The following is a 122228-nucleotide window of genomic DNA, read 5'->3' on the forward strand; positions in this document are numbered from 1 at the left end:
ACTTTCTAAAAATAGCAATATGGAAATTCCATACCAAATCCTTTCGGGGCTTCCTAATGACAGGATAAAATGAACTTACACAAACAACATTCTTGCTTTTGATATCGAATAGCAGGCATTGAAACAATGTAAAATATTCAGATAGAAATAAGATGTTTCAATAAATTTTAAGTTTAAAACTGAAGTCATAAAATGTTGCCGACAGATACATGATGAGACCCTTCTTAATATTGTCTCATGAATATTCATGTTTAAACCAGAACGAGGCTAAGGGGCGAGTACAAAACCCGGAATGCACTCAGGCGTGAAGAGATTTATGTTGATTTATTGTGTTTATTAGGTCATAATTCTGTTATTTCTGAATGGATTTTTGTTCGGACACCAGCAGTAAAAGGGTTGATTTATCCCCTTTAAACTGGTATAAGTTATATTTAACAGTATCAAAATTTAGAAGTAAAAGTGGTGGCCGGAATGAACCCATATGGAATAAAAATGTCGATATTTACAACTGTTTTCGTTATAATAAATACCCATATCTCAAATATTACTGAACAGATTTTTGTTCGGGAACCACCCAAAAACGGAGAATTTAGTACTCTTTCACATGGTATAAACTGTTTGAATACATGTTCGATATTACTTTCAAAAGTGGTGGCCGGAATGAATTGATGTGGTGTGAAAAAATAGCAAAATCGTCAAAGTTACATGTAAATTTCCATCTTTATTGGTCCATAACTCTTTTATTACTTAACCGATTTCTGTTCGGGACACACTCTAGACAAGATAATTTTATATGCTTTAAGCTGATATAACTTTTATTAATATTCATTACAAATTCGGTGCAAAAGTGGTGGCCGGAATGAACCTTGGTGAAATTTACGGACGCCATTTTACAAGTATGTCCAAGCCGATAGCACACTACGTCTATACTAAAACAACAAATAGGCCTACACGGTACACCGGTCACCATGACCAGGTAACGGGCGGCTCGTTCACACCTTGATGAATATAATTGTGCTAAATGATATCAAGAAAATGTCAGAAAATGGTTCGTCCCCTTCAGAAATTTTCGATAGACAGTGTACAAATAGCAACGTAGAAAGTGGCGAGTATATAGGGGTTCTTAATGCTAGGAATGTAAGACAAATCGAGTATGCCACAGAAAAGGTAAGATAAACTAAACAGCTTACTAGGGATGAAATCTATAATTTGGTTTTACTTGCTCATCACTTGGATGGTTTTGTACACGAGATTAAAGTGTATCCTGGCTTAGTAACTATTCTTGGTTTACCAGAAATTTTTTGGGTTTTTAACCAATTGTTAGATTTAGACGATAGCTCAGTAACAATGTGTTTAGGGTATGACACAACTTTTAATCTAAGTGATTTTTATGTGACACCAGTCCTTTTCCAGCATATCCTTTTTGAAAACAAACCTAACATTCCATTAGCATTTTTGGTACATGAAAGGAAATTTCAAAAATGTCACGAGCGATTGTTTGATTATCTTTGTGAAAAAGTTCCAAAACTTTTGAAAAAGAATATTCCAATTATAACAGATAGAGAAAAGGGTGTTTCTAATGCAATTAAAAAGGTGTTACCAAATTGTACTAATCTGTTCTGCTGGAATCATATTAAAAGAGACTTTATAAATACTGGTTACAAAAGAATCACGCAGATAGTTCTGAGATAGCTATTTATTTACAAGATTTAACTAGAATTCTTCAGTCTAACGAGGAAGACTTTGACGACACGACGATTATGATAGGGATGTAATTGCGGCACCTGATTCGGTTACTCTTAATCAAGATAATGATACAATAATGGTAGATAGTACGCCACCTAAAACGCCAAAAACTACGAAAAAAATAGGTCCATCAAAAACTCCTATTCAACAAATAAAGACTCCTACAAATCAATCTATTAAAAAGGACACCTTAAGTCCTGTAAAAAAGGAAACCACGTGTTCCAAAAAGAAATTAAGATTTCAGTTAGAAGGTTCTGATACATGCAATATTAGCGAAGATAATGTACTAACTTGTTAAAAAACGTAAAGTCGCTGATAGCACAGAGTCGCTACAAAACCCATGGTTAAATAACTTAAATGAAAGCCATAAACTTAAAATTTCCAATAAAGAATGGATTTGTTCTGATATTATAAATGAAGTACAATCAATAATGTCAAAAAAATTTCCTGGTTTGAATGGTTTTCAGTTGACAAACTTAGCTCCAGTATATGATTCAAATAAATGCAAATGGAAAAACCAAATAGCTTTTCAATCTGTAGTTTCACCTTCTTGACTGGAGAACAGGTAGGGTACATTGCAAAACGTGGAAACATAAAGAGTGTGCAAATCTTAGAGATTCAGAATAAAGCAAAAATATACTGACTCTATGAAAATAAAAGAATAAAAAAAAAAAATGGCTAAAAGTTCTACAGGTAATTTTTCCTTGCTCGAGTTACTTCCCTTGTGTTAAAGAACTAGCATGTAGCTTGTGTTGTTTTTAGAACACAGAAAACAGTTGTAAATATCGACATTTTTATTCCATATGGGTTCATTCCGGCCACCACTTTCACTTCTAATTTTTGATACTGTTAAATATAACTTATACCAGTTTAAAGAGGATAAATCAACCCTTTTACTGCTGGTGTCCGAACAAAAATCCATTCAGTAATAACGGAGATATGTCCTAATAAATACAAAATATTATGAAAAATCTCTTCACGCCTGAGTGCATTCCGGGTTTTGTCCTCACCCGAGGCTAAGTGAGGAAGCGTCCCTAGTAATATACATGTGCAGCTATGGCTACATCATACAATGATAGAGATTCAGATTTAATTACTTCACTTACCTTTTCATTTGTTTAAAACTATATCCAAGCACAAAAACAAAACAAAAAAAACCCAAAAAATCATCTGGACAGAAGAGCATGAATAAAGGACTGAAGTGTTTTAGCAAGGAAATATCCAAGAGCTAAGAGGTAAGTTTGCAATTATATATATTTCGCTCAGTTGACATCGTTGTAAGCTAGCTAGCTTGTGGAGATGTATTTATGTTGTTTTCCCTCTAATGGATTGGTGTACACCGACGCGTACTATTCGACTTCCGGTTGCTCAATATTTACACTTTGTACATGTACAGTTATTTCATTAATTAGTCACTTGGTTGGGTTTTTTTTCCAAGTAAACACATGTAAATGTACGTTGAAGATCAATATTAAAAATAATGTCACAGTTGATCTATTTACACATGTATGTATTAGTATTTCTTGTTTAAAAGATAAAAAAGACAACCTTTCCTTCATTCGACTGATTGAATAGTTATCCTTAACTTGATTGATTGAACCAAAGTAACACTTTGGGTAGTGAGAAACACAGGGATTCATATAGTTCTTTCCTGTTAGAAACACTTTCCATAGAGAGTTGTAGTTATTTTGTTTTTGTTTTGTTAGTAGAATGTTGGCCGAAATTTAGCTGGGTGATGGTTCCAATGCTTGTTGATTCTAGATTTGAAGGCATTTATGGATGGAGCACTTATTACTTCTTCAGGTAGAGAGTTCCAGATATTTATTACTCGATTGCTGTAGAAGTTTCCAGTTTTGTTGAGTCTGAATGGTCTTTTGTATAATTTTCTGGAGTGCCCCCTGGTTGTGGTTCGACCTGTTTCCTGAAATAGCGTGCCAGTTTCAAGAATATCCAATTTGTTGAGGATTTTGTATGTTTGGATGATGTCCGCCCGCTCTCTGCGATATTCGAGTGTTGGTAATCCTAGTTCCTTGAGTCTATCATGATAAGAAAGATGTTTCAGACTTGGTATTCTCTTTGTTGCACGTCTTTGGATGTTTTTAGGCTATTCAAATCGCCCTGCGTCCGTGGTCCGTCGTCCGTCCGTCCGTCCGTCCGTAAACAATTCTTGTTATCGCTAATCCTCAGAAAGTACTGAAAGGATCTTTCTCAAATTTCATATGTAGGTTCCCCTTGGTGCCTAGTTATGCATATTGCATTTTGGGACCGATCGGAAAACAACATGGCCGACAGGCAGCCATCTTGGATTTTGACCATTGAAGTTTGTTATCGCTATTTCTGAGAAAGTACTGAAGGGATCTTTTTCAAATTTCATATGTAGGTTTCCCTTGGTGCCTAGTTATGCATATTGCATTTTGAGACCGATCGGAAAACAACATGGCCGACAGGCAGCCATCTTGGATTTTGACCATTGAAGTTTGTTATCGCTATTTCTGAGAAAGTACTGAAGGGATCTTTTTCAAATTTCATATGTAGGTTTCCCTTGGTGCCTAGTTATGCATATTGCATTTTGAGACCGATCGGAAAACAACATGGCCGACAGGCAGCCATCTTGGATTTTGACCATTGAAGTTTGTTATCGCTATTTCTGAGAAAGTACTGAAGGGATCTTTCTCAAATTTCATATGTGGGTTTCGCTTGGTGCCTAGTTATGCATATTGCATTTTGAGACCGATCGAAAAACAACATGGCCGACAGGCAGCCATCTTGGATTTTGACAATTGAAGTTTGTTATCGCTATTTCTGAGAAAGTACTGAAGGGATATTTCTCAAATTTCATATGTGGGTTTCCCTTGGTGCCTATTTATGCATAATGCATTTTGGGACCGATCGGAAAACAACATGGCCGACAGGCAGCCATCTTGGATTTTGACCATTGAAGTTTGTTATCGCTATTTCTGAGAAAGTACTGAAGGGATCTTTCTCAAATTTCATATGTAGGTTCCCCTTGGTGCTTAGTTATGCATATTGCATTTTGGGACCGATCGGAAAACAACATGGCCGACAGGCAGCCATCTTGGAGTTTGACCATTAAAGTTTGTTATCGCTATTTCTGAGGAAAAACTGAAGGGATCTTTCTCAAACTTCATATGAAGGTTCCCCTTGGTGCCTTGTTATGCATATTGCATTTTGGGACTAATCAGAAAACAACATGGCCGATAGGCAGCCATCTTGGATTTTGACAATTGAAGTTTGTTATCGCTATTTCTCAGAAAGTACTGAAGGGATCTTTCTCAAATTTCATATGTAGGTTCCCCTCAGTGCCTAGTTTTGCATATTGGGACCAATCCAAAAACAACATGGTCTACAGACAGCCATTTTCGCTAAATCTTAAATTTTATATATAGGTTCCCCTTGTTTGAAAAGTACTAGTTATAGAGGACTGTTTCTGAATTTACACAGTTTAGTAAGACTTAGAGGAAGGGAAAAGTAGAGAAAAGATCAATCTGACATGGAACCTATGAAGATCATTCAATGGTGGGCGCCAAGATCCCTCTGGGATCTCTTGTCTAAGATGATTTTGTCTTTGATTAAGGCTGGTGATGTTACTGGTGTGGCATATTCTACAATCGGACGGATAAAAGTTTTGTATAGTGCCAGAAACATACATGGGCTCATGTATGAGAATGTCCTGAACATTAAGCCAGTTATCTTGCTTGCCTTTGAGCTAACTGCGTTTGCATGAATGGAAAATTGTAGATTGTGGTCGATATTCACTCCCAAGTCCTTTTCTGAGTCAACTTTTTGTATTGGTGTTGTGATGTCATCTTGTTTTATTGTATATATATTCCTATGTTCATGTGTAGTGGTTTTCCAAATTCAGTGCCTAGTCTGTCCTCTTATATTTGTCAAGGCCAAGCAACATTAAAATGTTGGTACTCATCCCTTTACTAACACTGCCACATGTAATATATATGGGGTGTCAGAATGTCTGAGGACAAGAAACAAATAATTACATAAGGGGGATGCCATTCCTAAACCTCATTATCAGCATCTCGAATTGCTCTCCCCTTGTTGCCTTAGGGACTGTACTTGGGTCCAGTCTGTTTACATTTCACAGCTGCCCCTCACTGATCCCACCTTGTCATTAATTTCATTGTAATTATAGATAAGCATTTATACAAACAAAAAGTCTTATCTCAAACTGCACCTAGTCCTTACAGCCCTTTAGGGTCAGTCCTCTAAATAGAAAATGGAAACCTTATTTACTCCATTAAGCACCCAGTATACTAGACTTGTACATGACCAGAAATGGAAAACAGATTATTCTACCTGTATATATTATGTAACTTATGACTTGTATAGTAAAGTTTATAGTAAATTTTATAGTACAACCAGTCGGAAAAGGTTGTGAAGTAACAGGGAAATGTTACCGTTTCCAGAGAAAAAAATGACTCGCCACATCAAATCAATGTAAATATATCAATGCATTTATTTTGTGTCGTTCACTTTTGATACAGATAACCAATGCATAAAACGTTTGTCATTATGTAAACATAATTTATTATTTATATGGATATCATTACAACATTACAGGTGAGTTTCGGTGATATCAACACTCTTGAAGTGAGTAAGGCAGATTGTACCTGTCCTATTGGAATGTCAGAAGCATGTGGACACGTAGTGGGAACTCTGTACCAGCTTGCGAAATTCAAGATTATAGGTCAAAGAGCTATCCCAGTTGAAATTGCAAAGACATCTCGGCCACAAACTTGGCATGTCCCAAGAGGGGAGAAAATCCAAGGAAAGGCTGTCCAGGATTTAAAGATAAGCGGTATTCATCACGGAAATCCGCACTGGACTTGTCTACGACTAACTAAAATCTGAAAATAACCCCATTCAACCCCATTCCTGGAGAAAATGTTAAATGGGACACAAAGTATGGAAGTCTATCTTCAGTACCACTTGATTTATTGATTCTCCCTTCTTTAACACAAATGAACGTACCAGCGGTAGAATCAAAATTTGGTAAAATACCACAAGGCTCTCTTTAGGGTGTTCAGCAAAAATTAGAAAATGAGTATGTTTTAAATATATTTGATGAAAATCGAACACTCAGATTTTGTTCTAATAATCCTGCACAAAGGCGACATAAAAATAAGAAAAGCTCGTCAATGAGCAACACAGAACGCTTTCTACCACTTAGACTAATAGTTTCACTACTTTTATAATATGCACTCTGTATGTTTTTAGCAGTATACATAAAAAGGTAAGAAAAAGTACACATGTTCGAAACCCTGTGTAGAATGAAATAAGAGAATCATCTGTTGAAAATCTATTTACACAAAAATTTTCAATGCTAAACTGCTGACGTAAGCATGTCAACTCTTTCTCTTTTTCAGACAGTTGTTCTTCAAGATTTTTTTATGTTGTTTTTCGCTGTTTCCAACTCTGTCTCTATTTTTCTCCTTTTTGTCCTGCTTTCTTCTGATTCTGTGTTATCTTTACTACACTCTTCTTCCACTTGGGTCTCAATACACATTGTAACATCACTGTAATATAAAGAACATGTATACACTACATGCATATTGAAGGTATACGTATATATGTAATAAGTGTCTTAGAATTATGTGCAATTTAAATACATATCCATATTTACTATATTAAATAATGTTTTTGTATCATAATCATTTGATATTTACCTTTGCATTGGTTGACTTAGTGGAAATGGACCTTTCCTTTTCAAAATTTGCCTGGTCTTTGGTGTATCATTCCAGTTAAATACTGATGGAATGGCTCCTGGCTTTAAAAGCTTCCTCACAGGTGTCCAGCTTTTATAGTCATCTTGCCTAAAGTGTTTGGAACAAACGACTGTTGACTTTAATACCTGTAAAATGTATTTGATTTATCAAAATCATGTATATTATCCATTTGTTATATATGTATGCAATCTATAATATACGTATATATATATAGCAACCTGCACATTTACTATGATCGATATTTACGGTATTAAACTGAACACTTATATTATGTTTAATAAAATATTTTACGAAATACTTGAACTGCTTGCAATTGTTGTTTTATATATGTCTTGACATGTACTGATCACTTACAGAAAAAATAACAAGAAAGGGAAAATGATTGACCATAGTATATGTGTTTACATGTATTAGGTGAAGGCTAACCTACCTTGAATAATGGCCCTTCATCTCTTCTTATTTTTACAATCCACTGCTTTTTGATATCCTCATCTTTTGGAATATGGTGAAAATGAATAGAATCACCATAACTTCCATTGGATACACAATTTGGTGCACAATAATGTTGTTTTTGCTACATGTAGCTTGACTGGAAGCCATTGTGTATGCGTTGCTACGGTGGCTGTACTCACTTAGCCTCGTTCTGAGATAGGAATGTTAGGCATGCATATAATTTGAGAGAGACCTTCTAAGAAGATCGCATTCCGTTATATGTAAATCGAGTAAACCGGGAGAATATAACCCAAAATAAACAAGTTTTTAAGTTTTCTCAAACACTATGACACAAACACGTGCATGTATGTGTCATAAATCCTTCTCTAGTGAAACTGATCACTCGCACAATTAAAACATGGTTTGATTGATTGATTGATTGATGGGGCTTAACGTCCTTGTTCCGGTTATAACCGAGCCTAGGACACAGTTAAAACATGGTCGCCGCCATCTTGGAAGATAAATCTTCCGGCTTCGAGACGGAACACAGGCGCTTGCATAGCAAATGCGATTTAAAAAAAAAATGATATGACAGTGGTATGTGTTAACAGATTACACATACATACCACTGTCATATCATTTTTTTTTTTTTTTTTTTGTTGAAAATCGCATTTTCTATGCATGCAAGCGCCTGTGGACGGAAGAGGTAGAAGATCTTCCAGAAGCAGAAGAGCTACAAATCGAGTGATCGGAAGATATATTCTAGAAGGAGAAGAGTGCAAATCGAGTGGGGCTCGGTACTGCCCGGGGAATATATATCCAGACACTATTAAAACTATAATATATGGATAGATAGTAGCTTAATCAATAATATGATCAAAAGTGGTGCAATTATATCTCGGGCTTTATTTCTATCTATTCACATTTCAAACTATTATTTATGGATAGATAGATAGTAGCTTAATTCATAAAATGATCAAAATGTGGTTAAAAATAATCTATATTTGACCACAGGTGCCTGACTCGTTTTATAAAATAATAACATATAAGAGTAAATATAAATGAGACGTACTCTTATATGTTATTATTTTATAAAACGAGTCAGGCACCTGTGATTTGACAGAGTTATGGCTACGATCTCGCACTATTAAAACGACCTCTCGCACTATTAAAACGATCGAGAACAGTTATATTTATATATATATTCACCGTCCAGGCATTTATTTTCACTCATACATAATTAAAACTATAATATTAGAAGATGTGTTGATTTAATTAGTAGACTACCTGATCTGTCCGACGATGGGGGTATATAACCACGCATGGAAGCCCAGGCAGTAAGATGTTCGGCCGGGCAGTAGCCAAATAACAATTATAACAATTATAAAAAGCCGGATTTTCTAAATAGCCGTAACTCAAACAATTTTACAGATATTTTCATAATTCTTTTTGATTTCACTTCCTTGACTCATACACTACGTATTCTGTCCGCAAATAACAACCAATTTCTCTTCTAACTAACACGTCAAAGAAGACAGTTTCAATTTAGTTAAGACACAATATATGTCAAATAAAAACCGTAAATCATATGTCTAGGTTCGTATCAGGGTAAACACTGTCAAATTTATGATTTACAGTCTGACATATTGATAAAATAGATGAAACATGAAACGATGCGTGTATGCAGGTGGAAAAAAATGTCGTTATAAATTATAATGAAATGAATATACAAATACTCTGCAAATACAGGACGGCACTCATAATTTTGTGAATAGGATAATTATTGTTTTAAATGATCTTGTGTTACATGACTTATAAAAACAAATTAATAAATCAATTACAGAGTCACCCTCAAAACTCAAGATTTGAAAAATTATAAAGAGATTATAGCAAAAGTATTTCGAAAGGAATTGGACAGTAACATACAAGTAATAAGAAAAGTACTTTACCGTTTTGCTTACATTGTATACTTACTCTATTGAATGACCATTTACATCAAAACTGACGATTTATGGAGAGTGCTTACATGAATATAGTCTGATGTTCCTCCAAAAAGCCGCAAATGTAAACTTTAATGATGATAATTTAAGTATAGGTCCATGAAATAAGATTTACGATACTGATCTTAATTTCTCTATAAATGCTAATATTGTGTACATGCATTCTCATTGAAAAAAAAACATAAAAAATACGGATGATGATGATGATGATGCTGGTGATGATGGTGATGATGCTGATGATGCTGATTGGGAATAACTGAAAGTTTGAATACTGTATGTTATGCATCACTTTCACGTTCAAAATGGATATTGCCTTATATATTACGCAAGGAATCCGCTCTCACTTCACTGTCATCATTGCGATTACTATTACTATTCTGGCTTTGGCCGTATTGAATTCTTTTTGTAATTGAATTGAAAGCAGAAGGTGCCATTTTCAAAGGACCGATCAACGCAATTTTAGCGTTTTCTCCTGCTACCTATGATATCTGTACCAAAAAAGCTTATGTCAAGTGAATAATTTGTCAAAAACTAAACTGAATGTGGCGGAAATGAGTGAATTTAACTTCTCCACGAGGTAGCTGACTATGTGATTTTGTTTCGCAATTTTAATCATTTCAAACAGTGAAATATCTATAATATACATATGTTGTTGTACTATAGAAGTCTTCTGCAAATCCAGTTGATGAAAATGGTATATGGTATATAAAGATTAAATAGTAACGGAATGATTTAAATTCAAAGTTTGTGTAACATAGAGGTAAAAACCATTTAATGTGGGAGAATACAGGTAAAATCCAGGTAATGTGGGAGAACACAGGTAAAATTCAGGTAAGGTATAGATGAAGCAGACTATAATGACTGTCAAAACATACCTGTCCCTATGTTATTTTTAAAAAGTGGGAGAAAGAAGGTGTCATCATGTTTCTCCCAAAACTGAAAAAAAAAAAAATATCCTGGTTCTCCCCAAAACTTAAACAATATAGGAGTGTTGTTTTAACAGTTAAGTTAACTGCTACCTGTACAGGTAAATCAAAGTAGGGATTGGCACTATTTACCGTTTCTATAGTACTATTATATCATGCTTGTATTATCAATGACACATATTGTATACTGTATTACTTTATTATGCATTTATGATAAATATATATGAATATTATCTATACTTAATAAATATGTCCGCGTTCATATAGATTTTATCCTGGGGCTTATATCGAGGATTTGTATGAAGAGTTTCTTTTAAAAAAATCCTGAAAATTTTGTGGTCAACGTAGTGAATGTTAAAATATCAGTGCATAGACACTGTGATTATCATTTAATATGAATGACATCATTTAAGTAACTGTAATGAATTGTGCTATTATTTAATGATATACCATGTGTTCTTCTATATAAAGATATATATATTGTTGATTGATATAATGTTATGATTGTTCATCACTATCTGTACTATTGTATTATTGTATATGTATATGTCTACTCTCCAATGTGTCTTGTAACACAAGGAAATAAAAGAATCTGAATCTCAACGTTCCTGTTGCCTGTACAGGTAAATTAATATGTCTATTACTGAATGTATCAGTTGACAAATAAATAAAAATAATAGATTTATCCATATATTCACAGATGGTTTGAATTTAAAAAATAAAACGTGCAATTTAATAAGAAATAGATAAATAAAAATAAAAAAAATATGAATATAATTTATGATAAACTTATAGAAGTGATTATAATTGACTTCTTTTAGATTAATCCATAAATTCACAAATGGTTTGAATTTAAAAATAAAACGTGCAATTTAATAAGATGATAAATTAATTAAAAATATATAACAGTCTATCACCGGAAAATTCATCATTCTTAGTATGGCTAACTATCAAGTACACGTCCAGACTCTACTCCAGGCTGGATACCGGTACATGGTGAAAAACAACTACAGAGACACTACCTACTGGAGATGCTGTAATAAAGACTGCCCTGCAACCATCCATACTACCGACGATATTCCTGTAAAATTCGGTCATCAACACAACCACCCACCCAACCATTTCCAGGGGGATGTTCAGAAGACAATGATGGTGTAGGAAGGAACTCAAACCCATACCCGACATCTACGACGAAGAAGTATCCAAACTACAGACACAGGACTGGGCAGCTGACAGACTACTACTTGAGCAGATTTGTAGAGAAAACTGGTGTAGGGTATCATCAGCCTTCTCTAGAAGACTAATGAATCCTACCGTATCCCAAAACTCAAACAATATTATGCAGCGAGTACTCACGTTTAGGGACTGTATGTTTACATTGCGGGGTTCAGGATCAAAGAGACCGCTCTCTGACACCCCGCGGGATTAAATACTAGCTCACGTGCGAAATGAGTTCCAACCAAAGGAGATTACTACCCCGATTTTCACTACACTCCTCCCTGTTTTATGAAGGCCCCCTCCTGGACTCTGTACGCTCCCTGTGAAGAATTGGTGGGCGTCCTAGCATTCATGGATCCGATGGCATGGATGGCTCCAGATTCCAGGGTTGATGATCTTCCAAGGGACGACGAGGGTGTGGGCCTCCTTAAGCTAGATCTAATCCTATTTCTGTTGTCTTTTAACTCCCGTGACTAGAAACGGTGCACTTTGGAACCGTTACTCACATGGGAGATTAAATTCTTTCAGAATAGCCGAGATCCTAATTTCTAAAACTCTATTTTTGTTTTCCTATTAGCAGCTATGTATATAACTGCGGTGTTAGACGACGGTCAGAGGGTTTTTATCCTCAGACTTCCTAACTAACATTTAACCCTGACTGAGTATATATTCAAATATCCAATTATGGGCAGCACTTAAGCCATACCTAATCCTATATACATTATATGTATTTTAACCAATTAAAACTGATAGTTTCATAGGACAAAAATACTAGGAGTGTAGTCACTCCATTCCCTCCCCCCTTTTATTGGAGAGCACTCTTGATAAAACACTATTTATACTAGAAGTGTACTCCATTCCTCACACCCTCTCTTAAGATGAGGTGTGGTCTCTCTGACCAATGGCTATCTGATAACCTGATCGATTTTTAATTATGTATTAGTTCTCAGGGGAAAGCTATATACCTGTTAATGCAACTAGTCTCCACAGATTCCTCCCCCTCCACCTGAACACTCAAAGGAGGAGCCTGCGGTGACCACGAGAACTTGTGGTGGAGGTATAGAACCTCACATCTTATCAATCTGTTGGTGTTGTGGCAGCGTGCACACCCCCAAAGGCTCTCCAATTCACAAATTGAGGAGAGAGATCTGTCCAATTGCACGCCCCCCTTGAGGGACTTGAAGTTCCGTCAGCACCAGAGTGCCTTGAACTCTAAACCCTCCTTCCGAAAATTGGAGAATTCCTTTATCTCATCAAGTATATATATATATATATCAACTGGGATGCTGCCTGCTGAGGTTCCACTGGAACTGGTGCACATTACTGGTTACATAAACTTTAAGACTTGCCCCTTGAGGTTCTACCAATATTTTGGAACCCTAGGAGGCATTTCTGTATTTTGGATATTAGGGGCTCCACGTCACCTCCAGCTCCTAGAAAGCGGTGGCAAGGTGGATATCAGGTTTGGTGTTTGCTGAGGTCAAACCCTCGACCTCCCACAGAAGGTCGTCAAACCCCTCTTACTGGAAATCCATGCTGAAACAGAATGATTGCCTGACGGGAGGTAAGGGAGCTAAACACTAATAGATTCAACCCCAGTATCTGATGTTTTCTTACCCCTAGTCCTGTATCAGCCCCTTCCCAATGGACCTTAATGTCCAACTTATGGGGAGTTTTTGTCTCCCTGTATAGGAGAGTGTCATAGGGCCCCCATTCTTTCCCTAGACTGCATGAGTAGGTACCCCCGGGGTCAATCCTCCATGGTTTGACAGACATACTCAGCGGACCCTGGTTCTGTTGGCGCGAAATCCCACGACACTGCGGACAGCGGCCCTTCAGCGCGTTCTCGCGTATGGATACTACCGACACGTTTTTAAGAAGCTCTGATCCACCTCCTGGGTTCGGATCATTCTGGGTCTTCCATGACACGTCTCTGTTGGAATGGGCTTCTCCTGGTGGCTCAGTGTGTGGTTCCCTGACAGGAAGGGGCATATGGGGCTCCACTGTCTCTAGTCTCATGACGTCCTTCTCCCTTGCAATTTTGAAGTCACTGACCACCTTCATAATGGCATGATCCACCCCAGAGGATACTGATGTGTTGCCAAATAATGACCCCACCGCACTGGAGTTGGGCTGGACCATGACCGGCTGCCGGGTGGTCTCGTTCCAGCTGACATTACAAAATCCTATTGAGTTTGAGGGAATAGTTGTCTGAGCAGTGGACACCATGGGTGGTTCCTGTGAGTTCTCCCTGTAAGGTGTGAGAGGGATTACCTGATCTCCCATTAGTAATCTGCCGGAGTTCATGTCCAGGATACAGTTGTTCTTGGCTAGGAAATCCACGCCCAGCAACATGTCATCTGTGATCGGTGCTTCACATACCGTCCAGGGGGTCACCGTGGTTCCTAACCCGATGAGTAGGTCCTTAATTTCCCATACATTCTCCATGTTGCCCGTGAAACCTTTGAGTCAGACCCTTTTGCCTAATACTAGTGGCCCATTCAGGTGATCCAACAATCCTCTCCGGATCAACGTCATGGTAGCGGCTGTGTCAACAATAGCTCTTATGGGTGTACCATTTAGGGTCACTGGTATGGTGAGACTGCTGCCGTCAGAGACCACCAACTTTATTTCCCTATGTGGGGACGGATCACTGAATCCCTTGTTTGATGGTGACGGAGAGCGGGACCGACTAAGAAAACCCTTCTGACGGTCTTGGGACATGGAGTTGTTCACCTGGACGCGGCTGTTGTCTGTGCTGCCCTGGCTCTTACCATTACCCCAACCTGGTGGCGTGGAGTTACGTCCTCGGTCCCACGTCTTCCGTTCAGCAGTAGGGAATCAATCTCGGTTCCTAGGGGGAAATTGTCGACCTTCATTACCTGACGACTGTCTCCTATCGGTGTTACGATTCCCTTCGTGATAAGGAGGGTACCAACATGGGTCCCCCGCAGGCGGGTAATAAGGAAATGCCTCACCTCCACCCTGGTTGTGGTACGGAGGTGGGGGCTGTGGCTGATAGTACGGTGTTCTGGTTGTTCCACCATGCATGAGCGATCGTTTGAGGTCGTTTACTTCATCACGTAGCATTTCAATAACATCCTGTTGTGTTTCACCGTCTCCGGGTTTGGTGACCTCAGTGAACTCCACCTGCCTACTCGGAAAATTGGACGAGCGTGTACCAAATAAAGCGCGCTGATTCGCTACCGAGGCTTTTATGTACTTAAGGGCCTTATGAACCGTTTTAGGGTTCTTCTCCATAGCCTTTTGGGCAGCCACCTTTTCCCGGCATCCCTTTAAAAAGGACTCCATCGCGATTTGGTCCTGTGTTGTTTCGTCCGCGTACGCATAACCGTTGTTGGTAAGTGTTTGAATGCGCTGCGCGTACTCAGCGAAGGTCTCTGATTCCTCCTGTTTAGCATACTGGAGCTCGCGCCTAGCTACTACCGGTACATCCTTGTCGCTAAACCTTTCATTCATCATCTTTTTTAGACGACAAAAGGAGAGCGTGCCGGGTAATTTGTCTGCATACTCTAACGCATCCCCGCTTAGACAATCAAAGAACCGGTTAATGGTCTTGCGCTCTGACCATGCGTTGTCAGCTACTATGTGGTCAAATTTTAGGATGAAGGGTTCCCATCTATCCTTACCAGTAAATGTTGGCATCTTGTGGCGCTGCGGGCTTTTACTGCGGTGTCGGTGGTGGCGGTGTCCATCTCTCCGATGTCGGTTGGAGTTGTCACTGGAGGACTCCACATTAGGCTCCTCCTGACTCGAGAAATCAAAGTCAGATGGTTCACTATCCGATGAGTTGGCACGACGGTTTCCTACTCGGACACGACGCGGATTGCGGGCACGCCTATTGTCAACGGCCCCTCGATCGGTTGAGCCGCGCCGAGAACCCTGGTCGTCCCGATTATGCCTATCATATGTGTGCCGCCCCCCCCCCCCCCCCCCCCCCCCCCCCCTAATAAGGGAGTTTCCACTTTGGGCCTACATACAGGGGTTGTGGGTAGGTCATGTATCTGTCGGTGTGACATGGGTGTAGACCCCCCATAATCATGTGGTGGTAGATTGGTAGTAATGTTACCACCATTACCACCCAGGTCCCTGGAACACAAAGGGTCTAAGTCAGCGAACGCTTGGACTCCAGCAGGTACTGCGTGCCTGCCTGGTACCTGGGGACCTGGTTGATATCCATAACCTACAGGTATGTCATTGGCTATGGGTTGAATACCTTGACATGGTAGATTGTCCCCAACATGAGATCTGGTAATGCCCATAGTATCCCTAGATACTGGTGGCTGATCCACAGAACTATTCATGTTGTTCTGAGTTTCTGTAAAACCCCAAGATGTCTCAAATTCCTGTTGTTGGGGCGGTATCTGTATCCCCCATGTATTGGCTTTAGATTGGGGAGGGTATGAGGTACCTTGGGATGGTGGAGGCCCTAGAGGGACATGATCTCGCATGTATCGACCATCCTTGGGTAGTACATTTATGATACTGTCCAGGTAAGGGTTACCTTTTGGGAGGGTACCTGACAGTTGGTTCTGAGGGTTGGTTCTCCAATGGTACCTGGTCGTGAATGTATTGCGCCCCACTAGGGGTGGTTAGCTGAATTGTCCCCGGTTGTAAAACCTTACTAGGAATTGACCTGGTATCAGCGGACTCCTCCTTTAAGAGATCCGCTGTCTCCCGGTCTACTATGAACTTGTCTAGCTTACCCCATAATTCTGTAAACTTAAGATGCATGTCCCTAATTGCATCGTCCTGTTTATCCAGACGGCTCTTTAAGTTTTTACTAGGGGAATGGGGCCCTCTCGAGGAACTGGGTGAATGGGGCGGTGAGGTTGGCATTAAGCTAATGCCTGTAACTTTTCCCTGCCCTATCCATTCTAACCAAGTGTTCTATGTGGCTGTGTGAAGTTAGCTCAACATACGACATACGACATACGACATAGGACATTCAAAACTTCATATCTTGTGTTTTTACCAGCCAACGAGGTAACTTTTGAATGTTCAGCGGCTGAACATACGACATACGACATTCAGATTTTGAATGTTCAGCCGCTGAACATACGACACACGACATTCAGATTTTGAATGTTCAGCCGCTGAACATACGACATACGACATTCAAAGCTTCATATCTTGTGTTTTTACCAGCCAACGAGGTAACTTTTGAATGTTCAGCGGCTGAACATACGACATACGACATTCAGATTTTGAATGTTCAGCCGCTGAACATACGACACACGACATTCAGATTTTGATTTTGAATGTTCAGCGGCTCGACATACGACATACGACATTCAAATTTTGAATGTTCAGCGGTTGAACATACGACATACGACATTCAGATTTTGAATGTTCAGCCGCTGAACATACGACATACGACATTCAGATTTTGATTTTGAATGTTCAGCGGCTCGACATACGACATACGACATTCAAATTTTGAATGTTCAGCGGCTCAACATACGACATACAACATTCAGTTTTTGAATGTTCAGCCGCTGAACGTTCAGCGGCTCGACATACGACATACGACATTCAAATTTTGAATGTTCAGCGGCTCAACATACGACATACCTATTTAGTAGTTCTTACACAATTTTAGCCGGAATAATTGGAGTACACATGTAAAAGAATATACAACTGAGCATAAGAATAATTTGCATAAGAAGGATTTTACAAAATATGATGAAAATCCACAAACTCTTATCTCAATTCATTAACAAAATATTAAACTTTATCACTTTGTACGTCATAGCCATTCATGGAATAGCATTAATTTCGTAATATATCAGTTGGATACTTCATTGCACACTTAAACTAGTAAATCCACAATCAATCTATTTGCAATTCATCACAGTGCAAAAGCATTCTATTAAACATACCAATGGTTCTGCTTATCTCAACAGCACAATTCTGACCAAATCACGACTCCCTTTAAAGGCAAATATAGAAACGTTGTAAAGCGATATCAGTTGGTTTACCATTACATTCATTTGGTGTCAAATCATAAGGTGTTACCTACTGATTACATCTATTGTGGTTAAATATCACAACTCATACATGTAAAACAGTATTAAACAGCAAAGTAATGTATAGTAAGTGTGTGAAGTGCATGGGGTTAACCACCACAGCTGGAGGGTGTCATTTGACTAAATACTTGGTGTATAGTAAGTGTGTGAAGTGGGGTTAACCACCACAGCTGGTGGGGGTCATTATACTCAATACTTAGTGTATAGTAAGTGTGTTAAGTGGGGTTAACCACCACAGCTGGTAGGGGTCATTTGACTGAATACTTGGTGTTTAGTGAGCGTGTGAAGTAGGGTTAACCACCACAGCTGGTAGGGGTCATTATACTCAATACTTAGTGTATAGTAAGCGTGTGAAGTGGGGTTAACCACCACAGCTGGTAGGGGTCATTATACTCAATACTTAGTGCATAGTAAGTGTGTGAAGTGGGGTTAACCACCACAGCTGGTAGGGGTCATTATACTCAATACTTAGTGTATAGTAAGTGTGTGAAGTGGGGTTAACCACCACAGCTGGTGGGGGTCATTTGACTAAATACTTGGTGTATAGTAAGTGTGTGAAGTGGGGTTAACCACCACAGCTGGAGGGGGTCATTTGACTAAATACTTAGTGTTTAGTGAGCGTGTGAAGTAGGGTTAACCACCACAGCTGGTAGGGGTCTATTCAATTTGATTTGAATGTTGAAGTGGGGTGACAACCACACTAGGGGGTCATTGACAATTTGTTGAAGTGTGTCGAAGTGGGTCCAACATCGAGGTCATTGACAACATCTTATGTTTGTGACTGTTAGGGTTACGACACACACTTAGGGTCATTTCTCAATATTTGTAATGTTGTCAGGGGGTAACATACGGATGTCATAACTCAATCTTAGTGTATTAATGTTAAGCGGGTGAACCTACACAGCTGGTAGGGGTCATTATACTGCAATACTTAGTGTTTAGTGAGGTGTGAAGTGGGGTTAACCACCACAGCTGGTAGGGGTCATTATACTCAATACTTAGTGTATAGTGATCGTGTGAAGTGGGGTTTAACCACCACAGCTGGTAGGGGTCATTTATACTCAATACTTAGTGTCATAGTAGTGTGTGAAGTGGGGTTAAACCACCACAGCTGGTTGGGGTCTTTACTAAATATTGGTGTATAGTAAGTGGTGAAGTGGGGTTAACCACCACAGCTGGAGGGGGTCATTTGACTGAATACTTAGTGTTTAGTGAGCGTGTGAAGTAGGGTTAACCACCACAGCTGGTAGGGGTCATTATACTCAATACTTAGTGTATAGTAAGTGTGTGAAGTGGGGTTAACCACCACAGCTGGTAGGGGTCATTATACTCAATACTTAGTGTATAGTAAGTGTGTGAAGTGGGGTTAACCACCACAGCTGGTGGGGGTCATTTGACTGAATACCCTGTGTATAGTAAGTGTGTGAAGTGGGGTTAACCACCACAGCTGGTGGGGGTCATTTGACTGAATACCTTGTGTATAGTAAGTGTGTGAAGTGGGGTTAACCACCACAGCTGGTGGGGGTCATTTGACTAAATACTTGGTGTATAGTAAGTGTGTGAAGTGGGGTTAACCACCACAGCTGGTGGGGGTCATTTGACTGAATACTTAGTGTATAGTAAGCGTGTGAAGTGGGGTTAACCACCACAGCTGGTAGGGGATCATTATACTCAATACTTAGTGTATAGTAAGTGTGTGAAGTGCGGTTAACCACCACAGCTGGTAGGGGTCATTTGACTAAATACTTGGTGTATAGTAAGTGTGTGAAGTGCGGTTAACCACCACAGCTGGTGGGGGTCATTTGGCTGAATACATTGTGTATAGTAAGTGTGTGAAGTGGGGTTAACCACCACAGCTGGTGGGGGTCATTTGACTAAATACTTAGTGTTTAGTAAGCGTGTGAAGTGGGGTTTACCACCACCACTGCATCTTCGAAGATGCCACCACTGGTAAGGGTCATTTGACTAAATACTTAGTGTATAGTAAGTAAGTGAAGTAGGGTTAACCACCACAGCTGGTGGGGGCAATTTGACTGAATACTTAGTGCATGTAGTTAGTGTGTGAAGTGGGGTTAACCACCACAGCTGGTAGGGGTCATTATACTCAATACTTAGTGTTTAGTGAGCGTGTGAAGTGGGGTTAACCACCACAGCTGGTAGGGGTCATTATACTCAATACTTAGTGCATAGTTAGTGTGTGAAGTGGGGTTAACCACCACAGCTGGTGGGGGTCATTTGACTAAATACTTGGTGTATAGTAAGTGTGTGAAGTGGGGTTAACCACCACAGCTGGAGGGGGTCATTTGACTAAATACTTAGTGTTTAGTGAGCGTGTGAAGTAGGGTTAACCACCACAGCTGGTAGGGGTCATTATACTCAATACTTAGTGTATAGTAAGCGTGTGAAGTGGGGTTAACCACCACAGCTGGTAGGGGTCATTTGACTAAATACTTGGTGTATAGTAAGTGTGTGAAGTGGGGTTAACCACCACAGCTGGTGGGGGTCATTTGACTGAATACTTAGTGTATAGTAAGCGTGTGAAGTGGGGTTAACCACCACAGCTGGTAGGGGTCATTATACTCAATACTTAGTGTATAGTAAGTGTGTGAAGTGCGGTTAACCACCACAGCTGGTGGGGGTCATTTGACTAAATACTTGGTGTATAGTAAGTGTGTGAAGTGGGGTTAACCACCACAGCTGGTGGGGGTCATTTGACTAAATACTTGGTGTATAGTAAGTGTGTGAAGTGGGGTTAACCACCACAGCTGGTGGGGGTCATTTGACTAAATACTTGGTTTATAGTAAGCGTGTGAAGTGGGGTTAACCACCACAGCTGGTGGGGGTCATTTGACTGAATACTTAGTGTATAGTAAGTGTGTTAAGTGGGGTTAACCACCACAGCTGGTAGGGGTCATTTGACTGAATACTTAGTGTATAGTAAGCGTGTGAAGTGGGGTTAACCACCACAGCTGGTATTGGTCATTATACTCAATACTTAGTGCATATTAAGCGTGTGAAGTAGGGTTAACCACCACAGCTGGTAGGGGTCATTATACTCAATACTTAGTGTATAGTAAGCGTGTGAAGTGGGGTTAACCACCACAGCTGGTATGGGTCATTATACTCAATACTTAGTGTATAGTAAGTGTGTGAAGTGGGGTTAACCACCACAGCTGGTGGGGGTCATTATACTCAATACTTAGTGTATAGTAAGCGTGTGAAGTGGGGTTAACCACCACAGCTGGTAGGGGTCATTTGACTAAATACTTGGTGTATAGTAAGTGTGTGAAGTGGGGTTAACCACCACAGCTGGTGGGGGTCATTTGACTGAATACTTAGTGTATAGTAAGCGTGTGAAGTGGGGTTAACCACCACAGCTGGTAGGGGTCATTATACTCAATACTTAGTGTATAGTAAGTGTGTGAAGTGCGGTTAACCACCACAGCTGGTGGGGGTCATTTGACTAAATACTTGGTGTATAGTAAGTGTGTGAAGTGGGGTTAACCACCACAGCTGGTGGGGGTCATTTGACTAAATACTTGGTGTATAGTAAGTGTGTGAAGTGGGGTTAACCACCACAGCTGGTGGGGGTCATTTGACTAAATACTTGGTTTATAGTAAGCGTGTGAAGTGGGGTTAACCACCACAGCTGGTGGGGGTCATTTGACTGAATACTTAGTGTATAGTAAGTGTGTTAAGTGGGGTTAACCACCACAGCTGGTAGGGGTCATTTGACTGAATACTTAGTGTATAGTAAGCGTGTGAAGTGGGGTTAACCACCACAGCTGGTATTGGTCATTATACTCAATACTTAGTGCATATTAAGCGTGTGAAGTAGGGTTAACCACCACAGCTGGTAGGGGTCATTATACTCAATACTTAGTGTATAGTAAGCGTGTGAAGTGGGGTTAACCACCACAGCTGGTATGGGTCATTATACTCAATACTTAGTGTATAGTAAGTGTGTGAAGTGGGGTTAACCACCACAGCTGGTGGGGGTCATTTGACTGAATACTTAGTGTATAGTAAGTGTGTGAAGTGGGGTTAACCACCACAGCTGGTAGGGGTCATTATACTCAATACTTAGTGTTTAGTGAGCGTGTGAAGTGGGGTTAACCACCACAGCTGGTAGGGGTCATTATACTCAATACTCAGTGTTTAGTGAGCGTGTGAAGTGGGGTTAACCACCACAGCTGGTAGGGGTCATTATACTCAATACTTAGTGCATAGTGAGCGTGTGAAGTAGGGTTAACCACCATAGCTGGTAGGGGTCATTATACTCAATACTTAGTGTTTAGTGAGCGTGTGAAGTGGGGTTAACCACCACAGCTGGTTGGGGTCATTAGACTCAATACGTAGTGTATAATAAAAACAATGGCATTGTATAGTTGATAATTATTTGTCAAATTACACCAGCTGGGCATTTGGGGCATTATTTTCACTAAGTAGTTACACTCTAACTATGTATAATTGTTTTCGCTGTTTCCGATTTTAAAACAGAAATTCCAATTAACTCACTAAAGTACAACTGCAATGACAATTAATCCGATTAAAGTTCAGTAACAAATTGGAAAAAAAATAATACAAAGGCTGCACTTCCCAACACATTACTAGTAATCATTTCATAACCAAAGCATGACCAGTCGCTGTGCTGTACTGGGATACAAAATGCACGTATCTATTGCTGATATTGTTGCACATCAAGAATGAAATTACATAAAATAATCTCCTTAATTATTTCATTATGAACTCACTTCTTGATGCAGCAATCTGGTTTATCACAACATGCGAAATGACGGGGTCAAAACGGCGAATGGTGCGAACTTGGTCCAGGAGAATACTAAAAAGGTGGTTCCAGACAATTATTACACATATGAAAATTCAACTTCATACTTGTAACGCATGACAAATAATACAGATCAGATGTGGGTATTTTATTAAAAATTCAGAGTCAAAATTTGTTGTAAGCTAAGGTTGAAAAAAAATGCGATCTTAAATTCAATATTGCAAAAAAATCAAGTCGATTCAAACATACTGGATCTAAGCTTAATTTATGTACAGTACTGTACATGGATAGACGGGGAGTACAATCACAGGTACTTGTGGACATGATTGTGATGTTTTTAATTCAAATGTTACATTATAGACGAGTAAAAAATATTGTATTACATTTGCATGCTTAATTTGTAAAAAAAAATCGTACCTCGGCCTTATAAATAAATAGTATCTATAAGGCCGAGGTACGATTTTTCTTTTTTACAAATTAAGCATGCGATTGTAATACAATAATTTACTCGTCTATAATGTAACATTTAAATTAAAAACATCATAATCATGTCCACAAGTACCTGTGAGTAATGCGTGTAAAGTTCTAGACAGGAAGCAGGCGTAGAAGTAGGCGGGGCCGATCACCGCAGTAGGCGTGTTTCCAAACCAGACCTGCTGGTTAACCCGCTGTCAACATAAGTACCTGTAAAATTAATATAATACAGCTTTAATTTACATCCCTGACTGTACCGGTCAACATAAGTACCTGTATTTATGATAAAAGAAAACTTTAATTTACATCCCTGACCGTACCGGTCAGCATTAGTACCTGTATTTATGATATACTACAACTTTAATTTACATCCCTGACCGTACAGGTCAACATAAGAACCTGTATTTATGATATACTACAACTTTAATTTACATCCCTGACTGTACTGGTCAACATAAGTACCTGTAAAATTAATATAATACAGCTTTAATTTACATCCCGGACTGTACCGGTCAACATCAGTACCTGTATTTATGATATACTACAACTTTAATTTACATCCATGACTGTACCGGTCAAAATCAGTACCTGTATTTATGATATACTACAACTTTAATTTACATCCCTGACTGTACCGGTCAACATTAGTACCTGTATTTATGATATACTACAACTTTAATTTACATCCTTGACTGTACCGGTCAACATTAGTACCTGTATTTATGATATACTACAACTTTAATTTACATCCTTGACCGTACCGGTCAACATAAGTACCTGTATTTATGATAAAAGAAAATTTTAATTTACATCCCTGACCGTACCGGTCAGCATTAGTACCTGTATTTATGATATACTACAACTTTAATTTACATCCCTGGCTGTACCGGTCAACATTAGTACCTGTATGTATGATATACTACAACTTTAATTTACATCTCTGACTGTACTGGTCAACATAAGTACCTGTATTTATGATATACTACAACTTTAATTTACATCCATGACTGTACCGGTCAAAATCAGTACCTGTATTTATGATATACTACAACTTTAATTTACATCCCTGACTGTACCGGTCAACATTAGTACCTGTATTAATGATAATATACAACTTTGATTTACATCCCTGGCCGTACTTGTCAACATCAGTACCTGTATTTATGATATACTACAACTTTAATTTACATCCCTGACTGTACTGGTCAACATAAGTACCTGTTAAAATAATATAATACAGCTTTAATTTACATCCCTGAATGTTCCGGTCAACATAAGTACCTGTATTTATGATATAATAAAGCTTTAATTTACATCCCTGACCGTACCGGTCAACATCAGTACCTGTATTAATGATATAATACAGGTTTAATTTACATTCCTGACCGTACTGGTCAACATCAGTACCTGTATTAATGATATAATACAGCTTTAATTTACATCCCTGACTGTACCGGTCACCATTAGTACCTGTATTTATGATATAATACAGCTTTTATTTACATCCCTGACTGTACCGGTCACCATTAGTACCTGTATTTATGATATAATACAGCTTTAATTAACATCCCTGACCGTACCGGTCAACATCAGTACCTGTATTAATGATATAATACAGCTTTTATTTACATCCCTGACTGTATCGGTCAACATAAGTAAATGTATTCATGATATAATACAACTTTAATTTACATCCCTGACCGTACCGGTCAACATCAGTACCTGTATTAATGATATAATACAGCTTTTATTTACATCCCTGACTGTATCGGTCAACATAAGTAAATGTATTCATGATATAATACAACTTTAATTTACATCCCTGACTGTATCGGTCAACATAAGTACCTGTATTTATGATATACTACAACTTTAATTTACATCCCTGACTGTACCGGTCAACATTAGTACCTGTATTTATGATATACTACAACTTTAATTTACATCCCTGACTGTACTGGTCAACATTAGTACCTGTATGTATGATATACTACAACTTTAATTTACATCCCTGACTGTACCGGTCAACATTAGTACCTGTATTAATGATAATATACAACTTAGTGCATATTATCAAATATCGTATATTACCTAATAGACATCTCCAGTTATAGACGTACATGTACGCGGACTACGTGCACGGAGACGGAGACGTACTAGGCAGATTTCGGGGGTCGTATCAAAAGTGAAGAACACTTTCCTCGACGTCCAACTTAATAGGGATTTATTACGATTAAAACGCATTCTGAATTTCAATGTAATATGTGATATTTGTATAGAAAAAAGTTTCACTTCTTCTTATTGCAGCGTAACCAGTAGCAGCTTGTTTGCTTGTGTTTAATATTATATTAGCAGCCTATTGAAAATTCGATGTTCATTATCTACTCCGTATCGGCGTATGGACATCTAAAAACATCCCATACGAGTCATGTCAGGATGACTTCACTAAGAAGACGAAATTATGTTTGACAATGTCACACATATTAATTTGTTTTGTATACACTTGCAGATAACTGCATATGCCACTTGGAATGACTTAACAAACAAATATGATTCATAATGTCTATGCAATTCATTTCGCCAGACCAAATTCACTCTAAGATTCTGGAATTAGCAATTTGATTGGTCAATTCAAAAGTTCATCCTTACGTGACCCTCAATGGGATATAGTTATTTTATTAACATCTCAAATTTTAATTAGATTGGTTAAAAGCAAGAGACGTTTAAGGGCATGTCAGGTTTTTTAGGTGACGGAAAGCCGGAGGACCCCCCGAAAAAAAACCGATCTCCGCAACAGTCCCACGTGGTAAATAGTGGTGTAGCTAAACTATATAGCTAATTTTGAAAAGATCGAACATGATGATTCCAAACAGATTAAGAATAAAATACACATTTTTTTTATAAACTCCCAAGTCCTTATGTGAAATCGTCGGAGACTTGCATATGCGTAGGAGGTCTAGACAAAGACATATTTTGTCTCCGCGAAATAGAATTATACTATTCATGTTGTGGCTTCGGTCTTATCCTAGTTATGCTGTTTTGTCATTATTGTTTGATGTTTCTCCTGCGACAATCGGGTGTGAACTAGATGAACTGTGTCCTATCATGCACAATACATAGGTAAATGCTATCAGGTGGCCATCGGTAGCAGAGTGGAGAGATGCTCGGGGAATCTGGCAGAAAATTCCTGATGCAGTGGCTGCCATCGACGGTACATCACATCATATCTATAGACCCCAAAATGAACCACAACAAGTTTACTATAGTGGCCATAGACATCAACATTGCATGCTCACTATAATCATCATAGACAATACAAATACACTGCGATATGTACATAGTGGCTTTCTTGGACACCAAAATGATGCCCAAATATTTAATTCCTTACCAAACATTGGCCCTAATGAACTGCTTCCGTTTCCTGATGAATGTACTTTACTTTGTGACAAGATTTTCCCGAACCGATACCCTTTGATGACTAGTGTAGGACAAAAAAGTCCCCCCCCCCCCCCCCCCCCCCCCCCCCCCCGGACATTAGGCCCTAGGACAAAAGCCCCTCCGGACGAAAGCCCCCCTGGCCCCTGGACATTAGCTCATTAGCTCCCGCCCCCCCCCCCCCCTTCTTTATAAATTTAGCTGGTATACTTTATATAAAAATCTGTACTTTTGAAAAACAGAAACTGTATACATGTATATATATTGTTATTTTATCTCTGAAATTTGGAGAATAATTGTGTGGAAAATGAAAGTCCTTGGTTCAATGTCAGAGTAGCATTATATGTCTGTGGTTAAACATCATAATTTATTTTTTTCAAACTTTATATTATCAAGTAAGCTGAAAATTTCAGGAAAGTTCTCCAGGATGAACAAATTGTTACTGATTACACATAATTTCTGACCTCCTAATATATTACAAATATTGATAATCAAAGAAATGCCTACAAAAGCAATAAACATTTCATACCTATTTGCAGTGTCTCAAATTATAATATAAGTACCTAACCAAACATGTTGCACTGTGTTGTAATAATTTTAATTTTAGGAATGATGTTTTTTCCGAACCTCTTTGATGACACCAGACCGGAAATAGCCCGGCAACCTGCACATCACCAACAATTATCCCGGAAATTTAATCAAATGTATAGAGCGATAGGGACACTTTGGTGCCATCCACGTTATAAAATTCGACAAACTGTAGACATCTGTGCAGTATGGTGGCATGGATCTGCCATCACATAACGAGATAATTTTGTCAACATAGCGAGATAAATATACCACATAGCGAGATAATAAAACCGACATAGCGAGATAATTTAAAGCGTTTATGAAGTCGCTATCTCGACATCTCGCCGCATTAGATGCTACTACTGACATGGATTTTTTTCTTGTCAACGTCACGTGACCTCCATTCGGAAGTTCAGCGCGCCAGTGCACACGAGCTCGAGGCTTGGACAGGGAACGGCCCAACACCTACAAAAAGCAGGTAAACTATGCTAGATATCTATGGCAAATGTTACGATTATCGATGGTACTTTGTATTCATTTTAATGTGTTAGTTATATACAAACCCCAGCTTGATTCGTTCATCTCATCTCGTATGAATTCTTTATTTTATATTGAGACTCAACACGGATTCCGGTAGACCCTAGTTTACGTTACCCCGTCTCTTGCAGCGCGAGCGTGTCGGAAGGAGCGGGGACACTGTACCTGAATGGCCCTGATGGGAAATCTGTCTATTGGTTTTTTGGATTCAACTTATAAATGTTAACCAACCCCTGTGGTTCATGTGCAAATGCTTCCCCTAATGCAGTTTCCTAATTTGTCATGTTTTTAGTGAAGGGAGGCGCCTGTGTTTGGGGGAGGTACCGTTAACTGTAACTGCAGTACAGGGTGGCATATTTAATTTGGTTGGTTTTGTGAACTTTTTTTTATAGACATGACGTCCTGCTGTAAAGTATGGAATGCAGACAAGAGCAGAGGATGGCTTATAAGTGCATCAAAGGTAGAAGAACTTGTCCTTAAAGGTAATAAAATTTTCATGGAAAGTTGCAAATTCATCATACATAAATTACACTACCACTCATGGCTATATAAATTCAAGTTTTAAAGCCAATCTAGACATTGTGTGTGAAAATTTTGCTGTGTTTTGACTTGAAATTTGTAACTTTGGTGGGTTTTTTTTATCCGACCTCTGTTCAACTGTTGTTTGCAAGTAAATCATGTGACTGATAATTCTGACTCTGATGTAGATATATATCTATGATCTCCTTTCAGAAGAAATTCTATTTGGACTCAACCATACTGATTATTAGTAGTAGTATTATAAATACACAGGGGCAGATCCAAGATTGTTTTCTAGGGGACGTGTAAACATTTAAAATTCCCAGAATATTTAGTGACAAATGCTGTCTAAACCATGCCATGCTGCACAAAATTAAGTTAGATAGTAGATACCGGTCTTGGCCCTTTACTTTTTCAACGGTCATTTTTTTTTATCTTTCTTGATTCTCTCTTCAACTGGATCCACCTCTGCATTACACATATATCATACATTACTGTGTTTCAGTTCAGCAGAAATTTGAGCTGAACTCAACCATACCAATTAGATTTGTGATGAAGGATGGGTGTGAGGTGGACGATGACACATTTGCAAATCTGCCTGCTGCGATTGATTTGTATTACCTGCTTCCTGGGGAACAGCTCATAAACACTTCAAACCAAGGTAGTGTACTATATAAGTATATTACCCAAAACCAATGCAATCATAACTACTACTGTCCATCTCACTAGTGAGAGTATCAACATTACACATAACCTTATATTGGAAAATTAATTTTTTAAACAATGATCACTTTGAAGAAGTTCAAACTTGGTACATGTATATATAGATGTATTACCGGTATATGGGACTCAGAACTCTGGGCGCATCAATTTCCCCTTGATGATTATGGGGGATGATGTGGCCCTTGCTGACTTGACAGTGTTCTTGTAATTGTTAATTTTCATTTAAATATTATACTGTAATTTCCTTTTATATTATCATGATAGATGAAAAATGCAATTATTAAAATTCGATCATTGTATCTTATTCCTATTTAGGAAAAAAACATTTGAATTTTCAACAGGAAGTTTTCACATGCATACTGTATATTTTGTTACTAATCTTCCAAAATATGTTATTAAAAGATAGTAACTTGATTACAAGTTTGTTGTTTAATTGTTATCCTGAAATTAACAGGTATACTATATTGCCTAGTTTCGCAAGCGTATTACGCACCCTGCAGTGTTCTTGTTGAAAATACTTCTTGGTAGACTGTAGTAGTTGTTGATTCTTAATTATATTAACTTAATCATGACTGTGATATATTCTTTTACATGTACTTTTACATGTACTTTTACATAGTCACAACAGGATTTGATACCACTACTAGTACTACTGGTGAAGCCACACAAGCCGGGCCATCTAAATTGGCTGATCTTGTCAAAAAAATAAAAAACCAGACCATGCAGCTACAGAAAAATGTAAGTACATTTTTGTAACATCAAACTCAATCAATGCTAGGTTGGTTCGCATATTAGAATTTAGAATTGCCATTGGACCCCATTTTCATTATAAAACAGTGGTTCTTTCTGGATACTCCTGTTTCCATCACCCTCTTCTGACCATGCTATGTCATATCAGGCAGTGATAGTGGCACAATTGGTAACATGTTGGACTACAGACAGAGAGGTCGGTGGTTCTACTCAAAGTGAACATGATATTGAAGATTGAACTTTGAACTTATGTTTTTAATTTTAGGGATCCAAACTTTGAAAATTATCTTTTATTGTAGAGATCCATCGGCATGAAAAGACTCAGATCTTCCTATACAGTGAACCTTGGGTGGCTTTTGAAGGAATTTGGATCAGAGAAGTATACTCAAATGAAGATTGCATCTGGTGGTGGAACAAGGGTTGTCGAATTTCCAGGAGACGCAGATTATGAGACGGTTGTCAGAAAGGGCAAGGAACTCTTCTTTCCCAATGGTAATGGCATACAATATTGAAGTGAAAATGCAATGGGTTGTTTATCTTAATCTAAAATGATCTTGTATGACGGTCAGATTATGGTATGGTGTTATCAGTCCGTCCGTCCATCCATAAACTTATTTTTTTTGTCTGGAGATCTCCTCCCAAAATTTTCGACTAATCTCCTTGAAACTAAAAAGGCCTTATTGCCAAGACATGTAGTTGTGGATTCAATGATTTTTGAAAGAGTTATTGCTGTTTGTTGTTTTCGGCACTTCAATCTCGTCTGGAGTTCTCTTCCCTGTTTTTGACCGATTTTTTAAAAGCCTACTGAGCTTTATTTACCATAATATGTTATGTTTTCCCGTTTGGCATTTTGATTTAAGAGTTTTTATATGCCCGCCAAAATTTTGTCTGGACATATTTGGTATGGCATTGTCCATCTGTACGTTGTAAATTTTTACTTGTCCGTAGGTCTCTATCAGTTTTTGACCAATCTCTTTAAAACTTAGTAGGATTTATCATTATGACATATAATTGTGACTGCCATTATTTATTGCCCTTTGTTTATTTTAGCATTTAAATCTTGTTCAGATCTATCTCTCAGTTTTCGACCGATCTCTTTAAAACTAGTGTAACGTCCGCTCTCCATGAACACGGGACGTGAAAGTTCGTTTTGGGATGGTTGTGGTGTGATAAACATAATTCAACACTGGATATAAAGTTTACTTATATTTATTAATCCACAGGAAAATCCCGAAGGTACAATACAATCCAATGAAGTTTCATCCATCTTCCACACTATCGCCGGCGCATTCACACTTAACAGTTCACACACATTTAAACAAAACTAAGTCCTCACATCCTAAATATGTACATCCAAACGGCACTAAGTCCGTTTAGACTGAAAGCTGCTGGAGAACTCCTTATGCAAAACGCGCAAGTCTTTTTATATCCCCTAAGGGTTAATTAATATGTATGAATTGACGATGTGGTCAATTGACCAATCGTGACCTTTAACCCGAAATATGGGCGTATCTAAACCCCATAACGTCATTTCTAATTATAGCCCTAGGCACTGACCACTGGTCCCACGGACCGTGTGCTACCTAATAACGACTGCCTTTCAGGTTCTATCGTTTGGTTATATTTTACCTTGATATAGAATGAAGGGTGTAAACCTAAAACGGGTTAATTAACTACTGATCTAGGGGAAGCAACTCGAATAGATTTGGCTGACTATAGCGTACAGCTTTAACTACTCTAGGTAACTTTGAACACATAACATATAAAACTTGTCTATTTCCTAGTTCACTACACAACCCCCTTCTTTCGAAGAGTTTGTGTCCCCACAAACGTCATACATAGTTAATAGTTTTCGTAACAAAAGCAATCTATCTATTCTAACGTGAAAACATAAAACATATTAAAATAAAATACCATTTTGCGTCTGCATTAACAAAACTTTTCTTACGACATGTACGAGTCTAAACTTCAATGTCAAATATTATTTCCTGACATTCTACACTATTTTAAAACGTTTTGGCACTAAAACTTCTTTGCGTAATAAAAATAATGTTTACAAGCCTATAGCTAACATCGATCGCTTACGAGCTCCTGGCGGCTATATATCCGCAAAGTTCAAACAAACATCGTAAAATTAATGTCTACCAAAATATTAACATACATTTTACTAATGTACCTAGTCTACAGAAACATACAACAACTCGTACTCTTCGTATACACCTACATCTTTATCACACGTTATACCCCTGCACACATAAAACGTCATCAGACTGTATATGAATTCTCGGTTTTACATCGATATCCTACCTATTTGGCTACACGGACACAATCGAATAACATTTTTCAAGTATATTTCTGATATGAAATAACAAATATATGTATGGTTTAGTTGTAACGTCCAAACCCCCAAGTATACGTATCCACTAATACGATATACTACAATATTGAGATAAAATCCACCCATAACCCTTAATTTGAGTTACATCTAAGATAGAAATCTAACATTGGAGGCAATACTCACAACTATAATATTAATGAACATGCTATTCGTACATTACCTTTGACACAGTGAAATAGATTCCAAAAAATCACATGTATAAATGTGATCCACGGAAACAATAACTAATAATCACAGTTAGTGTGTTTGTCCTAAATAATATTTCCATCGGAAATTACTTTAAGTCACTTTTTGATATCACAAAGTTCAGTTATATAATGTCACTGTAAAGTATCCACGCACGTAATAATCCTTTGGTAATTCTGCATAATTCAGTCCATTTAAAAGTTACTAATCCAAAAGTAACCAATTTCCGTATTTCACTAAATGTTCTAATCCAAGTCGAAAGTTTGAATTAATATCAGAGTTCAAACACCAGATCAAAGTATCAACGTTTAAATCCCTTGATAATTTTGCACGGTTCCTATTAAAAAGTTAATAATCCATTAAAAGTCCTGAATGTTCGTGATTCACAAAACTTTATTCTTTCTCTGGTAATGATCCAACGAACATCACTTTTTGAATTAGATAAGTTCAGTCAGTGAGTCACTTCACAAAGTTGAAATCTTTACCGATTCAAAACAAAATCCATTCTTCATCCCCCCAGGGGCCTGCGTCCATATAGGGCAATAATTATGTCGATGATAACTACGTAATCCAATCTTCATCCCTATTTGGCATGCGTCCATAAAGGGCAATAGTCGATGATTTTCGTATATACGTACGTCCTTTGAAGTTTAAAACTGAGGTCTCTAAGTTTCGATGGCTCGCCCAGTTCGCGTTGTCCTGACAACGAGGGGTGTCCACTTCTGGTCAGTCGTTGGACCTGGCGAGTCCAAACGCTTAGGTAAATTATTGGTAGGGGTGGAAGCTCCCGCTGTGCTGGGGTCGGTCGCGCTGTCCCCAGTACGTGTACCTCCGTAAGGCTTCAAATTGCCACTGTGTATTACAACTGGCTCTGATCTTCCGGAGTAACGAATTCTAAATAACACATCACTAAGCCGTGCGACTACTGTCCACGGTCCGGTCCAATGACGGGCTAACTTAGCCTTAGTTCCCACTATTATTTAATGTTGGAATCTGCGTATTTTATCTCCAATATCATAACACATTTTGGTCATGAATATAGCTACCGTTTTCCGTGCCGTACTGAATGATTCGTATACTTTGTGAACACGTTTACCGAGTTAATTCGAATTATTACTGAGTTCGAATTGAATATTGTTTCCAGTATATGTCCTTTGAAAAACATTAATTTTCACTTATCTTAATGTAAATCCAGAGTTTACCATTAAATGTGACAAAGTTACTAGCTTCCGTGTAAAGAATATAAATTCCACTTTCCAAGCTTGGATATCCGAGAATCGGAGCAGATATGTCGTTATTCCAGTTCGTTGAATGCGAACATACACTGAGCATTCCTTAGTCCATGATTTGACCACTTAAACACCTTTTCCTGGCGAGGTCACGCAGAAATTTCGCTATTAGTGCGAAACCGAACATGAATTTCCGATAATTTGACGCAATTCCGAGATCTAACGCTCTATAGCTGTAACTCGGTAATATACAAAACTACCAAACAGCGATCAGACTATACCAAAACTGTTTAAAATCCTTCGCGTACACAATTATTGTCCAGATGAAGCACCATATATATATAGTATTATATGCACTAGCGTTCCACTTAGCGCCTACTCCATCCTGGAACACATGATTGGCACTATTCAAAGTCCAAAATCATCTACATGTACAAATACCATCCTCACTAGCTGAGACGTAACGAACGCGGACTTGGCTCAATCTGACATCGATGAAAAGAGTCAAATTAACAAATACAAGCGAATTAAACCACAGCTCCACTGAATGCGACCAAATATCATCTATACGACCAAATACGTGTAGGATACACATCATCTGCTATGTTAACACATATTCTCCAGGAATTCTTCATTTTCTATACCAAAACCACGAGCTAAAACTTGTCTCTTCAATTCCACATTTTCACAATTTCTGAATAATGCACAATTCTCCATGACATAAGTAGTTTCAAATCGCGTGCGAAACGGTACTAACACAGGGCGTTCTTCTGGTGTTACATTGTATTCGACGATACGCCAAAAGATGTTTCCATCATGGAATTACTCCTGGCCCCAGAGTCTAATTTCCAATTAAGTTATCGGCTATTTTGCTATCAACTTCCTATCCGCGTTGCTTCGAACATCACGAATTTAGCTTTTACATCTTCCTGTCTGCGACTTTGCGCGGAAGATTTTAAACTTTTCCACTTTCTCCCAATGTCTGTTTTAGCACCACCGTTTGCTTTCCCCGTATGGTCGACCCCATCAACCTTACTGTTTTAGGTCCAGAAATTGGCGATACTTGACTTTGGTTATTCCCTGATTTGAGCCTTCCCGAATCTAGGACTGACACACGATACACTGATCAAGTTCCTGCTCATTTTACTACTTAGTCCGAGAGTTGTCACAATCTATGAACGATCATAGTTTCCTAAAAGGTCAAAACATGTGTCTAAAATGCTTAATCATTTTATTTAGCAATTCAAAAGTTCTTTGACACCGTCACCGCTTTTATAACCGTTATTCGACAATATTTCGATGACTTTTAAATGTACTCACGGTTCATTGGATACAATTTCCTATACATGTCCTGTATATATCCTGTATATAATCCCGGAAAATTGTCGGATTTTAACTTCCAAGTAGCGAAAATATTCACTTTTAATTTCCTAAATACTTCTCCGTTAGGCACTATTAACGCGAGAAAACACAATGAGTTAACTTCCATAGTAACTCGGAAACCACTAGAAAAATCCTCAGCTTCCCGATGGTAAATATCCTCCGAAACTCCTTGACCTATGTCCTGCATCATATCCCGAGTAAATAGATTTCTCAATATAACTTCAATATAATAGAGAACACAACTGCTAAACACACAGTCAAAACGTTCCATTACTCAACATTTCTTTGTGAAACACACAACTATATGATGTGGGTAGCGGAGATAAATCCACAAGCTCGAGGCAAGCACTTCTAGGGTTAAAATCCATTTCCGAACAAAGTTTCCGAATATATGCCGTTCCTTTGTAAATTAAGAGTAACGGACTTAAAACACACAGTTTTCGTGCTCTCGATAGCACTACAGGATTTGACGAGTTGTATGAATCCAATCGTACCAAACTTCGTCGAACGAAAGACATCACAGTTTTTCGTAGAATTCAAACATCCACAGTGTTAGTTACAGTTTATCACAACCACATTTTAAAACCATCCCACCGCTGCCACCAATTGTAACGTCCGCTCTCCATGAACACGGGACGTGAAAGTTCGTTTTGGGATGGTTGTGGTGTGATAAACATAATTCAACACTGGATATAAAGTTTACTTATATTTATTAATCCACAGGAAAATCCCGAAGGTACAATACAATCCAATGAAGTTTCATCCATCTTCCACACTATCGCCGGCGCATTCACACTTAACAGTTCACACACATTTAAACAAAACTAAGTCCTCACATCCTAAATATGTACATCCAAACGGCACTAAGTCCGTTTAGACTGAAAGCTGCTGGAGAACTCCTTATGCAAAACGCGCAAGTCTTTTTATATCCCCTAAGGGTTAATTAATATGTATGAATTGACGATGTGGTCAATTGACCAATCGTGACCTTTAACCCGAAATATGGGCGTATCTAAACCCCATAACGTCATTTCTAATTATAGCCCTAGGCACTGACCACTGGTCCCACGGACCGTGTGCTACCTAATAACGACTGCCTTTCAGGTTCTATCGTTTGGTTATATTTTACCTTGATATAGAATGAAGGGTGTAAACCTAAAACGGGTCAATTAACTACTGATCTAGGGGAAGCAACTCTAATAGATTTGGCTGACTATAGCGTACAGCTTTAACTACTCTAGGTAACTTTGAACACATAACATATAAAACTTGTCTATTTCCTAGTTCACTACACTAGTATTAAATCTTCATCATCAGAACATGTAGTTGTGTTTGCACAAGCAGCATTTTGATTCATCAATAGAAACTTGTAAGTTGTACTAGTACTCTTTAGTAACCCTACTTTAAATTGATAATCAATTGATTGCACTCAATTTATTATAGCTGATATTTGATATTGAATTAATAAAAAAATCATTTGTGTATATACCAAGAGAGAAATTCTTCACAATGGGTAGATCTTAGGGGAAGAAATTCTTCAAGAAGGGAAGACAGAAGGAGAAAATCATCAAAAGGGGGAGATTATTTCTTTTGGGACGGGGATTGGGAGAAATGATCAAAAAGGGGAAGTCTCCTGAATAAAGAGGGAGACCTGACACCTATGGTCACGGCCACCTCTAGAAATGTCAGGACAATTCTCATGTTTCAGGATTATCCCTAAAGGGAAGACTGGAAGAATTTGATGTGGCACTGGGAGATTTTCGACAGACACTTGTAATTGAAGCAGAATTCTCAGTTTTGGACTACGTGAAGAAGAACTGCCTATCTACCAAACCAAGGATATACCTTATGACAAAGAGGAAGGTGTCCGCTGATGATGATGTAAGGAGCGATGTATCTACCGAACCGACCCTATTGTTTTGCCTGGCCCTTGAACCTTTTCTTGGCAATCCAGTTAAAAAATAAATAAACGGGGTTCGGACTATATTCTTTTTTCCTTCCCTAAAACATTACAATGGTAATTTCCGTTTCATGTACAAAATAGCCGATATTCGGTAGTTTGAGGCTATAAAACAGACAGCCACCCAAGTACAAAGGACCTGTTAGACTTAGCTTGACATGCTTAAATAAAATACTAAGGTCAGCTATCAACGTTTTGATGGGTTTTGTTTTGGCATATCTGAAAACCAACATTTTAGCGAGTGATAGCTCCAGTCGGCTGTAACTATTTTAAATTTTAGAAACATTTTCACTAGGTTCCACTACATACAGTACCCTAACAAAATGTTCCCATTATTGTTCTCAAGAATTAGTAACAGAATTTGACTAAACTTGGTACAGTATTACAAATATGCCTGTCAGTGTTGTTTTTCTTTTTAGCTTGATTCAAAATCCAAGATGGCCACCCTTGATTGGCCGAGACATGTTCGACTTCTCACGTTAATTCCACCAGCCAAAATTAACAATACTAGGCAAAATGTTTGTGTCATGGCTTTGACACGTTGAAACCAGATGATTACTGTAATATTCCAACTTGACACTTAAAATCTTTATATTGCTATCAGGATTTTACATGGTAAAATAGTATTTAATTATTTTCCTTTCAAATAAAAGACTACCCCAAGGAAGGGCGAAAAAGTAGTATCTTAACAGAGCTGGTCTCTTAATAGATTATGATTTAATAATATAGTAAACATGTTCCTGGGGATGAGAAAAAAAGTGATCTCTTGAGAGAGAATTGCTTAATCCTTCCTCTTGATCAGATTTGACTGTACTTTATATGAAATAACTATACCCAACAATATGTACAATACTAGATCTTTTATTTTTTGTCATTTTCAATAAATCTGTGTCATTTTCCCATTGCAGATGCTTCCTATGACAGGAATCTGGATGTTGTTCATATTATTAATGTTCTTTTTGTGATTGTGCAGGACTGGGATCTCCCAGACATCCTGGGATTGGATTCAGGGATAGACAATGAGTCTCATATGGTTAACCAGCCAAATCATACCCAAGCTCAGTCCGCAGATCTTGACCAGGCAGTAAACCAGTCCAGTGCCCAGCTAGTTGAGCAGGTTCAGCATGTTGCCCAAGACCAACCAATAGAACTTCTGGAACAGGACCACAGTTCCTTACAGGTACATGTTCCCTGCCCCACAATTCACACAAAGGGTCACGTCAATACATGCAGTACCTTATTTTTTTTGCTCTTTGGATTTAATTATTCTGACCAATAGTTATAGGAATTCTGGATCTGAAAAGCCATGCAATTGTAACCAAATTCAATTGTGTTTTTTTCATGGGTTTTCAATACATGTGAATTAGATTCTAATTATTATATTCTACAGTTACTGAAATTTAATTCCAAGAAGTCTTTTTTATTTCAGGGTACACAAGCTAACGGTTCCCCATTGCTGTGTCCTGTATGCACCATCCATGCCATTGATTCCTTTTTTGGATGTGGCCATACTCTTTGTTTAATATGCGCAACAGAACTTAAGGAAAGGGGGGCGCACTGCCATATTTGCCGCAGGGATATTATCACCATCAACAGACTCTACATATAGAAACTGAAATTACGGAAATGAAGAAAAATGCATAAATCTGTTGTACTCTTAATTAGTTACATGTGCACAATAATAACGTTAAACTGAGGTGTGTGATTTCAAAATTAATTAGTGTAATTTACAAAATTTATTTTGTCTTGAACCACAAGGTATTTTTTTCAAACCATTTCATAGATTTACAATGATTGTTTTTTAAAACCATTGGCCTTTTATACCCCCGTCCTTTGAAGGGACATATTATGGTATGATGCTGTCTCTCCGTCCATAAACATTTATTTGTATTTCAACCGTGTACGAAAATCTTGGTATTTAGTTTCTCTTGAAATATTGTAGACTTAATTATCGGTTTAATTCAGAATTTTGATTTTGACATTTGTTGACAAGAGTTTTTGTCTTTTGCGTATTGACAGGCATGTGATGTATCCGTGTGGTGCTCTGTTTTATATATCGAGCAGCGTATTATGCATCTGTATGCAGTGCTCATTTTTGATTTATATATGATTTATATAAAAGTATGCGGTGCATACAGTAATGATACTAACATTGATAACTTTAGTTTTATATCGAACAATTTTGAACCCATAAAGGTTTTAAATATATATTAAAATTAGTGATATATATTAAGTTATACCAATTAAGTCTATTTTCTTGTGCCTTTAATTAATAATATTATTTCTCATTTCAAACTTCTTCTCAAATTCCAACATTTAGACTTAGCTGAAACTCGCCTGAAAAGATCTTGAGATAATCCTGAGCTAGTTTTGTTATTTTTGGGTCCGTCCGAAATCGAAGATGGCCTTCATGGCAGCCAACTTGAAAAACACATTTTAAACTTCTTCTCCAGTTCCACGGGTGCCATTGAGCTGGATATTGGTGAGAGTGTTAAAGAACGAGAGCAAACAAAGTGTTGTTTTTTTCAGCCTCATAAAAACTTTGACATGGCAGTCACGACGGCCATTTTGTAACATGATTACGCAATCATGGTTTTCCTGAACAACACCCATTTCAAACTTCTTCTCAAGTTCCACTTGTTGGAGTCAGCTCTAACTTAACTGAAATGATCCTGAGATGATTCTGGTCAAGTGTTGCTATTTTTTGGGTCAATCCAAAATCCAGGATGTCCGCCATGGTCAACAGTGCCACTATACTTGCTATAGAGTATGTGTACTAAAATTGTATAAGGGTCTTAAGAGTCAGATGACCGTTAAGGCCCATGGCCCCTTGTTGATGAAAAATAAAGGATCACTGCTCTTTTACTGATGTTGTTCATTTTGCAAAAGCCGATTGTCTTGTTTACTTTATAGTACTACATTGTCAATATAAACTTACCAAATGACACCCAGTCCTTTGGTACATGGCCCTATATAGCCAGAGAAGAGTAGGACTTAAAAAGACCATCCTTGAGAACCTCCTTCAATACGAGGCTCACAACATATCAATCATCCCTCGTATGCACCCAATCTAACGGTATCGAGAAAATTATTTCCGAAATCCTGGAAAAAGGAGAAGCCTCATTCAAATATTCCGGTAGAGCTTCAGCTTGGATATTCATTGTATCTATTCCAACCGAATATGTATGATTTGCGAGATGGATTTTCATGCAATGAACAAACTCACAAATGAAACAGTGCATTCCTTTTTACTCTTTATATCATGTTGCAATTGTTAGACAGAAACATGATATTAACAGGTATGTGACATAAAGAGAAACATATTTTCCCACTAAATCTAGTGCATTCCAATCTCCATAACCAAATGAAAGCTATTCAATAGTAATAGTGACCTTGCGTTTGCTTGGCCCAAGGGATCTCAAATTATCTTAAGCAAACATATCATCTATTTATAGTAACAGTGACCTTGGATCTTTGAACCTGAAAAGCAAGCTAAGCAAGCACTTTTGGTAAGGAAGCACTGTATGAAGTTTGAGCCTAATTGGCTAAGGAAAACTTTAAAAAGTTTGAGTTTGATTGGCCAAAGGAAACTTGAGTTATTGCATAGAAACCAACTTTCTATTAATAGTAACAGTGACCTTGACCTTTGACCTTTGAACATGAAAAGCATCCCAAGCAAGCACTGTTTGAAGTTTGAGGTTGATTGGCCAAAGGGAACTCAAGTTATTGCACAGAAACCATTGTAACGACGACCCCGCCGACACCGCCGACGCCGACATAGTAATACCTATATGCCAAAACACTCTCTAATGAAGATGACCTTTATGTTTATTTTGATGCCAAGGGGTCATTAAACGTTGCAGGTAAAGTCTTAAAGCTTACAAAACAAAAAACAAAAAACAAAAAAAACAAAAACAAAATAAACTCAGTTTAGCCTTCATGTAAGCATGCCTCTTCACTTTCAACCGTTTGAATATCAAAACCTATCTTCAAAAGTGCATGGGAATTCTAAAAACATGGATTAATTGAATAGCTTTAACCTCTTCCACGAGATGTGGACACTTGGTTTCCGACGCATGTCTTCCTTGTGAAGCAATATTAAGAACCATTCTTTTCATTTTCATGAATCGGGGGTGATGATGCGGATGTATGTCATTAACTAAAGTGATTTGTTTAAGCTACTCTCTATGCCTGGGTATCCATGTTTTTGCTCTTTTGAAATGACTTTGGATTTATTTCATACTTGTATTAATCGGCAAATACAAGAATACAAGAGCATGTTGTTTCCATTTGGTGAAGTTTATATAATTACCGTTACCGTTCAACTGAGCATTTAAGTCATACTATCAATGCCAAAAGTTTATTATTAGGACCATGTGTAAGATATTTTCATTTTAAAATAAACTGAGACAGTCAAAATAGCTTCACGTCTGACTGTACTGTCATTGGAATGTGGAAGTGGTCAATTTGTTTTAAGCAATGGCAACAACAGTTAACAAGAGGCCCAGAGGACCTGTATCGCTCACCTGGATTTCACGAGATATGAAACAAGAATGATGATTAAGTATACATGTATTTGTCACTGGTATTGCTATGTCAATATATCATAGGCATTTTATATGGGTACGTGAGGTTTTTATGCCAAAAAATGCATTAATCAATGAAATGAAATTGACTTTTGGCGCAACCCCATAGGGATGCTACAACACAAATGTGAGTGATATCCATTGCTTAGGTGCAGAAAAGAAGTTGCTTAAACCAATTGATCCCTTTTGACCCCGCCCTCTACACCCCGGGGGTTAGTTCCTTCCTTTATAAAATTTTGAATCCTTACCTAAAAGGATGCTACCAGTCAAATATGAGCTGTTTCAGAGAAGAAGTTGTTCATATCAATTTAGCCAAATTGACACCTTTTGGCCCCACCCCTCAGCTCCCTGGTGGGGTCAACTCTAAAATGTGTACACTTTTGAATCCCCACCCCATGACCATGCTACCATACAAATGTGAGTGATATCCATTGCTTAGTTTCATATAAGAAGTTGTTTATATCAATTTAACCAAATTGACCTCTTTTGGCCCCGCCCCTCAGGCCCCAGGGGGTTGGGTCCCATCATTTGTTCAATTTTGAATCCTCAACCCAAGGGAATGCTACCAGTCAAATATTAGAGATATACCTTGCTTAGTCTCAAAAGGTTGTTTACATCAATTCTGCCAAAATGACCCCTTTTGGCCCAAACTCTCAGCCCCAAGGGAGGTCGGCCCCACTATTTGTTCAATTTTGAATCCCGACCCAAAAGGGAAGCTTACAGTCAAATATGAGCAATATCTATTGCTTGGTTTCAGAGGAGAAGTTGTTCATATCAATTTAGCCAAATATACCCTTCTTGGCCCCGCCCCTCAGGCCCCTGGCGGTCAGCGTCTTTATTTGTACAATTTTGAATCCCCACCTAATAGGGATGCTACCAGGCAAATATGAGCGATACTCATTGCTCGGTTTCAGAGAAGAAGTCGTTAATATTAATAGAGCCAAATTGACCCCTTTTGGCCCCGCCTCTCAGACCCCTGGGGGGTCAGCCCCACCATTTGTACAATTTTGAGTCACCACCCCATAGGGATGCTTCTGACCGAATTTGGTTAAATTCTGATCATTGGTTATGAAGAAGAAATCAATTATTGACTCTTTTGGGTTTATTTTGTGAATTCCTTTCTTGATTTTCCACGGTATATACAATGTATATATATTTGTTGACATGATTTAAACGTATGTAAAATAGTCTGAGCAATGCATATCTAAATCAAACATTTATCACATTTCCTAAAGGCCCACGGAAATAATAATAAATGTTAAAGCTGCACGGTTCGTAAACGTTAAACTTTAACAAGAGGCCCAGGAGCCTTAACGGTCATCTGACTCTAAATTAAAACCCTTATATTATTGTAGTATGCATTCTCTGTAGCAAGTATATAGTGGCACTGTTGGCCATGGTGGCCATCTTGGATTTCTGACAGACCCAATAAATAACTAGAAATTGTTGGTTAACAATTTGACGGGCTTTTCACCTTCTTAGCATAAATGACCTAAAGGCTTGGTATTTCAAAAGGTAAGAAAAAACTATTTAAAAACACTTGATAGGTCATCCGCATTCTAGTTTTTGAATTAATCTGGCATCTGAAATAAAACGTTTCAACAAATGTTGGACGAGGGGAGGTAACTCGTACAGCCTTGTACGAGTTATCTCCCCTCGTCCAACTAACGTTATATCTCAGATGCCGTTATATATCTGATGCCAAATTAATTCAAAATGGCGTTCCGCGTTAATGGTAAACATTACCGAAACACCAAAAAACATGAAAATCATCAGAATAACATTTTGAATCATACTTAAATTTCTTTTTTTGGAAAAAGATTAAAAAATGAAGATTTTCTAAAAATAGACTTATTTGACCCCATAGCGAACGCTTTTATTTGACCTCTGACCCTAAAACTTTTAGTGAGTAAAAGCTAGAGCCAGCCTTTAACTACAAATACTATAATTACCTGACCCCTGTAAAATGAATACTTTTTTAATTATGGGCATTTTAAGCTTTTTAATCTATGACGTCATGGCGGCCATCTTGGATTTCAAATCAACTTAAAAAATAACATAACTTGGCCAGGACAATCCAAGGATTATTTCAGCTAAGATTGAGCTGAATACCACAGGTGGAACTTGAGAAGAAGTTTAAAATGTAAAACTATTTTTAATATAGACTATATAGTGGAAATTCAAAATGGCGTATACCGGAAACCGTATGTGTCACAGAAAAACTGAAAACGTCAAATTCATCAGAATGCCATTCTACATCATACTAGGAACTTTTTTTGGAAAAAAGATTGAAAAATGAAGATTTTCTAAAAATAGACAAACTTGACCCCCAGGCGAGCTTTTTTATTTGACCTCTGACCTTTAACTTGTAGTTTATAAAAGTTAGCCCCAAAGGTACTGTAACATAATATCATAACATGACTCTTGTTTCTTGAACACTTTTCGAGTTATGGCCATTTTAAACTTTTGAGGTATGACGTCATGGCGGCCATCTTGGTTTCTTGACCTACTTGAAGATGTTGCTGTCACCCCTTCAACTCATGCCATATACAATAGGCATAACTGACTTGGCATACCTTTTACCATTTTCACACAACTTGTGTGACAAAATAAAATGCAGAATAATAATAATAATAATAATAACTAGAAATTGTTTCGGAACAATTTGACGGGCTTTTCACTATTTAGCATAAATGACCTAAAGGCTTGGTATTTCCAGACATAAAAAACTATTTTAGAACACTTGATAGGTCATTCACATTCTAGTTTTGATTAATCTGGCATCTGAGATATTACATTTCAACAAAGGAGTGGACGAAGGGAAATAACTCGTACAGCCTTGTACGAGTTATCTCCCCTCGTCCAACTAACGTTATATCTCAGATGCCGTTATATATCTGATGACAAATTAATTCAAAATGGCGTTCCGCGTTAATGGTAAACGTTACCGAAACACCAAAAAACATGAAAATCATCAGAATAACATTTTGAATCATACTTAAATTTCTTTTTTTGGAAAAAGATTAAAAAAGGAAGATTTTCTAAAAATAGACTTATTTGACCCCATAGCGAACGCTTTTATTTGACCTCTGACCCTAAAACTTTTAGTGAGTAAAAGCTAGAGCCAGCCTTTAACTACAAATAACATAATTACATGACCCCTGTAAAATGAATACTTTTTTAATTATGGGCATTTTAAGCTTTTTAATAGATGACGTCATGGCGGCCATCTTGGATTTCAAATCAACTTAAAAAATAACATAACTTGGCCAGGACAGTCCAAGGATTATTTCAGCTAAGATTGAGCTGAATACCACAGGTGGAACTTGAGAAGAAGTTTAAAATGTAAAACTATTTTTAATATAGAATATATAGTGGAAATTCAAAATGGCGTATACCGGAAACCGTATGTGTCACAGAAAAACTGAAAAAGTCAAATTTATCAGAATGACATTCTACATCATACTAAGAACTTTTTTTGGAAAAAGATTGAAAAATGAAGATTTTCTAAAAATGGACTAATTTAACTCCATAGCGAACTCTTTTATTTGACCTCTGACCTTAAAACTTTTGGTCAGTAAAAGTTAGCGCTAGTCATTATCTACAAATAACGTTATTACATGACCTTTGTAAAATGAATACTTTTAGAGTTATGACCATTTTAAACTTTTCAATACATGACGTCATGGCGGCCATCTTGAATTTCAAATCAAATTAAAAAATAACATAACTTGGCCAGGACATTCCAAGGATTATTTCAGCTAAGATTGAGCTGAATGCCACAGGTGGAACTTGAGAAGAAGTTTGAAATGTACACACTTTTCTATTGAAATATATAGGGGGAAATTCAAAATGGCGTACAACAGAAACCGTATGTGTCACAGAAAAACTGAAAACGTCAAATTCATTAGAATGACATTCTGCATCATATTTTGAAAGAATTTTTGAAAAAGAAGGAAAAATGAAGATTTTCTAAAAATAGACTAACTTGACCCTCAGGCGAGCTTTTTCATTTGACCTCTGACCTCAAAACAATGCATTATTAAAAGTTGGCCCCTGATTAGTCCTACAATAATATATCTTTGAAATTATTTTAACTGTTACCGTTTTGGAGCTATGGCCACTTAAGCAAAATGAGATATGACGTCATGGCGGCCATCTTGGTTTCTTGACCTACTTGAAGATGTTGCTGTCACCCCTTCAACTCATGCCATATACAATAGGCATAACTGACTTGGCATACCTTTTACCATTTTCCCACAATTTGTGTGACAAAATAAAATGCAGAAGAAGAATAATAATAATAATAATAATAATAATAATAACTAGAAATTGTTTCGGAACAATTTGACGGGCTTTTCACTATTTAGCATAAATGACCTAAAGGCTTGGTATTTCCAAACATAAAAAACTATTTTAGAACACTTGATAGGTCATTCACATTCTAGTTTTGATTAATCTGGCATCTGAGATATTACATTTCAACAAAGGAGTGGACGAAGGGAAATAACTCGTACAGCCTTGTACGAGTTATCTCCCCTCGTCCAACTAACGTTATATCTCAGATGCCGTTATATATCTGATGACAAATTAATTCAAAATGGCGTTCCGCGTTAATGGTAAACGTTACCGAAACACCAAAAAACATGAAAATCATCAGAATAACATTTTGAATCATACTTAAATTTCTTTTTTTGGAAAAAGATTAAAAAAGGAAGATTTTCTAAAAATAGACTTATTTGACCCCATAGCGAACGCTTTTATTTGACCTCTGACCCTAAAACTTTTAGTGAGTAAAAGCTAGAGCCAGCCTTTAACTACAAATAACATAATTACATGACCCCTGTAAAATGAATACTTTTTTAATTATGGGCATTTTAAGCTTTTTAATAGATGACGTCATGGCGGCCATCTTGGATTTCAAATCAACTTAAAAAATAACATAACTTGGCCAGGACAGTCCAAGGATTATTTCAGCTAAGATTGAGCTGAATACCACAGGTGGAACTTGAGAAGAAGTTTAAAATGTAAAACTATTTTTAATATAGAATATATAGTGGAAATTCAAAATGGCGTATACCGGAAACCGTATGTGTCACAGAAAAACTGAAAAAGTCAAATTTATCAGAATGACATTCTACATCATACTAAGAACTTTTTTTGGAAAAAGATTGAAAAATGAAGATTTTCTAAAAATGGACTAATTTAACTCCATAGCGAACTCTTTTATTTGACCTCTGACCTTAAAACTTTTGGTCAGTAAAAGTTAGCGCTAGTCATTATCTACAAATAACGTTATTACATGACCTTTGTAAAATGAATACTTTTAGAGTTATGACCATTTTAAACTTTTCAATACATGACGTCATGGCGGCCATCTTGAATTTCAAATCAACTTAAAAAATAACATAACTTGGCCAGGACATTCCAAGGATTATTTCAGCTAAGATTGAGCTGAATGCCACAGGTGGAACTTGAGAAGAAGTTTGAAATGTACACACTTTTCTATTGAAATATATAGGGGGAAATTCAAAATGGCGTACAACAGAAACCGTATGTGTCACAGAAAAACTGAAAACGTCAAATTCATTAGAATGACATTCTGCATCATATTTTGAAAGAATTTTTGAAAAAGAAGGAAAAATGAAGATTTTCTAAAAATAGACTAACTTGACCCTCAGGCGAGCTTTTTCATTTGACCTCTGACCTCAAAACAATGCATTATTAAAAGTTGGCCCCTGATTAGTCCTACAATAATATATCTTTGAAATTATTTTAACTGTTACCGTTTTGGAGCTATGGCCACTTAAGCAAAATGAGATATGACGTCATGGCGGCCATCTTGGTTTCTTGACCTACTTGAAGATGTTGCTGTCACCCCTTCAACTCATGCCATATACAATAGGCATAACTGACTTGGCATACCTTTTACCATTTTCCCACAATTTGTGTGACAAAATAAAATGCAGAAGAAGAATAATAATAATAATAATAATAATAATAATAATAATAATAATAAACAGAACAGAAACAATAGGTCTTTTCACCACTTTTGGTGAAAAGCCCTAATAATAATAAACAGAACAGAAACAATAGGTCTTTTCACCACTTTTGGTGAAAAGCCCTAATAATAAACAGAACAGAAACAATAGGTCTTTTCACCACTAAGGTGAAAAGCCCTAATAACACTTGGTCTGGACAATCTAAGGATAATTTCTGGTAAGTTAGAGCTGAATCCCACCGGTGGAATTTTAGAAGAAGTTTGAAATAGGTGTTGTTCAGGAAAACCATGATTGCGCAATCATGTTACAAAATGACCGCCATTGCTGCACACTTTGTTGGCCCTCCTTCCTTAACATCCTCACCAATTTCGAGCTCAATGGCACCAGTGGAACTGGAGAAGAAGTTTAAAATGTGTTTTTCAAGATGGCGCCTATGGCGGCCATCTTGGATTTCGGACCGACCCGAAAAATAACAACACTTGGTCGGGATCATCTCAGGATCATTTCTGGCAAGTTTCAGCCCAACAGCACTGGTGGAACTTGAGAAGAAGCTTAAAATGTGTTTTTCAAGATGGCGGCTATGGCGGCCATCTTGGATTTCGGACCGACCCGGAAAATAACAACACTTGGTCGGGATCATCTCAGGATCATTTCTGGCAAGTTTCAGCCCAACAGCACTGGTGAAACTTGAGAAGAAGTTTAAAATGTGTTTTCAAAATGGCGGCTATTGCGGCCATCTTGGATTTCAGACTGACCCGAAAAATAACAACACTTGGTCAGGACCATCTCAGGATCATTTCAGGCAAGTTTCAGCTTAATCCCACTTGTGGAACTTGAGAAGAAGATTGAAATGTGAAAAGTTTACGCACGGCGGACAGCGCACGGCGCACGACGACGGACGAAGCATGATGACTATAGGTCATTCTGACCCTTCGGGTCAGATGTCCTAAAAACCTTTTTAATGCCTCATTTTTACCATCGGTATGAAACTTGGATTGAACATAACACCTTCATAACATTCAAAATCTGAATGTTGTATGTCGTATGTTGAGCCGCTGAACATTCACAATCAAAATCTGAATGTCGTATGTCGTATGTTCAGCGGCTGAACATTCAAAATCTGAATATCGTATGTCGTATGTTCAGCGGCTGAACATTCAATATCTGAATGTCGTATGTCGTATGTTGAGCCGCTGAACATTCAAAAGTTACCTCGATGGCTGGTAAAACACAAGATATGAAATTTTGAATGTCGTATGTCGTATGTTCAGCGGCTGAACATTCAAAATCTGAATGTCGTATGTCGTATGTTCAGCGGCTGAACATTCAAAAGTTACCTCGTTGGCTGGTAAAAACACAAGATATGAAGTTTTGAATGTCGTATGTTCAGCGGCTGAACATTCAATATTTGAATGTCGTATGTCGTATGTCGTATGTTGAGCCGCTGAACATTCAAAAGTTACCTCGTTGGCTGGTAAAAACACAAGATATGAAGTTTTGAATGTCGTATGTTCAGCGGCTGAACATTCAAAATCTGAATGTCGTATGTCGTATGTTCAGCGGCTGAACATTCAAAAGTTACCTCGATGTTTGGTAAAAACACAAGATATGAAGTTTTGAATGTCGTATGTCGTATGTTCAGCGGCTGAACATTCAAAATCTGAATGTCGTATGTCGTATGTTCAGCGGCTGAACATTCAAAAGTTACCTCGTTGGCTGGTAAAAACACAAGATATGAAGTTTTGAATGTCGTATGTTCAGCGGCTGAACATTCAATATTTGAATGTCGTATGTCGTATGTCGTATGTTGAGCCGCTGAACATTCAAAAGTTACCTCGTTGGCTGGTAAAAACACAAGATATGAAGTTTTGAATGTCGTATGTTCAGCGGCTGAACATTCAAAATCTGAATGTCGTATGTCGTATGTTCAGCGGCTGAACATTCAAAAGTTACCTCGATGTTTGGTAAAAACACAAGATATGAAGTTTTGAATGTCGTATGTCGTATGTTCAGCGGCTGAACATTCAAAATTTGAATGTCGTATGTCGTATGTCGAGCCGCTGAACATTCAAAATCAAAATCTGAATGTCGTATGTTCAGCGGCTGAACATTCAAAATCTGAATGTCGTATGTCGTATGTTCAGCCGCTGAACATTGAAAAGTTACCTCGTTGGCTGGTAAAAACACAAGATATGAAGTTTTGAATGTCGTATGTCGTATGTTCAGCGGCTGAACATTCAAAATCTGAATGTCGTATGTCGTATGTTCAGCGGCTGAACATTCAAAATTTGAATGTCGTATGTCCAGCCGCTGAACATTCAAAATCAAAATCTGAATGTCGTATGTCGTATGTTCAGTGGCTGAACATTCAAAATCTGAATGTCGTATGTTGTATGTTCAGCGGCTGAACATTCAAAAGTTACCTCGTTGGCTGGTAAAAACACAAGATATGAAGTTTTGAATGTCGTATGTCGTATGTTCAGCGGCTGAACATTCAAAATTTGAATGTCGTATGTCGAGCCGCTGAACATTCAAAATCAAAATCTGAATGTCGTATGTCGTATGTTCAGCGGCTGAACATTCAAAATTTGAATGTCGTATGTCGTATGTCGAGCCGTTGAACATTCAAAATCAAAATCTGAATGTCTTATGTCGTATGTTCAGCGGCTGAACATTCAAAATCTGAATGTCGTATGTCGTATGTTCAGTGGCTGAACATTCAAAAGTTACCTCGTTGGCTGGTAAAAACACAAGATATGAAGTTTTGAATGTCGTATGTCGTATGTTCAGCGGCTGAACATTCAAAATCTGAATGTCGTATGTCGTATGTTCAGCGGCTGAACATTCAAAATTTGACTGTGGTATGTCGTATGTCGAGCCGCTGAACATTCAAAATCTGAATGTCGTATGTCGTATGTTCAGCGGCTGAACATTCAAAATCTGAATGTCGTATGTCGTATGTTCAGCCGCTGAACATTGATAAGTTACCTCGTTGGCTGGTAAAAACACAAGATATGAAGTTTTGAATGTCGTATGTCGTATGATCAGCGGCTGAACATTCAAAATCTGAATGTCGTATGTCGTATGTTCAGCGGCTGAACATTCAAAATTTGAATGTCATATGTTGAGCCGCTGAACATTCAAAATCAAAATCTGAATGTCGTATGGCATATGTTCAGCGGCTGAACATTCAAAATTTGAATGTCGTATGTCGTATGTCGTATGTTGAGCTAACTTCACACAGCCATAATTATACCCTTCTTTCCTTGATTTAGTTGTTTGTATCATGTTGTTTGTTGAACATTAAACTTGATTTGATTAAATTGTTTAAGATTAATATAAATACTGCTTCAAATAAATGTCTTCAGAATTTAGCTTTGGGTTTGGATTTATATTAATTATTTAATTGTCTGTAAAGGGAAGAAAACTTCATGTGATAAAAAGTAAAACAACAATATGTTGGAGTTTTTCAATTTAATGGTAATGTAATTGTTTACTACAACATCTATCATAATCTATCACTGCAAGAAAGGATACCGTATTTGACCTAATAAAGGCGCAGGGCGCGGGTAATTGACAGTGGGAGCGCCCTTATTAAGATTAGTTATTCTGAAGTTTTATGAAACAGACTATACCTTACAGCAGAATACCCAAGGTTGTGGAAACGGTAAAATATTCAGTCATAAAAATATTCCAGATGAAGATATCTATTCATTATCATATATTAAGCTTAAACATCACTTGAATACTCCTGTAAACTTGTAAACCATGCCAGCTGATCTTTAGACCAGAGAACGTGTGTTCCACCATTTATGTTCAAATGGAACTCTTTTGTGTTCTATTTATAGAAACAGGTGATTTCCCAGATCATATTAGACATCGTTTTCTTTGACCTAATAATTGATTTACAATGTCTTTTACTAGCTTTCTGCTCTGAACAAAAGTTATTTATCAACAAGAATGAAGTCTTTACTTTATCTTCAAATAAAGATGGTAAGTTAATATTTGTTTGTGTGTTTAGTTTTGGGTGCTCTTTGCACTGACATGTCATCTGTAGCCTGTAGGAATACACAAAATGTGGCGAAAACATGTGTTCCAGTTACTTAATTTGCTGAAGAAAATTGAACACATAAAGTAGCAAAATATTTCACATGAATTATTACTTTTGAACACCATTTTGACACTCAGTCAAAGATTTATTTCCTTGAAAAAAGGTAGGGGCGCCCTTATTAGGTCAAATACGGTATATGGTTTCATTCATGACATTTTCAATATAATGTTCAAATTTCAATATTCTGATAGCAATGCCCATAAAAAACAAGAGGCCCAGGGGCCTTAACGGTCATCTGACTCTAAATTAAAACCCTTATATTATTGTAGTATGCATTCTCTGTAGCAAGTATATAGTGGCACTGTTGGCCATGGTGGCCATCTTGGATATCTGACCGACCCAATAAATAATAACACTTGGTCTGGACCATCTAAGGATCATTTCTGGTAAGTTAGAGCTGAATCCCACCGGTGGAATTTGAGAAGAAGTTTGAAATAGGTGTTGTTCAGGAAAACCATGAATGCGCAATCATGTTACAAAATGGCCGCCATTGCTGCCATAGTTTTTATATGGCCGAAAAAATAACAACACTTTGTTGGCACTCCTTCCTTAACATCCTCACCAATTTCGAGCTCAATGGCACCAGTGGAACTGGAGAAGAAGTTTAAAATGTGTTTTTTTAAGATGGCGGATATGGCGGCCATCTTGCATTTCAGACCAATCTAAAAAATAACACTTGGTCGGGATCATCTCAGGAACATTTCAGGCAAGTTTCAGCCCAACAGCACTGGTGGAATTTGAGAAGAAGTTTAAAATGTGTTTTTGAAGATGGTGGTTATGGTGGCCATCTTGGATTTTGGACCGACCCGAAAAATAACATCACTTAGTCTGGATCATATCAGGATCATTTCAGGCAAATTTCAGCTCAATAGCACTGCTGGAACTTGAGAAGAAGTTTAAAATGTGTTTTTAAAGATGGCGGCTATGGCGGCCATCTTGGATTTCGGACCGACCCGAAAAATAACAACACTTGGTCACGATCATATCAGGATCATTTCAGGCAAGTTTCAGCTCAATAGCACTGTTGAAACCTGAGAAGAAGTTTAAAATGTGTTTTCGAAATGGCAGCTATGGCGGCCATCTTGGATTTCGGACCGACCCGAAAAATAACAACACTTGGTCGGGATCATATAAGGATCATTTCAGGCAAGTTTCAGCTCAATAGCACTGGTGGAACTTGAGAAGAAGTTTAAAATGTGTTTTTCAAGATGGCGGCTATGGCGGCCATCTTGGATTTAGGACCGACCCGAAAAATAACAACACCTGGTCGGGATCATCTCAGGATCATTTCTGGCAAGTTTCAGCCCAACAGCACTGGTGGAACTTGAGAAGAAGTTTAAAATAAGTTTTTCAAGATGGCGGCTATGGCGGCCATCTTGGATTTCGGACCGACCCGAAAAATAACATCACTTGGTCGGGATCATATCAGGATCATTTCAGGCCAGTTTCAGCTCAATAGCACTGGTGGAACTTGAGAAGAAGTTTAAAATGTGTTTTTCAAGATGGCGGCTATGGCGGCCATCTTGGATTTCGGACCGACCCGAAAAATAACAACACTTGGTCGGGATCATCTCAGGATCATTTCAGGCAAGTTTCAGCTCAAAAGCACTGGTGGAACTTGAGAAGAAGTTTAAAATGTGTTTTTCAAGATGGCGGCTATGGCGGCCATCTTGGATTTCGGACCGACCCAAAAAATAACAACACTTGGTCGGGATCATATCAGGATCATTTCAGGCAAGTTTCAGCTCAATAGCACTGGTGGAACTTGAGAAGAAGTTTAAAATGTGTTTTTCAAGATGGCGGCTATGGCGGCCATCTTGGATTTCGGACCGACCCGAAAAATAACAACACTTGGTCGGGATCATCTCAGGATCATTTCAGGCAAGTTTCAGCTCAAAAGCACTGGTGGAACTTGAGAAGAAGTTTAAAATGTGTTTTTCAAGATGGCGGCTATGGCGGCCATCTTGGATTTTGGACCGACCCGAAAAATAACAACACTTGGTTGGGATCATCTCAGGATCATTTCTGGCAAGTTTCAGCCCAACAGCACTGGTGGAACTTGAGAAGAAGTTTAAAATGTGTTTTCAAGATGGCAGCTATGGCGGCCATCTTGGATTTCGGACTGACCCGAAAAATAACAACACTTGGTCAGGACCATCTCAGGATCATTTCAGGCAAGTTTCAGCTTAATCCCACTGGTGGAACTTGAGAAGAAGATTGAAATGTGTTTTTCAAGATGGCGGCTATGGCGGCCATCTTGGATTTCGGACCGACCCGAAAAATAACAACACTTGGTCGGGATCATCTCAGGATCATTTCAGGCAAGTTTCAGCTCAAAAGCACTGGTGGAACTTGAGAAGAAGTTTAAAATGTGTTTTTCAAGATGGCGGCTATGGCGGCCATCTTGGATTTTGGACCGACCCGAAAAATAACAACACTTGGTTGGGATCATCTCAGGATCATTTCTGGCAAGTTTCAGCCCAACAGCACTGGTGGAACTTGAGAAGAAGTTTAAAATGTGTTTTCAAAATGGCAGCTATGGCGGCCATCTTGGATTTCGGACTGACCCGAAAAATAACAACACTTGGTCAGGACCATCTCAGGATCATTTCAGGCAAGTTTCAGCTTAATCCCACTGGTGGAACTTGAGAAGAAGATTGAAATGTGTTTTTCAAGATGGCGGCTATGGCGGCCATCTTGGATTTCGGACCGACCCGAAAAATAACAACACTTGGTCGGGATCATCTCAGGATCATTTCAGGCAAGTTTCAGCTCAAAAGCACTGGTGGAACTTGAGAAGAAGTTTAAAATGTGTTTTTCAAGATGGCGGCTATGGCGGCCATCTTGGATTTTGGACCGACCCGAAAAATAACAACACTTGGTTGGGATCATCTCAGGATCATTTCTGGCAAGTTTCAGCCCAACAGCACTGGTGGAACTTGAGAAGAAGTTTAAAATGTGTTTTCAAAATGGCGGCTATGGCGGCCATCTTGGATTTCGGACTGACCCGAAAAATAACAACACTTGGTCAGGACCATCTCAGGATCATTTCAGGCAAGTTTCAGCTTAATCCCACTGGTGGAACTTGAGAAGAAGATTGAAATGTGAAAAGTTTACGCACGGCGCACGGCGCACAACGCACAACGCACGGCGCACGGCGCACGACGACGGACGAAGCATGATGACTATAGGTCATCCTGACCCTTCGGGTCAGATGACCTAAAAACCTTACTCGTAGGTAAAGTTTCTCAACTAATTCAAGCTTACAGTTAGTGTTGCATGCAATACTTGTCCTCTGCCATCAGTTCAATTTTCTAAGCCACTTAAACCTAGATAGCAATGAACAGATGTCTAATTCTAACAATCATTTCTAGCAATGAAAAGCTGTCTGATTTTAACAATCATTGCTGAATTATTTCATGAGACTGAGCATGAAATGAGAATATGGTGATGAAAACCTTATCTTAGTGACGGGGACCTTCGTGTTTGAGTTTTTGACTTGGTATGCCAATAGGTCAATTGACTAGTGGTGTTTTCTGACAAACTTAATTTGCTTCCCACATCTTGCGGGCACCCTTAAAATGGAAATAAATGTTTATTTTAGTAAGTGATTTTCACAGTTAACTTTTTGACCCTGAACTCAATCCCACCCTTTATATCTTTTAATGTTACATATTGCATCAAATTTCAAAACAATTTATCATCTGGAAGCCAAAATATGACCAAAAAAGTCTAATTTCAGTAACAGTGACATTCATGGTTGAACTTTCGACCCCAAACTCACTCATTCCCAGTCTGTATTACATCATAAGCTAACATTGTATAAAGTTTCAATCCTTTCTGAAGTTATGTTCTGAAAACCAAAATTTGACGAAAAATATCTATTTTTAGCAGCAGTGACCATCATAGTTGACCTTTCGACCCTAAACTAAATCCCACTTAATAATATCTCATAACCTAACATTGAATGAAGTTTTATTCAAATCCATCTATTTTTAGCCCACCATCATCAGATGGTGGGCTATTCAAATTGCCCTGCGTCCGTGGTCCGTCGTCCGTCCGTCCGTCCGTAAACAATTCTTGTTATCGCTATTTCTCAGAAAGTACTGAAGGGATCTTTCTGAAATTTCATATATAGGTTCCCCTTGGTGCTTAGTTATGCATATTGCATTTTGAGATCAATCGGAAAACAACATGGCCGACACGCAGCCATCTTGGATTTTGACAATTGAAGTTTGTTATCGCTATTTCTCAGAAAGCACTCAAGGGATCTTTCTCAAATTTCATGTGTAGCTTCCCCCCGGTGCCTTGTTATGCATATTGCATTTTAAGACTAATCAGAAAACAACATGGCCGACAGGCAGCCATCTTGGATTTTGACAATTGAAGTTTGTTATTGCTATTTCTCAGAAACTAATGAAGGGATCTTTCTCAAATTTCATATGTAGGTTCCCCTCAGTGCCTACTTATGCATATTGCATTTTGAGACCAATCTGAAAACAGCATGGCCGACAGGCAGCCATCTTGGATTTTGACAATTGAAGTTTGTTATCGCTATTTCTCAGAAAGTACTGAAGGGATCTTTCTCAAATTTCATATATAGGTTCCCCCTGGTGCCTAGTTATGCATATTGCATTTTGAGACCAATCGCATAACAACATGGCCGACAGGCAGCCATCTTGGATTTTGACGATTGAAGTTTGTTATCGCTATTACTCAGAAAGTAATGAAGGGATCTTTCTCAAATTTCATATATAGGTACCTCTTGGTGCCTAGTTATGCATATTGCATTTTGAGACCAATCTGTAAACAACATGGCTGACAGGCAGCCATCTTGGATTTTGACAATTGAAGTTTGTTATCGCTATTTCTCAGAAAGTAATGAAGGTATCTTTCTCAAATTTCATATGTAGGTTCCCCTCGGTACCTAGTTATGCATATTGCATTTTAAGACTAATCAGAAAACAACATGGTCGACAGGCAGCCATCTTGGATTTTGACAATTAAAGTTTGTTATCGCTATTTCTCAGAAAGTAATGAAGGGATCTTTCTGAAATTTCATATGTAGGTTCCCCTCAGTGCCTAGTTATGCATATTGCATTTTGAGACCAATCAGAAAACAACATGGCCGACAGGCAGCCATCTTGGATTTTGACAATTGAAGTTAGTTATCGCTATTTCTCAGAAACTAATGAAGGGATCTTTCTGAAATTTCATATGTAGGTTCCCCTTGGTGCCTAGTTATGCTGTTGCATTTTTGGATCAGTCGGAAAACAACATGGCCGACAGGTAGCCATCTTGGATTTTGACAATTGAAGTTTGTTATCGCTATTTCTCAGAAAGTACTGAAGGGATCTTTCTCAAATTTCATATGTAGCTTGGCTTTAGTCCCTAGGTAAGCATATTCCATTTTTGGACTAGTTAGAAAACATCATGGCTGACAGGCAGCCATCTTGGATTTTGACAATTGAAGTTTTATCGCTATTTCTCAGAAAGTACCGAAGGGATCTTTCTCAAATTTCATATGTAGGTAGCCCTTGGTCCCTTGTTATGCATATTGCATTTTGGGATCAGTCGGAAAACAACATGGCCGACAGGCAGCCATCTTTGATTTTGACAATTGAAGTTTGTTATCAAATTTCATATGTAGGTTCCCCTTGGTCCCTCGTATTGCATTTTGGGACCAATCTGTCCTGAAAACAACCTGGCCAACAACAGCCATTATCGCTAAATTTCAAATTTCATATATAGCTAGGATTCCCTTGTTTGAAAAGTACTGGAGGAATGTTTCTCAGTTTGCACAGATTAGTAAAAGGAAGGCAAAAATAGAGAGAAGATCAATCTGACATAGAACCTATAAAGATCATTCAATGGTGGGCGCCAAGATCCCTCTGGGATCTCTTGATCTCAAGTTATCGTGTGAAAACCAACATCCGGAGAGGTGGCCGGACAGACAGATGTTAAGACAAACACTATAGACCCATCCGGTTTCACCAGCAGGGGACTAATACGACTCTCTTAGTAACCACTAGATATTTAATGAAAATAATGGCATTTTTTCATACTTATTTTGAAATAATGACTTTTTTGATGTTTTCTCCAAAGATATTGAGAACATTGCATAGTAATTTTTTGCAACAAATTAAGCAAAAGATGACGCAAAGATCACTCATGTCAGTTTTCATGACAACTACATGTAGTTCATTATTTCCTGACCATGTCATATCCCCTCAAAGGTAGAACCCTATTACAATTGGCCTAGTGACAAAGATCAAACACAAACTAATGACTAGGCGATCCAATTGAACCCTTAGTCAATTTTAGTCAACTTCTAATTTTAAAAGGGACTTTGCTAAATCAGATCATTATGAACATTTGATACATTCAAAATTTAGGAAATTATCAAGATTTAATCATGAATGATTTTTTACTGTTACTAAAATTACATTTCTTATAGTTCTGTCATTAAACAAGTTTATTTCATGTAATAGTTATACATGCAAATTACATACATTGTCCATGGCAAAAAGAAACAATAAAACAATATAGACTGTCAAACCTTTCATATGTGATTTAAGGGAGCCAATAAAAAGGTCACATATTACGGGTTACCGTGAAGTCTTTTAATCCAGGGATAATGAAAAGGGGAATTAGATAAAATAAATGAACAAGAGGCCCAGGGGCCTTAACGGTCATCTGACTCTAAATTAAAACCCTTATATTATTGTAGTATGCATTCTCTGTAGCAAGTATATAGTGGCACTGTTGGCCATGGTGGCCATCTTGGATTTCTGACCGACCCAATAAATAACAACACTTGGAAAGGACCATCTCAGGATCATTTTTGGTAAGTTAGAGCTGAATCCCGCCGGTGGATTTTGAGAAGAAGTTTGAAATAGATGTTGTTTAGGAAAACCATGATTGTGCAATCATGTTACAAAATGGCCGCCATTGCTGCCATGTCAAAGTTTTTACAAGGCTGAAAAAATAACACTATGTTGGCTCGCCTTCCTTGACATCCTCACCCATTTCCAGCTCAATGGCACCAATGGAACTTGAGAAGACCCGAAAAATAACGAAAAATAACAACACTTGGTCGGGATCATATCAGGATCATTTCAGGCATGTTTCAGCTCAATAGCACTGGTGGAACTTGAGAAGAAGTTTAAAATGTGTTTTTCAAGATGGCGGCTATGGCGGCCATCTTGGATTTCGGACCGACCCGAAAAATAACACTTGGTCGGAATCATATTAGGATCATTTCAGGCAAGATTCAGCTCAATAGCACTGGTGAAACTTGAAAAGAAGTTTAAAATGTGTTTTTCAAGATGGCGGCTATGGCGGCCATCTTGGATTTCGGACTGACCCGAAAAATAACAACACTTGGTCGGGATCATATCAGGATCATTTCAGGCAAGCTTCAGCTCAACAGCACTGGTGAAACTTGAGAAGAAGTTTTAAATGTGTTTTTCAAGATGGCGGCTATGGCGGCCATCTTGGATTTCAGACCGACCCGAAAAATAACAACACTTGGTCGGGATCATTTCAGGATCATTTCTGGCAAGTTTCAGCCCAACAGCACTGGTGGAACTTGAGAAGAAGTTTTAAATGTGTTTTTCAAGATGGCGGCTATGGCGGCCATCTTGGATTTCGGACCGACCCGAACAATAACAACACTTGGTCGGGATCATTTCAGGATCATTTCTGGCAAGTTTCAGCCCAACAGCACTGGTGGAACTTGAGAAGAAGTTTTAAATGTGTTTTTCAAGATGGCGGCTATGGCGGCCATCTTGGATTTCGGACAAACCCGAAAAATAACAACACTTGGTCAGGACCATCTCAGGATCATTTCTGGCAAGTTTCATCTTAATTGAGAAGAAGATTGAAATGTGAAAAGTTTACGGACGGCGGACGATGACGAACGAAGCATGATGGCTATAGGTCATCCTGATATAAATCTTCTTATTTTGAATTAATTCCTTATAATGCCAATGATAATGATTTTAAAAAATAACCCTTTTTTTTCATTTATTACCGTTTTTAGAGAAAATAAAGTTTTAGTATAGCAAATAATACTACAATAAATATTGTAATTAAACATTTAAAAAAAAATTAGTAATTTGAAAAATATCATTTAACTATTATTTTGAGCACTTTACAATTATAAAACCTTAACAATTAAGAAAAAACATAATATCACAGACTGGTTTTTTTTTTTATAACATATAATAGTGACAATGATAAATAATAAATATATAAAAGACTTTAATTTTAGGTCAATAATTGACTCTAATATCAAAAGGTCAACAGTATATAAAAAAAATATATGTTCACTGTACATGCATCATGTACAACTGTAGTTGTAGTCAGACCAGACCATACAGATTTATAGGAAATTCAATATTTCATATTAGAATCTGTATATTAAAATATAATGTTTGCACAACTGTTCACAGGTGTATGTAGTAAAACATATGATTAAGGTCATATCACATGATGACGAGGTAACCAACACTCAAGGCTTTTACTTGATTATCATGTCTGTTGCGTATATAATTTATATAGAAATCTTTTTCTTTTAATCAAATATTATCAAAAGTTTAGTTAGAATCAGTAGTTATACAAACTTTATGTACAAATTTGATAAATAATTAAACTCACTATAATTCATGTACTAATCGAATGACCAAACTTCTGATATTAAAATACATGAAGTAATTATAGATTATATATATTTACAATAATACAAATCATCTCAACACCCAACGTTTGAAAAAAATGTAAATGTTATCAAGGCCACAATGGTTGAGTGTTGGTAAAGTGTGGCACAGCTTGGTCAATCTATCAACCTCTAAAACATATCTCATTGTGTATTGTGCTAAAGGAGCATTGTTTAAATCCATGAAACCTTTACAAAAAACATTATAAATTGGGTTACCATGATTACAATGAGTAATATAGATACTTATAGATCATACTTTAAGATACTTTCTATGTAATGAAGACCTGCTTTTTGTTTTTTTTTTACTGAAGGAAAACCAAACACCAGGAGAACATTAATCTGCCGCCATTCTGTATAGAAACACAGAGTCAGAGTAAGGATACATTCTCTAATCAGAATTTAACTTAGAGTGAAGATGTGAATCTTTCCACCTTAATTACCAGTCTCATTTGTTGCACTTATTGATAAAGTGACAATGTATGTTCAGTAATTGATAAGATGCAACAAGACATTGCCCTCACACTTAATGACACTGACTGACTAAAGTATAGCTGCCTTCGGCGAAATTAATTCTATAAAGATTTAGTCGACGTCATCCTCCTGATTGTCCAGTTTTTGTTTTTCTTTGTGAAATTTAGCACACTGGGCCATCATGTTTACAGCATTAGTCCTCAGAAAACCATTAGCTTCATTAATATACCTAGCAGTAAACAAAGAGGTTTCGTGTAGTGAAATAATTTCCCAATGTCCATCAGCTCCACACTGCCGGTCTTCATCTCGGTATTCATTTGGCTCGGTTTCCAACTGCCATGATTGGTCGACGATGGAGCTTGTTAAGTCACCTGTTTAACGAAGATAAAACATGGTAGATAATTAGCTAATCATGTACCCTCATCCTCGAATAGACTTATACTTTTCTAGCTCATATATTTATACCAATAGACCTATATCACAGCAATATGATACCTGCATGTCTCAAAGCAATTATCAAATTATACTGGTCTGAGCCAAGATCATCAAATAATTGACACTATAATTGATGATCTTGGCTCTTATACAAACAATTATAGTATCAACTAGAAATTGTTGGTTAACAATTTGACAGGCTTTTCACTACTTAGCATAAATGACCTAAAGGCTTGGTATTTCCAAACATAAAAAACTATTTTAGAACATTTGATAGGTCATCCACATTCTAGTATTGAATTAATCTGGCATCTGAGATATAACGTTTCAACAAAGGAGTTGGACGAGGGGAGATAACTCGTACAGCTGTATCAAGTTCCTAGGCCTCTTGCAATGATTGCGCAATCAAAAAATAATTCAAAATGGAGTACAACTTGAACCGGAAGTGCTAAATAAAAACCGAAGGTACCAAAATAATCAGAATGACATACTGCATCGATCTATGTAATAATATTCAAAAAATGAAAAAGTTCAAAATTTTGTGACCTTTGACCCCATAGCTAACTTTTTTATTTGACCTCTGACCTGAAAACTTTTGGTGAGTAAAAGTTAGCGCCAGGCAGTATCTACAAATAACATAATTACCCGACCTCAGTAAAATGAATGCTTTTTGAATTTTGGCAATTTTAAACTTTTCAATACATGACGCCATGGCGGCCATGTTGGATTTCAAACCGACCCCAAGATAACAAGACTTTGTCAGTACCATCTCATAGTCATTTTGTCAAAGTTTGTGTTGAATCGCACTGGTGGAATTTGAGAAGAAACTTATAATGCGAGTTGTAGGCATACATAAGATATAGAGAGAAATATTCAAAATGGCGTCTCGCATTAACGACAAATGTTACCAAAGAACTAAGGACATCAAAATCATCAGAATGACATACTGCATCATACTTTGAAAGATTTTTTGAAAAAGATTGATAAATGAAGATTTTCTAAAAATAGACATATTTGACACCATAGCGAACTTTTTTTATTTGACCTCTGACCTGAAAACTTTTAGTAGCAAAAAGTTAGCTCCAGGACTTATCTACAAATAACATAATTACATGACCTGTGTAGAAGAATATTTTTTTTAGTTATGGCCATTTTAAACTTTTCAATACATGACGTCATGGTGGCAATATTGGATTTCGGACTGACCACATGATAACAAAACTTGGTCAGTACTATCTCCTTGTCATTTTGTCAAAGTTTGTGCTGAGTCGCACTGGTGGCATTTGAGAAGAAGTTTAAAATGTAAAACGATTTTTAATATAGAATATATAGGGAAATTTTCAAAATGGCGTACTACATTAACCGGAAGTGCTATTAAGACACCGAAGGTATCAATATCATCGGAATGACATTCTCTATTGATCTGTAGAAGAAGTTTTCAAAAATAGTAAAAAATGAAAAAATTCTAAAAATAGCATAACTTTGACCTCCAGCGAGCTTTTTTTATTTGACCTCTGACCTGAAAACTTTTAGTAGCAAAAAGTTAGCTCCGGGAATTATCTACAAATAACATAATTACATGACCTGTGTAGAAGAATATTGTTTTTAGTTATGGCCATTTTAAACTTTTCAATACATGACGTCATGGTGGCCATATTGGATTTTGGACTGACCACATGATACCAAGACTTGGTCAGTACTATCTCCTTGTCATTTTGTCAAAGTTTGTGCTGAGTCGCACTGGTGGAATTTGAGAAGTTTAAAATGTAAAACGATTTTTAATATGGAATATATACGGAAATTTTCAAAATGGCGTACTACATTAACCGGAAGTGCTATTAAGACACCGAAGGTATCAGTATCATCGGAATGACATACTCTATTGATCTGTAGAAAAAGTTTTCAAAAATAGTACAAAATGAACTTTGACCTCCAGCGAGCTTTTTTGTTTGACCTCTAACCTCAAAGCCGTAATTATGTAAAAGTTGGCCCCAGTTTAATCCTACATGAATATACCTTTGAATATTTTTAACCTCATACCGTTTTTGAGTTGTGGCCATTTAAGCAAAATAAGCTTTGACGTCATGGCGGACATTTTTGATTTTTCGACCTACTTAATTTTTATTTCCTGCACCCCTTCAAATCATTCTATAATAAAGGCTGAAAAAGAAATCTGAATAACTTTAACCAGTTTGGCGTTACAGTTTCTACAAAATGAAATGCAGAAGAAGAAGAACAAGAACTAGAAATTGTTGGCTAACAATTTGACGGGCTTTTCACCTTCTTGGCATAAATGACCTAAAGGCTTGGTATTTCCAAAGGTTAAAAAAAACTATTTAAGAACACTTGATAGGTTATCCACATTCTAGTTTTGAATAAATCTGGCATCATAAAATAAAACGTTTCAACAAATGTTCGACGAGGGGAGGTAGCTCGTACAGCAGATTGTACGAGTTATCTCCCCTCGTCCATCTAACGTTATATCTCAGATGCCAGATTAATTCAAAATTTCGTACCGCATTAATGGCAAATGGAAAAAGATTGAAAAATGAAGATTATCTAAAAATAGACTAATTTGACCCCATAGCGAACTCTTTTATTGGACCTGTTACCTAAAAACTTTTGGTGAGTAAAAGCTAGCGCTAGGCATTATCTACATATAATATAATTACATGACCTTTGTCACCTACATTCTTACACATTTAGAGTATTATTCTGGGCCATTACCTACAATGTCACACATTTAGATTATTATTCTGGGCCATCACCTAAAATTTCACACATTTAGATAATTGTTCTGGATCATCACCTACAATGTTACACATTTAGATTATTATTCTGGGCCATCACCTACAATGTCACACATTTAGATTATTGTTCTGGGCCATCACCTACAATGTCACACATTTAGATTATTGTTCTGGGCCATCACCTACAATGTTACACATTTAGAGTATTATTCTGGGCCATTACCTACAATGTCACACATTTAGAGTATTATTCTGGGCCATTACCTACAATGTCACACATTTAGAGTATTATTCTGGGCCATCACCTACAATGTCACACATTTATATTATTGTTCTTGACAATCACCTATAATGTCACACATTTAGAGTATTATTCTGGGCCATCACCTACAATGTCACACATCTAGATTATTGCTCTGGGCCATCACCTACAATGTCACACATTTAGAGTATTATTCTGGGCCAACACCTACAATGTCACACATCTAGATTATTGCTCTGGGCCATTACCTACAATGTCACACATTTAGAGTATTGTTCTGGGCCAACACCTAAAATGTCACATATTTAGAGTATTATTCTGGGCCATCACCTACAATGTCACACATTTAGAGTATTATTCTAGGCCACCACCTACAATGTCACACATTTAGAGTATTATTCTGGGCCATTACCTACAATGTCACACATTTAGATTATTGTTCTGGGCCATCACCTACAATGTCACACATTTAGATTATTGTTCTGGGCCACCACCTACAATGTCACACATTTAGAGTATTATTCTGGGCCATTACCTACAATGTCACACATTTAGATTATTGTTCTGGGCCACCACCTACAATGTCACATATTTAGATTATTGTTCTGGGCCATCACCTACGATGTCACATATTTAGAGTATTATTCTGGGCCATCACCTACAATGTCACACATTTAGAGTATTATTCTGGGCCACCACCTACAATGTCACACATTTAGAGTATTATTCTGGGCCATTACCTACAATGTCACACATTTAGATTATTGTTCTGGGCCATCACCTACAATGTCACACATTTAGATTATTGTTCTGGAGCATTCTGTGATAAGTAAAATAATTTAATCACATTTGGGTCTTTAGGGGAGGGGGTTGAAAGGTGCGGTGGAAAATTTTTAGACTCAATAATAATCATTTTCAGACAGAACAGAAACATATATATTATTTTTACTGTATGATCAAATTAATTAAACTGAAACAATTTTCTTTTCAGTTCTAAAATTACTGAAGTTGTAATTGGCATCAGTAACTGTTGTGAATGCCATATCTGAAAACATTGGCACACAGCTCACATTCATTTGATGAATAAGGTTTTAATTTCGTTTTAAGTTGTATTGTTATATAGTCCTACCTGTATCTGTATGTGTGGAGACTGGAGAGCTGTACTGTATGTTATATAGTCCTACCTGTATATGTATGTGTAGAGACTGGAGAGCTGTACTGTTATATACAAGAAATGTAGTCCTACCTGTATCTGTATGTGTGGAGACTGGAGAGCTGTACTGTTATATAGTCCTACCTGTATCTGTATGTGTGGAGACTGGAGAGCTGTACTGTATGTTATATAGTCCTACCTGTATCTGTATGTGTGGAGACTGGAGAGCTGTACTGTTATATAGTCCTACCTGTATCTGTATGTGTAGAGACTGGGGAGCTGTGCTGTATGTTATATAGTCCTACCTGTATCTGTATGTGTGGAGACTGGAGAGCTGTACTGTTATATAGTCCTACCTGTATCTGTATGTGTAGAGACTGGAGAGCAGTACTGTTATATAATCCTACCTGTATCTGTATGTGTGGAGACTGGGGAGCTGTGCTGTATGTTATATAGTCCTACCTGTATTTGTATGTGTGGAGACTGGAGAGCTGTACTGTTATAAAGTCCTACCTGTATCTGTATATGTGGAGACTGGAGAGCTGTACTGTTATATAGTCCTACCTGTATCTGTATGTGTGGAGACTGGAGAGCTGTACTGTTATATAGTCCTACCTGTATCTGTATGTGTAGAGACTGGAGAGCTGTACTGTATGTTATATAGTCCTACCTGTATGTGTGTGTGTAGAGACTGGAGAGCTGTACTGTTATAAAGTCCTACCTGTATCTGTATGTGTGGAGACTGGAGAGCTATACTGTTATATAGTCCTACCTGTATCTGTATGTGTGGAGACTGGAGAGCTGTACAGTTATATAGTCCTACCTGTATCTGTATGTGTAGAGACTGGAGAGCTGTACTGTATGTTATATAGTCCTACCTGTATCTGTATGTGTGGAGACTGGAGAGCTGTACTGTTATATAGTCCTACCTGTATCTGTATGTGTAGAGACTGGAGAGCTGTACTGTATGTTATATAGTCCTACCTGTATGTGTGTGTGTAGAGACTGGAGAGCTGTACTGTTATAAAGTCCTACCTGTATCTGTATGTGTGGAGACTGGAGAGCTGTACTGTTATATAGTCCTACCTGTATCTGTATGTGTGGAGACTGGAGAGCTGTACAGTTATATAGTCCTACCTGTATCTGTATGTGTAGAGACTGGAGAGCTGTACTGTATGTTATATAGTCCTACCTGTATCTGTATGTGTGGAGACTGGAGAGCTGTACTGTATGTTATATAGTCCTACCTGTATCTGTATGTGTGGAGACTGGAGAGCTGTATTGTACTGTTATATAGTCCTACCTGTATCTGTATGTGTGGAGACTGGAGAGCTGTACTGTATGTTATATAGTCCTACCTGTATCTGTATGTGTGGAGACTGGAGAGCTGTATTGTACTGTTATATAGTCCTACCTGTATCTGTATGTGTGGAGACTGGGGAGCTGTATTGTATGTTATATAGTCCTACCTGTATCTGTATGTGTGGAGACTGGAGAGCTGTACAGTTATATAGTCCTACCTGTATCTGTATGTGTAGACTGGAGAGCTGTATTGTATGTTATATAGTCCTACCTGTATCTGTATGTGTGGAGACTGGAGAGCTGTACTGTATGTTATATAGTCCTACCTGTATCTGTATGTGTGGAGACTGGAGAGTTGTACTGTATGTTATATAGTCCTACCTGTATCTGTATGTGTGGAGACTGGAGAGTTGTACTGTACTGTTATATAGTCCTACCTGTATCTGTATGTGTGGAGACTGGAGAGTTGTACTGTACTGTTATATAGTCCTACCTGTATCTGTTTGTGTGGAGACTGGAGAGCTGTACAGTATATAGTCCTACCTGTATCTGTATGTGTGGAGACTGGAGAGCTGTACTGTTATATAGTCCTACCTGTATCTGTATGTGTGGAGACTGGAGAGCTGTACTGTTATATAGTCCTACCTGTATCTGTATGTGTGGAGACTGGAGAGCTGTACTGTTATATAGTCCTACCTGTATCTGTATGTGAAGAGACTGGAGAGCTGTACTGTATGTTATATAGTCCTACCTGTATCTGTATGTGTGGAGACTGGGGAGCTGTACTGTATGTTATATAGTCCTACCTGTATCTGTATGTGTGGAGATTGGAGAGCTGTCCTGTACTGTTAATAGACATCTCAAGTTATAGATGTACGCGGACTACGTGCACGGAGACGGAGACGTACTAGGCAGATTTCGGGGGTCGTATCAAAAGTGAAGAACTCTTTCCTCGACGTCCAACTTAATAGGGATTTATTACGATTAAAACGCATTCTGAATTTCAATGTAATATGTGATATTTGTATAGCAAAAAGTTTCACTTCTTCTTATTGCAGCGTAACCAGTAGCAGCTTGTTTGCTTGTGTTTAATATTATATTAGCAGCCTATTGAAAATTCGATGTTCATTATCTACTCCGTATCGGCGTATGGACATCTAAAAACATCCCATACGAGTCATGTCAGGATGAACATTTCTTCACTAAGAAGACGAAATTGTGTTTGACAATGTCACACATATTAAGTTGTTTTGTAAACACTTGCAGATAACTGCATATGCCACTTGGAATGACTTAACAAACAAATATGATTCATATTGTCTATGCAATTCATTTCGCCAGACCAAATTCACTCTAAGATTCTGGAATTAGCAATTTGATTGGTCAATTCAAAAGTTCATCCTTATGTCACCCTCAATGGGATATAGTAATTTTATTAACATCTCAAATTTTAATTAGATTGGTTAAAAGCAAGAGATGTTTAAGGGCATGTCAGGTTTTTTAGGTGACGGAAAGCCGGAGGACCCCCCGAAAAAAAAACCGATCTCCGCAACAGTCCCACGTGGTAAATAGTGGTGTAGCTAAACTATATAGCTAATTTTGAAAAGATCGAACATGATGATTCTAAACAGATTAAGAATAAAATACACATTTTTTTTTTATAAACTCCCAAGTCCTTATGTGAAATCGTCGGAGACTTGCATATGCGTAGGAGGTCTAGACAAAGACATATTTTGTCTCCGCGAAATAGAATTATACTATTCATGTTGTGGCTTCGGTCTTATCCTAGTTATGCTGTTTTGTCATTATTGTTTGATGTTTCTCCTGCGACAATCGGGTGTGAACTAGATGAACTGTGTCCTATCATGCACAATACATACGTAAATGCTATCAGGTGGCCATCGGTAGCAGAGTGGAGAGATGCTCGGGGAATCTGGCAGAAAATTCCTGATGCAGTGGCTGCCATCGACGGTACATCACATCATATCTATAGACCCCAAAATGAACCACAACAACTTTACTATAGTGGCCATAGACATAACATTGCATGCACACTATAATCATCATAGACAATACAAATACACTGCGATATGTACATAGTGGCTTTCTTGGACACCAAAACGATGCCCAAATATTTAATTCTTTACCAAACATTGGCCCTTATGAACTGCTTCCGTTTCCTGCTGAATGTACTTTACTTGGTGACAAGATTTTTTCCCGAACCGATACCCTTTGATGACGCGAGTGTAGGACATTAGCCCCTAGGACAAAAGCCCCTCCGGACGAAAGCCCCCCTGGACCCTGGACATTAGCCCCCCCCCCCCCCCTTTCTTAATAAATTTAGCTGGTATACTTTATATAAATCTGTACTTTTGAAAAACAGAAACTGTATATATATATTGTTATTTTATCTCTGAAATTTGGAGAATAATTGTGTGGAAAATGAAAGTCCTTGGTTCAATGTCAGAGTAGCATTATATGTCTGTGGTTAAACATCATAATTTATTTTTTTCAAACTTCATATTATCAAGTAAGCTGAAATTTCAGGAAAGTTCTCCAGGATGAACAAATTGTTACTGATTACACATAATTTCTGACCTAATATATTACAAATATTGATAATCAAAGAAATGCCTACAAAAGCAATAAACATTTCATACCTACATTTTGTATTTGCAGTGTCTCAAATTATAATATAATAAATACCTAACCAAACATGTTGCACTGTGTTGTAATAATTTTAATTTTAGGAATGATTTTTTGTCCGTACCTCTTTGATGACACCAGACCGGAAATAGCCCGGCAACCTGCACATCACCAACAATTATCCCGGAAATTTAATCAAATCCATAGTACCTATAGAGTAATAGTTGAACATGTAATACGTGAAGTAAAATTGTATAGAGCGATAGGGACACTTTGGCGCCACCCACGTTATAAAATTCGACAAACTGTAGACATCTGTGCAGCTATGGCATACAGACGAAAAAAACTGTTTTCGTAAAAGAAAACCCATGCTTGGCACCAACGTTCTGTCGTAGATCCATATGGTTCAGTGCACGTGATAGTTACCGATTGATCAGACACTACAGTACAATTATGTTACCGTGCACGCTCCGAGTCTATATATGTCTCTGACAATTTGCTGTTATTATACTGTCAACTTTATTGACATAATTCTCCTTATACATAGAAAATATAAAAGACATTTGTTACCTATATAACGTAAAGGAGGACAATTTATTTATTTATTTTTTTTTTTAAACACTATCACTTCTTATTTCAGAAAATCATTATGTATCATAATATAGCCAAAGACTGTAATAGCCAGGTATATGTGATAATTATTCGTATGTGTGTCTCGGATATACACATTTACTAATGTAATTTAGGAAAACCTCATTTAATACTTTGTGTTAATTGACTTATATGTATTGTAATGTGGAAATATTCTATTCTGACGTACACCACGTGTTTGTTTACTTTTTATTTTGATACGACCCCCAGAAACTACCTAGTACGTCTCCGTCTCCGCGCACGTAGTCCGCGTACGTCTATAACTGGAGATGTCTATTAGTCCTACCTGTATCTGTATGTGTGGAGACTGGAGAGCTGTACTGTATGTTATATAGTCTTACCTGTATCTGTATGTGTAGAGACTGGAGAGTTGTACTGTTATATAGTCATACCTGTATCTGTATGTGTGGAGACTGGGGAGCTGTACTGTAGGTTATATAGTCCTACCTGTATCTGTATGTGTGGAGACTGGAGAGCTGTACTGTTATATAGTCCTACCTGTATCTGTATGTGTGGAGACTGGAGAGCTGTACTGTTATATAGTCCTACCTGTATCTGTATGTGTGGAGACTGGAGAGCTGTATTGTATGTTATATAGTCCTACCTGTATCTGTATGTGTGGAGACTGGAGAGCTGGGGACCTTTTCACGAAAGTTTGTAAGTGTAATTTTGATCGTAAGTGTAAATTTACGATTATGATGGTTTTCACAAAGGAACTTACGAAAATCTTTAGTGCAAAATTCATCGTAAGTCTTACGAGAGCACATAACCCACTCACATGTTACAATAGTAATGTATGTATAAAATATATGGGGGGTCGATATAAACATAACACTTTGTCACCTCAGAGACATATATACAGAGAGATTGGCAGCTCTCTATTTGCCCTTGTGTTTACATAGTGGCCCCTGACCTTCCCACAATCCTTTGCGGTCGCTCGGTTCAGTCTTCACTAGACGCCATATTGGAGAAAACTTGAAAACCAGACACATAATTATCGATAATTTCTATTTGAAATCATCAGCAAGATCCAATTATGTGCTTTAATTTTATTAATATCAAAGAGCAGAAGTGTCATCAATATGAAATATATCACAATTTGCTGTCCAAGTGTTTGTATTTTGAGTATGAAAGTCAAGCACAACGCAGGAAAGATCGGCGGGAATCTCCAATTTTCGAAAAGTCCCTATGGAGTTTTCGAGAATACGGATAAATGACAACAATGTGCATGATAATCAAGACCACATTCCATAAGTATGATAGTTTTTGGTTAATGTGGTAACTTTTGTAGTGGACTAGATAAAACAATGTGCTTTTTGTGTGCGTTTAAAATTGACGATGTTTTGGTCGGACGTAATGGCTGCTTAATTACAAAACTTGGACATGTCGAATAGGACCCAATGGATTTTAGAAAATACGGATAAATGGCAACAATGTGCATGATCAATAAGACTATATCCCATAAGTATGATAGTTTTTGGTTAATGTGGTAACTTTTGTAGTGGCCTAAATAAAACAATGTGCTTTTTGTGTGCGTTTAAAATTGACGATGTTTTGGTCTGACGTAATGGCGGCTTAATTACAAACTTGGACATGTCGAATAGGACCCAATAGATTTTCGAAAATACGGATAAATGACAACAATATGCATAATTAATAAGACTATATCCCATAAGTTTGATAGTTTTTGGTTAATGTGGTAACTTTTGTAGTGGCCAAAATAAAACGATGTGCTTTTTGTGTGCGTTTAAAATTGACGATGTTTTGGTCTGACGTAATGGCGGCTATTTACAAACTTGGACATGTCGAATAGGACCCAATGGTATTAGAAAATACGGATAAATGACAACAATGTGCATGATCAATAAGACTATATCCCATAAGTATGATAGTTTTTGGTTAATGTGGTAACTTTTGTAGTGGCCTAAATAAAACGATGTGCTTTTTGTGTGCGTTTAAAATTGACGATGTTTTGGTCTGACGTAATGGCGGCTGAATTACAAACTTGGACATGTCGAATAGGACCCAATGGATTTTCGAAAATACGGATAAATGACAACAATATGCATGATCAATAAGACTATATCCCATAAGTTTGATAGTTTTTGGTTAATGTGGTAACTTTTGTAGTGGCCAAAATAAAACGATGTGCTTTTTGTGTGCGTTTAAAATTGACGATGTTTTGGTCGGACGTAATGGCGGCTATTTACAAACTTGGACATGTCGAATAGGACCCAATGGATTTTAGAAAATACGGATAAATGGCAACAATGTGCATGATCAATAAGACTATATCCCATAAGTATGATAGTTTTTGGTTAATGTGGTAACTTTTGTAGTGGCCTAGATAAAACGATGTGCTTTTTGTGTGCGTTTAAAATTGACGATGTTTTGGTCTGACGTAATGGCGGCTTAATAACAAACTTGGACATGTCGAATAGGACCCAATGGATTTTCGAAAATACGGATAAATGACAACAATATGCATGATCAATAAGACTATATCCCATACGTTTGATAGTTTTTGGTTAATGTGGTAACTTTTGTAGTGGCCAAAATAAAACGATGTGCTTTCTGTGTGTATTTAAAATGACGATGTTTTGGTCTGACGTAATGGCGGATTAACCAGAACATGTCGAATAAGTTCCAATACTACGATACACACATGCGCATAGCCCGATTTACCTGCGCTCGCGTGTGTTTGATAGGAGACAGGACGCTCTCGATAAGGGATATGCTTGAGTGGTCACGAATAAAGGGAGCCACTATGTGTACGGGGAAATAGCGATGTTACTAATCTCTCTGTATATATGTCTCTGGTCACCTTCATCAAAGTTTGTCATGAACTGTATCACTATGCATGTTTGACAATATCCTTGTAGTCCTTCCATTAAAAATTGCATTCAAATTGATTTAGTTAAATGGGCAATGCAATTTAAGAAATGCCAAAGCTGTTTGAATATTATGTGCACTATGTAAATTTAGGTCACATGCATGGTGATTGGTTTTAAGTTCATCCTTACCTATAAACAGGTTGACATATTTCCAGAGTTGAATATTTCATTTCCTGGTAGTCTTGTATTGATCATGAACCAGGTATGAAAGATAAATACTTTCCTTCATTTGTAAAATAACATGTTATTTATCTCTGTTAGAAAAGCCTCATGGCTGCCATGTATTGGAACTCTCCTGCTAGAAGTTATTGGGCGGGAAAAATTTGGCGGGAAATTTTAAGTTTTCTTATTGTAAAGGGGTTTAGTAAGCCTGTACAGTTTCCTTATTCTTCTTTAAGCCAACAACAAAATTGTTATAACCATGGAATTAAATTCAAAACTTTTTAGATATGAAGTTTGTTATTCAATTTAAAATGTAAGGTATTTTTTTATTCAAGAAAATGTTCAATTTTAAAGTCAAATCATCATTCATTAAAATTCTTCAAAATTCATAACTATTTGATTCATTTTGATGAATTTTAATGAATATCATCAATGCATGAAAATTCATGAATAGTTCATAATCACATAAAATTCTCATTTATTAAAGTTCTTCAAAATTCATTATCAGCTGTTCTTACTATTTCATTCATTTTGATGAATTTTAATGAATATCATCTATGCATGAAAGTTCATGAATAGTTCATAATCACATATGATGAACGATCATGAATCTTAATGAATTTGTAAAATTATTCATAAAAGTTCATAAAGAGTTCATGAGAGGTATTTGATGAATATTCATGAACATTTTTTCATGAATAAAAAACTTACAGTATTCTTGAAAGTTCATGAATGATTCATGAACATTCATGAACTCATGAATACCATCTCGCAGGGGTGCATACTCCAGCATGAACATGTTTTGTGAATGTTAGCTATCCTCCTCTAAATGAGCATATTAACATTTTGCTGATTAAGAATCAGATAAATATTAACATTATTTGCCAGGTATGTATTGTTATCTATGAGACACATAAAATTTACATGGTTGTATCTACAGAGAAAAATGAATCACTCAAGTCAAAATTTGTCTTTATAGAAATAAATGTGAGCATTTTTAACGAAAGGATCGCAGAATAGGTACAGCATATCAAATTATTGACCTCCCTTAAAAATTCCATAACACATAGGCATCATATAAAATCCCCCATGTATAACATGGAAACTCAAAGCAAGATATTTCCAATCCCTTGTCCTCTGACCAAGCCACAATCACAAAATCAACCCACTTTCAAGTCTTAAGCCATAAAAATCTGATGTACCACTGCACCAAGTTGACATCTTTACAACCTGAAGTGTACCAGAAACATTGTGAAGCATTAAGTGTGTACAATAGGTATACTCACCTGTTAGCAAATGGAATAGGGCCTGAGGGCTGCCAAAACGTTTTTCATTGTTTAGGTTAGAAGGATCCAGTGAATCAACAGGATGACTACCATCAAAGTTTTTCGGGGCAGGATTGCCTGCCATTACACTTCTGGCAGCAGTGTGTTCCAGGACCTTACTCTCATTGTTCAAGCTGTCCTTTGCATCAATGCTCAGTATGCTCTCAGTTTTTTGAGAATTTAATGCCGCATTGCCTGAATCATTCACTAGACTAGTGTTGTCTAGACTCGTCTCCCCGGAGTCTTTTCCTGACCTGTCGGATTCATCTGTTGGTGACAACTCTTCTTGACCAGTCGCAGAGTCATATCCAGAATCTGTTAATTTTGAGGCTGTTGACTTGTTCTCTTTGTATTTGTTCTTTGAAGATTCCAACTGATCTTCTTCTATATCATCAGAATCCCCGACATCCTCAGGAGGCAGAGCACCCTCAGCACCGTGAGTCTTGATGTCTTTATTCTCTGATGTTTCCCCTATATGAGAACAATGAGCAGGTTTTGTCTCTGGATTTTTCTCTGGGTTGTTTAATCCAGACACAGCAGTATTTCTGGAATGTGCAATATTCCCCTCCAGAGCGTTTGAGGAGGCTGAAAATGAAATCATTTTTTCTCTTGACAATTTTTCATCTTAAAAACACCAAGGTGTCTTTGTCTGGATGGATCTAGATGCCTTATATACTATAATTCTTAAACATTAAATTTTGTTTAATTTTCAAAACATGTAATAATAAATTGTACGTCCTCAGTTATTACAGACAAAACAATAGAAACATGTAACTGATTTAAATACCTGGACTTCCGCTAATACTGGTTACGACACCACCGATTACTGTCTGGCTTTCATTTCCTTGCCTCGGATTTGGCTACAAGCGTAAGATGTAGACAAATTAAGTTTATTGATAGTTATTGATTAAAATCAATTTAATATCATGCAGTGCTACAACATCATATTTCTCAGGGAAAGCTAGAAACTTGATTTTAACAAAAATTTTCAATTTACCAGGGTTATCTATTTCTGGGAAACAATGAAACTTTAAAGAGTTTCTGTTGATATGATTTTTCTTACTACCTCATCAAAAATGTAGGTCTGTTATTATAGTTATAGACTAGGTGGAACTTTAAGCATTGTGACAATTGAGTTGTTTTCTTGTCACACTCTAAACACTATTTTTAGCTACATGTACCCTCAATACTGTAGATAATCCTCATTCGTCATAAAAAAAAAGTAGAGACAGGTCTGGAAGATCAGTCTTTTTGTTTAAATTGTCCCTACATCCGTTGAAGTAGAGAAAAAAAACAAAAGGACACAACTTACATTGGAAGACCCTATAGAGCTTAAAACTAAACAGAAGGTCACCAGACTGCTTTTAATTATAAAGGACCCCATTATATAGTAACCAGTGCAAGCCCTACAAACAGATACAAATACTTATAATACAAATACACTTACAATACAAATACTTATAATACAAATACTTATAATACAAATACTTATAATACAAATAGGCCAATACCTGTTTAGTTTCCCATATTTGATTTGACTGGTTACTGGCAACTTCAAAACCTGTTGATGTGGATGTGGTACAGACAATGTCAACTGCTTCATTGTTCAGTTGTTTCTCCAGGGGAGTACTAGTTTTTGCATTTGAAACAACCTGAGTATCTACAGGCAACTGATGGCCACCTTCGAGGTGTGCAGCATGTTGATTTTGGTGGGAAATATTATGTTGACCGTCTGCAGAAGTAGCGTATGAATGTCTCCCAGAAGTAGTACATTGATTTTCATTAGACATTGAGGACTTGTTCCTATGGTTAACAACCAATTCTTGCTTTTCCCTGTCCATGAATGCTTTCGTGATAACATTCTTTGCAACCCGCTCTTTCAATCTTGCATTCTTCTCTAAGTCAAAAAATTCAATAATATTATTATTTGCTTGCAGACCTGTAAATCTTATTTTTTTAGCTGTTGTTTGAACACGCATGACAGCATTTTCCTTTTGGCGTAGAACACATTCATGAAGAAGATCTAGGTTTCTATTCATGTTGTTTGCCAATTGAGATATTTTTGAAATGTGCTCATTGATTTCTGTATCATCCATGAACCTTGTCAGACAAATCAGCTCTTCCACTATGCCAGTAAGAGATTTGTCCTTCATGAAATTTTCAGTGATATAAACCAATATTTTCATACATTTTGCCAACACATCATCAGCTTTTCTGAATATGTTATCTCTTTTTAAAACAACTGAATCATCATACAGATATATCCGAGCATCAATGTTACATTGCCTGGCCATCTTTTTCAACCATGGAATAAATTCAGTATCCACCTTATCAAAATCCTCCTTGGTATATATGACTACCAAATCTACTAGTAAAAGGTCTGACTCAGAGTCTGTTTCTCCAGTAGGGCCTGGTAATGAGGTGTCTTGTGGAGCATATGGTACAGAATCATTGTCTAAATCAGTCCCTAGTCTGACATGTTTATCTTGTCCTTGATTATTTTCCAACCTTTCTTTCTTTTCAGTTTCCATTTTAGAACATTCTTGATTTTGGATATTTGACTTGAAATTAGTTTTGGGCCTTGCTCCATTATCATTGGATTGCTTGCTTGCCATATTTTGCTAAAGATGGAAACAAAACTGAAATGAAACATCAATTATAAATTAGTTCATTTTATCTAAAGGTCAACACAAATTTGAATACCAGAATAAAGGCAATTGATAGATTATTCATACCAAATATGATTTCAGTAGGGCGTCATATTCTAAAATTCAAGGACTGACCATGTACAGTAATACAAGAGTTCTGAGAACTACTGTCTGAATTAAAGCTCCATAATCAAAACAGTTATAACTAAACATCTAAGTGTAAGGTAGAACACCACAGAAAGTCTGGGTGACCATGGGTGTTGTTGTTTTTTCTGCATTAAAAAATGAAAAAATAAATGTACACTATAATTGGTATATTCATTATGAAGTTAGTACATACAGGCTTCACATTTGTTAAAACTAAAATAAATAAATTGGTTCTGGATTTTAAATTTCTGGGTTTTCCGAAAGTGTGTTTAGGACTCGCACAACTAAATCAGCCAATCAGCAAGTGTTTTGCCCATTTGTAGTTCCTATGTTAAAGTGAGTTCTGGTTAATTACTGAGCTACAGAGGAATTTTAATTAAGCATTGAACTGTTACCAAATGGTAGTATACAGTCGATATGAATACAATTTGGGTGACAGATAAATAGAATGTCACCCGTTAGGGCGACATGAAATATTTATCTGTCACCCAAATTGTATTCATATCGACTGTATACTACCATTTGGTAACAGTTCAATGCTTATATTTACATTCATAAAGATTTTTTTATTTACTGTAGGTTATGACGCGTTTAAATTTGCCGCTTACCCTATCACTGACGTCATCAAGTTCAAATACCAGAACAGCCGAAACTTCCAGAAGGAACAATATAGTCCCTGATGACGTTATTAATAGCAAGCACACGATCGTTTTTGTACAAATTTGGCTTTATTTTTTATTTCATAGACGTTTGTAGGTATCGTCAAATTGTTTACAATTGCATAATTTCTGATTGTTTAAAATCGAAACCGTTTTTTTCTGCGCAATGATATACAGTTAACATTTAGAAGTGATGCGACGTTGAACGGGCATCGCCCAGGACAGAATCGATTCCTCGGAAACACTTATGTTTCTATTGACTGGATTTACGTTATTTTAAGAAGAGTATCAGCTCTTAAATTCTAAATGAGAGTCGTCTTGACAGTAGGGGAAAATGAATCCAAGGATATTTCGTTCGAAACAGATTCCAGTCTAACCGGTCAACTCAGTGTCGCTAACTTAGCAGACGATTTTCAACTTCACAGGGGCTCGATTTTGTAAGGTAGGCCTTTGACATCAGTGAATAATGTTACCGGTGGATCTTGTGGCGTATGGTCTTTTGCCTATAGGCCTATAATGCAAGGAGAACAGACATGAGTCTTTTGATTGTCACCATTTTAATGCAGAGAACAAGGACCAGTCCGGAACCCGGTACGGATGATACATGGACTAGTAAATTAACAAGATTATAACAATTACATTCTTGAACTAGTAATGAACCAATTAAACTCAACATTTGTTACTAAAAGCTTAACTATATAACCGGGCAATTAAAAGAACATTGATATTGTAACTATACTTCAGAGACTTGGCAGGTATGGCTAATACATTTTATAACAATTAATTGTCGTGATGTAAAATACGTCATATTCAGTACTTAATCCAAACTTCCATGCCATCATAACCGATATACTTTGTAGCTACTAGACAGTAATACTACTGAATGCCTTAATCTCAAATTGGTACAATATTACAAGAACACACGTCTAGATAGATAATCTACCAGACAATGTCAAATAAACAACAATTGGCGAGTATCAATAATTGACTAGAATTGAATACTGACAGTTCACACCGAAATGGCAGACCATCATTAGTAAAACAGTTATAAACCCGAAAACGCAATAGCTCACAACAGCCTTCTAATGTATTGGAACTATTACAATATTGTTTATCTCGAGTATACAATACAAAACCAAACAACACATTTCTTATACACTAGGATAAAAATACCTGAATCCACAACATCTCATTTCTTATTGGTGCAACAAGGGAAGTGATTATCTTTACCTAAAAGAAAGTCATTACCATGAACTATAAATTGTCATAGACAATTTCCCAAGTAATATTCAATCCTATGGCAGAACGATTTACCCAAAAACACCCAAAAACTACCCAAAAACACCCAAAAACATCCAAAAACTACCCAAAAACACCTTAAAACATCTCACAACATCAACACATTAAATGAAAACATCATTAGAAATTGATATGTATATGTTAACATATCAAATACAGCTATTGATACCTTCTTTTGTTGACTTATCGGAGAGTAGGGTTTTGACGGCGAGGGAGATAACTCTTACAAACAGTCATACAATAAAACCGGCAAGACAATTATCTAGCGTAGTTTGTCGATTCACACACATTTATCTTCCAGACATTTTTTTTTCATTTACCTTATTAACGATTGAATTATTACTATGATTGAATTTGATGTGTTTTCTCATGGATATGCTGTTCGATGAAGCATATATGTATATACATGTCCGTTGATTGTGCAGACATACTGAGAAAACACAAAACAATAAATGAAGATTGACATTGTGACGTGTCTATATGCTATTGCACTCTGACTTTGTTGGTATCAAATACATATCTTGCTACCTTCTATATCTATATCTATATTCTATATCTGTATCTGTATCTGTATATCTATATCTGTATCTATAGATCTCTATCTGTATCTATAGATCTCTATCTATATCTATAGATCTCTATCTATATTCTTTATCTGTATCTATATCTATAATATCTATATCTGTACTTTATGAAAACTTTTGCATACTAAAATAAAATAGATATTGTAATTTGTAGCTAGTTTCTTATTAATATTCAGGTAATGTTCTGTTCACATGTGAAAAGACACCGTGACGAGACGCCGACTCATCAGCGGTGCGGTCTCTTGCCCGGTAATATGGCCCGATTTTGTGTCAATGGTTATTCACGTACCTCCTTTTTCTGGGGATTTGAAAGTATTACTTGCCTAGAGACAGTCATTTCATGTTTATAAAAAAAAAACATACTAATACATGAAGAGGTATCCCAAATGATATGGTATACGGGGAATCAGGACGTTTCTCATTAGTAAATATAATTTTTATTTTGGCACTAATTAACTACAGATAATGAATTATCAAGTAAATTATATGACAAAATGGATGTATTTCATTTAAAGTGGTTATGTATGGTATTTTGAAAAAATTCAAGTTAAGATCGGCAAAAACTGAAATACATGTATATTGTTAAACAAAAGCTAAATGATCAGGCTATTCAAAAGTGGTTTTGTGGATATCGAGAAGAGAAGTAGAGGGCAAAATGATATATTATTCAAATGTATCTTTGGTTTTGATAATTACTTGACTATACATTTATTATTTATAGCATATATTATTGATCATATAAGATATCTGATATGTTTATAAGATATCATTTCTTTATAATGTAATGATACTAAATCATTGATATGATATATAGAGAACAGCCTGGCTTATAATATTTGAAAATAAAATTTAATTTTATGTTTTGTGTTAAAATTGTACGTATGTGTCCGGAAAGTTGGTCGTGTATTTCTTTATAAATTTTCAACCAAGTTATTCATCATGAATGTAGTTTTTTAATGTGTAAATAGATTTGATCTTAATTCAGTTTTTAACCTAGTTTTATGACTTTTATGTATGTTGAAACTATTATATATAATGAAATTTTATATTGTCAATTTAAGAGTTATTTCACAATAATCAATGTACTCTTTTTATTCAAACATTAAATTATTTATGTAGATTATCGGTCTCAGTTTCCGTGTGTTGGAGCCATACTCTATGGTGATCTAGACCGATATCTACTTTCTAATATTGTCTGTATTTATCAATTTTATCGAAGTTGTTCAATATCAATGAAGTTTTTTAATAAGTAAATATATTTGATCTAATTTTGTTTTTAACCTAGTTTTATGACTTTTATATATGTTGAAAAGGTTATGTAATGAGATTTTGTATTTTTCAACTCATTATTTATTTTTAATCAATTTCCTCTTTTAATTACACTAGTTACTTATGTATATTACCGGTTCAAGTTCAGTTGTGGCATATTATGTACTTAATAAAGATGATATCAACTTGATACGTATAGTTCTTTCTTATTTCCACGTGGTTGGTTTTGTATGACTGTTTGTAAGAGTTATCTCCCTCGCCGTCAAAACCCTACTCGCCGATAAGTCAACAAAAGAAGGTATCAATAGCTGTATTTGATATGTTAACATATACATATCAATTTCTAATGATGTTTTCATATAATGTGTTGATGTTGAGAGATGTTTTAAGGTGTTTTTGGGTAGTTTTTGGGTGTTTTGGGGTGTTTTTGGGTGTTTTTGGGTAAATCGTTCCTCCCCAATCCTAACCCAAAGTCAGTATAAACATTACATAATTCAGGAATACTAATTATTAAGAGACACAATACTTAGAATTACTTTATCCTGCTATTTTATCTAGTCAAAAATATTCTACCTCTAAACAATAACAGGGAATTCTATAACTAGCTATTACAAAATTATTATGATCAGATTAACATAATTAATAATTTTGAAGTCTGTTTCAAGTTTCAAAATATCATTAAAAGAAACCTTGACATTTGGTTTTGTAGTAAAACTAAACATGAATAATCTCGACAATTGAACAGCCAAACTCTAAACCAATTCTATTTCAAAATACTAGTAATGTAAATATATACACGTGTTGCCAAGTGTAAACATATGGGCGCAGCCATATTGTGACGTCATACCGCGGCATACTTCTAAGAGTCAAACTATGCCATTTCAGATTCAAATAAAATGCAACAAAAATAATTGACATGAAAGTTCCTAGTACAGAATATGCTACAATAACATAATTCTATTGATTAACCCAAGACCTTCAGTCAAAAAGTATGAAAATAAATGTTTTATAAACAATTTGTCATGTATGACGAATGGCGCGACCATGTCGTCTGCAGAAAACAACCAGCTTACCGCTTCGATTGACAAAATACTACTTTTGCAACCATATTCACATCCGACACTGCTCATATTGCTGCATCATACATTTGGGAACCATAATATCAGCAATGTACATGTTGTTAAACAATATTTCAACCAAAACTTACCTATAATGCAAGGAGAACAGACATGAGTCTTTTGATTGTCACCATTTTAATGCAGAGAACAAGGACCAGTCCGGAACCCGGTACGGATATTCCGGAATCAAACAGAAACAGAGTTACCTCCCTTTACCAATAAATCGTGTATCTCGTTGCCACATTTCAAAAATAAAATGTGGGGTCCCTGATCTTACACCAAACTATTAACAATCAGTAAAAATCCACCTGTCACAATAACCACACAACTAAAATCCAGTAGGCCTACATACACAACCGGAAACCATGCCGATACTCCCGATATTTATACAAGATTTGTTTTTTATAAATACTTTACTTTTATTGTTGTCGTGTCTTGCATTTCTGAAAATTCGAAACGAGCCCCTGTGAGTGTGACGACATTGACAATTTGATCATATTTCGTAAAGTGACACTTATAGTTATTTCGTGTTGTCTTCATTTTTCTAATTATAAAATAATACTCTCATAACTTGTGACGTTGCTTATTTTGTTCATTGTGGCTTCTGTAAATGAATGCTAGCATTCAAGCTCTCTAGACCGAAAGCAACTGGCGGCCATTGTTTAACCAACAAGTACTACAATACCTGGAGCTGTATTCCTACACTGACCGTATCACTGTAAATTGTAGTATACAGTCTCATGAATACAATTTGGTTTACTAACGACATATAGACAAATGCAACACAGAATGTAAATATTGAGGAAATGATGACAGATTTTAATGCGGATCTATCTATAGTGACAAGATAAATATTATGAACAACAGGTGGCGTCATATCGACGATGTATTCATAATATGGACCTTTTCCCACAAGGACCTCGAGACCTTCATGGAAAGTCTAAACAAATTCAACCCTACCATCAAATTCACGCATGAGATAGACTCCCAATCGAATCAACTTCCTAGACACCACAACCATACTGAACTCTATACCATATCTGTTTATCTTTCCTTTTTGTTGTTCATAATATTTATCTGGTCATTATAGGTAGAGCCACATAAAATGTCCCCTGATTTATAAATGGACTCATAAATCGTTGTCAACTGGACTTCTATACACAACAAAAATGTATCCTATATTAATGTGTTTCATCTTAGTCTCCTGTATATTCACTGAACTTAATCTACTCCTATACAAGAGGCCCAGAGGACCTGTATCGCTCACCTGGTTTCAGGAGATATGAAACAAGAATGATGCTGAAGTATATTTGTCGCTGGTATTGCTATGTCAATATATATCATAAGCATTTATATGGGTACATTTTGTACATGTACATTGGTTTTATTTCAATACTGAAAATTCAAAAAAGTGCATTAATCTGCGACCTCAGAGGGATGTTACCAAACAAATGCGAGTGATATCCATTGCTTAGTTTCAGAGAAGAACTTGTTTAGACCAATTGTTGACCCCTTTTGACCCTGACCTCTACCCCCTTGGGGGTCAGCTCCTTCCTTTATGCAATTTTGAATCCCTACCCTAATAGGATGCTACCAGTCAAACCATTGCTTAGTTTCAGAGAATAAGTTGTTTAAATCAATTTAGCCATATTGACCCCTTTTGGCCCCACCCCTAAGCCCCCTGGCGGCCCGGGTCAACCCCAACATTTTTACAATTTTGAATCCCCACCCCGTAACCATGCTACCATGCAAATGTGAGTAATATCCATTGCTTAGTTTCAAAGAGGAAGTTGTTTAAACAAATTGACCAATTTTTGCCCCGCCTCTCAAGCCCCGGGGGGGGGGAGGGGGGGGGGCAGCCCCACCATTTGTACAATTTTGAATCCCCAACCCATAGGGATGCTACCCGGGAAATATGAGCGAAATCCATTGCTCAGTTTCAGAGCAGAAGTCGTTTATTTCAATTTTGCAAAACTGACCCCTTTTGGCCCCGCCCCTCAGCCCACAGGGGGGTCGGCCACATCATTTGTACAATTTCAAATTCCTACCCCAAGGTGATGCTACCAGTAAAATATGAGATATCCATTGCTTGGTTCCAGAGAAGAAGTCATTTATATGAATATAGCCCGATTGACGACATTTGGCCCCACCCCTCAGGCCTCTGGGGGGTCAGCCCCATCAATTGTACAATTTTGAATCCCCACCCCATAATGATGCTACCAGGCAAATATGAGCGATAGCCACTGCTTGGTTTCAGAGAAGAAGTTGTTTATATCAATATAGCCAAATTGACCACATTTGGCCCCGCCCCTCAAGCCCCTGGGGGGTCAGCCCCATTATTTGTACAATTTTGAATCTCCACCCGATAATGATGCTACCAGGCAAATATGAGCAATAGCCACTGCTTGGTTTCAGAAAAGAAGTCGTTTATATCAATATAGCCAAATTGACCACATTCGGCCCCACCCCTCAGGCCCCTGGGGGGTCAGCCCCATCATTTGTACAATTTTGAATCTCCACTCAATAATGATGCTACCAGGCAAATATGAGCAATAGCCATTGCTTGGTTTCAGAGAAGAAGTCATTTATATCAATATAGCCAAATTGACCACATTTGGCCCCGCCCCTCAGGCCCCTGGGGGGTCAGCCCCTTCATTTGTACAATTTTGAATCCCCACCCCATAGTGACGCTACCTGGCAAATATGAGCGATAGCCATTGCTTGGTTTCAGAGAAGAAGTCGTTTATATCAATATAGTCAAATTGACCCCTTTTGGCCCCACCCCAGAGGCCCCCAGGGGGTCAGCTCCATCATTTGTACAATTTTGAGTCCCCTACCCATAGGGATGCTTCTGACCAAATTTGTTCAAATTCTGATTAGCGGTTATGAAGAAGAAGTCAAATAAGTCAATTGTTGACGGACGGACGGACGGACGGACGGACGGACGGACAGACGACGGACGCCACGGTATGGCATAATTCCCAAACAGAAATGGCAAGCTTGCGATTCACTATTATTGCAAGCTTGCCGCAAGCTTAATCTGCGAGCTAGGAATTGGAACCTTGCAGCAAGCTAGTATTTGAAACATCGCGGCAAGCTTGCGGCGAGCTAGTTTCTGCAAGCTTGCGGTGAGCTTGTTTCTGCAAGCTTGCGGCGAGCTAGTTTCTGCAAGCTTGCGGCGAGCTTGTTTCTGCAAGCTTGCGGCGAGCTAGTTTCTGCAAGCTTGGGGCGAGCTTGTTTCTGCAAGCTTGCGACGAGCTTGTTTATGCAAGCTTGCGGCGAGCTAGTTTCTGCAAGCTTGCGGTAAGCCACTTTATGCAAGCTTGCCGCAAGCTAAATAGTCTAGCTCTGAGGTAAAAATAAATTTAATGCAGCAAAAATAAAGCAAAAACATCAAATTAATGTTAAAGTCTGTATTTCTATCATTCAGAGCAGTACGGTATGCTGTTACAACAAAACACCTTATAGATACAAACTTTATATACAAACATCTATATTTCATTCCATATTCTTTTAAACTAAATCATTAATGCACACTTTCATAACAATACCTCAAAGGTTATTTAATTTCTAGTTCATGAATGTTTTTCTTATCATTGTTAATCTCTGTTGTCACTGCAATAATGGCTTATAGTTTTTGTTGGCATTCGGTAGAATATTCATCATATGTTGATAATACCAGTTCTTTTTTCAGTACAGTTACAATATCTTTTAACTCTTCCTGTCATTTCCGTCCACTTCAGAGCTCACTGTATCTTTTTGCATTTGTGCTACAAAAAAATAAAACAAAGCAATATTACATAGAATATTGATCAATTGATGTTATTCTTTGTAAGCCAAAACAACTATATTAGATATTTGAAGACATCTTTAAATGTCAACAACTAAATCTGGCTTAATTACAATTTTTCTAATGTGACCACTCTAGATATTTCATGATAGAGAATCAAATATGTGACCTTCCAAGTTTAGGCATATATATCACAAGTTGACTATCCATAGAGTAAAATTTTGTATGATGCCTAGATCTAGAAGTGCTGTCTTATAAACAGAAGCATGGTTAGCTTTATATACAGGTTTTATTGTCAGTTTGTCTTAAAACTATTTTTGTGCAATAATTGCAACATATCTAAAACACAAGAAATGAATGTAAAAATACACATTTCTCATATATAATGTTCAACTTTCCTAGGCTTTTCTGTTGTAAAAGATAAAATATACAAGAAGTTTTTGTTTTTGTTAGATGTGCTAGTGTTATAGCTCTGTATTTTTTTTCACCCAAAATTTCCAAAGATTATAGAATAATGTTTATTTTAGATCAGTAAATTATTCTTATATCAATTGAAACATTATCCGTATGTTATCATAAATCTCACCACTCACCATTTATTGTTGACCCTTGGAAATCTTCATCTGGATCACTTCACTGAGTCCATCTTCTGTTTGTTTATGTAACTTATTTACAGAACTTTCAACATGCAGATGTAGATAGGTTGCACATATCCTTACCCTGTCCAGAATGACAGAAGTTGATTCTATTTCCAGAAGTGATTGATAGGACAATTTATACTGATTCACAGAGATGCAAAATGTCCACATGCAGCCACAGGAAACTCAATTCAAAGTGGGGACCTTGTTTTACATTGGTCAATCTTAAGTTGGGGCACAGGAAAGGTTTTTCATTCATACAGACTTAATAAAAATGAAGATTTGTGAGTTCAACAGATGCTTTTTAAAATACTATAAAATTGCATTGAAGTTACTTTTACAATATTGTTTCATTTTATGTATTTATTACTGAAATAAATCATCAAATAAGTCACAATACAGTCAGTTAGAAATGAACCTTATACCCCAGGGTTGGCCCCATGGTGTCTGGAGTCTGACTGCCATTGACTTCCTGTACTCATCAGCTTGAACTGATATCATATTACCTTGGTCAAGCTGGGCCAGTATACTGATAACATATGCTCTCCTTTTGTTTGTTTACACATATTGGTGTTGGAAAGGTTTTTGATAATTAAAGGCTTCAACATATATTTTGCTGAAATTTGCACTGATGGAAATTCAATTCACATAATTTGCAGGTTACCCTTAGAATGAATATCACTCCTAGAAACAACTGATTATACTAACAAAAATATATCATAATATATTCACTGATAACTTTAATAAACAGGATTTTATAAATACATGTGTAAAATATATAAATGAAGCAATACTTTAAGCATTATTATAAATTGGTTGGATATCTAAATTTGAAAAGATATGAATGTCATGATTATTATTGAAGTTTTACAAACATGAATTGCAATTTAAACAGTAATGATTGATTACTAAAATCATCATTCAATTTTGATTCAAAAAGAGGTGTTTTAACTCTGAAGAAACTCATATTCACCTTTAGATAATCTGATATGAAATACTAAAAGTTACAGATTTTGAAATAGAAAATCCATGCTGCTGTGACTTAGAAGATTTTCACATCTCACATGTAACATCAGAGTAGAAAAGTTTCTAAGTCCACAACATGCAGAATATTGTAAAGGACTGAAGGCTTGCAAGCTTGCAAAAAGAGAACCCTCCTGCAAGCTTGCAGAATGACTCGCAAGCTTGCAGAAAGGCTTGCAAGCTTGCAGATGAACTCGCAAGCTTGCAGAAGGACTCGCAAGCTTGCAGAAGTACTCGCAAGCTTGCAACCATGATCTTGCGAGCTTGCAGAAGGACTTGCAAGCTTGCAGAAGGACTCGCAAGCTTGCAGAAGGACTCGCAAGCTTGCAGAAGTACTCGCAAGCTTGCAGAAGGACTCACAAGCTTGCAACCATGATCTTGCGAGCTTGCGGATAGCTTAAGTTTTAGGACCTGCCTGCCAGAGGGCCTGTATCACTCATCTGGATATTGCTGTCATTCATCATTTCTAAGGAAGAATACGGATTTCAAAGAAATTGCTATATTTTCCCTATTTGGTCCCCCTCAAGCTGTAGGGACAGACCAACCATTTATACAAAATTGGTTCCCTTCATTGTAGGATGCTTCAGACCAAATCTTTTCATTCCTACAGAAGGATGATTTTCAGACCCTTGGGGGGATGAGGGCACAGTTTAGTTCCACTTTGCCTAAGGATGCTTCAGGGTCAAATATGACAATACTAATTTAAAGGACTTGCTTATGATATATTTATTTTCCCTATTGGGGCCTGCCCATATATACCGTAATTACCTAATATGCAAAATTTTTTCTACCTCCCCTATGAATGCTTAGGTCCAGAAGAATTTTGGACAAATTCCATTTCGTATAGTGCCCGAGGTAAAAAGCGAAGTGGGGGCTCACATAGATTATACCCCTACTTCCCTTCTCAACAAAAAAATCTGCCCTGCTGCGGTTCATGAAATATCCTGTCTCTCAGTATTTCTTAATGTAGTCAAGTGCGGCCTTGAACCATTAACCTCAGTCCGACGACCACCAAACAGTTATAGTGTGAATATTAACGGTTAAACTATTTCCTTCCTACTTTCCTGTGCCTTTCAACAAATATATGTGATCTTGCATATAGGTTAAAGCAAATTTGACCTCTGTAGCCTTATGGTTAGGGTTAAAATTTGGGTAATTCCATTTTACCTGAAATACAACTTGGTTGCGTGTGTGTGCCGATTATGTGTATGTGCACAGGGGTTTGAATTTAAATGTTATAATATGAGAGAGGTTTGATTGAATGAGTTGCATAGACTTTTCATCCCATACCCTGCACATTATATAATGTAAGAGGAGTGGGAAAATGCACAACCAGACCAGGGTTCGAACCCAGGACCTCCGAACACTAGCCAGATGCTCTACCAGTTGAGCTACCAGCTGGTCGCCGATGATCGATCCAGTTCAGTTCTGTTACATATACCTGTACAATGTTTGTACCGTTGACGTTTCGCATGTTCCTATCAATGTATCATGTCCAGGTATTATGTATTGTAGGTTTCTTTGAGGATTTAATGAACCCAATCCTATCCTAGTGTCAAGTTGTGATCCAAGGGCTACATATGGAACAGCCCCAAACAGTCTACCTGATTTGGTTATTGAGGCAACAACCATTTAAGATTTTGAAATTAATTTGGATGTATATATGGATTATATAATGGGTGTAATCATGTATTTACAGAGGAGTCTATGCCTGTGGAGTAACGTTAGGAACCTAATTACAAGAAGTGAACAGTAATTATATTTCATTTAATACGTTATGTATATTTTTGGTGTGAATTTAGAGATGGTTTAAATAAATTCGTCCGTTATTTATCCTGTTACAAGCGCAATTATGCCTTTCCTACATTGTACTTTCTTTTTCAAAACAAGCAGATATGGCAGAGACATATAGATGTCTATATAGATGGGTGCCAGACGTTTCGCCCCAATGTCACAATGTCCCATGCCACAATGTCCCAATTTTTTTTCCTAATGTCCCAAATTTCTGTCACAATATCCCAAGGAGGGTGTCACAATGTCCCAAATTATTTGGGACATTGTGCCTGTCATTACCACAATGTCCCAAAATACCTTGCCACAATGTCCCAAATGTTACCACAATGTCCCAAAAATATTTCTTATGTTTTAAATAGATGGAAAGTTGTGAGAGTGAATATCGGAACGTATATATATCATGTTTCTTTTATATTTTATTAAGTACATCGGGATTTATATATATCGGAACGTATATATATATCATGTTTCTTTTTATATATTCTTAAGTTCAACGGGGCATATATATCGGAACGTATATATCATGTTTCTTTTTATATTTTATTAAGTACATCGGGATTTATATATTGGAACGTATATATATCATGTCTCTTTTTTATATATTCAGAACCATAAACAGATAACATCAAAACGAAATATGACATCTTAAATCCATCCGATAAAAAAATTAAATGCCTTAGAAAACCAGTTTTCAAAGTCATATGTCCATGGTGTTACCAATATTATCGTAGTAATAGATGTAGTTACGTGCAATATACATGAGAAATATTTTTGGGACATTGTGGTAAGGTATTTTGGGACATTGTGGTAATGACAGGCACAATGTCCCAAATAATTTGGGACATTGTGACACCCTCCTTGGGACATTGTGACAGAAATTTGGGACATTAGGAAAAAAAATTGGGATATTGTGGCATGGGACATTGTGACATTGGGGCGAAACGTCTGTAATTCATATAGATATATGTCTCTGGATATATGGCAAACCTTTTTATAATTGGATCCTGTGACAGCCAGTCATCATCCCGCTGCTTTTATGTTTGGTTAGGCGTCTTGATCTTACAACAATTCATAGGCTGTGATAAGCTTTTGTTATCGAGGCAACATGGATTGTGTTGTGAACAGGTGAAAAGTGCTTTCGTCTCGTCAAAAGACTTTCTAAAAATAGCAATAGGCCATGGAAAACAAATTTTCGGTACGACGATTTACCCAAAAACACCCAAAACTACCCCAAAACACCTGAAACCTACCCAAAAACACCCTTAAATGTTGAGATAAACGCATTATCATATTAAAAATGGGTTTTAACTACGATTTATGTTTTTTGATTTCTTGTTCGGTATTTCAAGACACAAAACTACCCAAAAACGCACAACTGTAATTTCTTACCCCAAGTACCTGTGGTTTTGACTCGTATTTCTTTATATTATAGTGAACTCACGTGTTGTCAAGCACAATATATGGTCACTGAATATAAGTATATACTCACCAAATGGTCTAGGTAGACGGGTGAGCAGATAGAAATCTATGGTTCTCAATAATATCAGAATAATCTCCTGATGGGTATCGGTGTATCACAAAACACATTGACTTCCTGTCAGAACCATGGAGACACCCGGAGTTGCCCGAATGACTACGGAATCCTGACAAGGAAGACAACTCTGGCGGACTAGTCCCAGGTTCACTACGTATACACTCCTCCCCGTTTTCATGCTCCTCCATACCGACAGCAAAACACACCTTCACAGAAAAGTTCCTTGCTCCAAGGAAAGTCCCGGAAAATGTGGCCACACAAAGTTGAATAACTTCTGAACAGTTCACATAAAAACAATAACAAGTGAAACTTTCAGCTCGCAAGGACTATAGCTAGCGTCATGAAAGTTTCACGGTCCCTATAACTGGTACAGCTCTCGGGCATTGGCGGTCGCACACTCAAGGATTTCGGGTGTCCGAGCGTCCAGATGTGCTGCTACTACAGCCGCTGTCTCCCCAATGTACGCTGGTGTACTAACCCGTGCCTTCCCAGGGGGAAAGTAGGGAGAATCGGTCTCTGACAGCAACCTGTTCCACGGGATGGCCTTGAGTCCTTCCAGTTGCGGGTTGTCAAAAACGCGGACAGCAGCAGTTACACCGAAATACGTGTTCGGAAACTTCCGCAGCCACGCCCTGACAATATCGCTCTTTCCCATGAAACAGTGAACATGGATCCTCTGCTCACTGGAGCATACGTCCTCCACCATACCCAGAGCGGATCTGTACACATCCGTGCCATGGCTATCTCCCTTGACTCCTCTTAAGTGTAGCACTAGGGGTGGATCAGGCCGAGCCATCCTCAGGCCTCCTCCTGACGCGACCATCTCGAGATGGGTATGGTCCGGTCTAGGCCACACTCTCCTAGAGCCACTACCTTGGGATGATCCAGCATGCAGACGTTGGAGACAAATGTTCCGCTCAACGGTGAGTGTCTCATAGTGTTTGGGATGGACACCCACTGCTACCCTCCATGGTCCATGCGACTCAAAGTCCACAGGGGGGTATGTGTTGGGTTCGCTGAACACAACAATGCCTCCGACAACATTCACTGGAATGCTTGGGGTCTCCGCCACGGCATCTGAATAACTATAGGCCAGCAAATCCTCGACGGTGTGTCCACTGCTCTTTCCCCAGATCTGGCGGCTGGTCCTGTCAAGGTGGAAATGACTGTCGATGACGTCCGGGCTGCTGGGTGCGCTAAGGGTAGGCACGGCCGTCTCCTCATCATCGGAATCGACTTCATCCACCACGTAGAACTCTTCCAGACCTGGAGGTAACTCAGCTTCGGCCGACGACTCTGGAGATGCCGGCTGCAGTGTTGTTGCGGCTGCTTCCTCGAATGGTGGTTCAACTGTAAGTCGGACAACTCTAAAGTTGTAAAACTCTGTTCGTTGCGCCGGCGTACAGACATCCAACATAGCGATCAGACATCTCCAGAACAGTAACACAGCAGGAGAGTTCACAGGATGTAGAGAGAACTCTGTAGGCTCTCGGACTCCCAACAAACTACAAGCTTGCCGGAAGACCTCGAGGTGACAATTTTATGGGTCCAGGACGCTCCCTTCCGGAATCATCCTCGACTCGTTGACGTGGTCTACAGCTGCCTGGAGAGTGGTTTTCCTGCCATATGCTAGGCAAACCAATGATTTCAACGCCTCTATCTGGTTGGGGACGTTAGAACTGACGTCGGAAAACACCATCGGCAAGTGCTTGGTTACGGCATGGCGTTTCGCTCGCCTGTCCTTGGACGTACATCCAGACAGAGGGAAGTAGAGTGGCACGGTCTTGGGCTGTTGGGCTGGGGGCTGATGTCTGGCGACCTTGCACAGTGGCGAATCTGTTGATCCGGTGACAGACAAAGTCCTTTTTCCCGACAGTCGTTTGACGTTCCTCGTAGGGGGTCCAGAAACACCCACACCACTTCCTTGGTGCGGACGACAAGGCTGGGCTCCCGTCCTAGGTATCACTGGTGCAGGCATCAGGCACAAAGTCCCAGAATGAGGTGGAGGACCTGACGATGAGACTTCAAAATCCACCACTTCACCCCTCGACATCGGCACTGATGGAAATGACGACACAGGTTCTGACAAGTCCATGCTCTCCTGGTTAGATGGTGTAGGGGCATCAGACGTAAGGTCCAACTTGTCCGAATCCATGTCCGCACCCGCCTCATCCAGCTTACCTGATCTGGCGTCTCCCTGGAAGACAGACAGAGACGAGTCTGTCTGCAGGCGTACGTCTTTGCACATCTCGGGCGCTGGTGCTGGAGCTGTGGCCACAGGTTTCCTCTTGGGTCGAGACAGCTTGCTCCCGTCCAGAGATGGCAAGTTTCCGTCGATCCATTCATCCCGGAGATCACACCGACAGTTTGTTCTGGTCTCCCTAATCCACCACCTGTTCGACCTACGGGCGGCCAGCTTGTACTGCAGAAGGACTGCTTCCTGAAGCTCTGGGACGGCTAAAGACACTATGGACATGTAAAATGCCATCGGCTCCAGCAACGTCCCTTCATGGCTCACTCTCCGGACACACTGAATGACAGATTCCTCAGGTCGTCGGAGAGCTGCTAGGGTCGCTTTGCTGGGTCCTCCCTGCTTCTGTTGGGCCTTCCATTGTCGCTTAGGTGTCCTAGGGCTGTCAGACATGCTTCTGTAAAAAGATAAGATCTAGTTACACCCTGGTAGACATTCTGGACAGAGATACACATCAATTAGTTTGGCGTGCTCCTTGGTTACATTTACGCAAGAACCATGATACCATTCCCTACATTCCTCACATTGTATCATCAGTCCCCCGTTATCAGGGCCACGACATAGACAGAACGCACTGTCCTCAGCTGTTGCTACAGCCGGTTGACCCTGTTTACCCTGAGCGCGGAGTTCGCGTTGTCTGAGTAACCAGGCGGGCAAATCTCTGTCTCGACAAGGCTTGAGACGATCATGATTTATCGTCACAAGTTTCTTTCGGAGCATGATTTCGTACACATACTCCGTGAGTTTACGGACTACCAGAGCTGGTCCTTCCCAGGTTGGGGAGAGTTTGCTACACTTACCCTTGACTGTGGCGGTATCTAGCACATACACAGCATCACCCACGGAATATGACCTTGTGAATGTTTTAAGGTCATAGTCCCGCTTGTTGATAGCCTGACTGGTAACCAACTTACTACGAGCGGTTTCGTGTGCGGACTGTATTTCCGTAACCAACAATGGACGGTGTTTCTATTGTGACGGGTTTGGACATATGGTCAGGGACTGTCCAAAAAAAAAGACGCTAACAAGCCAGCGAAGCAAGTGTCTTTCTCAGAAGATTTAAACGGGCAGGGATCAGGCTAGAAGGCCAATGTCTGATCCGAGGTAAAGATGGCCTACAAGAAACGGAGCGCCCCTTAGTCATCCGACAGCTGAAGTCGTCATCGATGATTGAAATACCAGTATCAGTCCAAGGTAAGCAAATCAACGCGATTATTGATACTGCGTCAGAGGTTACTTTGATCTCTGATAGGGTGTATCGGGCGTTAGAAACAAAACCCGGGATAAAAGCAGAGTTTACCTTGCGCGGTGCTGGTAGAGAAATGGAGATGATAGGGTATTTACTTGATACAACAAGTATAGTCATTGATAGCTTGGAGTTTAGAGAAAATCTGTATGTCGCACCTATTGAGGATGATATGCTGATTGGACTAGACTTCATGACTAAACATAAGGCTACAGTGAATATGAAGGAGAACTCCTTTCATATTCAGGATAAAGTGGTACCCTTTGAGCCAAAGACTGAGGCCTCTGTGCATGCTGTCTCCACTGTTAGGATCAGAACTGCCCGACGGGTTCCTGTACCTGCGAGATCAGTACTCCAGTTACAGTGTGTCCCAGACCAACCCCTTGAGGACAAGCCATACCTTATACAGCCGGAGGTTAGAACCATGTTTGCATGTCGTGTTTGTATCGAGGGTAAGCAGGTGCCAACAATGTCTTTTATCAACTTGTCTGACAGAAAAGTTACACTTTTTAAGAATCAACGAGTTGGTACGGCGTATGAAGTAGATGAGATACTCCCCCCGAGGACGGAAATAAACCAGAAGCCACCTTTCGTACCCTACAAACCTCAATGAATGACAACTCGGAGATTCCAGAACACCTACAGGATCTTTACCAGCGGTCATGCTTGGGACGTGACGAGTACCAACGTGCTAACTTAAAACAGTTGTTGATAAGTTATGCCGATGTGTTTTCGTCACATGAGTTTGACATAGGTAATTTCAGAGCAATAGAGCATGCCATCGACACAGGTGATGCGCGCCCTATTAAGCAGAGATTCCGAAGGACCCCTAGTTGTTTTGTGGGGGAGGAGGAGAAACACTTGGAGAAAATGCTTAAGGCTGATGTGATCGAACCGTCCATGTCGGAATGGACATCGTCTCCAGTGCTGGTACGAAAACGGGATGGAAGCGTGAGATGGTGTATAGATTATCGCGCCCTCAATAAGGTCACAAAGAAGGAAGTGTTTCCTTTACCCTTAGTGGAGGAGTGCATAGATACATTATCCGGCAACATGTGGTTCTCAAAGCTGGACGCCACTTGGGGCTATTGGCAGATTAAGGTCAAGGACGAGGACAAGTGTAAAACAGCCTTTACTACTAAGTATAAATTAAATGACGCAAGTTAACTAAGTACTGTTGAGAGAAATTTATCTTGATAAAATAAAAATTACCTATAATATCTGATGTCTAAATGTAGCTACATTGTACATATGTATTCGGAAGTGCATGTGTCTTAGAACATGTACATGTCCTTATAATCATTTAATTAAGTGTTTACCTTTAGTTTCCAAACAAACAAAATCTAATTTACATTGAGTTTTAATATGCTTTTTTTTTAGGATTGTCAATTGCATTGTTGTCATTGGTGTTTGGATGGCTGAGGGGAAAGGCTGAAAACATGTCCTATTGGCGTGGAGCAGATACTAACAAGGACAAAGCTGAGGTAAGTTGGTGAAAACAGTGTATATATATACAAATATAACAGTAGTGCTGGTTCTTCAGTTAAAAGAATCTGGAAACAAAATTAATTTTACAAAGGAAATAAATTGTTTTCAGCAGAATCTCATGTATTATATCAGTGACATTTTAACTTTTCTTAAATTTCAATTACTCGATGCAAGAAAAATAATGAATACTTCTTTGTAAGTAAAACTGTGTATGGAAAGAAATGATTAGAACTGATTAGTTTTAGAACCAAATAAATAATAGGAAACTTCTTCAATTTTAGGTATCCAATTATGGGAGACCAAGATCTTTGTCATTATGGCAAGAATACCTTATGTCTCTGCTTCGTCTGAGGAGAGGCTACGATAACACCACACTAGGGAAGCAGTTCGGCATTTCACCAAGTTCTGTGAGTCGTATATTCTTCACATGGATGTGTCTCATGTCCCATGAGCTAAGTTTTTTTAGTGAGTTGGCCATCCAGGGAACAATGTAGAAGAAAGTTACCCAAGTGTTTTAAATGGTTTCCCAAGACAAGGTGTGTTATTGACTGTACCGAGTTTTTCATACAGAAACCTAGTATGCCTTCCTCTCAAAGGATTACCTGGTCATCATACAAGCATCATAATACATTTAAATTGTTAATGGGTATAACCCCCAGAGGATCGTTTAGTTTTGTGTCTGGGGCATTTACTGGTAGCATTTCAGATAAGAAAATAGTCCTGCAGAGTGGATTTTTGGAGAAGGTTGAGTATGGGGATGACATAATGGCAGATCGGGGTTTCCTTATCCGAGGAGAACTTGCTTTAAGGGGTGCCACTCTGAATATGCCACTATTTGCCATGGGAAGACAGCTTTGCAGCAAAGCCACCACAAAGACTAGAAGAATTGCCCATGCAAGAATTCATGTCGAGAGGGCTATAGGACGTTTGAAAAACTTTGCTCTGCTCCAAGGAGTCATAAGTTTGAAACTTAAGAATGTTATTGATGATGTTGTGATGGTTTGTGCAGCACTGTGTAATTTGGACAACCAACTTGTGAAATAGTGATTATTATTTGAATGTATACTGAAAATATTACTCTGTGGTATGGGTAGGTAATGTTAACTGAGATAAATATAAAGATTTTTGGAGTACATTTTGTATGTGTCACTCTTGATTTTTCAGGTTTTTTTTTTGAGGATTATTAGCAATATTTTAATATAAAGGTCTTGCAGTGTAAGAGATTTAGGTAAATTTAAGATACATAAATACAGTCTTAAATGATGTGTTAAAATAAATACATGGGGAATTTTTTCTCTGATTCAACTATTGAATTTGTATTTACAGTGTATCGGCTCGTATTTCAGAGATCAGACCATTTAACAAATGTTGTTCAAAGTAATATTGCACCTTGTAAATCATGTTGTCAAAGAAGCCTTGATTGAACTCGCACTGAGCAACATGGATGCCTTTGCGAGTGTATATCACTAAATCAGTGGAAGAAATCTCTAGTATACCCATTTGTGCCTGAACCTGATGGTAATATTCACTTTTCTCTGCTACCACCCATTTCCCATCAATAAGTTCACATCCTTTTAGTATAGCTGCCATCTTTGGATTTTCATTTCTTAATGAATAAGGACATTTCATTTCAATATTTTTATCTTCATGAGATGGATTCTTACATTTACAGGAGAAAACACCATCACTACTACAGCCTATATAACATTTACACGAATAGACAGTTAACCCCTTTTGTGTGATTTTGCATCCTAGATGTTTCCTTCTGTTTGCACGCAAGTACAAATCACGACCCTTTTCTTCATTTTTCTTACCCCATTCTAGAGGTGCTGGATCATTATTACTATCGCTATTGATGGCATATTTACCAAGCAAAGATTTGACCAAGGAAGGTGGATTTCTCTTGTTGTCAACGGTGTCACAAACTTTCCTAAAATTTGATGCAGTAACCATGCCTAAACGTAAAGCATTCCAGGTTTTGTTTTGAGCTTGACCAACAGTTGTCTGTTCAATGTATGCTATCTGATCAGGTGACAATGTTAGTGAATCATGTTTTTTTTCCAAGAAGTCTCTACTAAGGTCTGAAGAATTTTCTTGGTCTTTGTTGACTTCTTGTTCCAGATAACTTACTACATTTTGTCTAATGGAAAGTTTCATGCATTTTTCATCAACCTTTCTATCAATCTGTTCTTCTGGTTCATCCATAAGAAGCAAGTCTAATGCTTGAGCATTTGGACAAATCTGTGAATCAACAGGATTTATAACCAGGTAAAGAATTATATTGATAGTACAATGTATTTCATCAATTGGAGGCTCTAACAGCCGGTCATTGTCAGAGACTTGGGTAGTTATATGGTAAATTTTGTTTATCTAACATTTTCTTTGGAACAATATGCCAGGCATGACTTCAAAATTACCGATTGATTGATGGAAATTAAATGTTTAAACTATTTATTTGTGGTTTTGATATTGACACAGAAAAAAACAGTAGAGTTTTGCTTTTTATAAAAATATATTATGTACCTCCTTCAGGGATAGTGCGAAAGATTTTATCTGATCCTGAGTAATCGTATTCCTCTGACTGCGGATTCGTGGGTCATATGAAGTAGTTGATGGGATGTCATCATTATGTTTCAGACTGCTATATCTATCATATAAGGAGAAAATATTTGATACAAGTTTTGTATACATTTGATACTATGCAATACAGTTAAAAAAATTGTAAAATGGTGCCTACTGTAATCTCAGAAATATATTTATCAGAAAGAAATAATAAAACAAAAATACTGTCCAAGTGTATCCTGGGAAATACTAGGGTAAATTATTGCACCACAAAGTCGTTCAGAATTGATCCGGCATGTACAATGTAACATAAAATAATGATACTTTCAAATTTATTGATATTATTTTTATCAGTTTTCCAGACATCCAATGAAGGTGGTTCTTTTCCTATGTGTAGTCTAGGAATTGGCAGATTTCCACATGTATATATATAAGTTCTGGGATATGAATTTTTGTTGAATCAAACTTACTTGGCCTTCACTACTTTCAGCTTTTTAACTGGTACAGGATTATCGTGCAGGTGAGGCCTTTTTGCCCATGTGTTTTCACCATCAGTTACAGATTTCTGCTCAAAGTTTTCTAACTCATACAATGCAGCAGAAACATGGCGACATGCACCATCTGCCCTGTAAACATGTAACATTGGAGGAATATTGAATGGATCTTTGTATATGCAAGTTAACACTTTTGGAAATTAAATAGATGTCAGTTTCGGTTAATTATATTTGTTCTTAAAGCTTTATTTGTAATGTTTCTTTAAATGGCATTTGAATTTTCATTCAGTATGTTATGAATTTATTTGTATTAAATATACGTATAGATTCTACTGTATGAAAGGTTTTTACGTTGCAATAAATGTTAATTGATAATCTTTGTTTGAAATATGATCAACTTTGAAAAATAAGAGAGCAAGCCTAAGACTTTTTTAATTTCTGAAACTGAATATAGTAAAAAGGAAATAATCTTTTAAAAGTCCAAAAAGGGATAAGGAGAAATTTGAAATTGGGTGAGAGAAGGCCTGAAATCAAAGTTCATTGTTTTATTTTATAAGACTGAAAGTGGTTGGCATTAGCTTACCCTCCTGTGCATGTACAGTATGCTATGCCTCACTATGTGTCTTATCAATCATAATCCAGAGATCATAATACTTCTTGTTTAGGTATGTTGTTTCTCTCTGTGTTGGTTTACATTTAGCTTTAAATAAACAAACAGGATGTGACTTCAGCTCATTGAACAAAAGCTCCTCTATGTGACCGTCAATAAAGAGTCTGTAAGTTAATCTTCACAAGATTTGTATGCTTTGAGTTTCTTTTTGTCATAATCTGCTTTGCTGTTGACAAGGTAGTTGAATAGATCATATAGAGAAAAATCAAGTATATCTGAAAAATTTGTAGAATAACCAGGTGCTGTAAATGGATTGTCGAAAGGACAACCAGCAGATCGGATTTTATCTAACAAAACCGTGGTGTCATCTTTACACGATAGACAGTCTGGGTCGACCGGTAGATCGAGTGTTTGTACTGCTTCGCACAGGTTTACAAGCTTATTTCTTAAAATGGCAGTTACAGATATACCTCTCCTTGATAGATAATTCTTTAACTCTGGTACTTTCAGTGAAGTAAATTGTGATATCGACATTTTATCATGATTCAATTTGCCGACAAGATTTGTTTACATTGGATACGCTGTGGAATGTCGGGTGTCACGTGACTTCCGCGATTCGGATTATCGCCCCTGAATTTCAATGGCGGCTTATGCAAATGGTCTAAATCGAAGCGTTCTATTCGAAGGGGCATAACTCTAGCCTGTACTCTTACAACACGGCCACGTGGTTAGTTCTTGTGTCATAAGCCGACCTTTATTTTTTGAACAAATAAACAAGTTCTTGTTCTTGATTCTGATATTGCTTTAATATTTGTAAATGAATTGAAGTAAATCTGTTTTTTTATTTTTTCATTTTTACTACTTACTTGTTTTTCATATTTCCATAGTAATTTTATTTTATTTTTCTTGTGTCATAAGCCGACCTTTATTTTTTGAACAAATAAACAAGTTCTTGTTCTTGATTCTGATATTGCTTTAATATTTGTAAATGAATTGAAGTAAATCTGTTTTTATTTTTTTATTTTTACTACTTACTTGTTTTTCATATTTCCATAGTAATTTTATTTTATTTTTTATTAACGCTTGGCATCTATATCAAAACTCTGTATATGGTACGCTCCATTTAGGAAATATATAGAAAGTATTGGAAACAAACGTGAACACGTGCCTGCAATTAATGCGAATTAGATAATAATTATGTAAGGGCTGAATAAACTTTTTGAGTTATATTTGTGAATTAGTTATAACAAGTGCTACCAGGGACATAATGTTCTGTTAAAACTGGCCATATATAACATGTAACATCTTACTAATTTTCTATTATAACGAGCCGTATACAACTTGTAACATCTTACTATTTTCTATTATAACGGGTCAAATACAAAGTGTATCATCTTACTAATTTTCTATTATAACGGGTCATATATAACAAGTAAAATCTTAATAAGTTTCTATTTTAACGGGTCGTTGTAACATGCATAGCATTTAAATAACGGGCCGTTTATAACATGTAACGACTTACATCATATAGCCTTTATTATTATGAGGGCATGGTTTGTTGCATACCAATATTTATTTCGGTTATAATACTTCTCTGCTTCTAGTAAATAAGTTTAAAATGCAATTCATACATGATGTGAAATAAATTCTGAAAATTTAGTATTTTTACTAGCGTCAACTCACAAGCAATTATCGGCGCGTGCCGATTAGAACACCAGAAATCGCAGACACCTGTGGTGCAGTGACAGGTGTGACGAGCTTGTGGACCGTAATTTCACACCTGGTAATTGTTTGGCGGTATACTAACCCACTCAAACTTGAGAATTCGTAATTCTCCGAACATGTTTATATATTTCTTAAAGTCCTGTTTTAAGAGAAGACAGGATTTGCGACACACGAATGGAAAGTAAAATCACAAGGATCTCAATCACTTCACGATAATTACACAATTACAAAAAGAAATGATTTTTTTTTTTAAATCGTACACTTTAATCATTGCGAGTTTAATATGATTAGTCACGATGAACTAAATTGTATGTTTTTTGTCATAAAAAACGGAGCTAAAATTATGGTTTTAATAAGTACCTTATATATGTACCTGCACGAAAACTATCAATAATATTATAATTGTTGCGAAGCACTTTTATATTATTTCACTGACAACGATCGTATATATGTATATCTTTCTCAAGCATTTAATCGTCGGTTATCCATGAGACAATGACATGTTAAAATAAGGGATAAAATCTGGTATGTATAAGTACGTTGTAGCCTCCAACACTGGTTTTCATACGGGAGAGATATAGTTAGTCAGTATAATAATAAGTCTATTGTAGATCATGATGAATCTATTTATTAATTTCTTAATTAAGTGTCCTTCACGACAGGTGCAATTCGCGTACTTCGATGTGCGATATCTCGGCACTCGGTGAACAGATTTTGATGCGGTTCGCGACATTCTTCTTTGGCGGTTACATAGAATAACATATTTGAATATCGTTTTTCGTTCCAGGTACATTTTAATGACGCGAGTGGAGAAAAAAATTACCGAAACTAAATATACACGTCTCTGCCGAAACTGAGAAATAATGCGGTTTAATTAAATTGGCATTATTTTCGAGGAATGGACCCAAATATATGTTCTTCATTGCACAACTATATCATACGTAAGATATTAGGGTTTGAAATGACCGAGAAATATCTAAAATCATTTTTATTCATTCGTGTTTCGCCGTCCGATTGCCGTCTGAGTTGAATATTAATTTAACAGTTCTATATTTTAATGAAAAAAGCATGTGTTATATTTCCAACATCCTCATTCTGCAAATTCTACATGAACTTATAAAATACAAAATCAGAATCAATAATAATGATTAAATATATTTATCCATGGTTATACATATTACACAATATGCAAGAAATAATAAGTGCAGAATACAGTACTTTACCTTGATGATAAGTAAGATTATGAACTATATATGATTGACTACTCAGATTCATTTTCTGTATGAAATATTTGTTTACTTTGCTTTACTGGACAATAAAGACATTCAACATATTTCAACTATATATATATTACTCCATCCTATTCTTTTAGCTGCCTAATACATTCACAGATATGGATGGTAATTTCTACAATATTTGAAGATCAAATTCTCACACCTGGGGAGATGATTGACATGCCTGTGTATATCTAATTGGCCAGTGTATTGAAAGATTTCCTGAGGCTATACCTGAACTGTCCGGTAATAAAATGGTGTCACATCAGTATCAGCAGGTGTGGGCAGAGAGAGGAGGGGGATCTTTTTCACTTTCACTTTATTCACTCCAAGCCTGACGGCTCATAAGCATACTAAAAGATTACATCATATGATTTACAATCCTTAATATATAATACAAATTAACGAAAGATGGACAGCATTGATATAATTACTTTACATATACTATAGATCTATCAAAATATATCATATTGAAAATAAATATTAAAGTAAAGTTACAGATGTAGCTGTGATCTAGAACGTGCTATAAAACACAATTTCAAGTACAACATATAATGTACTTCCCTAAATTACAAAGCTATTTCCTGTTACGTACCTTGAAGGTTTAAAGATAAAGTGTGATTTATCATTTTGTATCAGATAAGAAAACTGAGCTAGTTACACTTCTTTTGCATTAAAACATATTTACTTGTGCAATTAATATTAAGTACAAAAAAGTTGAATGCAAAGGTAATCAAATCATGTTTTTATTTCCTTTGATTTAACAGTATTCGCAATAATACATACAAGCTGTTACAAATCCATTTCTTCTGAACTAGTTTTACATTAAATATTCCATAATTACATTACAATCATAGTAAATATTATATATCTAACATGATATAATATAAGCAATATTAAGACCAAGCTATTACAGTCATAGAACATTTTACCAAAATAACATATCCAATATACTTATTTTAAACCATAAGTTGTACAATATTATAAAATTGGTTATTTAACAGAACGCTTAAATATAGACTCTAACTGATAAAAGAGGGCCAAATTTCACCGAAAACGTAAACAACCCTGGTGCTTACTATCATTTGTATATTCAGTCTCAGTTTCCCCGTGTCGGAGTTATACTTTTAATATGGTGATCTAGACTGCTATAAAAGCAATTTTGTAAGCATCAAATATTGTCAAAATTTGTTTCGTGATAAATTATGTACATATATTTTTCGTACAAACTAAGTTAGCTACATATTATTGGTTTCCGCGTGTCTGAGCCATACTTTATGGTCGTCTATAGACCGATACTAGCTAGATTAGTAATATTTCAAACTTTTTGTTTGAATACCTTTAAATATGTAGTTTTTCTATATCAAACATATTGCAGTATAAATGCATAATTTTATGTATAGTTCCAGTATGAAAATGGTGTTCGCTATGTTATTGGCAAGCATTATATTTCCAGTTTTAGATTCATATTATGATAATTGATAATAATTACTCTTTGTAATCACATTTATGTACGTGTATCGTTGTCATATTTCCGATACAGATGGGATTATCTTGCATTATTTTAGCTATAAACAGTGTTCTCTTAATAAATTAAATGTATCTATCCATATAATTTCAATAAGTTCGGATGAAATTCAGACTTTGTTGACACATTTTTTATAGGTTGCATATATTATTGTTTAAATGTATATTTGTAAACGCTATATTATCATTATTGTTGTGGCGATATATTTAATTTTATTCTGAATAAATGTCAAGAACTGGATCCTCAGTTTTTCTTTCTTATTCTTCCACGAGGTATGTACCGAAAGCCACGTGGTCATTTTTTTTTGAAGTCTTTGCTTGTTACAGTTACCTCCCTTCGAATATACTTCGTTCTACCTTGCAACAGAAACGATCTTTATTTGAAACAGAATCCAAATGAAAAACACGAACACTAGTACTTGGAGTTATGAATGTATATAAACAGTGCCAGTCGGAAGCAAATTAGTTATGCATGGTGGGGGAAGAGTATGTAACCTACTAGTATATGATAGGGACAAAAAGTTTTTAACTAGGCACGCGGATCTAGGATTTTTTTTTAATTTTTCAAATTCCTGAGGGGTGTGGGGGGGAGATCTAGATCCGCGCCTGTTAATAAATATGGGGGAGGGTGGGCCCGGTGGGCCCGATAAATTATGAATTGATATTGTGATATAGATTATATAATATTATGACTTTATTTTTGTTTAGAATCAGAGAAGATGTTACGAAGATCAGGAACTTTGTTGAGGAAACTGTACCAGATTATAATCCTGAAATATTCAAGCGTTTTTTTCGGATGAATATTGAGTCTTTTGAATCTCTTACTTCTCAAAATTTCACAACATGAAGAATTTACAGTAACTCATGCAGGACGTAAATCATTGAGCATAAGAAAACAGTTACTCATAACATTGTGGTATTTAGGCTCAAGTGACACCACTCTTCAAATTGGGGACAGATTTGGTGTATCCGAATTTAGTGTTATTCACAGCAGAGAGCGTGTAGTGTCAGTAATTGTAAAGGTTTTGAAGTCCTCATTAATTGTCTGGCCACACGGTGAAGAGAAGTGACAAGTTATGGATAGTTTTAAAGATAAAAAAAGGAGTTCCTAATGTAATTGGCGCCTTGGATGGGAGTCACATTCGTATAAGTTCTCCAAGTCATCATCACGAGAAATATATAAACAGGAAGGGATTCCATTCGCTTGTTCTACAAACAGTTTGCAGAGAGGACATGCGGTTCATCCATTGTTATACTTGATGGCCAGGAAGTGTACATGATACACGCGTGTTTCGGAATTCAAATTTATTTGATTGTGGATCTCAGTTATGCGGAGATGGTCATATCATAGCCGACTCGGCATACCCTTTAAAATCTTGGGTACTGACACCATTTAGAGACAATGGACATTTGACTCCACAACAAAAACTGTATAACAGATGCCAATCATCAACAAGAGTTGTCATTGAAAGAGCATTTGGACATCTAAAAACAAGGTTCAAACGACTTCAAAACTTGAATGTGAAATCTCATCATCATGTGTTGTTGTATATTGCACAATTTATGTATTTTAAATGCTGACTTCTTGGACGAGATGGCTGCGAATGATCCAGAGGATGATGTTCCTCATGTAGGAAATATGCCGATCAAAATGACAATATAGGTGTGTTGAAGCGAAATGCCATTGCAATAAATTTATATCGTCAACATCATAATAATTAGCAATGTCTTGTACATGAAAAGATGACCATTACCATTTATTCAAGATCACATGGGTCAAATAGGCTATAATCTTCAAACAAATTCTTCTCAATAACCAAGTGGCCCAGGGATGTGATATTGGGCCTGTAGCATGCTGGGGGTGAAGGGGTACAAAGTTTGTTCAAATAAATGACCGTGACCTTCATTCAAGGTCACATGGGTCAAATAGGCTATAATCTTCAAACGACTTCTTCTCAATAACCAAGAGGCCCAGTGACTTGATATTGGGCCTGTAGCATGCTGGGTTGAAGTGCTACAAAGTTTGTTCAAATAAACGACCTTGACCTTCATTCAAGGTCACATGGGTCAAACGACTTCTTCTCAATAACCAAGAGACCCAGGGACTGGATATTGGGCCTGTAGCATGCAGGGGTGAAGGGCTACAAAGTTTGTTCAAATAAATGACCTTGACCTTCATTCAAGGTCACATGGGTCAAATAGGCTATAATCTTCAAACGACTTCTTCTCAATAACCAAGAGGCCCAGGGACTTGATATTGGGCCTGTAGCATACTGGAGTGAAGGGCTACAAAGTTTGTTCAAATAAATAACCTTGACCTTCATTCAAGGTCACATGGGTACCGGTCAAATAGGCTATAATCTTCAAACGACTTCTTCTCAATAACCAAGAGGCCTAGGGACTTGGTATTGGGTCTGTGGCATGCTTGGGTGAAGGGCTACAAAGTTTGTTCAAATAAATGACCTTGACCTTCATTCAAGGTCACATGGGTCAAATAGGCTATAATCTTCAAACAACTTCTTCTCAATAACCAAGGGGCCCAGGGACTTGATATTCGGCCTGTAGCATGCTGGGGTGAAGGGCTACAAAGTTTGTTCAAATAAATGACATTGACTTTCATTCAAGGTCACATGGGTCAAATAGGCTATAATCTTCAAAAATTTCTTCTCAATAACCAAGAGGCCCAATGACTTGATATTGGGCCTGTAGAATGCTAGGTATGAACGGCTACAAAGTTTGTTCAAATAAATGACCTTGACCTTCACTTAAGGTCACATGGGTTAAATAGGCTATAATCTTCAACTGACTTCTCCTTTATATCCAAGAGGCCCAGGGACTTGATATTAGCCTTGTTGCATGCTGGGGTAAAGGGCTACCAATTTTGTTCAAATAAATGACCTTGACCTACATTCAAGGTCACAGGAGTGAAATCGGCTTAAATCTGTAAACAATAATTTTGTGATAGCCAAGAGCCTCATAGACCTGATATTAGGCCAATAAAATGCTGGAATGAAAGACTAGAAAATTTATTAATATGAATAAACCTAGCTTACTATGATATTTGAATAAAGAGGTAATCAGCATAGTATCTGTAGAAATGACCTCAATCAACTTCAAAGTTGCTGTAGAGCCAGGTGAGTGATACAGACCCATTGGGCCTCTTGTTCATGGAAATGTACTGATTGCTGAATTTAACCAGAGATATTTAAAGGCAGTGAAAATGTTATATTCCTACATCAGCGGTTTTTTCTGTCTTAAATCATTTCAGCTTCTTAATTAAATTAACCTTTAAACTAATGCACAGTAAAGTATTGATAAATCAATGCAAATAATTTATTATAACTTAGATTTATTATTATTATTTAATCTTTTTTTCTTTACAACACTAGTACATATTATTTGAGAAGAACAGCAAAAATTACTAAGTTCATTATTCTTCTAAACAACAAAAATGTGTAAAACTTTTTTGTGTTGTGCATATACATGTATCCTATTGTTAAATAACTGGGCATGACTAAAGATAATAGTATTGTCTTGATGGCTGTTACATACTATATCATAGGTTGAGTTAAATAATTATTTTCTTCTTTTCAATTATGGTCAATAGTGAAAACACATTATTTTCATTTAAATTGTTAAGTCGGTTTAATGTTCAAATTCAGATTAATTTGATTAAAGCAACTATTAATATTGTATATATGAATAGTATTTGATTCTATTTTATATAGGTATTGAGAAGAAGATTTTTGAAATTTCAGTCAATTTGGCCCTTTTTAGCCATGCCTTAGCTTTCAGTTATAAGTCAATTTCAGTGGAATTATAATGTATCACTGTGACAATAAGGATTTTATTTTCTGCACAATTTTGACAATTATGTATACCCTTATTTCTGTCAAATTCATGATAAGAATTCAACACAAATTTTATTTTCTGCACAATCTTAACAATATTTATACCCTTATTTTTGACAAATTCATGATATAAGACTTCAACGGAGATTCTGTTTTCTGCACATGCAATCTTGACAATTTACTCATATTTCTGACCAATGTATGGAAAGACTACAACAGATTTCATTTTATGTACAATCTTGAGATTCCATGTTTTTTACCAACAGATTCTGAAGAACCCTCTGATTGGGCCAGTGATATCCAAAGTTTTCTTCTTCAAAATTCTTCTTCAAAAGGAGGTAAGTATATATACATGAAGAATGTATATATATATATGTAGACCAGGATTTGTGATCAGATAACTAGGTAGTTAAAGTGTCCCATCAGTTTAGAAGGTTCATGGATTCTTGATTATTACTAATTATAATAATAACATGTTAATGGTTCCATGTACCAAATTAAATGTAGATAAGTTCAGTAGAGCTTCTTTCTGTCATACAACCACACCTGTTCAGATTGATATTAAGGACCGATTTACAAACATTTGCTTTACAAAGTTTGGTTGAAAAAAGTTTAGGTATTTGAATGAAAAAGATATTACAAATGATTTAAGAAACATATAGGAGTGTGGCAGGTTTTAATTGTACATAGTGATATGGTCACCTTCTAGCTTCGCGCTAGAGGGAATTTCCCTTTAGCTCAGTCGGTAGAGCGGCAGGCCACTAAGCTGACGGTCGCTGGTTCGATCCCCGGTGGATCCCCGATGGATCCCTGGTGGAAGCACACTACTCTCTTTCCTGTTACAGGAGCATGAAAGATTTCTGTCATGCTGTGGTCATATTTCTTGGGTGGTTATAATCTGTCCAAATCAAGGTCACAAGCTCATTACTCCGCAGCAATTTGGAAATTGTGTCTCTACACCTGGACAGATGGATGGACAACATATGGGCATGCTAATTCCAATATACCCGACCTACCTTTGTCGCAGAGGGCATAATCAAGGTCATCAAATGCATATTACTCTGCAGTGACGTGGGAACTGTTACTGTACAGTTGATAGCAGATATCATATGGTTATTCATTTGGATTCTCCCTTCTTGACAATGTTCTATAATATTATGTATTTGTTTTGTTTCTGTTTTTTTTTCGAAATGAAAACCAATGCATGCCTTTCCTTTTTGACAGTGTTGGAAGATTGTTTGGTACTCCTCCTTCAGATGAAGATTTTGATGATTTTTTTTCTATAAAACTTCACAAAGATGGAAATATGGCAGATAGTCGGCGAGATTATTTTTTATGATAAGCAAATTTTAACTGCAAAATGACATAATATATACATGTATATAATATAATAATATACATTTCATAAAACATGTTATTAAACAGTCAACTGGGTAACACTAACCAGTATTGTCAAAACAGCAAGGGTTCAAGTTCTCAATCAGACATGGAAAGATAAATCTGTGACCGGTCTGGCCATGTCCGCATGGCAACAGGATTTTTTGTTTCCTCCAATAGAATTATGAGACTCCCTACATGTGCCATACTGGGTCCTGTACAATCTGACTTGATCCCGTACAATCTGACTGGATCCTGTACAATCTGACTGGGTCCCGTACAATCTGACTGGATCCCGTACAATCTGACTGGATCCCGTACAATCTGACTGGGTCCCGTACAATCTGACTGGGTCCTGTACAATCTGACTGGATCCTGTACAATCTGACTGGATCCTGTACAATCTGACTGGATCCTGTACAATTAGACTGGATCCTGTACAATCTGACTGGATCCTGTACAATCATACTGGATCCTGTACAATCAGACTGGATCCTGTACAATCTGACTTGATCCTGTACAATCTGACTGGATCCTGTACAATTGGACTGGATCCTGTACAATCTAACTGGATCCTGTTCAATCTGACTGGGTCCTGTACAATTTGACTGGATCCCGTACAATCTGACTGGATCCTGTACAATTGGACTGGATCCTGTACAATCTAACTGGATCCTGTACAATCTGACTGGATCCTGTACAATCTGACTGGATCCCGTACAATCATACTGGATCCTGTACAATCAGACTGGATCCTGTACAATCTGACTTGATCCTGTACAATCAGACTGGATCCTGTACAATCATACTGGATCCTGTACAATCTGACTTGATCCTGTACAATCTGACTGGATCCTGTACAATCATACTGGATCCTGTACAATCATACTGGATCCTGTACGATCTGACTGGATCCTGTACAATCTGACTGGATCCTGTACAATCTGACTGGATCCCGTACAATCTGACTGGATCCCGTACAATCTGACTGGATCCCGTACAATCTGACTGGATCCTGTACAATCAGACTGGATCCCATACAATCTGACTGGATCCCGTACAATCTGACTGGATCATGTATAATCTGACTGGATCCTGTACAATCTGACTGGATCCTGTACAATCTGACTGAGTCCTGTACAATCTGACTGGATCCTGTACAATCTGACTGGATCCTGTACAATCTGACTGGATCCTGTACAATCTGACTGGATCCTGTACAATCAGACTGGGTCATGTACCTGTACAATCTGACTGGATCCCATGCAATCAGACTGGATCCCCGTACAATCTGACTGGATCCCGTACAATCTGACTGAGTCCTGTATATATAATGTACTGGTCTGTGATATACTATGAAAGGCCGTTCATGTCAAAAACGAGATACATTTAACGCGTTAAGCTTTAACGCGTAAAACACATTTAACGCGTTAAACATAACATTTAACGCGTTAAAACTAGTTGTGATAAAAAATGTTTTCATGGAATTTTAACGCGTTAAATTTGTTACTTAGCTAGCATTTAACGTGATAAACAGCTTCATTCGTTTAACGCGTTAAAAGTCGTAGCTTTTGTTTTAACGCGTTAAAATGACTAAAATAATAGACCAATCGAATTCCCTGTATCTACTATGTATTTAAAGGACTAACAGTATGGCTGCCAGAGCCAGTTTTCTGGAGAGAATTGACTCTACACGTTAAATGTATCTCGTTTTTGACATGAACGGCCTTTCATAATATACAATCTGACTGGGTCCTGTATGTATTTGTATGTTAAACAATAATAAACCAAACTTCCTTTTAATATTACATCTATGTATTTGTACCTTATGAGCTTGATACATTACAGCCTTCTAAACTACATCAGTGAGCGCTCCATGTACAGTGATAGATGGGTAGGTGCCTTAAAGACTACAAGGGTCCCAGGTAAGGAGAAATACACCTACACTTGTACATTACAAGGTAAGTCTCCCCATAGATAAGAACCACTTAGGTCCCAGGTAAGGACAAATACACCTACACTTGTACATTACAGGTAAGTCTCCCCATAGATAAGTACCACAAAGGTCCCAGGTAAGGAGAAATACACCTACACCTGTACATTACAGGTAAGTCTCCCCATAGATAAGTACCACTGAGGTCCCAGGTAAGGAGAAATACACCTACACCTGTACATTACAAGGTAAGTCTCCCCATAGATAAGAACCACTTAGGTCCCAGGTAAGGAGAAATACGCCTACACCTGTACATTACAGGTAAGTCTCCCTATAGATAAGAACCACTCAGGTCCCAGGTAAGGACAAATACACCTACACTTGTACATTACATGTAAGTCTCCCCATAAATAAGTACCACTTAGGTCCCAGGTAAGGAGAAATACACCTACACTTGTACATTACAGGTAAGTCTCCCCATTAATTAGTACCACTTAGGTCCCAGGTAAGGAGAAATACACCTACACTTGTACATCATAGGTACGTCTCCCCATAGATAAGTACCACTTAGGTCCCAGGTAAGGAGAAATACACCTACACTTGTACATTACAGGTAAGTCTCCCCATCAATTAGTACCACTAAAGTCCCTGGTAAGGAGATATACACCTACACCTGTACATCATAGGTACATCTCCCCATAGATTAGTCAGTCTAAGGTCCCAGGTATAAGGAGAAATACACCTACACCTGTACATTACAGGTAAGACTCCCCATATATTAGTCAGTCTAAGGTCCCAGGTAAGGAGAAATACACCTAACTTGTACATCATAGGTACGTCTCCCCATAGATAAGAACCACTGAGGTCCCAGGTAAAGAGAAACACACCTACACTTGTACGTTACAAGGTAATTTAAGTCTCCCCATAGATTAATCAGTCTAAATTCCAGGTTAGGAGAAACACCCCTTCATTATCAAAATTCTACATTTATTTTTAAGGCCAGCTTTCCCATAGATAAGCCCCACTAAGGCTGATTAAATCAAAACCAAATACATGTATTATAAAAGAAATGTTTAATCCAATCCTCTAATATAGTTACATGTAATGTCATCATCCATAAATAAGAATATGTCGTTAACATCATCTCATAACTAATACTGTATTTGACTTAATAAGAGCACTCTGTACTTACAACAAGAGATCCCATAGGGATCTTGGCGCCCACCATTGAATGATCTTTATAGGTTCCATGTCAGATTGATCTTTTCTCTACTTTTCCCTTCCTCTAAGTCTTACTAATCTGTGTAAATTCAGAAACAGCCCTCTAGTACTTTTCAAACAAGGGTAACCTATATATAAAATTTAAGATTTAGCGATAATGGCTGTCTGTTGTTTTCGGATTGGTCCCAAAATGCAACACCAGGGACCAAGGGGAACCTACATATGAAATTTCAGAAAGATCCCTTCAGTACCTTCTGTAAAATAGCGATAACAAAGTTCAATTGTCAAAATACCAGATGGCTGCCTGTCGGGCAGGTTGTTTTCTGACTGGTCTCAAAATCCAATATGCATAACTAGGCACAGAGGGCAACCTACAAATGAAATTTCAGAAAGATCCCTTCAGCAATTTCTGATAAATAGCGATAACAAACTTCAATTGTCAAAATCCAAGATGGCTGCCTGTCGGCCATGTTGTTTTCCTATTGGTCACAAGATGCAATATGCAGAACTACAGACCAAGGGGAACTTACAAAAATGTTTGAGAAAGATCCCTTCAGTACTTTCTGAAAAATAGCGATAACAAACTTCAATTGTCAAAATCTAAGATGGCTGCCTGTCGGCTATATTGTTTTCCGATAGGTCTCAAAATGTAATATGCATAACTAGGCACCAAGGGGAACCTATATATGAAATTTGAGAAAGATCCCTTCGGTACTTTCTGAGAAATAGCGATAACAGACTTCAATTGTCAAAATCTAAGATGGCTGCCTGTCGGCCATGTTGTTTTCCGATTGGTCTCAAAATGCAATATGCATAACTAGGCACCAAGGGGAACCCACATATAAAATTTGAGAAAGATCCCTTCAGTACTTTCTCAGAATTAGCGATAACAAACTTCAATGATCAAAATCCAAGATGGCTGCCTGTCGGCCATGTTGTTTTCCGATTGGTCTCGAAATGCAATATGCATAACAAGGCACCAAGGGGAATCTACATATGAAATTTGAGAAAGATCCCTTCAGTACTTTCTCAGAAATAGCGATAACAAACTTCAATTATCAAAATCCAAGATGGCTGCCTGTCGGCCATGTTGTTTTCCGATTGGTCTCAAAATGCAATATGCATAACTAAGTACCAAGGGGAGCCTACATATGAAATCTGAGAAAGATCCCTTCAGTACTTACTCAGAAATAGCGATAACAAACTTCAATTATCAAAATCCAAGATGGCTGCCTGTCGGCCATGTTGTTTTCCGATTGGTCTCAAAATGCAATATGCATAACTAGGCACCAAGGGGAACCTACATATGAAATTTGAGAAAGATCCCTTCAGTACTTTCTCAGAAATAGCGATAACAAACGTCAATTATCAAAATCCAAGATGGCTGCCTGTCGGCCATGTTGTTTTCTGATTTGTCTCAAAATGCAATATGCATAACTAGGCACCAAGGGGAGCCTACATATGAAATTTGAGAAAGATCCCTTCAGTACTTTCTCAGAAATAGCGATAACAAACTTCAATTGTCAAAATCCAAGATGGCTGCCTGTCGGTCATGTTGTTTTCCTATTGGTCTCAAAATGCAATATGCATAACTAGGCACCAAGGGGAACCCACATATGAAATTTGAGAAAGATCCCTTCAGTACTTTCGGAGGATTAGCGATAACAAGAATTGTTTAAGGACGGACGGAGGGACGGACGACGGACCACGGACGCAGGGCGATTTGAATAGCCCACCATCTGATGATGGTGGGCTTAAAATACAAGCAGGGTGTGTTGTATAGAACCATTTTAGGTTACTGGTTAGGACAAATTTTCATGTGAAATAGATTTGAAATTAACCGATTACGAAGGTCAGTATCCTTTTTAAAGGTTTTAATTCAGCACACCTTCCCCTTTCAAGAGAAAATATCAAAGAAACTAGTCAAGGAAATGTCTGTCAGACAGGAATGTATATACTCCTTGCATCCTGTGCAGAAGGGGTCAGAGGCCATGACCTTAATAACTCTTTAACCTTGACCAATGGCCTCCAGAATGTAATCAGGTGTATAACATGATATTATGATAATGGTAAAACAGTTCTGTTGATGGGTTCACAAAATATGTCATTGATATGGAAGGGGATAGGACGTAACAGGACTTGTAGGAGTGTGTTCATAGGGGTAAGTGTGCTTATTAGGTTAAATTCAATATTAAACATTAAACCAATAACAATCAATTTTAAACATAACATTGTGATCTTCTCAATTAATATGCAGATAATTGAATCAGTTAATTTAAAATACTTTCGTATCACAAGGAATATCATTTTACAATTAAATACATAATTCTAATTATAATAATTCTCATGATATTTGTTTCACACATTCTAGCAAAACAAGGCTCAAAGGGCCTGTATCACTCATTATGATATTTAATAACATATAATTGATAAATTCTGGTATATATTTCAGTCTGCATATAGCCTGTGTATATATTTATCAAAATTATATTGGTCAATGTATGTACTAAATACATTGTACATTGATTGTACCTTTCATTCAAATCATAATACAGTGGATCTTTTCACAAAAGTTTGTTAGTGTAATTTTGATCGTAAGAGTAAATTTATGATTATGGTGATTTTCACAAAAGAACTTACGAAAATCATAAGAATAATCATATGTGTCAAACTGACGAACTTTCGTGAGAACTTCACGAAAGTTCTCCTGGTGTGTATACAGTTAAGTGACAGTGATTCTGTAAATAAATGTTCATTATAATCATATACAAATGTCATTATCAGAAATTGGCCGATTTTAATTTGACTAAAACGTAGAAATCAACTTGTCCCAATAGAACTTTTTCTTTCAAAAAATCATAAAACCAACATCCAAATTACAATTACATGTATTATTAACAGTGGCCTGTAATCATAGAAAATTATTTTTTCAAAAATCTAGCAACCACTCCCTATTACATATTAAGCTTGCTTGTCAGCTTGAATAACATCTTACTGAATGTTGAATTATTATTTTCCACATACTTTTATTGAGACTAAAATCATAACTGTCGTATATTTCTTTGTAGTTCACATGATCTATGGACCAGCAGATATTATCAACCCCCCTGCCTTCATTCAGTTTTACAAGTAAGTGACACCAACTATACTTTAAATGCATAGCTCTATAATCACTGGAAGAAGCTGTGAATGCTCAGGTGTTTAGAGCACGGCCATGTAACCTCAGGTGTTTAGAGCACGTTCATGTAACCTCAGGTGAAGATCTGAAGTTAGTGGTTTGACGCTCCCTACCCATGTCAGTATCTGTTTCTCTGGAAGTTAAGGGAACCAGACTAGTCTGTGCTGTCGTGGTTGTATCCTTGCATAAGACACCTTACCCTAATTGCTCTGGATGGCATGAGTCAGACCTCCCTTATGTTGTACATTGGGGTAGTCACCAACTACTACAAGGAGACCCTTCCTCAAAATACAGGGAAATAAACCCAGTAAACAAACATAATCATCGAAATACATTTACTACAAAATAATTACAGACATGCAGTTCAGAATCTATCAATCAAATTTCTTATAGATAAGTATTTTCTATAAATAACACTAGCCAACATTTCTCAGAAATCAATAGACATGCAGCTGTATAAAAAACTTGGCCAATATTTACTGCATTTTCACCATCTGAAGGTCAGAGTTCAAATAATTAATGTAAAATTGTCAGTATGAACTAAATAAAATGAGAAACATGTCATGTTCACAAAAACAAATTTAGAGTTTTGATTAATAATAACTTAAATACATCTTACTTGGTATGAATTAAAAACTGATTAATTCTGCTTTAACAAAAACTGTCAGAAAATAAAATAACTTTCAAATAAAATTCACAGTGTTATGAAGATAAAATCAATCACAAAAATAAACAAGTGCAATCAATGATTGCGAAAGCTCACCGGTGGCAGCAATCACACTATGCATTCATTTTTTATGTATGTATACCTAGGTAAGCATGTCATTTTGAAATTGTACGTCACATAATATCGCTCCTAGACCTCTAATGGACGTATAAACCAAATATGAAGGGTGTGGACTTACAAGCTTTCCAAAACTTAACCCCAAAATCTTTAAAGAGGGTTTTTGTGCCCAAAAAAATTAAGTCAACTAAATGATAGAATGTTTAAAAAAAAAAAAAAAAAAAAATCACAATTTGTTTCTGCATGATTTTGCCATAACATCACTCCTGGAAGTGAGTTTTGGTGCCAAAAAAGTTAAGTCCACAAAATGGTAAAATGCAAAAAAAATCACAATTTTTATCTGCATGATTTTGCTATAACATCACTTCTAGACTAATAATAAATGTATAAACCAAATTAGAAGGGTGTGAGATGTATACTTTTGGGCTTAGAAGCTTTCCAAAAACTGATCCGAAAAACTTTAAAAGTGGATTTTGGTGCTAAAAAAGTTAAGTCTACCAAAATGGTAAAACGCGAAAAAATCCCAAAAACTTTAATGTGGGGTGGGACGCTGACGTAGACACCAGGGGTACAGCATTAGCTCATGGTTACTCGTAACCGGTGAGCTAAAAAAACAGTTAACAATACAATCCATTTCATTGTGTTAAATGATTGATGTATTTATTAATTCATTAAGTAAAGAATGAAATAAAGATACAATTAATATTATACAAATCATATACATTCAAATAATATGCGCTGCATATGGCTACTTTCATAAAACTGTTTTTCACTTTTTTTCCAGAGAAAATGTACCCAACCCAAGTATAACAGTGTTGAAGCCAGACATTGGACATTATCCACAATTTGAAGCTCCAAAGGAATATGCCCTTGCATACAAAACTTTTCTGACAACTATAAGGCGCAAGTGACAACTTGTTATTGTAGCTACAGTGTCTGTTATGATATAAATCTTTAATTGTACAAGAAAAACATCAAAATATTTTTACTGCAAAAAATCGTAAAACATTAATCTTTGAAATCCTAGCCTAAGGTGACTTTTTCATGAATTGCCTGTTTATTTATAGCTAGACATCATAAATGGACACAACCTTTAGAAGTGTGAGGATAATTCAAGTTACTTAAAAACCACAGGCACTTGGCAAGAATTCCTAATTCAAAGTCCTTATACATGTACTACATAATTTATTAAGCTTGAGTTGGGAATTTGTGTCGAAGTCCCTGTGATCAGAAATCACCGGGTTATGTCCTCTTATGATACTACATATATGTCGACTGGCCCATGAGTTGTGTAAAAATATTGATGTCAATAGTCCACCATATATGTATTTCACTGGTGATGAAAATGATTAACATCAATTCTTCATGTTTGAAATATAAAATTAAGAATGGAGGTCGAGTATAAAATTGTAATATCATTCCACACATAGAAATATCAGTGTTAAATGATTTGAAATTAACACTTTCATGAAACAACAACTTGAAGTGCTGAAATAGTTGGTATTTCACTATGACCGGAAATCAACATCTAATTATATCCTTCTATTTTTGATTTAGTTGTCTGTATCATGTTGTTTGTTGAACGTTAAACTTGATTTAATTAGTTAAATTGTTTAAGATTAATTTAAATACTGCTTCAAATAAATGTCTTCAGAATTTATCTGTGGGTTTGGTTTTATATTAATTATTTAATTGTCTGTAAAGGGAAGAAAACTCCTCTTCATGTGATAAAAAGTAAAACAACAATATGTTGGAGTTTTTCAATTTAATGGTAATGTAATTGTTTATTACAACATCTATCATAATTTATCACTGCAAGAAAGGTTATATGGTTTCATTCATGACAAAATATTTATTTTCAATATAATGTTAAAATTTCAATATTCTGATAGCTATGCCCATAAAAAAAAACTTACTCGTAGGTAAAGTTTCTCAACTAATTCAAGCTTACAGTTAGTGTTGCATGCAATACTTGTCCCCTGCCATCAGTTCAATTTTCTAAGCCACTTAAACCTAGATAGCAATGAACAGATGTCTAATTCTAACAATCATTTCTAGCAATGAAAAGCTGTCTGATTTTAACAATCATTGCTGAATTATTTCATGAGACTGAGCATGAAATGAGAATATGGTGATGAAAACCTTATTTTAGTGACCAGGGACCTTCGTGTTTGAGTTTTTGACTTGGTATGCCAATAGGTAAATTGACTAGTAGTGTTTTTCTGACAAACTTAATTTGCTTCCCACATTTTTGATGCGGGCACCCTTAAAATGGAAATAAATGTTTATTTTAGTAAGTGATTTTCACAGTTAACTTTTTGACCCTGAACTCAACCCCACCTTTTATATCTTTTAATGTTACATTGCATCAAATTTCAAAACAATGGTAAACCCTTTTACAATTTATCATCTGGAAGCCAAAATATGACCAAACAAGAGGTCCAGTGGCCTTAACGGTCACCTGATATTTGAAATATTTCAGTTGGCCCTGACTGACCCTTTTTGGCCCCACCCACCAGTCTAAAGGGTCAGTCAGGGCCAACATGTGCATATATACCATCAAACTGTTATCACATGCTGATAATGTTAACCAGGTTAGAATGAATTCCAATACAAATCCAACAAATAATAGTCAAAGATGTGATTTCCCTATATTAACTATAGTAAAGTCTACCCCCTTCCCAGGGGCAAACGTGAGATCCCAGGGTCATGAAATTAACAATTTTGGTAAAGCACCATAAGGCCCTTCCATCTATGAAGAACGTTTGATTCCACCATATCTGAGAGTAGAGACGTCGACTGAAGACGATTTTTGAAGTTTTAGTCAATTTGACCCTTTTTAGCCCCGCCCATCAGCCCCTGGGGGTCAATCAGGGCCAACATATGCATACCATCAAACTGTTATCACATGCTGATAATGTCAACCAGGTTAGAATAAATTCCAACACAAATCCAACAAATAATAGTCAAAAATGTAATTTCCCTATATAAACTATAGTAAAGTTTACCCCCTCCCCAGGGGCAAACGTGAGACCCCAGGGTCATGAAATTCACAATTTTGGTAAAGCACCATAAGACCCTTTCATCTATGAAGAATGTTTGATTCCACCATATCTGAGAGTAGAGAAGAAGATTTTTGAAGTTTTAGTCAATTTGACCTTTTTTAGCCCCACCCATCAGCCCCTGGGGGTTAATCAGGGCCAACATGTGCATACCATCAAACTGTTATCACATGCTGATAATGTCAACCAGGTTAAAATGAATTCCAACACAAATCCAACAAATAATAGTCCAAAATGTGAGAAGATTTTTGAAGTTTTAGTCAATTTGACCCTTTTTGGCCCCACCCCTCAGGCCCCTGGGGATTGGGGACCATATAATTCACAACTTTGGTTGACATTTAGGCATAGAATTAGTATAGGTTATTGAATTTGGCTAAGCGGATTTGAAGAAGTTGAAAATGTAAATTTGTCTTTGTCTCAGGTGACCTAAAAAGTCTAATTTCAGTAACAGTGACATTCGTGGTTGAACTTTCGACCCCAAACTCATTCCCACTCTGTATTACATCATAAGCTAACATTGTATGAAGTTTCAACCAAATGCATCAATCCTTTCTGAAGTTATGTTCTGAAAACCAAAATTTGACTAAAGATATATATTTTTAGCAGCAGTGACCATCATAGTTGACCTTTCGACCCTAAACTCAATCCCACTTAATAATATCTCATAACCTACAAGAATGTAACATTGAATGAAGTTTAGTTCAAATCCATCTATCTTTTCTCCAGTTATTGTGTGAAAACCAACATCCGGAGGGGTGGCTGGACAGACAAATGTTTAGACAAACACTATAGACTCATCCAGTTTCACCAGCAGGGGACTAATACGACTCTCTTAGTAACCACTAGATATTTAATGAAAATAATGGCATTTTTTCATGCTTATTTTGAAATAATGGATTTTTAAAAAAAAATTCCTCCAAAGATATTGAGAACATACATAGTATTTTTTTGCAACAAATTAAGCAAAAGATGACGCAAAGATCACTCATGTCAGTTTTCATGACAACTACATGTAGTTCATTATTTCCTGACCATGTCATATCCACTCAAAGGTAGAACCCTATTACAAATGGCCTAGTGACGAACATCCAACACAAAATAATGACTAGGGGATACAATCAAACCCCTAGTCATTGACCAAATGAAACTTCTAGCAGTTTTAAAAGGGACTTTGCCAAATCAGATCATTATGAACATTTGATACATTCAAAATTTAGGAGATTATCAAGATCTAATCATGAATGATTTTTTACTGTTACTAAAATTACATTTCTTATAGTTCTGTCATTAAACAAGTTTATTTCATGTAATAGTCATACATACAAATTACATACATTGTCCATGGCAAAAAGAAACAATAAAACAATATACACTGTCAAACTTTTCATATGTGATTTAAGGGAGCCAATGAAAAAGGTCACATATTACGGGTACCATGTAGTCTCTTAATCCAGGAAAAATGAAAAGGGGAATTAGATAAAATAAATGAACAAGAGATCCCAGAGGGATCTTGGCGCCCACCATTGAATGTTCTTTATAGGTTCCATGTCAGATTGATCTTTTCTCTACTTTTCTCTTCTTCTAAGTCTTACTAATCTGTGTAAACTCAGAAGAAACCTCTAGTACTTTTCAAACAAGACAAAACCTATATATAAAATTTAAGATTTAGGCACCAAGGGGAACCTATATATATGGAATTTGAGAAAGATTCCTTCAGTGCTTTCTTAGAAATAGTGATAACAAACTTCAATTGTCAAAATCCAAGATGGCTGCCTGTCGGCCATGTTGTTTTCCGATTGGTCTCAAAATGCTATATGCATAACTAAGCACCAAGGGGAACCTACATAACAAATATGAAAAAGATCCCTTTAGTACTTTCACAGAAATAGCGATTACAAACTTCAATTGTCAAAATCCAAGATGGCTGCCTGTCGGCCATGTTGTTTTCAGATCGGTCTCAAAATGCTATATGCATAACTAAGCACCAAGGGGAACCTACATAACAAATATGAAAAAGATCCCATTTAGTACTTTCACAGAAATAGCGATAACAAACTTCAATTGTCAAAATCCAAGATGGCTGCCTGTCGGCCATGTTGTTTTCAGATCGGTCTCAAAATGCAATATGCATAACTAGGCACCTGGGGGAACCTACATATGAAATTTCAGGAAGATCCCTTCATTAGTTTCTTAGTAATAGTGATAACCAGTTTCAATTTTCGAAATCCAAGATGGCTGCCTGTCGGCCATGTTGTTTTCTGATTGGTCTCAAAATGCAATATGCATAACTAGGCACCAAGGGGAACCTACATATGAAATTGGAGAAAGATCCAATCAGAACTTTCTCAGAAATAGCGATAACAAACTTCTATGGTCAAAATCCAAGATGGCTGCCTGTCGGCCATGTTGTTTTTCGATCAGTCCCAAAATGCGATATGCATTACCAGGCACCAAGGGGAACCCACATATGAAATTTGAGAAAGATCCCTTCAGTACTTTCTCAGAAATGGCAATAACAAACTTTAATGGTCAAAATCCAAGATGGCTGCCTGTCGGCCATGTTGTTTTCCGATTGGTCTCAAAATG

The 122228-nt window shown here is 37.2% G+C and overlaps 5 protein-coding genes across 11 annotated transcripts; 2 read left to right on the forward strand and 3 right to left on the reverse strand.

The window, feature by feature from the left end:
• Positions 1 to 6214: 6214 nt before the first annotated feature.
• Positions 6215 to 8441, reverse strand: LOC117331720. The gene is made up of 3 exons (XM_033890574.1): positions 7939 to 8441; positions 7449 to 7595; positions 6215 to 7298 (listed from the first exon to the last, which is right to left on the reverse strand). Exons 1-3 carry the CDS (start codon positions 7956 to 7958, stop codon positions 7160 to 7162), a joined length of 306 nt encoding a protein of 101 aa, XP_033746465.1. The 5' UTR covers positions 7959 to 8441; the 3' UTR covers positions 6215 to 7159.
• A 19713-nt stretch (positions 8442 to 28154) lies between these two features.
• Positions 28155 to 39949, forward strand: LOC117331721 (E3 ubiquitin-protein ligase RNF8-like). The gene is made up of 6 exons (XM_033890575.1): positions 28155 to 28418; positions 28961 to 29916; positions 30228 to 30420; positions 36833 to 37005; positions 38058 to 38264; positions 38514 to 39949. The coding sequence occupies exons 2-6, from the start codon at positions 29770 to 29772 to the stop codon at positions 38691 to 38693; spliced, it is 900 nt and encodes a 299-aa protein (XP_033746466.1). The 5' UTR covers positions 28155 to 28418; positions 28961 to 29769; the 3' UTR covers positions 38694 to 39949.
• A 19857-nt stretch (positions 39950 to 59806) lies between these two features.
• On the reverse strand, positions 59807 to 90747 carry LOC117331722. Of its 7 annotated transcripts, XR_004533644.1 has the most exons (6): positions 76068 to 77181; positions 75344 to 75416; positions 74518 to 75141; positions 69649 to 69734; positions 68759 to 68865; positions 61234 to 61347 (listed from the first exon to the last, which is right to left on the reverse strand). XR_004533644.1 is itself a non-coding variant. In XM_033890577.1 (5 exons), exons 2-5 carry the CDS (start codon positions 77169 to 77171, stop codon positions 61088 to 61090), a joined length of 2061 nt encoding a protein of 686 aa, XP_033746468.1. In that variant the 5' UTR covers positions 77172 to 77177; positions 90513 to 90747; the 3' UTR covers positions 59807 to 61087. The 7 variants fall into 7 exon arrangements, 4 of the variants coding, with proteins under 4 accessions (XP_033746468.1, XP_033746467.1, XP_033746470.1 ...); XM_033890577.1 differs by lacking the exons at positions 68759 to 68865; positions 69649 to 69734 and adding an exon at positions 90513 to 90747 and having other exon boundaries at positions 59807 to 61347; positions 76068 to 77177; XR_004533645.1 differs by lacking the exon at positions 69649 to 69734.
• Positions 90748 to 91417: 670 nt separating this feature from the next.
• LOC117331083 lies at positions 91418 to 93703 on the reverse strand. Its single transcript, XM_033889680.1, is given in 4 exon segments — positions 91418 to 91863; positions 91866 to 91947; positions 91949 to 92584; positions 92699 to 93703. Coding segments are annotated over 4 exon segments (2169 nt in total).
• Positions 93704 to 109291: 15588 nt separating this feature from the next.
• Positions 109292 to 118240, forward strand: LOC117331726 (mesoderm-specific transcript protein-like). The gene is made up of 4 exons (XM_033890580.1): positions 109292 to 109407; positions 111313 to 111389; positions 115687 to 115747; positions 117365 to 118240. Exons 1-4 carry the CDS (start codon positions 109292 to 109294, stop codon positions 117489 to 117491), a joined length of 381 nt encoding a protein of 126 aa, XP_033746471.1. The 3' UTR covers positions 117492 to 118240.
• The last annotated feature ends 3988 nt before the right edge of the window (positions 118241 to 122228 follow it).

This window comes from Pecten maximus, chromosome 7, assembly GCF_902652985.1.
Source record: "Pecten maximus chromosome 7, xPecMax1.1, whole genome shotgun sequence".
In the NCBI taxonomy this organism is placed as follows: domain Eukaryota; kingdom Metazoa; phylum Mollusca; class Bivalvia; order Pectinida; family Pectinidae; genus Pecten; species Pecten maximus.

Bases quoted from the DNA above. Each gene is read 5' to 3' on its own strand.
- LOC117331722 (XM_033890577.1), bottom strand. From the start codon at position 77,171: ATGGCAAGCAAGCAATCCAATGATAATGGAGCAAGGCCCAAAACTAAT. The intron at 75,417-76,067 runs GTATTGGCCTAT...TTACGCTTGTAG, and splicing joins AAATATGGGAAACTAAACAG to CCAAATCCGAGGCAAGGAAA. The intron at 61,348-74,517 runs GTGAGTATACCT...TTCGTTAAACAG, and splicing joins CCTATTCCATTTGCTAACAG to GTGACTTAACAAGCTCCATC.
- LOC117331721 (XM_033890575.1), top strand. From the start codon at position 29,770: ATGTACTTTTACATGTACTTTTACATAGTCACAACAGGATTTGATACC. The intron at 37,006-38,057 runs GTAAGGAGCGAT...GTGATTGTGCAG, and splicing joins AGGTGTCCGCTGATGATGAT to GACTGGGATCTCCCAGACAT. The intron at 38,265-38,513 runs GTACATGTTCCC...TTTTTATTTCAG, and splicing joins AGGACCACAGTTCCTTACAG to GGTACACAAGCTAACGGTTC.
- LOC117331726 (XM_033890580.1), top strand. From the start codon at position 109,292: ATGCCTTTCCTTTTTGACAGTGTTGGAAGATTGTTTGGTACTCCTCCT. The intron at 109,408-111,312 runs GCGAGATTATTT...GATACATTACAG, and splicing joins GGAAATATGGCAGATAGTCG to CCTTCTAAACTACATCAGTG. The intron at 115,748-117,364 runs GTAAGTGACACC...CTTTTTTTCCAG, and splicing joins GCCTTCATTCAGTTTTACAA to AGAAAATGTACCCAACCCAA.
- LOC117331720 (XM_033890574.1), bottom strand. From the start codon at position 7,958: ATGAAGGGCCATTATTCAAG. The intron at 7,596-7,938 runs GTAGGTTAGCCT...CAAACACTTTAG, and splicing joins ATGAAGGGCCATTATTCAAG to GCAAGATGACTATAAAAGCT. The intron at 7,299-7,448 runs GTAAATATCAAA...TTTATATTACAG, and splicing joins CTAAGTCAACCAATGCAAAG to TGATGTTACAATGTGTATTG.